Source organism: Odocoileus virginianus, chromosome 11 (genome assembly GCF_023699985.2).
Source record: "Odocoileus virginianus isolate 20LAN1187 ecotype Illinois chromosome 11, Ovbor_1.2, whole genome shotgun sequence".
Taxonomy (NCBI): Eukaryota; Metazoa; Chordata; class Mammalia; order Artiodactyla; family Cervidae; genus Odocoileus; species Odocoileus virginianus.
In genome coordinates this window covers 16,303,471-16,413,685 of record NC_069684.1, presented here as the reverse complement: position 1 = coordinate 16,413,685, position 110,215 = coordinate 16,303,471, and the positions used below count along the sequence as shown (strand labels likewise).

The 110,215-nt window shown below is 46.1% G+C and overlaps 1 protein-coding gene across 7 annotated transcripts; it reads right to left on the bottom strand.

Annotated features, from left to right (window-relative positions):
- Positions 1-37,004: 37,004 nt before the first annotated feature.
- Positions 37,005-109,856, bottom strand: RGS8 (regulator of G protein signaling 8). 7 transcript variants are annotated; one of them, XM_070473969.1, is made up of 9 exons: positions 109,743-109,856; positions 93,362-93,500; positions 92,608-92,722; positions 70,799-70,914; positions 69,569-69,641; positions 64,995-65,096; positions 63,672-63,736; positions 43,428-43,594; positions 37,005-41,980 (listed from the first exon to the last, which is right to left on the bottom strand). In XM_070473969.1, the coding sequence occupies exons 5-9, from the start codon at positions 69,586-69,588 to the stop codon at positions 41,798-41,800; spliced, it is 537 nt and encodes a 178-aa protein (XP_070330070.1). In that variant the 5' UTR covers positions 69,589-69,641; positions 70,799-70,914; positions 92,608-92,722; positions 93,362-93,500; positions 109,743-109,856; the 3' UTR covers positions 37,005-41,797. The 7 variants fall into 7 exon arrangements, with proteins under 7 accessions (XP_070330070.1, XP_070330068.1, XP_070330069.1 ...); XM_070473967.1 differs by lacking the exons at positions 70,799-70,914; positions 92,608-92,722; positions 93,362-93,500; positions 109,743-109,856 and adding exons at positions 67,533-67,661; positions 68,062-68,209; positions 69,782-69,991; XM_070473968.1 differs by lacking the exons at positions 92,608-92,722; positions 93,362-93,500; positions 109,743-109,856 and adding an exon at positions 83,716-83,999.
- Positions 109,857-110,215: the final 359 nt, after the last annotated feature.

The window sequence follows — 110,215 nt, the reverse complement described above, 5'->3', positions numbered from 1 at the left end:
CATCTATTTGGCATGAAGTGATGGGAGCAGATGCCATGATCTTAGTTTTTTGAATGTTGAGTTTCAAACCAGCTTTTCACTCTTTTTTCACTCTCATCAAGAGGCTCTTTAGTTCTTCTTCACTTTCTGCCATTAGAGTAGTATCATCTAAATAATAAAAGATTTGAGGGTGGAAAAAAGTGAGGCCTTGGATTTCCAAATGGCTGAAAAGGGAGGTTTACAGTTCCAATTCCCTGTTCTTTTCTGGGCTGAGGAGTGAAGACTTGGATTCCAGACCTGGGATGTGAGGCAGGTACAGGATGTGAGGCTGGCTTGAGCATCACTCCGGGCTGGAGACAAGCACTGAGGGAATCTAACAGATGCCTGGTTGGGGAGGAGAGGGGTTCCTGACCGACTGGCTCCCTCTATTGTATCCTCCACCCAGATCGACCACCACAGCTAGTAGGTAATCTTCTGGGCAAGAAGGTGCCCGGCTGTCTGGGAAGACTCTGCAAACAGCCTACGTGAAACACTGTTTTACTCTCAAATCGTGCCTGTGTGTGTCTTCCCTCCAGGGAATATCCCCTGGAGGAGGGCATAGCAACCGACTCTGGTATTCTTGCCTGGAGAATCCGCATGGACAGAGGAGTCTGGCGGGCTACAGTCCATGGGGTTGCAGTCAGACATGACTGAGCGACTAAGCAGAGCACGCAGGCCACAGACGATACACAAGGACTGCTCACATAGCAAGCCCCGGCATGTGAGCATCTCACGCACGTGCAGAGATGTCAGGTCAGAGCTGCAGCAGGGGGCTGTGTGTGTGTGTGTGTGTGTGTGTGTGTGTAGGGGCAGAGGACTGAAAGACTCCCATAGACAGAAACCTCTACAAGTAGCAGCTTAACTTCCAGTCCACCCATCCTCATCTCTCAGGAAAGTTCAGTACACCAGGCCCTCCCTGGTTCTAGGGACACTGTGCGTGCCCTCCTTGGTTGGAAAGCTGCCTTTGAGACATGGGTGCTCACCTCAGACACTACCTCAGGATGGCCTGGAACCTTGAACTTGTGCTTAGCGCAGTGTCTGGCCTAATATAAGTATAGTCATGAAATGCTGGATGAGGAAGGGAGGAATGCGTCCCGCTGGATTCGGAGGATGTCTCAGAGATCCACTGTCAACCCAGCCTCCCCAGGCTCTTGGGATCACAAGCATTCTTGGCTGAACTTCAGCCAGAGGACTTTCTGGAAATGGGTCACAGACAGGCTGGCTTACACAATGACATTTATTATTATGCGCCTCCCAAACGTGACCCACTCTGGGGCTTGTAGAATCCCCTAGTGCAAGGAAACCAGCCCAAAGTCGGGGAATGTCTGGCCAACATCGGTGATTCCAGAGCCCAGCTTGAGCCGGAAACAGGGCTCCAAACACATGGAGATGTGCCATGTCATGCCTTCCCTCTGAAGGTCTTCAGTGAGGAAAGCCACCGCACACGCCATCCCCTTCCCCTGCTCCTAGGTGTTCCAGAGAGGCAGGTGCTAGAGAGGTGCTGGGTTTGGTAGGAAGAACAGATTTCAGGGGGTTGCAGCCAGCTAACACCTGACCTTGTGTTGCAGGCAGGGCTGTGCCCTTTGCAGAGCCCTCCATGACCCAGGGGTCTTTCCTGGTGGCTCAGTGGTAAAGAATCCCCCTGCCCATGCAGGAGACCGGGTTTGATCCCTGGGTTGGGAAGCTCCCCTGGAGAAAGGGCATGGCAACTGACTCCACTCTTGCCTGGAGAATCCCCATGGACAGAGGAGCCTGGTGGGCTACAGTCCATGGGGTCGCAATGACTGAGCCACGAAGCAGAGCACGCAGGCCACAGACACACACGAGAACCAGCCACGCAGCAAGCCCCGGCGTGTGACCGTCTCACGCACGTGCAGAGACGTCAGGTCAGAGCTACAGCGGGGGGTTGCCATCTCCTGGGAGTCAGGGAACCTGCCTTCCTTTGAGTCACTGTCCCCGAACCCCCATTTCCAAAGGGAGAGTGGGGGTGGGGTGGGGCGGGGAGGGCTGATACAGGAGCTCAGAGGAAAAGCAATCTTGTAGCCAAGTAGGAGCCTTGACAAAGCATCAACACTTGCTGTGAGCAGCGTAACAAGTTGGGAGGAAACGTGCCTCTTACACTGTGCCTGCGGCCCCGTGCACAGAGGGGGGAACGTGGCGGGCCGTGTGAGCCGCTGGAGGCTGGGGCCGGCAGCGGCAGGGTGGGAGGGGAGGGAGGGGGGAGCCATGGGAACAGGTGGTCCTTCCACAAGCTCCCCGGCCGTCAGCCCCTGACATAGCAGATGTCCTAGAAACGGGCCCAGGTGGACCGAGGGAAGAGCGCAGCAGGAGGGTGCATGATGTTTGGCAGAGAAAGAAATGAGCTCTGCCTAATGGGCCGGCCACATCTGAGCCGGGGAGACACGCGCGGAGCTGTGTGACCAAGCCCTGGAGAGCCACTCCCCTTCCACTCGCCTGCTGGCTGGGTTGTTTCAGTGTGGGCCACAGGAGAACCTGCTGGAGCCAAAGCCCCAGGCTTCCTGAAGCCCCCGGCTGCAGCGATGGTGATGGCGATCACTAACGTGAAGCCAGTGTTCTCTGTGCCCTACGTTTGTGGTTCTTCTCATCTCATCCCCATGCTAACCTATGCAGAAGGTACGCTTGCTGTTGTTGTTTTACAGATGAGGCAACCGAGGCGTAGAGAGGCTAACTGAAGAAAGGACAGGAGGGCAGAGCCGTGATTTGATACCGGGTCATCTGACCCCAGGGCTTCCCAGGTCATGCTAGTGGTAAAGAATCCGCCTGTCAATGCAGGAGACAGATGCAGGTTCAATCCCTGGGTCAGGAAGATCCCTTGGAGGAGGTCATGGCAGCTCACGCCAGCATTCTTGCCTGGAGAATCTCCTGGACAAAGGATCCTGGAGAGCTGCAGTTTATAAGGTCACAAAGAGTCGAACACCGCTGAAGTGACTTAGCACGCACACATCTGACTCCAACATCCATGCAGTGACGCTGCCACTCACTGCATAGACGGCCCCATCCCTGCCCCTTTCAGAGCTGCAGAAAGCTCTTCCCTGCTTTCCAAATGTTCACATCCCCAGCTTCAAGAGGATTCTCACAATGAAGGTTTACCTTCCTTCTCTTAGTTCGATCTGGTCTTCCCTTCTTGGCAACAGGAACACGACTTTCAGCTTCCAAGGCACAGGTTAGGAGGACCAGCCTGATCAATCCTGGCACCTTTTGACCCTGGAGTCTCACGCATCACCTAGATAGAACCTTCCTGCACTCTAAGAATGGTACTTTCACTTACCCAGCAACTACCTGTCCTAGCCTGGAGTTTGGAATCTCACACACATGAGCTCATTTAATGCTCACTGGGAACCTACGAGGTGGACAGGCCCCTCTCTGGCTGGTCTTCCACCTCCGTAGCTGTCCCTCTTGTCTTCCATCTGTCATTCCCTAGGGGTGCTGCCCAAGCTTGTGCCCTGGTCAGCCTCTCTCCTTGTACTTTAGCCTCTACCAGAGTTAAGTTGTTTTGCTTCAACCATCTATATGCTGCTGCACCCCTGGACCCAAACCCATCTCTTTGGCCCTTTCTAGCATTCAAAATCCATATTTCCACCTGCATACTAGGTGTCTTCATACTTGTCCAAAACTCATTCAGTATGTGCACCATTATATTTACAGCTGTGACTAGATGAATGGCATTGATGAATGGCAGTAAAACATCTGTTCAGTTGGTCTTGAGGAAAATCTCACTGACCATCAGTGATCTCTCACTTTCATCCTTCTTCCTTTTTTAAAAAGACTTTTAAAATACGGGCCATTTTAAAAGTCTCACTGACCATCAATGATCTCTCACTTTCATCCTTCTTCCTTTTTTTAAAAAAAGATTTTAAAAATAGGGGCCATTTTAAAAGTCTTTCTTGAAACTGTTAAAATATTGCTTCTGTTGTTTACATTCTAGGGGTTTTTTTGGCTAGGAGGCGTGTGGGATGTTAGCTCCCCACCTGGGAATCGAGCCTGTTCCCCCTGAACTGAAAAGCAAAGTCTTGACCACTGGACCACCAGCAAAGTGCCCTTCCTGTTTCCAGTCAGCCTCCAAGTCCCTGTCTACTATCATCTGATCTCTGGACTCTCCCTTTCCATCCTCACAGCCACTGTCTACCTTCTCGAATCCTAAACCATCTTCTCACATCCTACCCATCCTGCCTACTCTGGTGCCAGATTTAAAAAAAAAATCAGAGCATGTCCTCACCCTCTTAAAACCTCCAGTATCTCCCACCTGCACCTGCCCACTCCCCGGGGCCCCACACTGGAATCCTTAGTGGGATATTCCCCTTCCTCCACAGTTGGTTCCAATCAGTTGCCCCAGCCTCCTCTTCTACCTGCTCCCCAGCAACTTCAGCTCTGGTCACATTCCATAAACTTTCCCCCTAAATGTTCTACACCTTTCACTGTTTGCCATTGCCTGGAATGACCTTCTCCTTTTGTCTGATGAACTCCTATTTTTCCAACAAGACCCAACTCAAAATTCGCCTCTCCAAATACCTTTATTCTTCAAAGACACATAAACATTTAGGAGTGAGCATCATGACATCCCTCATCAGCTTTGAAATGATTTATCTACTTGCCTACCTGTGTGCAGCATGCTAAATCTCTTCAGTCGTGTCCAACTCTTTGTGACCCCATGGACTATAGCCCATGGACAGGTTCCTCTGCCCATGGGATTCTCCAGGTAAGAACACTGGAGCCGGTTGCCATGCCGTCCTCCAGGGGATCTTCCTAACCCAGGGATCAAACCCATATCTCTTATGTCTCCTGCATTGGCAGGCAGGTTCTTTACCACTAGTGCCATCTGGGCCTACATAAATATGTATTTATCCAGGTATCTATATCAATCTGTCTATCAAGAGAGAGACAGAAAATATGGCAAATGCTAACAATGATTGAACCTAGGTGGTGGTTATAATCATCTTCAACTCCTCTGTATGCTTGAAAAATTTCCTAATTAACAGTTGGGTGATAAGGACTGAATGCATAGCCCAGGAAACTAGAGTCAGTATCTTATAATGACCTATAATGGAAAAAAAATCTGAAAAAAAAAACAGGTATATGTATAACTGTATCACTTTGCTATATACCTGAAACTAACACGTTGTAAATCAACCATACTTTAATAATATTTTTGAGTGGAAAAACTACCTCATCTGTCATTTTTTCCTTTATTGTCCCCAACAAAGTGAATTACCCCTTTCATTGTGTTCCCCTAACATTCTGTATTGGCCCTTCCCTAGTAGCTCAGTCAGTAAAGAATCTGCCTGCAGTGCAAGACACCTGGGTTCAATCCTGGGTTGGTAAGATCCCCTGGAGAAGGAAATGGCAACCCACTCCAGTATCCTTGCCTGGAAAATCTCATGGACAAAAGAGCCTGGTAGGCTGCAGTCCATGGTGTCGCAAAGAGTCAGGCATGACTGGGCGACTAACACTTAAACTTACTCACACTTACTGCATTTTATTGTAATTTTGCATTTAGCAACTTGTCCACCAGTTGTGACCCTGCAAAAGCAGGGTATCTGCACACAGTAGGTGCGTTCATGTACATGAGCGAACGGCCTGTCCTGTGAGGTTGAGGTTGAGAAGCAATAAGCCACAAGAAGAATAGGAAGTCCCGGGAATTACCACAAACCAGTCCCCAGGCTTCGTCCTGCCTCTCAGGGAAGCCGGTGAGCACAGGAAGGTGCCGTGATGCAGGGAAAGCTGATAAATGGTCGCTTACTGAATGCAGTAAACTGACTCACTTGAAAAGACCCTGACCCTGATTCTGGGAAAGATTGAAGGCGGGAGAAGGGGACAACAGAGGATGAGACGTTTGGAGGCATCACCGACTCAATGGACGTGAGTTTGGGTAAACTCCAGGATTTGGTGATGGACAGGGAGGCCTGGCGTGCTGCGGTCCATGGGGTCACAAAGAGCTGGACATGACTGAGTGACTGAACTGACTGACTGAATGCAGAACATAGTGTAAAACTGAGGAGACCTAACCTCTGTGACCGGTTCATATGACTAACCAGCTGGGTGACCGCCGGCAGTCACCAACCTCTCTGTGCCTCTGTTTTCTCACTTGTAAACAGGGAGGTACGAAGTCTGTCTTCTCAACAGATGGAGGGGGAGAAGTATATGACTGTGCTCTGAGAAGTCTAAGAGTTATACAAATAATGCGGTGCTCTCCTCATTTCTGTTATTAAAATGAGCAAGGCTTTTTTGTCCTGACCAAGACCAGTGAAGAATTCTGAGTCACTCCCTTTGGGGCAAAGGCGGGGCTGAGCTTCGCTTCTGTGAAGGATGGGAATTTCCACCCGGTTGGAAGGAATGAGCCCCTGTGGCTTGGGCCTCATTTCTCCCACCCCCGCTTTCCCTTTCCTCTGACCAATTGACAACTTCTGGGAAACGGAACTGGGAATCTTAAAATAGAGCAGCAAATGTCTTGGGCTCCTAGCCCCAGGCTTGGATGCACCATCAGCAGACTTGGGCAGCAGACTCCGAGAAGTGGATGGCTCAATTGGCCTCCAGCCCTCTGCGCCGGAAAGGCCGAGGCCATGGAAAAAGTAGCACATAGGTTTTGGAGAAAAGCAGTCATCCAGGAATGTGATGTTTTAGTTGGCTAAAATCCAGGCTATTGGGGTAAAATGGTCTGCCCTGATATTCCTGGATCATCCAAGGCCTGGGGAACCACCCCACCCCCCACAAAAGGAGCAGCTCTTCCTGGAAGCAATGGCCATCCCACTGGTCCCAGCAGGCTGGGGAAAGACAGTGAGAGGCCTCTGGGGAAAGAGACGGGCATCCATAACTCAGTGGTTTCAGAGAAGGTTGGCTTCCCAGGCTCTGAGCACCCAGGTTTGGGATGCGTAAATAACAAAATGCCAGCAGCATTTGTTATTTGTTACTCAGAAGAGGAGAAAATGATGAAGGCTGAGCCCTTGGTTCCAGACTCCAGAGTTCAACCTGGTAAACTCTCAGCCTAACCCTAGGGAAAGGGTCCTCCCCTGACAGTGAAGGTTAAAGCGATGAGACACAGATCATCAGACCCTGAAAAGCTGTATTTTTACTTGGATTTCCCCTAAGTTCATCCATGAACACAGTATGCCAGGCCATCTTTTCATATGTGCCCTCATTTAATCCTCGCAGCAACTGTATACACAGGAACTGTTATTGTCCCTGCTTTACTGTCGGGGAAGCTGAGACACACAGAGGTCTGAAATCTCACATCGGCAGTGCCACAGTTTAAACCCAGGCAGGCTGACCCTGGCGTCTGCGGGCATAACCAGGATGCTATGCCAAGCAGCTTCCAGGAGCCTGGCAGTGGACAGGCCCCAGAGGACAGCAGAGGAAGCCCTCAGGCAACTTATATCTGAGATGATGAGCTAGCACCAAATCAGTAAAATGATGACAAGCCGTGATGAATGCAATAAAGAAATGGAAAGCAAAGAGGGAAACACTTTAAGTAAGGCAAGTCACAAAGATGACCTGGTCAAGTTTCCATAGCTAAGGATGGAAATGGACTGTCTCTGACTTAAAGAAAAAAAAAATAAATCATTGAAGGGAGTGTGGGGTAGCCCACAGAATTTTCAGGAAGTCTCAGAACACAGACAAGAACAAAGAGAGGCTCGGCGGTCAAAACTCCCTCCACAAAACCACGCTGATGGGTATCTAACAGGTGCCACGGCTGAGGGCTAGACGTCTCAGCCTGCTCACAGCCGACACTGGAACTCCCCAGACACCTCTGCTGGCTCTGCGGCCCCGGGAAACCGGATGCCGCAGCCACCACCAACCCCAAAGCGAAGTCTCCACCACCCCATTTCTTTGCATCACCAGTTCCTGACTCAGAGTCCCAGATGAGGGTACCTGATTGGCGCCCTGCTGCCTCTGATGCAAAGTTCCAAGCTGTGCTGGGCAGATGCTGGCAGCTTCTGGCATCGGTCCAGTTGCTGCTGAGTGTGCAAACCTGAGCTTAGGGCTGACTATCTATCCACTGTTTATTGCAGTTGGCCTGCCCCCACCTCCAAAGCCATTTTGGCTGACGGCAGACTTTCTCTTTCCCCTTGATGAGATTCCAGCCTCTCTTCCAATAAAGATAATAGCTACTAATTTGGAGTGCCTATTATACACAAATCCTTTACAGACATCATCTCTTAGGCTTACTACCTCTTTGCAAGGTAGCTATTTAAATGCTCTCCATTTTAGGATGCAGTCTCTTAAGGCTTAGAGATTAGGAATTTTTCCTGGGACATGGCTGAGCCCAGATTTGAACACAGATCTGCTATATTCTCAGGAGCACACACTGTCTCCCCAGGGGGTCGAAAATCAGGCAAATTTTGGGCACAGAAGAGGCATCTGCTGCCAAATCTCAGCCATGAACCACGGTGGGAGAAGGACAGGAAACTCCATTTGGATTTAGGCTCACCAGCTCTTTACCTAATCACCTACATCTCTCCTTGATACCCTAGGACTGCAGCCATCCCAGTCTCCCGTGTAGCTATACTCTGTGAGGCCATTTGGCTGAGGTCTCTGGTTTCTTCTTTGTCAAGGCAGACCACTCCACCCCCACTAAGCCTTAGCCCAGCAGGCCTGCATAAAGCTTCTGTGGGGTTCTATGCCTCTGGGTTACATTGCTACGGGCAGGGCTCCCTTTCATAAAACATATATGGTCCCCAAACCTGCATGTGATTTGCATCTTTGTGAATCAAAGATGGCTTACACCCTAATTTCAGCAATCATTGTTAATCTCCAACTGCTTTTCGGCACACGCTGACGTCTGGGTGCGTGCATGTGTACTAAGTCACTTCAGTCATTTCTGACTCTGTGTGACCCTATGGAGTAGGGTCACAGAGTAGCCTGCCAGGCTCCTCTGTCCATGGGATTCTCCAGGCAAGAATATTGGAGTGAGTTTCCATGCCCTCCTCCAGGGGATCTTTCCCACCCAGGGATCAAACCCATGTCTCTTATGTCTCCTGCAGAGGCAGTCAGGTTCTTTACCAGTAGCGCCACCTGGGAAGCCCTGACAACTGGGTATTTCAGCTTAAAGTTTTCAGTGCCCCCTGCATTCGCACTTTTCTTGGCAAGCAACACTCTATAAGCCAATATTTAAATATACCAGGGAAGCTCACCATTTCCGGGAGGAAACATTTTATAAACAGAAAAACTACTGCTTTTTGATAAGAAAGATCATCCTCGAAGACATTCGAATTGTGAACTGGATTTTTCCTTCTTGATTTTTATTCATCAGATTGTGTGTATATACTTAGAGGTTTAGTAATAAACCTTTAAAAAAAGGGTAATTTAGTCAAAGAGAATGGAGAGAGAATGAGAGGCAGTGAAAGTGAGATTAATTTCTGGTCCTTTTTGTTACTGGTTACTCAGGGACCACCGGGCCAGCCATTCAGGACTCAGTTTCTCTCTTTGAAATACAGAGCCTGGAGTGTCATATATTTCATGAGGCTCTCATGAGATTTTAATGAAGCTCTCTGGTTAAGACCCTTTGAGACGAGCCCAAAGTATTATTAGAATGTGACTGCTTGCATCTATTGAGAGAGCAGCCTCTCACCTATGGGTATGATGAAGAGGTTGCTGCCCCTTCTTCTTAAGTGCTCTCCCCTGGGCCAGACTTCCACTCTCCCAAAGCACTAGCGCCTGAGTTATTCCTAGCAAGGAGGGTTGGCATCGCATCATTGGCCCTCTTCCCCAAGGCCCAAACAACAAGACAGCAAAATGGCTATAAAGTTGAAGGCTCAGTCTCTGGCTGCTGCTGGAAGCCTGCTCAGCAGCATTTCCCCTGGCAGCAGACAGCTGCCATGTTAGGTGTGAATCAAACACACAAACCTCTGGAGATTTGTCTTTCACTTTCCCGAGACGCAACTTAGCAGAGTTACTGAAAATACGGTGACACGTTGCCTCAGCACCGGGGCTCTCAGGGAGATGGCGGAGGGGAGGGAGGGAGCAGCGTTTCTCACCAGTGCTCAGGAGGGCATCCAGTCCCCATCACCACCCTCCTGTGTGCCTTTGCGCCCTGCCATCACTGTCTCCCTTCTCCACCCTGCCTTTCTGGAATTATCAGACTCTTAAGAAGTCGATTTGGCCCCCAGCTGTCCCTGACACCGGTTTGGGACTGTGATTACATCTCCAGAGACACCAAAGCTCTGTCTGGAGAGCTGTGGGCAAGAGTTGGACTGGAAATGACCTTCCTCATCTCTCCCCGGATCACTTGAGGTAGGAACCCAGTCATATGTGCGTGTACGTGTACATGTGTGCACACCCGTGTGATTCCTAAGCTGAAGGACTGAAATTCTCTCCAAATACATAGCAGTTTCAGCTGCATTGACCTGACATTCCCACTGGAGGGTCGGTGATTCCTTGGTGAGGTATGAGTAGGGTGGGGCAGGATAGAATCATTCTTTAGCCTCCTCCAGCGCTGGATTCAGGCTAGACTTACAACATGGAGGCTGGGGGAAGCAAGGGTGCTAACAGAAGCCTATGCAGAGCTCCTGAATTTAGGACCTGACAATTTATTTTATGTTATTATTATGTGGTAGGCTTCCCTGGTGGCTCAGATGCTAAAGAATCTGCCTGCAATGCAGGAGACCTGGGTTTCCATCCCTGGGTCAGGAAGATCCCCTGGAGAAGGAAATGGCAACCCACTCCAGTATTCTTGCCTGGGAAATCCCTTGGACAGAGGAGCCTATGGGGTTACAGTCCATGGGTTGGCAAAGAGTCAGACACGACTTAGCGACTAAACCACCACCACCAATGTATCTGAGCACCCATTCTACACAGTGCTAGAGAGGCAAAAACAACACAAGAAGTCAGACCTACCCGAATTACCTCTCCCTGAAATGGTACCAGGGTGATGAGGCTTCAGGTAGTGGGAGTGAGTGGCCCTCTTAGGGCCTTGGTCCTCTGACTGCTCAGGTTTTGGCTCAGACAGCCACAGTCCCCATCCACAGTCAGACTCATGCTTTGTAACTTCTCTTCCTGACCAGAAACCTTTGGAAGTACAATCTGTGGACCCCTTGCCCTCCCAGCCATGCCTGTCAGGGTTTTGCTCCCTCCCTGGGGATACCCGTGGGAAACAGGCCCCAAGTCTCCTCTGCGCCGATGACCCAGGAGTCATCTATTCCTTCCCGCCCCAGCCCCAGGAGACTCTCTTTCCGGTGGAGAGTTCAAATCACTCCAGAGAGGAGACTTAGAGGTCAACTTGTGGAGTTCCCCACAGAAAAAGCCCCACTCGGGCACACGGAGTGTTGACTCATGCACTGTTTTGCTCTTAAATGTGAGTGAAAACCAAGAATCACCCGACCTTAGAGCAAAGTGTCAAATGTGAAAGAAAGAGACTAAAAGGAATAATATCACGGGACCTAGGAGCAACAGAAACAATGTGGGGAAGAGAAGAAAAAAATAAACAAGACCCATCATTAATATACTCAGAGAAGTAGGAGAAAATGTTGCATCATGAAGTAAGAACAGGGACTCGCCTCGTGGTCCAGTGGCTAAGACTCCTCACTCCTAATGCAGGGTCTCGGGTTTGATCCCTAGTCAGGGAACTAGATTCCCACATGCCACAACGAAGATTGAAGATCCCACCTGCCGAAACCAAGATCCAGTGCAGCCAAATAAATAAACTTAAAAATAAACAAGAACAGAATTTTGGTTTCTAAGATTTAAGGACTAATCAGAGGAAAAAATACAAACTCTTGGCAGTTAAAAATATAATAGCAAAACAAACAAAAAACAACCAACAGAAGTGTCCAAAGACAATGTTGTGGAAATCTCCCAGAAAATAGAATGAAAAATAAAAAGAGAAAGATAATCCCACGCCCCTCAAAAAAAGAATAAGACCAATAGAAGATAAAGCCTAGGAGTCTCATTTCTAACAAATAGGAGTGCCAGAAAAAAACAGGAAACAATAGGGAAGATATTATCAAAGCAATGATACAAGCACACCATCCCCACAGTGAAGTGTGTGTGCGAGCTAAGTTACTTTAGTTGTGTCCATCTATTTGTGACCTCATAGGCTGTAGCCCGCCAGGCTCCTCTGTCCAAGGAATTCTCCAGGCAAGAATACTGGAGTGGGTTGCCATTTCCTCCTCCAGAGGATCTTCCTGACCCAGAGATGGAGCCCATATCTTTCCTTCTGCACTGCCGGGTGGATTCTTTACCACTAGCGCCACCTGGAAAACCCAAGTGAAGCATATTGTTTTTGCTTAGTCTCTGAGTCATGTCCAAATGGGCAAGGCCTGTTAAGTGCTCAAATGCATGGATAAAGCCCCACATCAAGCCCCACATCATTGTAAATTCAGAACCCTGAAACAAACAAAACAAGATTCTACAACCTGGGAAACCAGAGTGATGGGGCGAGGAACAGACCACAAATAATGCCCAGGAATCAGAATAATCTGTCTTCTCAACAGCAACATTGAAAACAGAAGACAGAATAGTGCCTCCAAAGGACTAAGTGGAAACTGTTTTCAACCTGGAATTCTATACCACTCAAATCAAAGGTGAGCAGAGAGGAGAGTTTTAGTCAAAAAGTTTCCAAAAGCTTATTTCCCATGTACCCTTTCTTAGAAAGCTACTACTGGAATATGTGCTCTGTGGAAATAAAAACAAGGAAATAAGAACAAGAAAGAAGATGGGGTGGGAGTCAGGAATTACAAGACAAGAGAAAGGTAAAAGGAATTCCCAGGGGACTTCCCTGGTGGTCTGGTGGCTAAAACTCTTCCTTCCCAAAGCAGGGGGCCCAGGGTTTGATCCCCGGTCAGGGAACTAGACCCCACATGTTGCAACTAGGAGTTTACTCGCCTCAACTAAAGATCCCACCTGCCACAACTGAGGTCAAAGATCCTGAGTGCCACAACTAGGACCCAGCACAGCCAAATAAATAAATAAATTTTTAAAAATAGGAGTTCCCAGGAAGTCAGTGAGTGAAAGGTCTATGATATCTAAACGGTAGACTTGAGACAGTCACCAATCCTAATAAAGGGGTTAGAGGACTCCAGGAGAAACATCTGGGGTGGTGGATTATCTGACAGGCTCCACAGTGTGGAAGTGTCGCTGGGTAGTGTTTCACAGTTGTGGAAGCATGTAGCAAGATTTAATCAGGTGTTGACAGAACACTAAACAGATGAAAATTAAAGGTGATTATTAATCCCAGATAGCACATTAAAAAACAGAGACATTACTTTGCCAACAAAGGTCCATCCAGTCAAGGCTATGGTTTGTCCAGTGGTCATGTATGGATGTGAGAGTTGGACTGTGAAGAAAGCTGAGCACCAAAAAATTGATGCTTTTGAACTGTGGTGTTAGAGAAGACTCTTGAGAGTCCCTTGGACTGCAAGCAGATCCAACCAGTCCATCCTAAAGGAGATCAGTCCTGGGTGTTCATTGGAAGGACTCATGCTGAAGCTGAAACTCCAATCCTTTGGCCACCTGATGCAAAGAGCTGACTCATTGGAAAAGACCCTGATGCTGGGAGGGGCTGGGGGCAAGAGGAGAAGGAGACAACAGAGGATGAGATGGCTGGATGGCATCACCGACTTGATGGACATAGTTTGAGTGAACTCCGGGAGTTGGTGATAGACAGGGAGACCTGGCGTGCTGCAATTCATGGGGTCGCAAAGAGTCAGACACGACTGAGTGACTGAACTGAACTGAACTGAACTGATTCATCCCAGGGTTGGGGGGAGGGGGGGGGGCGTTGTACAAGAAAGGATATTGTAATTTAAATATATTAATTAGCTTAAAATAAATAATATTTATACAATCATAATAATAAAAGCATTGTTAACCAGAAATTGTGAAGGCCTAGAAGAAAAGGGAAAGTACATGAGTTTAGAATCCTCTTATCATCATGGGAAGTCTACAGCTAACGTCTAAAATGGATGAATCAAGAATGAGAGACATGCTCTTTGAGTTAGAAATATAGGGGAAATCACCAGATAAATAACTCAGAGTTGAGTTGCCGGTGGTTTTCTCTGTGGAAGGGGAACTGGGGCAGAGAGGAAGAGAATAAGAGACAGGCAGTTTTTAATTGTGCTTTTTTCCTACGTATATAGCTTACAACTCATTTCCTAGTATACTTTTTATTAAAAATTATATTGAGTGAGTATTATACTTTTATATTTGAATATTCTTAATATTAAGATTATTAATTCTTAATATAAAGAATATTAAGTGAATATTAAAAATGGCCCCCAATGGTCACATATGTGAAATAGACACATAAACAGATCAGAACAGGAAAGAGTTATAGATGTTACCTATGTACAGGTGAAGCGTGGACATAAAAGAGAATAGCTAATTCTACCTAAGAAGGGAGCGCCAAGAAATTCCTGACTTCTTGTCCCCCACCTCATCCAGGGTCACTGGTGCCAGGGTGTATATACAGATGTGGCTGCCTTGAAAAATCAAGTGAGGCAGAAACACACCAAACCCTTGTGGAGAAGTTGGTAACATCTGCTGGTTAGGATCCCAAACCTGAGTGTCACTCTGTCTGGATTTGAATCCTGGCTCAGCCACCAACTATGTTATATTGGACATGCAACTTACCCCTTAAGTCTCCTCAAATGTTCGTACCTTGTAGGATTATTCCAAGGATTAAATGAGTTAAAGTGTAAAGGGCTCGGAACACTTCTTAGTACATTTAAGTGTTATATTCTCTTAACAGCTACTTGGTGCATTTGCCAAATGCAGGCACTGGATAAGCAGTGTGGGAAAAATAAGCCTGTCCCTGCCCTCCAGGATCTTGAGGAGAGGGTACCAACCGGGGCAGAAGATACACCCACAAATGAGCATTTTACCAGCGCCAGTGTCCAGGTGGCTGAATGCAGAACCAGGGGGACTAGATTCCCAGGAGGAGAGCTTGTCAAAACATGCTACAATGGGAGGGTCTGCGGGACACTTTTTGGATTGTGCCTCTAGTACCCTCTTCTCCAGAAATTTCCTCTTCCCTTCCTGCTTCCACACAGTCACAGCCAAAGCTGTGTTCTGATAAAGTGAGCTTGCCACCTTGACCCAAGGGAACATATCCAAATCAAGTTGGGCCAGTCACCCTGGGAGTTTTTTGACCCAAGAATGAAAGACAGAATGGTCCCCTCTCCATGTCTTCGTGTTAGGACTGCTATATAAACACGGGAGCCACCAGCCATTTTTTAACCGTGTGAACTGGAAACAGGGAAAAACAAGAAGAGAACAGGGTGTGGCGGGGGCAGAGAGGAGCAGAGGGGAGGAAAGACAGGGCTCCGGATTCGTTAAAGCTCTGCTCACTGTTTCTGGTGCCAGCTGGGTGGCATCCCTGTCTAAATTCCGTAGGATGCCCCCTACTCTGGCCAAGTTCCCCTTTTATTCACGCTTTTTTTGAGGTGAATCTACGTTGCAAACCCAAATTTCCTCTGTAATAGAGAGGGGCCTCCTTGGCTCCCTGCTCCTGTAATAGGCAGCAGGAAGAAAACATGGGGAGATCTGATCGTATTCCCTGACCTGATGAGACATGGGGAAGTTTAAACCTGGGAAAACCCAAAGGAGTCCCTGGACTTGCACTGAAATGTAATCTGGCTCTGGGCCCAGGACAGAGCGACTCTGGCTTCCTGGGAATGACTTGGACCGTGGGATGGGATGAGAGGGTGCACAGCAAAGGCTGAGGTCCTGGTCTCTGGGGGAGGCAAGGACATCCGTGGCTGGGCTCATTCAGGCTGGAAATGCAGAGTCTGCAGTGAGAGGATGAGAGGGGAAGGTAGAGAGAGCTGAGAGCCATGGCAACGGCCAGGTGAGGAAGGAGGGGCAGGGGTGAGCAAAGGAAATGTGAGCCACGCAAGATGCAGGGCCAGGCCAATCACTAGCAGGCTTTGCCATCCATTGACTGTGTTCTTTGCTGCCCATTGTATGCTAGGCAGCGACATTTGGGGACAAGCGAATGGAAGTCCAACTCTTTGGGGACTCTGCTATGGAGATGAGTCATGGAATGGGGAGTGTTTCCATTGTGCTTCCTTAGGTCAGTGTGGCTGAAAAGTCTCCAATCAGCAGGTTCAGCTCAGTTCAGTCGCTCAGTCATGTCTGACTCTTGGCGACCCTATGGACTGCAACACACCAGGCCTCTTTGTCCATCACCAACTCCTGGAGCTAGCTCAAACTCATGTCCACTGAGTCAGTGATGCCATCCAACAGTCTCATCCTTTGACATCCCCTTCTCCTCTTGCCTTCAATCTTTGCCAGTATCAGGGTCTTTTCTAATGAATCAGTTCTTCCCATCAGGTGGCCAAAGTATTGGAGCTTCAGCTTCAGCATCAGTCCTTCCAATGAATGTTCAGGACTGATCTCCTTTAGGATTGACTGGTTGGATCTCCTTGCAGTCCAAGGGACTCTCAAGAGTCTTCTCCAACACCATAATTCAGAAGCATCAATTCTTTGGTGCTCAGCTTCCTTTACAGTCCAACTCTCACATCCACACCTCTGGTTTTTCCAGGCTAATGGAAAAACCATAGCTTTGACTATATGGGCCTTTGTCGTCAAAGTGATGTCTCTGCTTTTTAATATGCTGTCTAGGTTGGTCATTACTTTTCTTCCAAGGAGCAAGCGTCTTTTAATTTCACGGCTGCAGTCACGATCTGCAGTGATTTTTGGAGCCCAAGAAAACAAAGCCTGTTTCCATTGTTTCCCCATCTATTTGGCATGAAGTGATGGGAGCAGATGCCATGATCTTAGTTTTTTGAATGTGGAGTTTTAAGCCAGTTTTTTCACTCTCCTCTTTCACCTTCATCAGGAGGCTCTTTAGTTCCTCTTCACTTTCTGCCTTAAGGGTGGTGTCATCTGCGTATCTGAGGCTATTGATATTTCTCCCTGGAATCTTGATTCCAGCTTGTGCTTCATCCAGCTCAATATTTCTCATGATGTACTCTGCATATAAGTTACATAAGAAGGGTGACAATATACAGCCTTGACGTACTCCTTTCCCAATTTGGAACCAGTCCATTGTTCCATGTCTGGGTCTAACTGTTGCTTCCTGACTTGCATACAGATGTCTCAGGAAGCAGGTCAGGTGGTCTGGTATTCCCATCTCTTTCAGAATTTTCCACAGTTTGTTGTGATACACACAAATACTTCAGCATAGTCCATGAAGCAGGAGTATATGCTTTTCTAGAATTCTCTTGCTTTTCCTTTGATCCAACAGATGTTGGCAATTTGATCAGCAGGTAGATGTACCATTCAAAGCTACAATTCAAATTCCTCCAAGGGGGCAAAAATCAGAGAGCAGGGCAGGTAGGGAAACCTGGGAAGCCTTCATGGAGGAAGTAAACCTTAAAGGCTAAATAGGATTTAGAGATTTAAAGGCCAAGGTTTACGACCTCCAGAAGCCAGAAAGTTTTTCTCTTTGTATCCCAACGCCCACGGTACTAACAGCAGATGCTCAAAATTTTATGTTTTATTGATTTGGACTCCAGGCAAAAGAAATAGCAGAAGTAAAGGCAAGGGGCAGGAAAGGGTATGGATACATCTATAGGAGTCCCAAGTCGTAATCCTATTTGTTTTTAAAAGAATGCACAAAATCAATCAATGGAAGATACACTGAAAAGAAAACTGGAGGCAGTGGCTGGTCACTCCCGAGCAGAGAGCCCATCACATTTGTCCTAGCCTGTCTGGTCATGAGCTCAAAGGGCTACAGAGTAGGTGCACAGAAAGTATTGAAATGAATGAAAGAATATAAGAAGTTATACCATTACCAAAGATTTTATCCCTGGATTTCTTTATTTTTTCAATTTAATTATTTTTGGCTGCACTGGATGTTCGTTGCTGCTCTAGGGCTTTCTCTAGTTGCAGCAAGGGGAGGCTACTCTCTAGTTGGGGTGCTCAAGCTTCTCATTGTGGTGGCATCTCTGGTTGCAGAACATGGTCTCTAGAGTGCAGGGCTCAAAAGCTGTGGCACACAGGCTTCAGTTGCCCATGTAGTGTGGACAGAGCTCAAACCAGTGTCCCCTGCATTGGCAGGAAGATTCTTTTTTTCATTTATTTTTATTAGTTGGAGGCTAATTACTTTACAGTATTGAAGTGGGTTTTGTCATACATTGACATGAATCAGCCATGGAGTTATATGTATTCCCCATCCCAATCCCCCCTCCCACCTCCCTCTCCACCCCATCCCTCTGGGTCTTCCCAGTGCACCAGGCCCGAGCACTTGTCTCATGCATCCAACCTGGGCTGGTGCTCTGTTTCACTATAGATAATATACATGTTTTGATGCTGTTCTTTCGAAACATCCCACCCTCGCCTTCTCCCACAGAGTCCAAAATTCTGTTCTGTACATCTGTGTCTCTTTTTCTGTTTTGCATATAGGGTTATGGCAGGAAGATTCTTAACCACTGGACCAACATGGAAGTCCAGTCCTGCCTTTCTTTAAATCGAATGTCCGTTAGTCCATTTAACGTAGGACTCAGTGCGCGGAAATGACTTTTCCCACATCTCTCAGAATGAAGCCCACTGACGTAGTAATTGCTTTGGCCTGTGGACCTGTGTCTGAACTCCTCCAGACTGTTGGGGGGGATGTTAATTTCTGATTCCTTGCCTTTTCATGTGAAGGGATTCCCCCAAAGTTATACTCGTGTCCTCTCTTCCCAACTTGACTCAGTCCTACAGTGGAAGCAGCAACGTCCTAAGTGGCCTGTCGCCAAACTCCCTACTCCTTTTCTAAGTTTAGTGGGGCCTGAGGGAAAGCCTGGAATGTGCCAGCTAGGATCAGAAGAACCTATTAACGGAACTATTTAGCAGCACTTCTCAGTCAGGCCTCCCAAACCAGCTTTTATCAGTAACGAAGCTGACATTTTCGTCATTGTGTGTTTGACTCCTGAGTCAGTCAAAGAGTTCAGCACTCAGGAACTGAGTGGGAAAAGGGGGTATTAGTTATTGGCTCCCCCAAACCCCAACTCTTACTGCCTGAGAATTTCTTACCAACAAGGTGGATATGATGGTACTAGGCATTGCATGGGGTTTAGTGAAGATTTTTAAAGATAATATGTTAGATGTACACATTGCTTTATTTAAAATGGATAACCAACAAGGACTTACTGTAAAAAAATTTTTTACACAAAAAAAACTAAAAGTATGTTAGATATTGTCTTAGTCAGTTGGGGCTGCTATAGCAAAAATCGCATCAACTAGATGGCTTAGACAACAGACTTGTATTTCTCACAATTCAGGAGGCTGGGAAGTCCAAGATCAAGGCACTGGCAGACCCAGTAGACAGTTGCATTCTCATTGTGTCCCTACATGGCCTAGGGAGGGAGCGGTCTCCAGGCTCTTTCCCTTCTCCCAAGAAAGCTAATCCTATCATGGGGACTCCACCCTCATGACCTCATCTTTACCTAATCACCTCCCAATGGCCCCACCTCCTAACCCAATGCCCTTAGGAGTCAGAGTTTCAACATATGAACTTGAGGGGACTGGAACAAGCAGTTCATAACTGATACTCAGTAAGTGTTTAATCGCTTGGTTCCTTTCTTGGAAGTCCTCTTCTTAAAGTGTATCCCCAGGAAGGTGGAGTCTACATTATTCCATATGTCTAGCATATTTTTGAATGTTTCCTAGAGATTTAAAAAGTGGAAATGATCATTGTAGGGCCTCCCAGCAAATGAATTATTTCTATTTGTATTTTTGTAAACAGCTTTATTAAGGGGTAATCAACACAACAAAGTGTTTCTTGTTGAAAGTGTAAAATCTGATGTTTTGACATATGTAAGCACAATGAAATCATCATAATCAAACAGTGAGCACATCCATTATCCGCTAACATCTCTCATCTCTTTGTAATTTCTGCTTGTCACTTCGCTCTGCCTTCTATCCCCAGGCAGCCACTGAGCTGCTGTCTGTCCCTATGGATTAGTTTATGTTTTCTAGAATTGTACAGAAAGGGAATCACAGTATATTCTCTCCTTCCCCACCTCCCCACCCCCCATATTTCTGAAGAGCAGAACACTGTCATCACTGAGTAGCAGAAGAATACTCATTTAGGAGCCAAGGGACCAGGGCCCTTGTTCTGAGTAGATAGTAGCATGTCATGTGACCTTGGATGGGTCATGTTATCCTCTGTGCCTCAGTTTCCCTTATCAGTTAAATGGGGAATAATAGTGCCTGCACCTCTTCACAGATTCACTATAGAGGAAATACAACACAAGGTATAAAATTAGAAAACAGAGCATGCATGTGCTTGTGTTAGTAGCAAAAGGATATCTGCCAATATTAATCTGGGGTTTTTTTCCCTACCTGAAATTTCTTCTTTTGCTTCCTCTCTGCAGTCAGGTAGACTGCAGATCTTCCTGACTTTGGATTTCCCAGGCCCTAAATCTTGAGAAGGGTTCAGGATTGCAGAAAATAAGAGGAGGAATTTGTGGGTTCCTATGATGGTGTCCTGGGGAAGTCGTGGGGAGGATGTGGCAAACCCTTCTTCCCGGGCTCTCAATGAGTCTTGCTCCAGCATCCTATCCCCACTTCCTGCCGGCAAGTGAACTTGACTCCTGTCAATCAACTAAAACCCCACTCTTCACTCCTACCTGCTGGGCTCAGATTTCTATCCCCTCTGGTCAATCACTTGTCATTGCTCTCTCTGCTCTCTGTCTCTGTGTTTTATTGCTACAGATGTTAGCTAGTTTCATGGAGCTACCGTTTATTTTGCTATTTGCTCTTCTCCTAGTTGTGAGTTGTTTTTGAGAGAAGAGGGGGTACAAGAAGGTCTTTACTCTGCCTTATTGAAATTGGAAGCTTGTGATGTCTTTGCCTCATATTTTTATTGAGACATATACAGCAAAATACACAGGTCGGAACTGATTTCGTCAAGGAGTATTGACAAATGCACTCATGCATGTTATCCACATTGCTATTAAGATCTAGAACATTCCCATCACTCTAGATGGATCCCTTGTGGCCCTTCCCAGTTTCCCACTACCATCCCACTCCATCCATCCCCAACCAGACTCTTTTTCATTTTTTAAAAGCCATAGATTAGTTTGCCTGTTGTAGAAATTCATGTATACATTATCACACAGGATATAGTATTATGTGTCTACCTTCTTTAAGTCAGTTTGCTTTTGAGGTTCATTCGAATTGTTTAATGTACCAATAATGCATTCCTTTTAACTGCTGGGTAGTATTTTCCATGTATGAGTACCACGATTTGCTGATCCTGCATTGTCCTCCTTATTTTGGTTGCTTCGAGTTTTTGCCTATTGTGAATACAGCTGCTATGAGTGATTGTGTCCATGTCTTTTTGTGAACATGTATTTTCAGTTATGAAAACTCTATAAATTGACTTAGCTGAGCCATGCTGCTGCTGCAGCTAAGTCACTCAGTCATGTCGGATTCTGTGTGACCCCAGGGACAGCAGCCCACCAGGCTCTTCTGTCCACAGAATTCTCCAGGCAAGAGTACTGGAGTGGGTTGCCATTTCCTTCTCCACAGCTGAGCCATAGGGTTAACTTTATAAGAAAGTTATAAGCGATTGATAAATTATATATATATATATATATATATATATGTATATATATGTATGTATATGTTATAAGTTAGTTTTATAAGGAACTGCCAAACTTCTTTCTGAAGCACTTTGTACCATGTTGCATTCACGCTAGCACTATATAAGAACTCCAGTTATTGCACATCTTTGCCAACTCTTGTGTGACCAGGATTTTCATTTTACAAATCTGGTGGGAGTATAGTGAAACCCCACTGTGGGTTTGGCATAATTATTCCAAGTGTTCTCTAGTTCCTGGAAGAGCCTCTTGGAACTCTGAACAGCAGTCTCTTAGCACTCTCTTTGGTTTCACTTGTACTTCACAAGTGCAGCTGTTTTTACGGGCAAGAAAAATCATTATGGTGCTATACTCTAGTAACGTGGGTTTGCATGTTTACAGAGGATGGTAACTGCAGCCTGTTGGGAGACCACTCCCTGGCAAACACAAATGTTAATATATCATTTTTGAATTTAGGAAAGAGACCTCAGAGGCCATTAATGAAAGATTAGAAAAGCACTGACACCTACGGATCATCTAGCTGTATCTTTGTGGCTTTAGTGCTATGGATAAAAATAAATTGGAGGCAGAGAAGGGATATGAGGACAAGTTTTACAACTTAAATTTTAAAAAACACTCAGAAATCCATGGAACTGTTAAGGATACACACAAAACCATTTCAAATGGTGGCTATGCTATTTAAAAGGACAGTGTTGGCAAGCTACTGATTCACGCACCCCAAGTGATTTATGGTGTTGACTAGTTTTATCATTTGGTTTATGGGCCATTAATGTACGTTCATTTGTGGAGTGTCTGTGTAAGTCTTTTGACCAAATTTTCACATTGTTTTTTATTGAGTTATAGTTCTTCAGACTTCCTTGGTGGCTCAGATGGTAAAGAATCTGCCTGCAATGTGGAAGACCTGGGTTCGATCCCTGGGTTGGGAAGATCCCCTGGAGAAGGGCATGGCAACCCACTCCAGTATTCTTGCCTGAAGAATCTCTGTGCACAGAGGAGCCTGGCGGGCTACAGTCTATGAGGTCGCAAAAAGTTGGACACAACTGAGTGACTAAGCACGGCACACAGAAGTTCCTCACATTTTCTGGATACAAATTTACTGTCAGATGTAAGGATTACAAGTATGGTCTTCCACTCTGGTCTCTATTTATTTTAGTAATTGTCATTTTAAGAGCAGAAGTTTTAATTTTTGAAATAGTCTAATTTATCACTTTTTTCCTTTTAATGCTTAGGGTTTTTTGGGTCCTGAGTAATCTCTGCCTATCTCCAAACCATGAAAGTGTTATTTTCTCTTAGAAGCTTATGAAAATTATTGTCTTTTGAACAGACCTCTGAGAAACCCCAGAAGGGCCTCAAGGGGACATGGTGCGGTCCGGCCAACGTGACCCCTGACTTTTTATGTCTTTCACCCCTTCCTTCCTCTCTCCCCAGCTCAATCAAAGCAGCCCAGGCCCTCTCATTTTGTGTATTGCAGTTTTTAAATAAAAATTTCTCTTAACAAAAAGATCCCCCCTCTTTTTTTAGCCACTCCTGAACTGTAAGTTCCTTGTACACAAGAATCATGAATATATGATTCTTAATGTTTTCAGCTATGCTCAGTGCTTGGGCATATTGTAAACACTTAATAAAAATGTTTAATTAAAATAAATCTAACCAGGGCTTCCCTGATGGCTCAGTGATAAAGAATCTGCCTGCCTGCTTCCATGCTTCTCTGTCCATTTATGCCACCCTTGGATGACCAGTGGGAATTTGCTATACGACTCAGGGAACTCAAACTGGGACTCAGTGACAACCTAGAGGGGTGGGATGGGGAGGGAGGTTCAAGAGCGAGGGGACATAGGTATACCTATAGCTGATCCATGTTGACGTATGACAGAAGCCAACAAGCCATTGTAAAGCAAGTATCCTTCAATTAAAAGTAAATAAATTTTAAACGAAAGGGAAAAAAGCAATCTGCCTGCCAAAGCAATCTGCCAAACCCATGCAGGAGACATGGGTTTGGTCCCTGGCCCTGGAAGACCCTACATACCGAAGACTAACTAAACCCCGGGCACCGCAACTGTTCATCCTGTGCTCCAGGGCCCGGGAGCCGCAACTACTGAAACCCAAGCAGCCTAGAGCCACGCTCCACAACAAGAGAAACTCAGGCACCGCAGCTAGAGGAGAGCCCCCGCTTGCCACAACTAGAAAGAAGCCCACGCAGCGGCAAAGATCCAGCACAGTCAAAAATAAAGAAAGAAAACTATTTTTAAAAATAAATAAATGAACGAATAAATTTCTAACCAAGTTTGAACTGGGAAGAAGGGCTCTATCTCTTTAGCCAAATCTTACATAAGATGTATTCCAGGGCTTCAATTCTGGGTCAGGCTCCTGGGAAGGGAGAAAGGCTCCCAGTGGGAGCAAGATCAGAGGCCCCTGCCTGCAGCAGGTTCCATAAGAAGCAAGAAGAAAAGCATCCCCTTACACTTATGTAACCTTTTACTATTTATAAAATGCTTTCATATACCTTATCTCCAAAAAAAGTATGCTTCTAAATGTAAAAAGGCCTGTCCCTACTCACAAAGGCAAACACCCCAGAGTTTCAAATCTCTGAGAGGGTGGGGGGGAGTGAAGAGATTGGCCACGCTTCCAAATAGGACAAAATCCTGCCCTTCAGAGTAAAGAGAAGGGCATCCAAGGGGGTCCTTTTAAAACCCTCCTCCCCCCAGATGCCTACAGAGGCTCAGAATCTCACCAAGCCCTATCCCTTCAGGCTAAGTCTTTTATCCCAGTTAAATGCAGATTCTGCTGGGATGACAGGCCAGCCTCAGTCACCTCCCTTCTCCATGTGGTGTGGCAGGAGGGGCTGTGTGGAAAGGTCGGTGTTTCCAGGAGACGATTCCAACTGGGAAATGAGGGGCCCCCAGGGCCTCCCTCCCAAGTCTCACAACTGGGCTCTGGTGAGAATCTGCAGACACCACCCCCGCCCAGGCAGGTGTGACCTAAGATACAGGATGCTCTCACTTCCTGTCTAGGGCAGCCACCTCCGTTCTGACGCCTGCTCTCTGCCCCCACATTTTCACTATTTATCTCTGGGTAACCCCATCTAATCGAAGAAACCATCCCACGTCTAGAAAATGAAGATTTGGAGACATACTGGTTTTATCCTGTAAAGTGGTTTTTTTTTTTTTTAAGTACCTCAAAAGCTTTGCACTGTGCTAACACATAGTGGGTGTTGGTTATATCTCTGTTTTTGAAAGTAAGTTTCAGAGTTCCCCTCAGGCTTCTGGTCTGTTTCACAGACCTAGAACTAATCATGGACTGGGATGAGCTATCATATTTTTTGAGGGAAAAGTAGGAAACTTTCTCAGCCAAGCCTAACAGTTTTTAAAAGGCCTACCGTTTGTTCGTTACTGGTACCCTTAAACCTTCCTCCTGACTTCCACCACCATTAGGGCTCTCCAGAATCGATAGCCAGGGACTTATTTTTCCTCCCAGGACTGCTCTTGTTGACTCCTTCCCCTTGGTTCCATCTGACACAGAACTTGAGAAGACAGCCCCCAGCAAAGTGGTTGTTCTCTTTTTTCCCCAGGCTTCCCACACCAGCGGGCGGGGCTCAGAAAGGAAGGAAGAGAGGCAGGACCTGCTTCCAACCCCAAATCAGATGTCACCCATCTGTCCCACCAGTTCATCAGCCTTGAATCTGAGAATAACACTTTCTTGTCAAGTCTGGATTAAGTCATTTTCACTCTAGCTGAAGTGAGTGTCCCAATCGCCTGGAAGGAAACTCGGGCTCTAGAGAGGATACGGGGTTCAGATTCGGCAAGTAGTTTCGAATGGCTGCTATGTGTCAGGCAAGCATTGTACTGCCTCTGTGTGTGCATGCGTGTGTTTAATTTACATTCAACTTGCTTCGTACAGATAAGGGAAGCAGAGCGATGCTGAGTAACTCACCTACAGCCAATGACTAGGAAGGTCAGGATTCTAATCTAGGTTTTATAGCTCCATATCCAAGTCCGGGGTTTTTTCCATTCGATCACAGATGCCATCCCAGGGGCAATCCTCTGCCATCTTCTCCAGCATCCTGCTCTATCCCCCTAGAATATTAGAGATTACAGCAGCCTGTCTCCTACCTGAACACCAACTGCACGGTCATGGGTCCATTTCGCTTAAAGAAGCTGCCCAGCTCAGCATTTGTGTCTTGTTGTTTTCACCCACTGACAGAAGGCAGGCCGCATGGGGAAATGACAGGTTTACTGAGGGCTCTCAGCAATCGAAAAGCCTTCTCATATGTGCTATCCCCGTAACTCAGTGACATAGGATATAAATAAGCTTTATTTGTTCTGGGGAGGGAGAGAAGAGTAAGGGGGAGGGTGGGAGGCAGTAGAAGAAAATTAGTGAGTGATTTAGGACTCAACCCTAAAGGATCAAAGCACTGAGAATCCTTATATATGGGGAGCAAGATCAGACCCCTGGTAGGCTGGGAGAATAGAAGGATTAACTTTACTCCTTGAATATCTGCTGGGTGCTAGATAGTGCATTAGTAGATTGTTAAGAATAGTATCTCATTTAATGGAACCCAGCAATCATATTTTTTAATGCTCCTCAGTGTGCAAAATTGAATTAATCTTTACGATTTTTTCATTCATTTCATACTATGCTTATTGGTTTGTGCTTGTGTCCTAATTGTTTATTTTCCCTTTCAATCACTTATTTTAGTGATATGATGAGCAGCCCTGAACTCATGTCCAACCTGAGAATTTAGACACTTAATGCTAAATTACATCTACTCATCTGCCCCTTCCCTATCCTCCCAACCTCCCTTCACCCAAGTCAAACTCCATCCTGTCATTCCCTTGCCCTTTCTCAGTTTTATTGCATATATCTGAAATCTCAAAATATAGTTTATTTTGTGCTTGTTCTCAGTTGCTTAGTCATGTTTGACTCTTTGTGACCCCATGGACTTTAGCTTACCAGGCTCCTCTGTCCATGGGATTCTCTAGGCAAGAATATTGGAGCAGGTTGCCATTTTTCCTCCTCCGGGAGACCTTCCTAATCCAGGGATTGAACCTGTGTCTCCTGCATTGGCAGGCAGGTTCTTTACCACTGAGCCACCTGGGAAGCCCCATTGTTTATTTTGGTCATTGTTGCTATTTTCAGTGGCTCAGCCATGTCTGCAACCCTATAGATTGCAGCACGCCAGGCTTCCCTGTCCTTCACTGTCTCCCAGAGTCTGCTCAAACTCATGTCCTTTGAGTCAGTGATGCTATCTAACCATCTCATCCTCTGTCGCCCCCCTCCCTTCTCCTACTGCCTTCAATCTTTGCCAACATAAGGGTGTTTTTCAATGAGTCAGTTCTTCCCATCAGGTGGCCAAAGGATTGGAGCTTCAGCTTCAGCATCAGTCCTTCCAATGAACAATCAGGGTTGATTTCCTTTAGGACTGACCGATCTCCTTCCAGTCCAAGGGACTCTCAAGAGTCTTCTCCAGCACCATAGTTCGAAAGCTTCAATTCTTTAGTTATCAGCCTTCTTTATGGCCCAACTCTCACATCTGTACATGATTACTGGAAAAATCATAGCTTTGACTATATGGACCTTTTGGGGTCATATTTAAATTTTAATATAAGGACTTGTGTTTTTAGCTCACTGTTACTTTGCAAAGATTCATCCATATGGTTACTACAGTATCACTGTGGTCTATTCGTTTTCACAGGTAGATGGTATTCCACTGAATGAATGTGCCACAGTGTATTCATTTTTCTAAAGCCTGCTGTGTGGTGTCCAGCCTTTGATGACGGCAAACAGTGCTGCTAAGAGCACACTTGTGCCTGTCTACTGGTGTCCTCAGACAAGACTGCCTTTGAGATTTATATACGTAAATGGCCAGAAATGCCGGGGGCCCTTTACAAATAAGGAAACTGAGGCTTAGCAAGATGAAGAAAACTATTCAAAATGACACAACTAGTAAATAAGCAGATCCAGGATTTGAATCCAGAACTGCTGTGAAGAGCAGAAGGTGAGGGAAAGGTGGGAGAGAGCAGTAACCACGCGTATTCAGAGAAACGAGGCGACTTCGTATCTTGAGATGAGAACTTCTATTTACTGAATGTGCTCAGCACTTTATATCCCTGTCCTCATGGGCCCTGGTTTGTGCTGGACTTGGAAAGCACAAAGGTTGAGGGAAACTCTGGCCCTGGTTCTGGACAAGGAGCCAGCAGGCCCTTTATCACCAGCGCTGAGGGCTTTGTTACAGGCAGACCTTTCTGGGCATTAGGGGCAGCCTCTTCGCAGGGCCCCCCTTGCCTCCCCGAGGCCGAGGTGCTCCCAGACTCTGCCCCTGACCAGCCCCACCTCCCCCCCTGGTGCACACAGGATGCCAGAACCTTCCCTGTCTTTCCTGCTCTAGAGTGTCCCTCCCCAACCCCCTCTGGCCTGCTTGCCCCCGCCCCCATCTTATGCTCACATATTACGGGGTGAGGCCACCCACAGAGCCATTTAATCATCCCCAGAGCAAGGCCACACCACAGGCGCAGGCAACCGGAAGGGAAAACAAGACCGCAGCTGCGCTGTGATGTCAGCAGACGGGGCAGATGGGCGTTCAAATAAAAATTAGAATTACCAGGCAAATATGCCCTCGGCCTGCCAGCTGCTCACTGGCCCCAGGCTTACAGGATTCACAGATCTGTGCTTGTTTAAGTAATGGCAGGGCCATAAAACTCCTCCCCAGAGAGCCCCCAGGCACACAGATCCTGTTCCTCTGGAGAAAGGCTTCACTCTTTCCCGAGGCCACAGAACTGCCCTCACTCAGACCTCGGCCTTCTAATGGAATTTGCTGAAGGCCATGAGGAGAAAGACTATGGGTCCCAACTGGAAAACCTATCTAGTATTGAAGCCCTGCAGATAGAGAGTCAGGAATACCATCTCCTGCGAGAAGAACAACCCGGGGTGACCTTGGGTCATTAGAGAACATTCGGGTGTTAGTGTCTATCATCCAAGTGCCCTGGGCATCAGGAGCTGCCTGCCAAGAAGTATCAGATTTGGCTCCGGCCCTTGGAAAGCTTACATTCTGGATAAAAAGAGAGAAAATGAACAACAGATGAAGCGTTAAGTAAATGGCTTAGCTTTCTCCTAGGAGAGGTGTCTGGAGGGGTTTGTCTCTTGGCAAGTGGAGCACAGACACAGTTGGTGGTGACAGGCCAGGGCAAAGGGCACGGGCCAGAGCCTACAGGCTCGTCCTGCCAAGCCTTCAGAGCCCCACGCCCCTCTCTGTAAAACAGGGTGATGGTGGATGATGGTGCCTGCTTCCCAGGGCTGCCTGGAGGATCACATCCGGTTTGTAAGGCTTATAATCAGGGCTTCGTGAAGAGCTGCAATTTCTACATCAAAAATGGAGCACCCCCATCAAGTTCTCTGCTCAGACTCAAAGATGACAAGATGCCTTACTTCCTTGCCTCTGGTCTGTTTCTTTCCTCTCTCCTTGATTGGTGGTGATCCGTACACATGGCATTTCCTTCTACAGCTTCAGGGAATACATCTCCGCCCCTCGACCTCCACCCCACCCTCCTCATACACAAGCACAGACACCCCAAAGGTGGTTGGTTGGCTCTGCTCTGGGATCTAGTGGGAGAGCAGGGGCGGGAGTCTGATGCCCTCCCCCCACCCCCAATCTCGCTGCCAGCCTGTCTGGGACAGACACCTCCTCTGGGACACGGGTGTGGGAGCAAGGGCAGGTGCTACTGAGACAAAAAGGCCGGCAGACGGGACAGCTGCCAGCATCCAGGGGGGCCCTGTGTGGGACCTTAGGTGGGGCCGTGAGGACACGTGACTAGCATACCTCCTCCCAAAGCTAATGGCCCAGGCAGGCGGCGCTGAACGCACCCTTTATTCTAGAGGCCAGCCTACTTCGTTCCTGCTCAAAAGAGGATTTAACCCAGCCTTGGTGAGCAGGTGGCCGACAGCTGCTCCCTGGACAGATCAAGAGTGTGTCTCGGCCGCTGCAGAGGGGCCCAGATGCCGCCCCTTTGCGTGAGAATGTTCCCTCCCGGCCAAGTACTTTGCAGAGCTGCCTGCCCAGGGCTGTCTGCCAGGGAAAGGGGTGAGGGTCCCGCGACTCCCCTGGCTGCTCGAAAGCACTAGCTCCCTGATTCTCCAGCGAGTTCCCTGCATCTTAGCAACCGCCCTGCCTGAGTCAGGAAAGGAAAGCTGTTTGCCCTCTGGCCAGGGTTCACACTTCACCCAGGCCAGGCCCCAGCAGGAGCTGACGTTTCTTATGGGTAATTGCCCCCCATTCATCTCCTGGGGAGTCAACTCCCTTCCTCCCCAAGATGCAGGGAGAAGAAGCTGGCCCCAACCCAGCATGCGCCTGTCCCAGGGTTTCTGTGATGGGAACGTAATTGTGAAGCCTGTGGTCCTAGAAGACTTCTTCCCAGCTCCTCATTCCTTCTTTGCTATTTCCTGGGAGTTGCTGCCAATCTAGACATTGCAGACTTATAGATTTACATCATCTGTGCTATTGGTTACAACTGACTGGAAGACTCTGCCGAATTCATTTTTAAAATACACGATTGAAATGATTTCCCTCAATACCCCAGCAAACCTCCACATGGCTATTCTGTAGTCGAGGCAGGCTCACTTCAATCTACACCAGAGCCACTGACATTCTCTGTACCTGGAATGAGAATTTCCACATCACTTATGTTTCCTGTGTTTCAGCAAAGACTGCAAGTCAAAACTATCATTTTGGTCCTGGGATGAACGAGAAGGTGCTGGAGGTGCTTGATCTGTGAAATTGGTTTTGAAAGACAGGGATTTTTTAATTCTGCCAATTCAAAGTCCGGTTAGTTTGTTGCTTTTTCAGTGCCCTTTGAAGAGCCTGTGTGACAAGTGAGTGATGCCAGTTACAGTTCGCTCACAGGGCATCCATGGCCCTAGTACCTTGGCTAGGGCAGAGCGCCCTCCTCAATGAAGGGCATCATGTCTTGTTTCTAGCTAACTGAGGTCCTGTATTCCTGCAAGTGTAGCTTACACTCAACCCACCCCATAGATTTTCTAATGCCACCAGCTCCATGACAGGTTCTGACCCTCAGAAAACCTCAAAAATAGACTGAGAGCCAGGATGTCTGCAACCTCGGGGCAGGATCACTAATACTTATACCTGCCATTTTTTGAGTCCCAACCCGTATCAGCTCCTGCCTCCGGTGCTTTGCACATATCACCTCTAATTCTTTAATTTTTTTTGCCACACCTCAAGGCATGCAGAACTTCCCTGACCAGGGCTTGAACCCACGCCCTCTGCAGTGGAAGAGCAGAGTCCTAACCGCTGGATCACCAGAAAGTTCCACCTCTAATCCTTGCAGCTACTGTACCTGGAAATATAGGCATTATTACACACACACCCCTTTTCACTAGTAAGAAAACAGAGGCAGAGAGGCTAAATTTCCCAGAGTCATATACACAGAGTAAGCAACAGTGTCAGGATTCAGTCTCAGGCCAGAGCATCCAAATCCCTTATTTTCTCCCACACTGTGGCTTGATAACCCTCTGTCCCTTTTGGTGCCAGCAAGCCTGGTCTCAGTGCTTGAGAAGATGAGGCTGTTTCTTCCTCCTTGGAAGGGCATGTCTGGAGCCTGCACCATCAGGATGTGCTTGCCTTATGGCAGATGTAGGAGATGGAGCCAAAGCTTGTCTGGAAGTTGTGGGCGGGGCCGTGACTCAGCCTTCCCTGGAAGAGTGGTGGGCTGGGGTGAGACCGACCGTAGTGAACTTGTACTAGTGGAGAGAGAGTATAAAGGGAAGGCCAGCAGCAAAACAAACCTGCATAACTGCACCTGAATGCACCTCCAGGGAAACTGGCTAATCCAATTTCCAGCGAGCTTTGTAGCATCTTCTAGCCACCACTATTTTCCACCAGGTCTCCAGCTTCTCCAGGAGCCCCGATTTCCACCACTACCTGGCCTGCATCTTTCCCATCCCATAAGCATTTAGCTCCAGCCCGTGGAAACAGTGATAGACTTTATTTTGGGGGGCTCCAAAATCATAGCAGATGGTGACTGCAGCCATGAAATTAAAAGATATTTGCTCCTTGGAAGAAAAGTTATGACCAACCTAGACAACTAATGGAGGTGATGGAATTCCAGTTGAGCTATTTCAAATCCTAAAAGATGATGCTGTGAAAGTGCTGCACTCAATAGGCCAGAAAATTTGGAAAATACAGCAGCGGCCACAGGACTAGACAAGGTCCGCTTTCATTCCAATCCCATAGAAAGGCAATGCCAAAGAATGCTCAAACTATGGCGTGTTACCCTCACCTCACACACTAGCAAAGTAATGCTCAAAATTTTCCAAGCCAGGCTTAAACAGTAAGTGAACTATGAACTTCCAGATGTTCAAGCTTGTTTTAGAAAAGGCAGAGGAACCAGAAATCAAATTGCCAACATCTGTTGGATCATCGAAAAAGCAAGAGAGTTCCAGAAACACATCTACTTCTGCTTTATTGACTATGCCAAAAGCTTTGACTGTGTGAATCACCATAAATTGTGGAAAATTCTTAAAGAGACGTGAACACCAGACCACCTGACCTGCCTTTTGAGAAATCTATATGCAGGTCAGAAGCAACAGTTAGAACAGGGCATGGAACAACAGATTGGTTCCAAATAGGAAAAGGAGTACGTCAAGGCTGTATATTGTCACCCTGCTTATTTAACTTATATGCAGAGTACATCATGAGAAACACTGGGCTGGATGAAGCACAAGCTGGAATCAAGATTGCCAGGAGAAATATCAATAACCTCAGATATGCAGACGACACCACCTTTTTGGCAGAAAGCGAAGAAGAACTAAAGAGCCTCTTGATGAAAGTGCAAGAGGAGAGTGAAAAAATTGGCTTAAAGCTTAACATTCAGAAAACTAAGATCATGGCATCTGCTCCCATCACTTCAAGGCAAATAGATGGAGAGACAGTGGAAAAAGTGACAGACTTTATTTTGGGGGGCTCCAAAATCACTGCAGATGGTGACTGCAGCCATGAAATTAAAGAACACTTACTCCTTGGAAGAAAAGTTATGACCAAACTAGACAGCATATTAAAAAACAGAGATATTACTTTGTCAACAAATGTCTGTCTAGTCAAGGCTATGGTTTTTCCAGTAGTCATGTATGGGTGTGAGAGTTGGACTATAAAGAAAGCTGACCACCGAAGAATTGATGCTTTTGAACTGTGAGGTTGGAGAAGACTCTTGAGAGTCCCTTGGACTATAAGGAGATCCAACCAGTCCATCCTAAAGGAAATCAGTCCTGAATATTCATTGGAAGGACTGATACTGAAGCTGATGCTCCAATACTTTGGCCACCTGATGGGAAGAACTGACTGATTAGAAAAGATCCTGATACTGACAAAGATTGAAGGTAGGAGGAGAAGGGGACGTCAGAGGATGAGACAGTTGAATGGTATCACTGACTCGATGGACAAGAGTTTGAGCTAGCTCTAGGAGTTGGTGATGGACAGTGAGGCTTGGCATGCTGCAGTTCATGGGGTCGCAAAGAGTCAGACACAACTGAGTGACTGAACTGAACTGAATTCCCTCCCCCATCACTGCATCTGCTCAATTCCCCACCCCCATGCCCCCCATCTTCACATTCCCCTCTGGTCCATTAGCATAGCAGGGGTTCTGGATTTATAGGGTTCTAAATCCCCATTCTGCCATCTGCAAGTTGTGTGACCTTGGATATGTGGCTTAAACTCTCTGTTTCCTTATCTGTAAATGAGGATAATAACAGAATACACTATTTACCTGTATGGGATTAATTACACGCCCCCCCCCCAACCAAAATTCATATGTGACTATATTTTGAGATAGGTAGAGGAGTAAGTTAAAATCAGGCTGTTAGGGTGGGCCCTCATCCAATCTGACTTTTGTCCTTATAAGAAGGGACACCAAGGGCATAGACAGAGGAGTGGCCACATGAGGACATAGTGCAAAGGTGCCACTTGCAAGCCAAGGAAAGAGGCCTTGGAAGATGTTAACCATGACTGCACCTTGGTCTTGGGCTTCCAGACTCCAGGACCATGAGAAAATTGATTTCTGTTGTTTAGAGACTCCCCAGCCTGTAGTATTTTGTTATTGCAGCCCTAGTAAACCCATACACTACCTCACAGAACTGTTGTGGTGATTCAACTAGATGAAGCATCTAAATTGCTCTTCAATGTTCTTGGCTCCTAGGTGTTTTCTATTAGTACTGTCACTGTGAATATTCAGCCACTTACTTCCTCTATCATCCATTTGTTAAGTCCTTTGGTATCTGAGATCTATCCTCAAGGCCTTGGGAAGGGTTAAGTTCCTGTAAGAGTTAAATAAGCTCTTTGAGGGCCGAGGTTGTGGGTTTCTTGCCTCCATCTCCAAACAGTCTGGGTGCCTAACCCGTAAGTGTCCAACTTAAGTTGGGTTAGTTGAATATTATTGGGTAGGTTGGTTAAGTTGAATATTCAGGAAATCAACCCTGAATATTCAAGGGAAGAATTGATGCTGAAGCTCTAATACTTTGGCCATCTGATGTGAAGAACTGACTCATTGGAAAAGACCCTGGTGCAGGGAAAGATTGAGTGCAGGAGGAGAAAGATGCGACAGAGGATGAGATGGATAGATAGCATCACCAACTCGGTGAACATGAGTCTGAGCAAACTCTGGAAGATAATGAAGGACAGGGAAGCCTGGTGTGCTGCAGTCCATGGGGTCACAAAGTGCTGGGCATGACTTAGAGACTGAACACAACAATAACCGCTAAGAGGTGCTCAGAAAACACTTACAGGTGCAATATGCTTTCAATAAATATTTAAGGACTAGAGCAGGGGACAAGGCTGATATAGTCTCTACCCTCAGGGAGTTTATGGTTTAGCAGGGAGGGAAGAGACATTGACAGCTTCCCAGGCAGTGCAGTGGTACAGACTCCACCTGTCAATGCAGAGACACGGGTTTGATCCCTGGGTTGGGAAGACCCCCAGGAGTAGGAAATGTCAACCCACTCCCATATTTTGCCTGGGAAATCCCATGGACAGAGGAGCCAGTGGGCTACAGTTCATGGAGTTGCAAAGAGTCAGACGCTACTGAGCAACTGAGCACACTCACAAGAGCCACTGAATTTGTATCATTTGGTTTGAATGGCTTCATTTTCAATCAAGAAGTGGGTGTTGGCTAGAGCCTTGGTGATCCAGTGTGAGAGAAGATGACAGCACATATTGTGTGCCTCCTATGTGCCGGGCATCATAATAAACACTCTTCTATGTTAACTTACATGATGCTCACAGCAGCCCCAAGTGGTTGGCTCTGTTATGCACATTTTACAGATGAGAAAGCAGAGCCATAACTTTCCTAGGCTCACACAACGTCTAAGAGTTAAAGCTGGGAGTCAAACTCAGAATCTGCATCAGAGCCCCAAATATGAGAAAGAGTGTATGATGACACCCTGATCAAAGAAAGCTCTCCCAGGCTTGTGACTTTGTTTCACCCCCTGCAGCCGCGGGGTCATGGGGGTCCCCATGACTCATTCCCTCTCTGTTGTAGAATGAGTCGTAGATGGGGAGGCAGCACCCGTGATGGATCCCCACTCTTCCCCGCCAGCTTTCAGGGGGGCTTTGTCCCACAGCTCCTGAGCAGGGGACCAGGACAGACCCCAACCAAGAAATGTATCCGTGGGAGGGTGTTATCTCAAGGATCTCCTTTCTGTCTCCCTCTGACTGTGGCTGTCACCTTGTAGATGGAGACAATTGGACCAGAAGGGCTTTGTCCCCCGCCCCCCACATTTCTTGTGTGTTAATCAGATGTCTGGCATAGAGTTAAGTGCTTCCCATCTGTAAGATACTTCTCTCAAGGCCTAGGAGATAGATCTGAGATACAAAGGGTTGCAGATCAAGCAAACACTGCAGGGAGGGAGTGGCGAACCAGTGGCAGGCACTCAAAACCTGTCTCCAAGGGAAAACGCTCAGGGCTAGAGATAATCTGTGAAGGTTTTTGGAGAGAGCTGTGGGTGTACTCTAAGTCCTACCCCACACAAATGGGGCTGAATGCGTCTCTCTCGCCTTGCCCCCAAGAACGGTGGGTCCCTGGGAGAACCTGATCGTGGCTCCTGATGTTTGGGGACCTGACTCCAGCCTAGAAAATAGAAAATGTGAGCAGGGGGCTGGCTGGAGGCCTTGGCTGCTGAGCACAGGCAGAGCAGCTGCTGCCTTGTCATTCTAGGGCCACATGAGGGCCCGGTGCTTCCAGTGGGCCAGGCGTGGGCCTCTGAGACAAAGAGACGGCATGGGGTCATCCTGGGACTGTCCAAGAGGATGTCCTGGAGGGACAAACGGACTGCACCAGAGAGACGCCGGGGTACCTCCCAGGAAGAAGCAAGCCACTAGCCAGAAGGGGAAGCATTCGCCCTAGTTGGGAGAGCTGCCGGGGGGAAGGAATCCCCCAGAGACAGGGTCCCCTGTGAGCCTAGGAAGGACCCACCTGAGTCTTCTAGGTTCTGAGAGACAGGGGCCTGTCCCAGGAGGCGTATGGACCACGTATGAGCCCCATGCTCCTTCACCTCTCCTCCTACCCTGCTCTTCTCCCACCTGGGGCTAGGAGGGTCAGAAACCCCAGCCGGCAACTGGGGTAGGAAAGCTGCCAGGGCGGGAGGCGGAAAGCTGCCAGCAGGGCAAAGCTGGCAAGAGAGGAGTCGATCCCACCCCCTCCCGAGGGCAGGGTTCCCATCTACAGCAGCCGGGCCGTCAGCTCTCGTGGCCAGTCCACAAAACTGGGATGGGGGGTGGGGGCGGATCGTTTCCAGGCAGAAGTCTTCTTCATTTAACCCAAAGCAATCACCTGTGAAGAAGCATCAGCTTTCTTTTACAGACAGACCATCTCTGGTGCATTTTAATTATTCTGGATGATTAACATTTCCTATATCTCTGTCTCATCACTGCACCTGAAAAATGAGCTTTTGCGAGCAGGTTCTCCAGCTCATTCTCCTGCGGGTCCCCTCGATGGGACCCATCACCAGAAACTCGGGAAGATTCGATGATTCACCTGGGCCTTTCAGGGGCACACCAATTGTATAAAGTGAGGCATAAGCAAGATCAACCCACTCCATTCTCAGATAGCTCCAGCTGAACAAATATACAAGCCATCCTCAGTTTTTTCTCTCCCTGCATTCTCAAGCAGTAGGTGGCACTAATAAAAATACCACCTCGTGTTTGCATAGCACTTCACAGTTTCAAAGCCACTCTTGCAGCCCGAAGTCACTCTCCACCCACCCCCACTCATCCCAAGTCCTTCCCCTCCCATTTTCACCCACACCACTGCTTTCCCTCATGGCCGGCCCCGTGCCAGCCTCTGCCAGGGAGAGGCCGCGTGCCCCTTCCCGGGGCGTCCATGTGTTACAGGAAGCATTTCCTCACAAAAGAGTCAGCTGGCCAGAAATGTGGGCAGAGAGCAAAGGGCAGCGTGTTCAGGTTCGGTTTATTATGTTCTCACAGCCTTGTTTATAGTAGAGGTGAATGACATTATTCCACTTTGCACGGTAATGAAACAATTCAATGAGGATGAGCTGCTACAGATGCGCGGGCGCCCCGTGACTCGGCAGCTGCTAACACTGCCTCGCCTGGAGGGCACACAAGCCCAGCCACCAGTTCAGTCCTTGGAAGAGGGGAGGGAGCCGAGGGGCAGAAGGGAGGAAGAAGCAGGAAGGGGACCAGTGTATCGACAGGACCCGGCCCCCACACCTGGGACGGCCAGTGGCCCCATCCTGCCGACTTGGACCACAGCATCGCGTGGTCCGGCGAGGTCGCAGGGACAGGAAGACATCTCCCTTGGCTTCTTCCTTCACAGTCTCATGCGAAGTGGCACAGGCTCCCCTTGCCGGGGGGTGACTTCACCACCTCTTCTGCTTTTAAAACAGAGGATGCAGATTTAAAGAGGGCTGATGCTCGGCAGATTGCAGGAGAGCCTCAGATGGAAAATCGTGAACTCCTCTGCCTGGCTGGGAAGTGGCCACAGACAGGGGTCAGGAGAGGTCTGGGTGCTCTCGATGATGGGAGACATCCTGCCTCTGAACTCACCACTCACCACCTCTCCTTTCCGGTTTTTGGAGAAGCAGATGCCACAGGAGTGGTTTGTCTTCAACCCACCTGCAGCCCCGCTCCTTCCTCTTCGGTCTTCCCCGGCTCTCAACCACAGTGAGTTCACACGTTGCCCTCACACCTGAACACCCAGCTGTGCCGGGGACAAGCGCCCAGGGCCTGCCCCCAGCGGCTGGGCCTGAGGCTGGGCAGAGAGACATTCACAGCTTTGGTTAACCCAGAGCAGCAAGTTCTGCAGAGAGCACCAGGAAGAAAATCAACTAGGAACTTCCCAGCTGCCCACCCGGCTTGAGACCAACAAGGGAATGGTGAGGGCACAGAGCAACAGCCCAAACCCCACGGCAGCCTTGGCAGAGAAAGACTCAAAGAGCTTGCAGTTCTGAGGGTATGACACCCTCCACTGAGAAATCTGAAATTTTCATGCTACCACTGTTATTCCTGCCATGCGCTCCTCACCCGCTACCTAAGACCAGCTCCCAGGTTTCACGGCCTTGGGTACAGAGGCACAGCCTAACATGAAATGAGCAAGCACGTGAGTGCATGAACACAAACAGAAAACAGAGAAGCAGCCCACGAGGCAAGCTTGGAGGAAGCCCTGTGAACAAGACCCAGGAGGCACAGAAAACCCCAAGGACCCCTTCAGCCCCCACCATCGGCATACCCCATGCATGCAGCTGGGACAGAAATATTTTTATCTCAAAAGAGCAAGTCAGAGAGGGCACAGAGACAGCCACCCTAAGAGTCAGATTCAGGGTTGGCAGGTTCCTGGTTATTGTGCTTGTTTGTGGCTGGGTGTGCTCTAGCCCTCTGGGACCAGCTGGAGACCAACCCCCCCGGCCCCCATTCCTCAGGCCCAGCTTCCCAACCTCATCTGCACGTTGGATTCACCTGTGGAGCTTTAAAAACTACTGATGCTTGAGTTCCAACCCCAAGCTGTTCTGGGGTGGAGTCTGGATGTTTGGGTTTTTTAAACTCCCCGGGTGATTCCGCTGAACAGCCAAGGGGGAGAGCTTCTGTCTTAGACCATCTTTTTTCTAAGTATGGTTCACAGGCCACTACATACCTGAGAACTTATTAAAAATGCAGATTTTTGAATCCCACCCCAGATCTATCAGATCAGCATCTCTGGGTGTGGAAGCTGGGAATTAGCCATTGTAACAGGCTTTCTGGGTAACCCCTGCACATCCTCAGGTTTCATAATAGATGCTGCTCAGGGATCCTTCCTCACCCCAGAGGTGCCCAGAGCTCTGAAGGGTTGTCACTGATGATGTTCTATTTGGTTTAGCGAGGGCAACAGAAAATCTCACACCAGCCCCCAAATCGGTTAATATTCATGCGGGGCTGAAAGGCCACTCAGGGATGAGAGCAGCCCTAAATGTCACAGCTCTGCCCGGCCCACTGCATGGCTTGCACCTGGAAGGCAGTCCACAGCACAAGCCTGGCACGAGGCGCCAAGGAAGACGGCAAATGGGAGAAGCGGCCCCTGGGAGTGCCCCCCTAATGAGGCAGAGGGGGGCTTGTGAAGAGGGCAGGGGAGCGGGTGGGACAGGGTGATGGGGAAGGTCAGGGATGAGGTATGCTCGGATATTGCTCTAGATGTTGTAAACATTTCTCTTTGTTTCTTCACAGACCAGAATCTGGGTTGGCATGACCAAAGTGCCTGAAAGTAGCATCAGAGCAGAGAGCTCTGTGCCTCTTGTGGGAAGCAGGACATAAAGGGCATGAGGAAAGCTCCACCCATGGGAAGATCATCTCTGTGGTGTACAAGTCTAGTGCTCTTAATTGTCTCTCTCTCTCTCTCTCTCACACACACACACACACACACACACACTCCACGGGAGTACCATAAACATAGCTATCACATTCCTCTACACACAAACACAAGCCCACCCACCCTCACTTAGTGTCAAATTTCGGGATACCCAAGCTGGGTCCTTCACACCTCCCCATCGTGGGAGGAAGTCACCGGACACCATGACACCACCATCTGCTGCCTTCCTTCCACCAATAGTTTAGCAAGAACTCTAGGCTTCAAATGAGGCCCCCGCACAACGCTCTTGTTCAGACTTTTCTCCCGGGGACAGTGGAAGTGGTAAAAAGGCCCCTCTTAGAACGTTTCGCATTTCCATAACTCTGTGCTGTTCCAATTTACATGCCCTTCGTGTTTGACAGTAGATTTGGCAGCAGATGCACGTTTTGTATGTAAACAACGATGGAAATACCCTGTTCAAGAATTTGATCATTAAATTAATTCTGGCAGCGTGGGGACGGGAGAATACTACCCGCTCTAACTAGGAACACCCACAGGAGGCTGCAGAGTTCTAGAACGTGAAATTCCGCAGGTCTCTTCAGCAGTCCTATGTTCTCTCTCCTTGATGGTTTATACAGACAAATCAACCCTCACTCACAAATGCTCATAGATACACAGCAGGGCAGGGGACCCTGCCAGTGGGACTCAAGAGCCTTCTTGGCCTGCTGCAGCTGTAGCTGAGGAAGGAAGAGATTCATGAAGCTGCTGGACGAGAACGCAAATGTGGAACACCCTCACATTTAAAGAGGCCCATCTTTCCCCCAGGAGGAGACAGCTTCCACCAAGGCCTCAGTCACCTGCACTGCAGAACCCACACCTGTGTAGCTTCATTTAGTCCAGCTGAAAGCTTTGGAACTCTGCAGTGAAGCCAAATCCATCAGCTGTCAATCACCCCGATCGGCCTCCAGCCTGTTCTCTCTGATTCAGTCTACCAGGAGACCAGCATCTCCCAAGCTCCTCTTCCACTTTCTGGTCTCTCTGCTGAGGCTTCATCTCCCTGGCACCACAGTCTTGGGCCAAAGTCAAGCTGCTTCTTCCTGGGCAGCTGGAAAAAGGTTTCCTGCATCTCACTCACCACCCAAGGAAGAGTGTCCTGATGTACTTCCAAGAGCAGTGCCGGGGTACCATGAAGTCATCTTGAAGGAAGGTTCTCCATAAACCAGATGTTCACAGTGATCTTCTCAGTCTCACTTTCGTGTCCATGTTCAATCCAAAACATCAAGAAGGAAGCTGCTGATCAGCCAAGATGGCCCTCATGAGAGGGACCTTTCTAAGAAAGCATGCTCTCAGGAGGCAAGCTGGAAAGAGAGTGACAGCCTAAGTTCCCATTCTCCCCCATCAGAATTACATGACCTGCATGGAAGGGGGGAAAGAGGGAGAGACAGGGAAAGTATTAGGCACGTAGAGAGCTGTCCATGCTAAGGGAATTCACCTCCATTTACCAAGCCATCCATCATTCTATGGGGCCAATGATGTGTGATGCCACAGGGAGGTGAGGGCAGGGCGTACATTAAGCAACAGAGAGGTTATATGGTGCCCCACTGCCCAAAAGTCTACTGGTGCTACATTCCCTGCTCGTTCAGCTTCTGGAAAACTTCTTGGCAGAACTGAGGAAGACTTGCAGGCTGTCTATTTCTCAATAGCAGCTCATCTACATCAGACGTGATGAAGGACATCTCCCAAGATCCTTTCTGGATTTGCAAGTGTATAGGAGTCTTGTGAATTTCCTAGGTTGAGATGGGCAGTGATCACAGCCTTTCATACTGGTCCTATGGAAATGGAAGAAATAGCCAACTTCATGGAGTTTGTCCCTTTCCTCAGAGACCACCTGTCAGTGACAGTGTTGAAAACCCCAGATACCACTGAGGTCTCAGCACCAGGACTGGCCATTACATCATGACAGCAAATCACAAATGTGATCCAGAGTCTTCTAGCCCTTCCTCACAGGGGTCTAGGACAAGTTCGAGAGTTGGGAATCCTAAATGAGGAGCGTGTGGAAGTGGTAGAAATTGCATTTGTGTTATTTACATATTAGCCCAGCGCAGCAAATCTCCCTTCTTGGTGGAGATGACCCAAGGCCTTATGAAAGGCAAGTTGCCAACCCAGAGAAGGGTGACAGTGTACTACCACTAACCAAAACACAAACATGGGTAAATGGGGTAGGACAGAGTCCGAGCTCTGGTGGCTGGATCAGACTTTGGAATGGCCCTTCATCTGTTCCTTGCTCCTGGCCTCCCAACCTAATCGCCACTGCTTTTGAACACCTATGACACTTCACATTAGAATATGGTCTTGGCAGCAAGGGGAGGGGGAAGCCGGTGATCTCCAAGAGTCCCCATCTGAGTTCTAACTGAGCCGCCTCTGGCTTTGGGACAGCAAATCTAAGTACATTTTGGACCTCAGGAACCGGGGGTAAGAGTCTTTCTCCATGAGACTGTGTACTTTGCCCTGGGCTTGGTCAAAACAAGTCAGGGATGGCTCTTGCATGTTCTTCCTTGTGGCTTCTCGGGTCTGGAAGTCTATGTTTACCTGGAGACAGAAGCAGAGAACATCATCATAGGCCCTCAAGGGCCAAGGCACCTGGCAGCTGGTCCTACTTAATAATTATTCATGACAGGATCTTAAATACGTTAAGGTTATTCATACTTTGCAAACTGCTTTCATGAAAGTCATCCCTTTTGATCCCAGGAAGAGTCCTGTAAGGTCTGAAGACCAGATATTCTTCATCCCAATTTATAAAGATACTGAAGAAATGAAATATCAAAAAGCTGGTCTATGAAGTAGGATATGGCAGCCCACTCCAGTATTCTTGCCTGGAAAATTCCATTGGCAGAGGAGCCTGGCGGGCTAACTACAGTCCATGGGGTCACAAAGAGTCGGACACAACTGAGTGACTGAGCACTCCCCCTTCCCACTCACCTCCCCACTTTTATTCCCTGGTGCTATTAAAATTTAGTGTGTAATCGTAAAAAAAGAAAAAGAAAAAAAGCTGGTCTAATGTACTATGGAAAATTAGTAACAGTCAAGGTAAAAAAACCCAAATTACTCAACACTCAATCCAGAGGTCTTCTCAATGTCAGGTCAAGAGTTAAACCGGAGACTAGCATTAATGTGGGTTCCCTAAAGTAAATTTGCCTGTTTGTCCTTTCTCAGCTACTAAGGAAACAAATGCCCTGGGGAGAAAGACTATGTTAAGAATGTACATCTCTCATCCAACCAATAATTATAAGAAGCCTGCTATATTCTGACCATTGGCCAAAGACCTCCTGAGTCGCAAGTCAAAGCATAATTGAAGAGTTCTACATACACAATGCATCTAAATTCAAAGACAGCAAATTTTTTTCTTCTGTAAAACCCTCCCAGGTAAAACCCTGTTTTATAACTCAGAATAGCAGTACATAGAAATTCATATTACTATTATAAGTAATTATAATAAACGACCATAAAATAACATGTGACTGTAATTACTCATTACTAAGCAATGGCAAATATTGGCTAGGTGTTTGACCCCTAATGCTCATAGTGGTTTTGAAAGGGAGGTGATATTGTACCCTTTTACACTGGGGAAAATGTGATTCAGATAAACAGGGTAAGTTGACTAAGATCACATAGCAAGTAAGTGGTGGAGCTAATGTTGCAACAAGATTCCAAAGTGCATGCTCATTCCATCAAGCCATGCTGCCTTCCTCTAGGAAAACTAACATGGATTTATTGGCATCTATCTTGCAGAATCCCTATAGAAACACAGTTCCTGCTGGCACATGTTTAACTGACAGACAGCTAGAATACTCCTAATAGAGCTCCTTTTTATAGAATCCCTGGGCTCTGCACCTTAAAAGTGATCCCTTTTTTCATCAAGAGCCATCAGAGCAATAAGGCTCAGTTCAGAAGAAAGTCCCCGTCAAACCTGGCTCAAACCCCTCCAAAGACAGAGGGCTATGGATGGAGGTCTGACAAGACCCCACCGCCAACACACCTCCCGCGGAGCCTGCACATCCACAAACTCCTCAAAGATTCTATGGGCCTTGGAGACCAGTTTGGCGGTTGACCTGGTCTTCTTGAACTCCTCACAGGCCAACCAGAACTCCAGGTTCTCTTCACTGAACTCCGTCTTCAGGAAGGCGCGGAAGGCAGCCACTCCATCTGTGGATGTGGAGGGGTGTGGAAAGGAAGAGAAACAGGAAGAGGCTTAAGTTCAAGAACTGTAGAAGAAAGAAAGAAAGGTGGTCAGAAAGCAAGAGTGGCCCTAATTAGGCCACTGTCCAGCCCCCATTGAGCCTCCTCCACATCCTCTTGAGGATTCTCTTCTCTTAAACACACAGGTACCCTCAGAGGCGAGCCGTGCTCCTCATTAGAGGATCACAGGGATGTTCCGGAGAAAAGATTAGGATGCCACAGGAATAATGACTCTGGGAAGGCCTGGTCACTTCTAATCAGCCCTCAGTGGTCACTGCCTGTCCCCTAACGCAGAGTTGGCTGCCCCCTGGGTCTACTGGTGAGACTGTGTTTCTAATGAGGCCAAAGTAATATATGGAATTCGTTCTCGCCCAATCCAAGTCAGCCAACCTGAAAAAAACAATCTGTCACAAGACAAATTGGGTGGGTCAGGGTGTGTGAATGCCTCAGGGCAAATCCTTTACTAATATCAGAAAAATGTCTGAAAGTAAACACCCCACTGCCATGTAGTCAGTAAAAACATCCTATTACATGGAAGGGGTTCTCAGTCTCTTTTTAAAAACTTTTGAGGTCCCATATTTTAATGATTAATTCCATGGATCCTTTATTTTAAAAGAGCTTGCCTATCAAATTATATGTTTTAATTGAGATCAATTATAACTTTTCTACCAAATGATTTAATGATTAATATATCCTTTCATTTTCTTAATTAATGTCATGCATATTGCCAAATGGAGCTTCTGATCAGAATAAGATGAGCAGGATTATCACACAGATTTGGAGAAAGAAACAACATTCACTGATAGCCTATGCATTCTGCTGATGTTTTCATCTTAAAAGAGTTTTTATAAAGTATCCTAACCTTTAACACACACTCCTCAAATCAAATAAGACCTATCGCTTTCTACCAACTGTCCCCAGAGAAAGGGCAGATACAACCGAAAATAAAAGAGTGACTGCATTTGGTAAAAAATGACTCTAGCTATAATGTTTCATTTCTTTTCTAAAATTTACTAGAAGTACAATATGTTCAGTTCAGTTCAGTCGCTCAGTCATGTCCGACTCTTTGCAACCCCATGAATTGCAGCACGCCAGGCCTCCCTGTCCATCACCAGCTCCCGGAGTCTACCCAAACCCATGTCCATCAAGTCAGTGATGCCATCCAGCCATCTCATTCTCTGTTGTCCCCTTCTCCTCCTGCCCCCAATCCCTTCCAGCATCAGGATCTTTTCCAATGAGTCAACTCTTAGAATGAGGTGGCCAAAGTATTGGAGTTTCAGCTTTAGCATCAGTCCTTCCTATGAACACCCAGGACTGATCTCCTTTAGGATGGACTGGTTGGATCTCCTTGCAGTCTAAGGGACTCTCAAGAGTCTTCTCCAACACCACAGTTCAAAAGTATCAATGCTTTGGTGCTCAGCTTTCTTCACAGTCCAACTCTCACATCCATACATGACCACTGGAAAAACCATAGCCTTGACTAGACGGACCTTTGTTGGCAAAGTAATGTCTCTGCATATGTTAACAGGATTTTATCTACTCTTTTTTTTAGTTTTTAGATTTTTTTGTTTGTTTTTATTGGAGTGTAGTTGCTTTACAATGCCATGTTAGTTTCTGCTGTACAGAGAAATGAATCAGCCGCATGTACACCTATATCCATAAATATATATATGGATTTTCTTCCCATTTAGGTCTCCACAGAGCACTGAGTAGACGTTTCAGTGCTATACAATCTGTTCTCTTGTTATCTACTTTATACATTTTGTTGTTTAGTCACTAAATTGTGTCAAACTCTGCGACCCCACAGACTGTTAGCTACTAGGATCCTCTGTCCATGTGATTTCCCAGACTCAAGAATACTGGAGTGGGTTGCCACTGCCTTCTCCAGGGGATCTTTCCAACTCAGGGATCAAACCCACATCTCCTACCTCTCCTGCACTGGCAGGCAGGTTCTTTATCCCTGAGCCACCAGAGAAGTCCAACTTTATACACAGTAGTATATATACACCACTTGAAATCTCCCAGTTCATTTCACACCCCATTCCCACACTGGTACCCATGGACTCCCCTGAGCAGCCTATGTCCATGCATATGTACCAGGATTGGGCACTGCCCAGCTTCATTCCATGGACCAGTGGCACTAGCCACGTGGGTGACATATTTAAATGTTTGTTTTACTTTCCTGAAACACTTTTATTTCTAATTAAAATGTCTGTTTCAAAATAGACGTTTTATTGCCCACATTAGAACCATAGTTATAAAAACCAAGACTTTTAAGAACCAGTAACTTGGGAGAGAAAAGGGTTTCAATGAAACTCCCAAACCTAAACCTTAAATCACAAAGAAATCTAAGTTTGGGGGCCTGAGCTTAAAGTGTTTAACAAAGGTAGGGTTAGCCATGACATCACCCTAGTCAGGACATTTCGGAGAGTGAAGGGGACAATTTCTGTTAATTACACAGGAAAAACAGGCATAAACCCTGACCACCATAGGCAAAAACCAGGACACACGGTCACCTTAACAGTAAGACCAAGAGACTGGAGAAAGCAGAGTATGATATAAGGTTTTTTTGCACCAGGCAGGATGGAAATAAAATTGTTGCTGTGCCAGGCAGGAGGAGAGTAACACAATTTAGATTCACATGCAAGGCCTGCTCAGGTCTCCACTCACCCTTATCCCTGCCTTGGGTTCAAAACCCTGAGAGGAAGGAATAGAAATATGAGATAAACTGAGGATCAAAGTGCACGTGAAACAGTGGCCTGGCAATGATTAGGCAGAGAGACAGAGAGTCTGAAAACCATTCATTCAACTCAACAAATTTTTTAAAAACCTACTTATGTACAAAGTACTATTCAAAGTCTTAGGATACATTAGAGGACAAATCATAAAATTCCTGTCCATAAGTATCTCTTGTGGGTGCTCTTTTTGCCACGTCCTGTCTCCTCCAAGGTCTCAAAGAGGTCAAGAGGTTTCCACACCCACCTGCTGCCGTCGGAGTCTTTGAGGGGACTCAGTGCCCGTGACAGGCGAGGGGTGGGGGGTGGGGGTCTGCTCTAGCAAAGTGACCTCGGAGCAGAGATCAGTCCGCATGTGACCAGAGCCGGGGACACTATCCACGATGTGGGGAGGACGCAGGCCATGGGCCCTGACCTTGTGCCTTCCCACTGTGGTCAGGGTATGGAAGAAAAAAGGTGGGGGGATGCTAAAACACCGCATTGATCTAAAGGAGCAAATGTGAAGAGACTCAGAAGAGTGACTAGGAAGGGCCTGGGGTTTTTTCTTTTCTTTTTAATTGGTGTCTAATTGTTTTACAATGTTGTGTTAGTTGCTACTGTACACTGAAGTGAATCAGCTACATGTATACCTAAGCCCCCTCCCTCCTGAACCTCCTTCCCATCCCACTCCCATCCCACCCCCTAGGTCATCACAGAGCCCCAAGTTCCCTGTGCTATACAGCCTGTTCCTTCTAGCCATTTTACATATGGTAGCGTATATAGGTCAATGCTAGTCTCTCAAGAGCCTGTTGTTTTTAAACGAGAAGAGGCTAAATTCTTCGAATTGAAGTTTGTGACTCGTGTTAGATTTTGTTTTGCTTTTCATCAAGCAAAGAACAGGTGCTTGTGAGCAAGCAGAGATAAAGAAAATTACCTCTCTGCCTTCCTCAATGGTATCAGTGAGAATCGCCCTCCCAAGGAAACTGTCTGGCCTCACGCTACCCAAGGTACAGACCTTATCTCCTTGCATCAGAGCTCAGCTTTGCTGGGTCTTTGTGTGGCTTAAGGGAGATAACACTAGCAAAGTACTCTCAGGATCATTGCTTTACTTCTCCCCACTTTATCGATGAGGAAATGGAGGCTTGGAGAAGGGGCTAGACTGAGTTCACACAAGTAATAACACACAGCGTTAAAAAATATAAGACAGGTTAACTTCCAATCTAATACAGCAGTAACACCATCTCTACTCATTCATTCATTTCTTCTTGCACCCATTATGCAACCCAGGCGTTCTGCTAGGAGCCTGGGCAGAAAACACAGACACAGTTAAGTGTTCATAGAACTTACAGTAAAAAAGCAATTTGAGCCAAGATACCATAATTATGGTAATTATGGTATAGATGATAAGTGATATGATAGGGAAAGCGTAGGTTGCTGTGAAAGCACCCAGGAAGGGTGCCTGCGCCAGAGCTGAGGAAAAGAGGGAAGTCTTGCAGGAGGAAGAAGCTTCTAGGCTGAGATGTGAAGCTGAGAAGGAAGTTAAGTGAAAGCAGGAGGGGAAGAAGGAGAAGAGACGGGCAGGAAAGGTGAGTCACACAAGCAGAGGCCTACAGTTAAGAAACGTCGTTAGAGTAACCAGAAATAGTTAAGACTAATGTTTACTACTAATAAGAATGCTAAAATGATTGAGCCTACTTAGAAGATACACATACACCAAGAGGCCTGTGAAAGAGTCAGAGAGAGAAGTGTTGCAGAGAAGAAGCCAGTTCTGATTCCACATTGGAACTGTTTCCTTGACTTGCTTTTTGTTGCTTTTATTATTATAACCATACAGAATGGCCTGCCTCGGAGAATCCTGCCCTTCTGCCTGATTGTTCAAACTAAAGTGCCTTTGTTCAGAACCTTGTCCACCTGTGGAGGGCAGGAAGGAAGAAATGAACACATCCCCTGCCTGAAGCTTGCATTTCTGGGAGATGTTTGCAAGATTAATGGACTTTCTGCTTAGCTTCCTTACCTTCCCCCATCTCTGATCTATAAAGGAGCCTGGCTTCCAGGCCCCATGATAAGATGGACATTTTGAGGTGCTAGCCTGCCATCTTCTCTGTCAGCCAGCTCCCCAGTTAAAATCTCTTCCTTGCCTCAACCCCTGTCTCTCAGGTTCATTGGCCTGTCATGCGATGCGCAGAGCAAACTTGCACTTGGTAACAGAAGGATGACACAGCCCTCCAAAAGACCTGGGGAGTCAACATTTCAGGGAGAAGGTAGCCACCATGTCCAGTGCTACCCAGAGATCAAGCTAGATATGATATGAGAAGCAGTGGTTGTTAGACTCACCAGCAAGATTCAGCAACCATTGGCAGGAACGGGGACAGTGGTGTGATGAGAGCCCTAGTCATACTGTGGTTAAGTATGGGGTGAGTGAGAGGGGAGGAAGTTGAAACAATAAATTTAGATGCCTCTTCCAAGAAAGGGAGTAGAGAGATCAGAGAGCATAGCTGGAGAGAAACAGGAAGTCAGGAAAGAACTCTGGGGTGTGTGTGTGTATGTGTGTCTGTGTGTCTGTTGGGGTTTTTGTAAGATAGCCTTGGTGGTGGTTTAGTCGCTAAGTCATGTTTGACTCTTGAGACCCCCATGGACTGTAGCCCTCCAGGTTCCTCTGTCCATGGGATTTCCCAGGCAAGAATACTGGAGTGGGTTGCCATTTCCTTCTCCCAGATAGCCTTGGGTATGATTAAATGTTGATCTGGCTGGAAAATACTTGTTGAGCAGGAGGAATTTAAGCTAACGAAAAGAAAGAGTTTAATTGAGGGGACATCCCTGGTGGCCCAGTGTTTAAGAATCCATCTTCCAGTGCAGGAGACATGGATTCAACCCCTGGTCAGGGAACTTAAGATTCCACATGCCGCAACTAAGGAGATGCCCACATACCACAATGAAAATCCCATGTGCTGCAACTAATGCAATCTAAATAAATAATGTTTTTAAAGAAAGTGTTTAATTGATAAAATGTTGTCTCCAGGAAGGCAGGAGAAAAGCCAGAGAACAATGTCATGACAGAGAGAAAGAGGAAAAGTTGTGTGTGGATGCAGGGAAGTCTGTAGTTTGGGCACAGGATACAGAAGGAGGTCCTATCTGATGTTAGCTGGAAAAGTGGTAGGAACTGAAGATATGTTTCTTACTTACTTATATAGGATCTGTGGCAGAGTTTTATCTATTTCCTCCACACCACGCTTTGAGCTAGAGATTTTACACACAGCAGATCAGTGTACTTTCACAGCAGTGCTGACCCCTAGATAGCACAAGTGACCCACTCTCAATTTTCCACATTAAAACATACGGAAGTCAGATGGAACTTCCCAGTCACAATTGGTAAGAACAGCCAAGTTTCCCTACCGTCCATATGGCTCCAAAGCAGGATCTTTCCAGATGTGTTTGCAGGCAGAAGGAAAAGAAGAGCAAGGGAAGAAAACAATTAAAGGGGAAAAGCATAGTATCTGGTAAAAGCAAATTCTAGAGAAGGAAAAGGATCAAGAAGTGGAAGAACTTAACTTCCTAAGAGTCAAAAGTGGAGAAAGAGGGGCAGGGGTCGAAGGAGATAAACAGTTCAGGGAGGGACATATTTGGGATGCATCAATTTGAACAGCCTTGATCTTCTTCTTAATTCGGGGGGAAAGCCCTGCAGGTGGTCTGCCTCCATGTGCTAGATTTTGGAGATACTGTAGAATCAAATCAGATAAAGGCACAACCTCACAAAACTCCAAGTTAGTCTAGTGTAACAGACACTAAGCAATTGTTTCAAATAATTAATTGAGGGCCTTCCCTGGTGGTCCAGTGATTGAGAGTCTCCCTGACAATGCAGGGGACACGAGTTCCATCCCTGGTTCTGGAAAATTCCACATGCCTTGGGGCAACAAAGCCTGTTCACTGCAACTACTGAAGCCTACACTCCGGACGCCAAGCTCTCCACCAAGAGAAGCCACTGCAATGAGAAGCCTGGACACTGTAATGAAGAGTAGCCCCTGCTCAGAGCAACGAAGACACAGAGTAGCCAAAAATAAACAAGTAAATAAATAATAAAAAAAATCAACTGAATAATTAAAAGTGCAGTGTGTGCTGAGATGGGAATGCTGATGAGAGTAGAAAGACTTTAGAACAGCTACTTTGGAAAAAAGAATAGGAACCGGGTAGAAAATAGGCAAACCACTGTGAAGACCTAGATCTCAGTTCCTGGAGAAGGTTATGATGCACTGGGAAAGGAGTAAGACCTTATAGTTTTGGGGTGTGCCCATCATTCAAGCACAGGAGCATCAGCTCCAGGCTGAAACCTGGAGAGCAGGAAGGAACCAGCAGTTGGGACACTTAAAAAGGAAGAGGCTAAGCACAAGGTTAAAAAGAAAAAAAATTTTTGGAAGTTAGAGGAGGAATTTTTTAAATAACCCCTCAGTTCAATTCAGTTCAGTCCCTCAGCCATGTCCAACTCTTTGCGACCCTATGGACTGCAGCACACCAGGCCTCCCTGTCCATCACCAACTCCCAGAGTCCATGAGTTGAGTCGGTGATGCCATCCAACCATGTTATACTCTGTCGTCCCCTTCTCTCATCTTCAATCTTTCCCAGCATCAAGGTCTTTTCCAATGAGTCAGTTCTTCCCATCAGGTGGCCAAGGTATTGGAGCTCCAGCTTCAGCATCAGTCCTTCCAATGAATATTCAGGACTGATTTCCTTTAGGATGGACTGTTTAGATCTCCTTGCTGTCCAAGGGACTCTCAAGAGTCTTCTCCAACACCACAGTTCAAAAGCATCAATTCTTCAGTGCTCAGCTTTCTTTATAGTCCAACTCTCTCATCTATACATGAGTACTGGAAAAACCATAGCTTTGACTAGACGGATCTTTGTTGGCAAAGTAATGTCTCTCCCTTTTTAATGTGCTGTCTAGGTTGGTCATAACGTTTCTTCCAAGGAGCAAGCATCTTTTAATTTCATGGCTGCAGTCACCATCTGCAGTGATTTTGGAGCCCAAAAAAATAAAGTCTCTTACTGTTTCCATTGTTTCCCCATTTATTTGCCATGAAGTGATGGGACCAGATGCCATAATCTTAGTTTTCTGAATGTTGAATTTTAAGCCCAACTTTTTCACTCTCCTCTTTCACATTCATCAAGAGACCCTTTAGTTCTTCTTCACTTTCTGCCATAAAGGTGGTGTTGTCTGCAAACCTGAGGTTATTGCTATTTCTCCCAGAAATCTTGATTCCAGTTTGTGCTTCATCTAGCCTGGCACTTCATATGATGTACTCTGCATATAAGTTAAATAAGCAGGGTGACAATATACAGCCTTGATGTACTCCTTTCCCTATTTGGAACCAGTCTGTTGTTCCATGTCTAGTTCTAACTGTTGCTTCCTGACCTGCATACAGGTTTCTCAAGAGGAAGGTCAGGTGGTCTGATATTCCCATCTCTTTAAGATTTTTCCACAGTTTGTTGTGATCCACACAGTCAAAGGCTTTGGCATAGTCAATAAAGCAGAAATAGATGTGTTTCTGGAACTCTCTTGCTTTGTCGATGATCCAGTGGATGTTGGCAATTTGATCTCTGGTTCCTCTGCCTTTTCTAAAACCAGCTTGAACATCTGGAAGTTCACAGTTCACGTATTGCTGAAGCCTGGCTTGGAGAATTTTGAGCATTACTTTACTAGCATGTGAGATGAGTGCAATTGTGCAGTAGTTTGAGCATTCTTTGGCATTGCCTTTCTATGGGATTGGAATGAAAGCTGACCTTTTCCAGTCCTGTGGTCACTGCTGCTTTTCCAAATTTGCTGGCATATTGAGTGCAGCACTTTCACAGCATCATCTTTTAGGATTTGAAATAGCTCAACTGGAATTCCATCACCTCCACTAGCTTTGTTCATAGTGATGCTTCCTAAGGCCCACTTGACTTTGCATTCCAGGATGTCTGGCTCTAGGAGAGTGATCACACCATGGGGATTATCTGCGTCGTGAAGATCTTTTTTGTAATAGTTCTTCTGTGTATTCTTGCCACCTCTTAATATCTTCTGCTTCTGTTAGGTCCATACCATTTCTGTCCTTTATTGTGACCATCTTTGCATGAAATGTTCCCTTGGTATCTCTAAATTTCTTGAAGAGATCTCTAGTCTTTCCCATTCTATTGTTTTCCTCTATTTCTTTGCACTGAACACTGAGGAAGGCTTTCTTATGTCTCCTTGCTATTCTTTGGAACTCTGCATTCAAATGGGCATATCTTTCCTTTTCTCCTTTACCTTTCACTTCTCTTCTTTTCACAGCTATTTATAAGGCCCCTTCAGACAACCATTTTGCCTTTTTGCATTTCTTTTTCCTGCCAATTTGTATTGAGCTCGCGTTTTGGGCCAGACACAGCACCAAATGCTTTGTGTGCCTCATGGCATTTGCTATTCCTAGCAAATCAACAGCATAGGTCCTGAGAGTTTCTTCATTTCACAGCAGAGAAAGATGAAGCTTAGAGAAGTTAAATAACTTGCTGAAGGTCGCAGGGTTAGCAAGTGGCAAGGAGGCCAAACTGCAGAGCCAGCATTCTTCTGTGGCTGGTGGTCCAGTCCCCAGCTCTGCATGATGATGGTCCCAAGGGACGCCTGCCTGCGCCAGTGATGACTAGAGAGGAGAGGCACTGCAGTGCATGCCAAGGAGGTCTGGAGAGCACGGTGGTGATGAAATTTCCAGGAATGAAGACAACAGATGAGGTGGAGAGAAGATGAAAAAAATCACCAAGGGAGGCGGAAGGGTATGGGAGTTGAGAACAACACACAGACAGGGATGCACCTGGGCAGGAGAATCCAATGGAGTTACAGCAGCTCAGACCCCGTGGGGAGAGAGGTTTGGAGTAAAATGCATGGTGGGCTCATACGCAGATCGTCAGGCAGCCAGGTGAGTCCGCCCATCCCACCAAGGGTGGGAGCTCTGCAGTCTCAGCTAGAGCACCAGTTCCTGTCACAGGCAGGCCGATGGTAATTAGCACATTCAACCTGACCGAGCCTCGGCACCCTGGTCCGTAAGTGAGGGTGGTGGATTTGATGAACTCTCCCAGGGAGGGTTAGTGCTCCGCCCTGGGCTCCCATCACAATCACCAGCCTGCATCACACACAGCTCTCAGTCGATCGCTTTCCATCCTCCTCCTCTTCACCATCACACATCGAGAACTTACCCCAGGCCAAGTTCTACAGCGTCCAGTCCATTTATCAACTCACATAACCTCTACACCAAGCCTGTTATCAAGGCAGAGGCTCTGGGATCAGACAGCCTAGGTTCGAATATTGTGAGATCTTGGGAAAATATCTTAACATCTCTAAGTTTAAGTGAAATGACTGTGGTCATTTGGCCTGTGAGGTGTGGAAGGTGGATTTACACACACATCTACATGACTTCAGAGCCCACTCTGCCTGTCGTCCTCTGGTGACCATTGGTGGGTCCCACATTATGACTTCCTCCAAAGGTGGGATGGACAATAACCCCAAATTGGACAGTATGATGAAAGTACGCCCCACCAGGGCAAAGGCACCATTTGGCCCACAGAGCTGGGGATTCTCCGGCAAGACAACCACCACCACCACCTCCTCTGTGTTGTCCACAGAGGCTACCAGGTACCAGGCATAACCTGGAATCAGTCCGAACTCGCTTCTTTCCCACAGCTCCAATATCCACCCTAGGTGTCCGTCCTAGGATGCGAGGACTGGCAGATAGTCACACTCCCGCACCCCGGCCCCAGGACACCGTCACATAGCACAGTTGAGTGACCTTGTAGAGAGCGTCCTTTCAGGTGGCCTTGATCCAAAATGTGTTTGCCTGCATTTCAGAGGCTTCAGAGGGCATGGGAGGGGAACCAAAGCAAAATATGGTCCTTAAAATTGCCTGGCATTCCGAGGGAAGAGCTCGAGGAGAGATGGGGAAGGAAGGGAGAAAGGCCTGGGAGGGTCTGGACCCGAACAGCAGCACTGCAGCAAAGATGCCCCGAAAAGTGTCTTTGAAAGAGGCCTGCACCCACCCTGGGGATCCCAGCCCTCCTCCTTTTCTTTCCCTCCCCTCTCAGCACAACCTATCCCCACCCTTTTATATTCCCAGGGCCGGCTCTGAGCAAGGCAGGGTGGAGGTTCACTGTGCAAGAGAAATTTCATCCTGCAAAAAGGAACCTGAGATGCAGGTGGACCCTCCACCCCCACGACTGCAGGAGCCCCTCCCCTTCCCTGCTGTGTACAGACCACTCGTCTCCTACCTGGCCCACCTTTCCTGATCTTCTGACCTAGCTAAGGAAGCATATGGGACTACAGCAGGGTTTTTTCTTCCCATCTACATCTTTTCCTCCCCCTTCTATCACCTCCCACCTCCTTCCAGCAAGTCTTTTGTCTGGTCCTCTCCCTGACTCCTCAGCATCTTTCCCTGCCTTTTCCCCATTTCTTCTGTCTTCCATCCCTTTTTTATCCTCCTTCCATCTTTCCCCTTCTCTCTGCTAGGACTCTCTCCGTCCCTTCTGCTTGTCCATAAACTGCAGTTGGTTAAAATGCAAGATGCTGCTTCATCTCTGAAAGGCTCATAGCCTCCACTGGCTTCTGAGAGTGACCTGCTTTATTAGCTGTGCTTCCTCTGCCCTCCCGCCACCCCCGCCCCAGCCTTGCACCATCCACCCCTCCTTACCCACCCCTCCCTGGGGCATCCCAGACCCAGTTCCCTCCCTAGTACCCAGGGAAATAGAGTCCCCCCTTCACCACCCCCAAAGATTCCAGGCAGCCAGAAAGAGTGACTTCTGAGTCCTGAAGCTGTTCTGCCTGGGACTGTGCTCTGGCTCAACACACACTAATTAAGTGTGACCTTGAGCAAGATACTGGACCTCTCTGAGCTTCAGTTCTCTCCTCCGTGAAATGCAGATGCTAATAGTACCTACCCCGTGAAACTGTTAATATGTGTAAACAGCACGCAGAGTCTGACACCAAGACAGTGATTGCTCCATACATGTTTGTGACCATTATTCCCGTACTTTGTTGGTTTAAGGACTCATAAGACAGAACATAACACGCCTGATGTATACTTATGGCTGATTCACCTTGTTGCATGGCAGAAACCAATACAACATTGTAAAGTGATTATCCTCCAATTAAAAAAAAAAGATGCCAAACACAGAAAAATGACCCTTGTAACTTAAAGATGATGAGCGAGAGACAGTTCATGAAAATAAGAGAGAAACAGGAGGATCCACCGTTTTCTTTTTTCATTTCATACTGGGTTTTCTCTGTACGACCTTCTAAGAAGTCAAGGCTCTAAAGACATCAGATATGTTTGAAATTAGTGTCTATCAAGTCGCAGGAAAGGAAAGGCTGGTGACCAGAATTCCTGGAACACGGGACAGAATTTTGACGTCCTCCCGAGCATGCACAGCATCTCCAAGAACACACCCGTGGCCACACACGCTGCCTGCTGCCGGCATCCTCCCTCTAGTTCTTTGATGCAGGTGCTTACATAAGAAAAGAAACTGGGTCACTATGAATGATCAGTGCAGCTGGTGCGGTGGGGAGGGGGGCTTAGGTAACAGTTCAAGGTCCAGGAGTCCTGATTTAGCTGGCATTGGGGGTGGGCTGCAGCCTAGCTCAGTCCCCAGGCTTGGAAAAATACAAGATCACAAGAATGATTTTTTTTTTTTTTTTTTTTTAGCTTTCTGTTTGCTAAAGTGTAGTAGTCTCAGAGACCAGAGTCCTCTTGCATCCCTGACCAATTGGAAAAAATAAGCTGGCACATGGGTCCAAGGTCAGACAGAGGAGAGGAGAGGAATATATATTTATAAAATCTAGGATACAAACACTAATGGCAAATCAAAACCTCTTTGATTCAGAACTAAGCTTACTAATTTGAAATTTGTGATGAGAATAGCACCAGGATCAAAGCCTTCCTTTTATGTTATCTACAGAATGAAGGTTTTAAAGCAAATAACTTTGGCTAAGAAGATTTAGGTAGGAAGATTATTTAGAGAACAAACTATTTCCGGTTCTTGACATTTATTGGCAAGCAATTAGCATGCTAATTGTACTTCAGTCTTGTGATTAACGTAATTTTCTTCAATGATCTCTACTTTGTTAGTGTATGTATAGCAAGATGATAGATTACCAAGTAGTAGGACTTAGTTGCTAGAGTCTTTGAGTCAGCAAGGACATGGGAGATACTACGATCCAGCCCTACACTGAACACTAGGAAATGATGAGGCCCTGGGTTGCACAGTTTCTTATTCCTAGGATGTGGTCACAGAAGAGAAAGGAGAGCCTGGGTCTTAAAACTTCTGGTCCAATGTTCCTTCTTATTTTGTCAAGCAGAAACTGAGTCAAGTAACAGAACATAATAGAGTCTGTATCTGCAACTATTATAAGAAATTAGCAAGGAATTTTTTTTAATTAAAGATGTGAAAAAGGAGATGTGCCCCAAATAGAGTGAAAGTTTAACATCCACAAATAACTGTAAAGACAAGAGGAATATTGTCAAATCCCGTGTACACAGTCCACAGCTTAGAAGATTTCAAAAATTAAGTGTTTGGGAATGCTTGTCTAGCTGGTTTGATATAACAATACTGCAAGGACTCTCAAAAAGGAAACATAGCAGATTCACCTACTGGGCTTTTAAAAACTACCTCCCGCTAAAGAAGATGTGATACATATGTACAATAAATACTACTCAGCCATAAAATAGAACAAAATAATGCCATTTGCAGGAACATGGATGGACCTGAAGACTGTCATACTGAGTGAAGTAAGTCAAAGACAAATCACATAATATCAATTATATATGAATCTTTAAAATGGATACAAATGAACTTACTCACAAAACAGAATTAGAGTCACAGAAGTAGGAAACAAACAAATGGTTACCAGGAGGTAAGGAGGGGTGGGATAAATTGGGAGACTCAGATTGCTATACACACTACTATACATAAAAGAGATAATTAATAAGGACCCACTGTGTGGCACAGGGAAATCCACTCAACACTCTCTAATAGTCTATATGGGAAAAGAATCTAAAAAGAGGATAGATACATGCATATGTATTACTGATTCACTTTACTGTATGCCAGAAATTAACACAATGTTGCAAATCAATTATACTCCAATAAAATTAAAAATAAAATCAATACTTTTGTTAATAAATGTTATTTAAAGGAAATTGAGGATGAGAGGAAATTGAGATGCTATGAGGAAAGGATGTCAAAGGATGTCAAAACCTCAAGTGGCAAGTGGAGGGAAATATTATGAAATCTAAATAAGCCCACTGGTGATACTACCATGACCCACATCCTATGCCCCGAGTTCAACCTCAAGCTCCCTATGGGATCAAGGAACTTACACAATCTCTAGCACAGAGGAGTCATGAAATGCATGTGTTCTCAGTGAATTCAATGTTGGGTTATATCAAAAACAATAGTAGTTATCCTTCATGGAGCCCCACTATGCACCATGCATAGCATTTCCCAATCACATTTAATACTTGCCACAACTCTACAAGGTAAGTCTAAGCATTCCCCTTTCATAGATGAGGAAAGTGAGGTTTATAGAGGTTACATAATTTAGCAAAGGTCACAGCTGGTAAGCAACAGAATGAGTGTCCAATTGCTTTCATTCAAACCTTTTCCAGTGAGCTTTTAATAGCTGCCTTATATATTCTTGGCACTTCTTCTCTGAAGGCTAAGTGCACCCATACTCCTGGGTGGGTAAAAGTAAAAACTATAGCAATGTAGAGAGGATGGCAGGCTGCCCCGGTGGCTCAGCAGTAAGGAATCCACCTGCCAATGCAGGAGACCTGGGTTTGATCCCTGGGTTGGGAAGACCCCCTGAAGAAGGAAAGGGCAACTCACTCCAGTATTCTTGCCTAGGAAACCCCATGCACAGAGGAGCACGGTGGGCTACAATCCATGGCGTCACAGAAGAGTCAGACACAGCTTAACGACTAAACAACAGCAGAGAGGGTGGTAAGGAGGAAGAGAAGTTTCTTTTCCATCCATCTTTAGCTCAAGTACCTCTTTCTAACCTTTATCGCACTTTATCCAGAAAGCACAACTGCCGTATTCGTTTATTTACTATGAATACCCTCTACCATGCCTGCTACATACGTGGACTCTGCAATACACGGATGATGCCCCCTTTAAACAGATGTGTTGTCTGAGAGCTTTGGAGAACTGAAGTCCAGTCTTTAGTGTTTGTCTTGGAAAACACCGACCACCCGCCCTACCAAGATGTTCCAGGCTCATAGCTTTCCCTACTTGTATTTGAGAGCAGTGTTGCTCTAGCTTCAGTGCACGTCAACATTACCAGGGGGCTAAAGAAAAAATGGGCTTCCCCGGTGTCACGGTGGTAAAGAATCCGCCTGCCAGTGCAGGAGATGCAAGAGACGTGGGTTCCATCTCTGGGTCGGGAAGATCCCCTGAAGGAGGAAATGGAAACCCACTCCAGCGTTCTTGCCTGGAAAATTCCATGGACAGGGGATGCTGGTGGGCGATAGTCCCACCAGGTTGCAAAGAGTTGGACATGACTGAGCACACACTATTATAGAGAAAAAACAGATTGCAGGCCCCCACTTGCAGAGATTCTGATTCAGTAGGTATGAGCCATGACACAAGAATTTGCCTTTCTCACAAGCTCCCATCGAATCATCCTCTGCTGATGCGGCCTTCCATGGATCCCGCTTTGAGTAACACTGTTCTAGAACCTTAGGGCTTGGAGAGGAATGAGGGGAGGACTGTGTGACAAATGGAAATCTGATTATTAACCTGTACATTCTGGAGCTAAAGGCCACTCGGATGAACAAGTGTGGAATTTCGTGAGCTGATCATTTTAGTGTCTGCTAGTTTGGAGTTTTCTGCTCGGGTGCCATGTGACCAGGTCACATCATTATTTTTCTATATCTCAATCATTATCCTAAAGGGGCTAATCTTTTCATTAAACTAAAAGCTTCTTTACTGGTCTCCTTTGCTCAGAGACAAATACTAACTCCGCACATGTAAAAGAGCTTTCAATTATACTATTCCATGAAGCTAGCTTTCCCTGGGCCTGGTGGAGACAGGTCAGTCTGGACCCTTCATGCTCTGCAAACAATGAAACAGGACAAGGACCAAAAGGAGACCCAGGGTGGGGTGCTCTGTCATCCAGGTGGGGGATCAGGCTGAAAGAAGTGAGAGGAAGGGGAAAGGAACGTGGTCTACACCTTCACCTTAAAACTGGAATGAATTTCAACTTTTATGTCAAAAAAAAGGGGGGGGGGAAGGGAGGGACAGAGGGAAGGCTTGAGAATCAATTCAGGGTTAAGGACTGAATGTCCTACTAAAAGCTGGACAAATAACAAGCATATGTCTGAACCTCGTGAGGAATAAAAGCAGGAGACGTACAATTCTGTACTCTCCAGCAAGCTGTCAGAAAAGATTTCCCACAAGCTGGGAAATTCTCCCAGGTCTGAACTGCAGAGGTGGGTGCACGCACACAAGCCCCCCGGGGCAGACTACGTGCACACTCACAGGCACCAAGTCTAATTGTCACCAGTTGAACAGGAAAAAGATGCCAAATTAACGCACATTAGAAATCCCTCTCTATCTAATGAAGCCATCAGCAATTTCAATTTCATTTTTCATTTGTTAGTTAAAAAAAAAGAGCACTTAGCAAATAGTTATCTCCTAGACCGCCACGGGTGCTTTTTCAGTTCTGTACTACATTTGTAAGCAAATGCAATTGGAAATAAAACTGCTTCAAGTATTTGCATTCCAGCTTTTTTTATTCTATGGTTTAAAATTTAGTAAAGTTGTTTTCTTTTTTTGCCTGAGATTTGAACCCATGAGTTACATCCCTGTCCAGCAGGATCCTGCCAAGGGGAGAAGGCTTCATAACACAGGTCCCCTCACCTCTCTTCTGCCTTCCCAAGCCATTTCAGCTCTAAAGCACTTTTATATAACCCTGCAGGCAGTGCTGACTCAAACCACCTGCCGTAGGTGACAAATGATTGCCAATCCTGGTGGTTGCTATAGACAGCCTCCTAGAACAACAGGGCAGAACTCAATGCAGTCCTCTTGAGTCCAGATCCTTCACTGTAGAGATGAAGAAACAGATCTTCTGAGAGAATGAAGGATTCTATCAAGGCCATCCAGCTATTTAGCAGTAGAGCTGGGTCAAAATTGAGAGGTCTGACTACCAGTCAGTGTGAGCAGAAACATGCTCCCCAATTAAATGGAACAAAGCTCTAAACCAGGGGTCCCCAACCTCTGGGATCTAATGCCTGATGATCCGAGGTGGAGCTGATATAATAATAATAGAAATAAAGTGCACAGAAAATTTAATGACTTCAATCATACCCAAAACAACCCATCCACCAACCCCTTCACTCCGTTCTGTGGAAAAATTGTCTTCCATGAAACCAGTCCCTGGTGCCAAAAAGGTTGGGGACCCCTGTTCTAAACCAAAAGCAGCCCTTCTACTCTGGATTGGTAAGGACCTCTAACACAGACTAGGTAGCATTTAAGAGGAACACTGGATGCCAAGATCCTATTTGAAATCTTGAATTCCTCCCTGCTCCCCGAGTCTTAGCACAATGCCTATATCTTGTATTGTCTGTAGGCATGCCTGTTTTCTCAGAAGGCTGCATTCTCCACCAGGGAAGGACAGTCCGGTTCATCTTGCAGCCCCCTGCCCACCAGCAACTTAGCATAGATTTTGTCCATAATGAGGACTCGGTTCACCTTTTAGAGAGAATGAAAACATCCAGGCAGGGCAAGATGGCAGAGATGCTCTGGTGATTGAGAAAGGGAACAAGAACAATTATCTGAATTTTCTGAAATAGAATATGCAGGGAGGACAGCTGCCTGGAGAATTCCCAGCAAGTGTGTTCTAGACCAACACAAGTGTTCCTGGAGCCCATTCAGTCATTCTCTTTTCTTTTTAGGACATTTTGTTGTTTAAATTCCTGTACACCTCTGATCAACTGCTGTCCTTCCTAAGAGACCAGCACACATGTAATCCCTTTGGAAAAGCTTAATCAGGCCTAATTGAGTCATAATACTAACCCAAATTAATTAGACTTTTAGAAAGTTGCCAACACTCTTGGAGGTAGGCTGGGCTCTGACTGCTCCACAGATTCACGGGGAGTAAGTGTTCAAGTTTTAAAACCTTGAAATTCTGCCAGAGGCCCCTAAATAAAAGTCCCTTACTTCTCAAAGACATTCACTCCATTGGCTTTTTACTTCCGTAGTAAAAAAAAATAAAAACGAACATCAGATTCCAAGAAGGATCACAGAACTTCGAAGTTCAAAAAGCCTATTTCTGTATCTTTTTTTTTTTTTTAATAACAAAGAGGCAATCTGGTATCAGCTTGTAACCCCTTAGTGGAATCTCCCTCTCAGAAAATTGTTATTTCATTTCTGGAAACCCAAAGTATCTGTGACAGAAGCAGAACCAAGTATCTTTAGCTCTAAAAGTCATTGAATCAAGCAAATACAATTAAACCTCTCAATCTCTGGGTCTTACCACTGAAGCAATCCAAATATACCCTGAGCATCCATCCACTAACTTTAGTACCATAAACTCTGTCTGTAAAGGCTTCTTATTAATCATTGGCAGCAAAATTTGCAGTCTTATTCTCAAGGCACGTTTATTTCTCATTTGAGAAAAATTCTTTTAAAATTCCATTCTTAAAAAAAATTCCACCTTATTCTCACAAAGCACCTTTGCATAGAGAACCCCAAAATCATCTAAAAGATGACCTCTTGTGAAGATTCTCACACCTGGGTGACAGGTGGCACACAGGTATTTCCATCCCCATTTAAGAATGAGGAAACAGCCTCAGGGACTTAAACTGAGTCAATCATGAGGCTGAAATAGAAACCGAACTTCAAGATGACCTTGAATCAAATCCAGCCAGAAAAAAAGGCGTAAATTGATAGTGACACTTGTTTAGCTGCCTATTGTGACTCCAGAAAATAAGTCAGAATTGCCCCATAAAAAAAACTACCATTACTGTCAAATCCTAAGTATTATCGCACATACGCCATTGCCTTGGCAAATTCACCGCAGAAGTTTGCTGTTTGGGGTTACAGCCATATGTTATACTTGCTGTATCTTCTCTGCTTTATTTTCCTTTCTAACTGTAATCCATAGAACACTAAAATGACTATTTGTCTCACAAAATTACTCGTTACAATATGTGCTTATTCTTAAACTTTGCAATTCACTTTAAAATCTATTCAAAAGCATTTGTTAATTAGTATTAGGACTAAGGATATAATTAGAAGGAACTGCTCCTCTAGATGAAAGCAAAGTCACTTTTAAAGACATCTTCTAAAGATTGAGCAACCCCATCAAGGCCATCAACTCTCTGGTAGCCAAGCTGAGTCAGGATCCAGAACACAAGTATATACCAGCCAATGCCCTTCACTTTGCGGTGCAAAATCATGTTCCATTCTCCATGCCAAAAGCTTCCCTCCCGCTCCCAGATCAATCAGGATTCCTAATGCCAATAAGATGAATTTACGGGGAGCACTGAATGCCTGTGTAAAACCCTCTTTTCTCCTCAAAAGACCCCTCCGTCTTCTTCACCTCTGCTTTCCCACTTTCATGTTTTTCATGCCACTAGGACGTGAAGCCCAATGAACTTGGACTTGCTTACGATGAGGAAAAAAGCAAGAGCTGAAAAATCTGGCTGCCATCAAAATGCCCCTCCTTCATGGCAAAATGCACAACTCTTTCTGTCTTTGTGACAAACAGAAGGCATATGAGATGAGGAAAGGGGGAATCAGAAGAGGAGAGATATCAGAAGTGTGTACTAATAAAACTTAAGGCCAAGTTGAGGGTATAATACGGCTGGGGCAGTAAATCCCCCAAATAAGGAGGGATAAGAAAACTCAAATCTCTGCGAACTCAAGTCAAAAACAAAATGCACAAAATATTCTTTTGACTGATGAGTAACCCCAGGATCTCCAGTGACTTGGGGGGAGGTCATTTAATTTTATAAAGCAAGATCTGGATGGAATCTAGACTTTCGATGAACTTTCAAAATCCCAATGAACCCATCACTCCAACTCTCTGAGTCAAATTCTTTCTTGCTAAAGTTGCTGAGACATGAAGGCTTCTTGGGACCAAACTTTCAGCTCAGAAAACAGAAATTAAGGGCCCTCTTCCCAGAGCGTTTAAATTATGTTTTCTTGTCTGTTTTCAGGCTCTCTGAAGGTGGAGGCTGGAGCTGTCTGGAACACCAGGCACGGTACCTGGATCATGGTGGGTTCATTTTTTACAAAATGAATGATTTGCCGAGACATGATAAAGAATGAATTTTACTTACACTTATGGGAGAGAAGTACATCAAAGGAATCCGCCCACCTCGTAGCTTCTTCTGTGGATAGTCTCCTAGGAAAGAAGTAACATCTGTCTTGAATCTTTCTGCAATGACCTCCTCTCCTTCAGCCACCACTGAGATTTGCTCATGAGAACAAATCAAAACAATGGAGGGCAAATGAAGACCATACTTGGACTCCTGCAATCCTGTCGCTAGAAATGTACACATTCTTAAGTAGCTGATAGAAGAATCTCAGAATTGGGATTCCGTAAGTTTAATAAGTTGGCTTTCAGTCTAAAAAGCAAAACTAAGAAAGTACATCATTTAAAGATGCCCCTGTAGGGGAATTCCTTGGCAACCCAGTGATTAGGACTCGGTGCTCTCATTCCCAAGAGCCCAGGTTCAATCCCTGGAAGGGAAACTAAGATCCCATAAGCTGCACAGGGCAGCCAAAATAAATTAAAAGCAAAATTAAAAAAAATAAGAAATCAGATGTCATTGTAAACCAACTATGAAAGTTAAAGTGTTAGTTGCTCAGTCATGTCCAACTCTTTGTGACCCCATGGACTATAGCCCGCTAGAATCCTCTGTCCATAGAATTCTTCAGGCAAGCATACTGGAGTGGGTTGCCATTTCCTTCTCCAGGGGGTCTTAACGCCCCGGGGATCAAACCTGGTCTCCTGCATTGCAGGTGGACTCTTTACCATCTGAACCACCAAAGCAACTATACCTCTACTTAATAAATTAGTTAATTAACATATCACAATCACAACGAAAAGAAGCTGGACTTGGAAACAAAACAATGAGGCTGAGTTCCTGACTGCATCTCTTCCTGTCACCTTTGTTTCCTTACCTCTTTAATGGGGATAACGGCACCCATCACAGAACCCCATGAGGGTTAAACAAGGTCCCATCTGTGACATCACTTAAGACAGGGCCTGCACAGAGAACAGGCACTGAAACCAGATCATCTCAACCTAAGCAGATTTTTAAGAGTAGATTTGAGTGTTTCCAAACTGAGAAGCTCAGGTTGACAATTAAGTAGAACAAAGAAGTATTCTTCACTGCAGCTTTATAAGAGTGGTGCCTAATCTGGCTTTCTTAGGAGAAAAAGGAGGGTCCCTATTCTGAATTTTAAAGCCATACGCTTTGAAAAGGAAAATAACATTCTTTCATTCGTGTTCAAAGATAGAAAAGAAGCCGCCAAGAGACAGGAAGTTATTGTCATTCGGCTCATCTCTTCAGCCATCTAACAAAGAAGTTGTATAGTCCCAGCGTGAGCATCCTACGGCCGACACTCCGGGGATGCAGTGTGGCCATATTACTCACTTTAGAGCACGGTTGGGTTTGTCAGGAAGAATGGCTGTGAAATCACTACAAGAGTCAGACTTGTGAGACAGGCATCCCAGTCGAGTCCTCATCCCTTTGTTCCTGCAACAAACACAGGGGCAGAAAGATGGGGAACTGTCATGAAAATAACTGTCAGCCCCCTAAGGGGAGCTGCTGTGGCAGAAGCCAGCCCTGCCCCGCTCCCATCCTTCCCCAGGTGGCCCCTGAAGATTTCATGAGGGAGAGGAGAAACACCAAGAGGATCAAGGGCAATACTCACTCCCTATCTTCACGACCGGAATAGTAATAGGTCCCCTAGCCCTAGAGGCTTAACACTTTTTAAAGCTGACATGCAAGTTGATGGTAAGTCAATGAAGGTCATTAGCTTGGATGAATTTCTAAATTAGGATTCTCTGTGGGGAAAGGAAATACAGTGATGACAAAGTAACAATCCACATTTTGCTCTCCCTCTAGGAGGGCAAAGTAGCAGCAGCAGCAATAACTCCTGACTGCAAAGGCCCAGTGATATCCACACGGAGAGCAGAGAGATGCTTGAGTGGTACAGTGATGCCTGTCACAGGATCTCAGAGCACAGACAAAGTAGGGACCTTCAGGGCAGGTCAGTTCCACCTCAGGTCTTTCCCATTCATTGCACAAACCTGAGGATAAGCATGAATGGCGACAGGCCAGTGAGGACTGATGCCTGCAGGTGGGAAGCAGAAGCAGTGGGTACAACCAGCAGCTAAGAACCAGGGTACCCTCTGTCAGCAATTTCACTTAACCAAGCTCTCATACACTTATTTGTATTTTGACTAATCTCAATCAACATATTTAAAATTTTAACATGCGTGCTTAAATTTCTCCAATTTTTAATTTGCTTAAGGACCAGACACTTTGCAGTTATATGTTGTGACAGCTCCAAGAGAAACGAAGATAATATCTCTTTCTAACTCTCAATATTAGCCCCCTTTGACCTTTCGCTGAGATTGGAAAATTATGGCCCTGAGAGATACCTGTTTGTGTAAATAGAATTTTATTGGAACTTTATTTATTGGAAACACCCTGCTTGTTTATATATGGTCTGAAGCTGTTTTTGAACATAAGGGCACAGTTGGGTGGTTGAGGACAGACTGTATGTATGGCCCATGAAGCTGACAATATTTACTCCCTGGTTCCTGAGAGATTAAGTTCATTGACTCCTGACCTCTAACCGTGACCACTCCTTGGATGGAGGTCAAAGATAAGAGGGAGGAGTTTGGGATGAGCAGGACTTAAAAGTGACTGATAAAAGGGGACCGCCACGTGCACACTGGTGACAATTTGCCGTGGAAATAGTCCAAGAAGACGTTATTCTCCTTGTTAAAAGGAACTTCTTCCATCCTGGTTTCCCTTCCTCATTTTCACAAATCCTGGATCTGGGCAGAGATGTGAGATCCAATTTAAGCACTTTTACTTCAGATGGGCTTTCATCTCTGACCCTGGTCATTGTTCATAGAAATCTCATCCAGCAAATGTCTATGGGGATGGTATTACCTGTGGCGGGGGTGGACAACACGTGCACAGCCCATCTCCAAGGAGCCTTTTAAGGCCAGAACATCCAAGGTCCCAGAAATAACTCCTCTCCTGCACATCCTGCGCCCCCAGCTCTCATCTCAGCTAGGCTCACTGTGCAGCCATCGATTTCCTTGCTTTTCAAAACACTGGCTACAGCCCTTCTCTCTCCCTCGACAGTGAGCATGTCATGTCCACTTGCTCTTACAAATCACAGGGTGTCCCAGCACCAGGCTAATGGAGCAACTGATTAAGGGTCCTTGAATCATCACATTCCATGAATTCAACTGCAGGTCCTGCCCAGGCTGCACCACAAGCCAGAACCAACTCAGAGTGAGTTGGCTCATTCCTCGGTGCCTCAGAAACATCAGTCAGTGAATAGTCAGGTCGATGCCCCCAAAAGAGCAATTAAGAGGATTTCAATAAATGGCAAATCCATGCAAGCCATCTAACAAGGTTTAGCAGGGGCCAGTGTAAAGGGTGCTGCTTGTTACCAAGACAACGGTGAGTCTCCCAAATAGTTTGCAAAAATCTTCCATAAAATATCCTTTGGGACAAAATAGTTCTGACTTTCTATCTTGTCTAATTGAAACTTAACCTTTTCATTAGGTCAGAAATAACAGGAGCAGAAGCGCGAGTCAAAGGTTAAGGTTACTTTAAAAACAAAGGTGCCTCATCTTTCTTCTCTATCCCAGTAACACAGAGAGACCCCTAAATGATTCAGTACAAGCTCATGCACAGTCCCACCCCGCTGAGTCCCATCCCATGGGGCAGGGCTTGGCACTAAGGCAGGTTCTGCTTGCAAGGCCCCAACTCTGCAAGAAGCATTCAGGCAAACACAACACAGTCCACACAGGAGGCGGGGGGAATGGAGGCCAGCGATCCACCTACAGGATTAGAAGGTTTGGGGCTGGCTCAGACAGCAGGGCAGGTGGGAAGGTGGAAAAAGAGAAAAGAAAGGTGAGAAGACATGTTAGCATCAGTTACCTGCGTGGCATCAGTAAAGCGGCCATATGGGCGCCCACTTATGGTTAACCCTCTGGCTGATGTGCAGAGATGACAGGGCGGGAGATAAGACTGCAGGGCTCAGGGATTTACCCTTTCAGGTCCTCTCACCTAGAATCAAAGAATCTGCTGTCAGAGGGGGCCCCTCTCTGACTGCACTGCAAGTCCTCGCAGGTGACTGTCTGCCAAGAAAATACCTCCCCACACACCCCCATCCCCCACGGATGTCTCCTGTCCTGATCAAGGGTGACCAACCAGGGTGGATGAGGACCAGGTGTTGGGAGGCTTCACATTGCTGCCTGTTGGTCAGGAGTCCCTGCTTCCCCGGCTACTGACCATCAACGTAAAGTGGGACGCGAGCCCCTCCCTGGGGAGGAAGTCACGGCATCGCAAGCCCAAAATGACTGTTCTCTGTGTCTTACTCGAGTGGGGCCCAAGTGACCAGCCAGCCCTGGGTGGGGGAGGAGGGGTCAGTGCCTGCTCCAGAATCCTTTGATTGGCTGTTTCTCACCTCCCTCTGAGGGGACCTGTCCCGGAGGTGGGAGTGCCGGAGCCCGGGGAGGGCGTGAGCGGGAGGAAGGTTGGAAGAACTCCAAGGGAGGCTCATCAGGCACTGTCACCACTCAGGTTTGCTCCTTGGCGGGGATCACAGGCACGGGCTGAAGAAATGAATATGCAAGTCACTCTCTCCAGCCTAGATGGAGACTGCCTGACCTTCGACAGTTTGGGGACGGGCCTGTCCCTGACCTGAAGGAGGAAGCGCAGCAGGAAAACGGGGGTCTCCAGGTAGAGGCCTGATTGACTGACCCCCCTCTTTCTCCTGGGGGTCCCACTCTCAGGGCGTCAAACCCTTTGTTCCCACAGACGAAATTGATAGGAAGAAACACGTGAGGAGAGCAGCCTATCCATTAAGGGTTCCCCTGGGAACCCTGACACCAAACATAGAATCCATTTTCAAAGAAACCTAATTTAGATAGATATGGGCCCAGCAAGATCTACGCAGGTTAAATTATTTTGATATCACCGGGAACATTTCACCAATACTTTAAAAAAAAATACCTTCTCTCATACTACTATAATTAATCAAATTAAAAGATTACTTTATTAAAACTGGGGGGGGGGGGGGACGGATTAGACTTTGTGTGCAGGAGACTGAGCGAGGGCTGTGTTCCTGACATCAAGGATGTTTCCTTAATCTGTGCCCTAACTGTGCATATACCTGCTTGCACAGAAGTCAGGAAATCAAAGTCCTTCACAGCCATAAGGGTCACCAGAAATCATTACTTGTGGTATCTTAGCCTTGTTTTCATTGACTTGTAGGTTAGAGCCCCAGAGGAGGGGGACGCCCAGGCCAGGAGCCTTTATTAGCTTGGGGCCGAGCAGAATCAGGTACTACCACCCACACTCACAGCAGGCAAGGTCACCTGGACAGCATCACCTGGCCTCCCGTTCCTGCCCTGAGGCTCTTCCAGTCCCACCACCATCCATGCCGGCTTCCCAGGGCTGCTTAGACATCTGCCTCTCTCTCTTCCTCGTCCAACACTGGCCACTACTGCCCTTTAAACCCCTCCACCACCCCTTATATCAGCTTAGAGTCAAGTACATAAGAGTTTACAGGATACCCTGACTCCACCTTTCTCATTCATCCCAGCACCTGGGGTCTCTTCCTTACTTGATCCTCAATTTGTAGAAGAGTTTGGGGTTACCCAGAGCCCAGGAAGGTCAAAGGTGTGATGGTACCTTGGTCCATGTGCCCTAATAAGAAGGCATCGAGTTACAGGTGACTCTGGGGCAGATAGGCTGAGACATATTGGAAAGAGAGGATACTCAAGGGGAAAGAAAAAAAAAGGTTAAAAGCGAAGAGCAAAGATTTATAAAGAGGGGAAGAGGAACTAAGAGCCTCAGCGGGAAGAAAGCAATCAATATGCATGGAGAGGCAGGTTAATTAAATATGGATAATGCAATCAGCCCACACGGGCACCCCGGAGAGGAAAGAGAGAAACCCAAGCGATACTCACTGTCTTTGACCAGTCCTCATGGCCTGCGGGTCTTTGCCAACGGGATGGTCAGAGAGGCTGCAGGTAAGGAGCTCTGGGGAAAGAGTAGATCTTTCTCTTAGCAGTCAAATCCTTGGCGGGTGAAGGGCATGTGTGCATGAACACAGAGGCACACTTGCGCACGCATACACACATACACACACACATATCCACACGCCTGCATGCACAACACACCTCCCACCACTTGAGCCGGGCAGCAAGCGGCCCCGCTGAAAGCTCTTCTCTCTGCTTGTCACATTCGGTAAATACTGAAGCAGCCTACACCCAGCGGGCGGCGGCTCAGCTCCCGGGCACAGGCTGCACGCCCATCCTTATTGGCAGGATGCAGGAGGTGCCCCTGAGCGGAGCTCGCCTGGCATTCCTCCCGCATCTCCGTCTTCAGCCTCACTAACCTGCTTCACTGCTCCTCTGGCTGCAGCGAAGCAGCTCAGGGAGAAGTTCCCACAGCCCAGAGCTGCCTCCCTCGGCACCCAGAGGCTGCCCAGGGGGGCAGCGAAGCTGGAGGCATTAACTCTTTCCCACCACCAGTGAGCTGAAAATCAAGGGTCTGGGTGGGGGGTGGGGGGCGTCTTCTAATGAGCTCTGCTGCTGGCTGGAGGCTGGTTGCTGCTTAGGGAGCAGGGAGCATAGAGATTTTGCCCCCAGACAGCTGCTGACAGCAGGAGCCAAGCCGAATCAAATCTCCTAATGAACCAGGAGGAGGGGGGGCTGTCTTGCTGGGTGTGATGTGATGTGATAAATGCAGAGAGCAAGAAAGCTATGGGGCAGGTCACACATCTAAATTCCACCCCCTTTCTCCCAATTTCTATTGTGCCACACTGCCAAGCCACACCACACAACACTGAAATTACCCCCCTCTGCCACAGCTCAGCTGTCCCTCTTACCCCACAGCGGCGTTCGTCCCCCGCAACCCATCCCAGTCCCCAGAACCAACCACACCACTCCTCACTTCTTAATGAGAAATCTCCACCTCCCCAGACTTGTACATTTCCAAATCGATGCTCTTGCCTCTCACCTGGGTTTCCCTACACTGGAAATTCACCCCTCTCCCTCATCCATCACCTAGCAACTTCCCCCGACTTGTATTTGTCATGGAATGAGACTTTTCCCTTTGTTCTGCCCAATCCGCACATTATCTCTATTTTTCTATCTTCTACAGTCTTTTTTTTTTTTTCTTTCAAATCGCCTTACCCACATGGATCTTCACACTGCCCGGTTCAGTTCCACAAGGAGGACTCTCTCTTCCTGCTTGCCCTAGTACAGTAATTCTCCGAGTGTGGTCCCTGGACCAGCAGTGTCAGCATCACCTGGGAATGTGTTCGAAATGTAAAGTCTTAGGCCCCACCCCCAGACCTAGAGAATGGGAGACTCTGGGGATGGGGCCGGTCTTCCGGGTGATTCCAATGTATGCTAAAGTTTACAAACCGTTGCCCTGGGATAAAGTTTACTTACCTTCTTTCTCCTCATTCCACTCCAGGTCTCTAAGGCACTGCCTCCTGCTCCCACCCAGGAACTAGCTCCCAGTGCACCTAGACTTTGCTGCAAATCATTTCTGAAACCCAGAATGCAGCACTCACTGGAGATATCAGCAGATATCACTATGGAAAGTGATGCTTTTATTCTAAAGATACCGGACTCTATTTGTTGAACCGTTCACAATGTAGAAAGCATTGTCGTGCGTTGTCACTTAACAACCCCTTGCCACAGTCAGAGACAGTATTATCATCCCTGTGACACAGATCAGAGAACTGAGGGTAGAGAAGGTGACCTGCCTTTTTCAAAGTGACACCACACGTCAGAGGCACTTCAAGGACCAGAACATGCTTCCTTATGACTTTTAGAGCAGAGCTTTTTCTACTACGTCATGCCAGAACGCAGTCTTTCCTGGCAGGTCTGTTGGTGCATGGCCTGGCCCCTAGCAGTACAATGGCTCTGCCGCAACCACACTGATGATAGGATGAAATAAAAATTCTGATGCTGCCTCCACAGTGACTCACAGTCTCTCTCTGAAAATGTCCACAGTGCCCCTCTGTTAGGTAAAGGGAACTTCGTGTTATAAAAGGAGATACAAACGAGCCTTTTCTAGCCCTCCGAATTCCTGTCTTGAACCCCGAGGCAAACTGGGATTTTGAATTAAAGTGTAAAGAGAATCATTCACTTCTGGGTATTTTCCTGGTGAACTGTACCATCAGAAAGAGGCACACAGATAAACCGGTGAATAAAAGTCCAGCAATAAGCACTTCCCTAATCCAAGGTAAGATTATACTATAAGGTGGATCCACCCCTGGATTCTTCATCCAGGGCTAGTGTTTAATGAGCACTTAGTATGTGCCATTTTCATACTGTTCATACTCCTTTCATACTCCAAGGAGATCAAACCAGTCAATCCTAAAGGAAATCAGTTCTGAATATTCATTGGAAGGACTGATGCTGAAGCTGAAGCTCTGATACTTTGGCCACCTGATGCGAAGAACTGATTCACTGGGAAAGACCCTGATGCTGGGAAAGATTGAAGGCAGGAGGAGAAGGGGATGACAGAGGATGAGATGGTTGGATGCCATCAGCGACTCAATGGAAACGAGTCTGAGCAAGTTCTGGGAGTTGGCGACGGACAGGGAAGCCTGGCGTGCTGCAGTCCATGGGGTCGCAAAGAGTCCGACATAACGGAGTGACTGAACTGACTAGTATGCGCCAGACACTGTGCTAAACATTGCACTTTGTTATCTTATTTAACTGTCACCAAAAACCTAACAGGCTTCTCTGGTGGCTCAGACAGTAAAGAATCTGCCTCATGCAGGAGTCCTGGGTTCCATCCCTAGGTCCAGAAGATCCCCTGGAGAAGGGGATAGAAACCCACTCCAGTATTCTTGCCTGGAGAATTCCATGGACAGAGGATGCTGGCAGGCCATAGCCCATGGGGTCGCAAAGAGCTGGACACAACTGAGTGACTAACACAAATTTACAAGACCAACGTCTCTATCATCTGTTTTACAGATGGGAAAACAGAGAAAAGCCATTTGTAAGCAACAGAGGTGGGTGTCTGATACCAAACTCGGTGTCTCCAGCCTATTCCACTTTTCACCTGAACACAAAGGCAGGGTCATCATGGGAGCCCCCCTCCACTAGTGCTGACACAGGGGGCTGGAGGCCTCCTCCAAGGCTTACACTGCACAGTCCAGCATCCAGGATTTAAAGGCCCTGAAGAGACAGCGGAGTGTTGTACAGGACCCAAGGCTCGAGTGGAAGCTGACCCATATTAACCAGGCATCAGAATCTTCGATTAGCCTTGAGAGAATTAATACAGTCGCAGCAAGTCAGTAAGCCAACCCAAACGTTTAAGGAGCGAAACCACACAATAAAGTTTTAAAAGAAAGAACAGGAATATAAAGAGCAGAGGGATGAGGGTGTGTAGACATGATTCTAGCATGAATAAAAAGAAAATTAAAAGCACTGCAAACTTTTGATTTATTTATTTTTTTACCAACTCTCCTAAACACCAAGGAGTAAGCTCACAGCACCCCAGTCTGAGCAGCGCAGACCTAGGACAGGTCCCTCCCAAGGGAGGACTCTAGGGATTTCCCTGATAGTCCAGTGCAGCGGGCCCAGGTTCAAGATCCCAAGTGATGCGGGTGTGCATACTCAGTCGTGTCCAACAACTCCTGACGACCCCATGGACTGTAGCCCGCCAGACTCCTCTGTCTGTGGAATTTTCCAGGTAAGAATACTGGAGTGAGTTGCCATTTCCTCCTCCAGGGGATCTTCCCGACCCAGGGATCCAACTCACGTCTCTGGTGTCTCCTGCATTGACAGATGGATTTTTTTATCACTAGCGCCACCTGAAAAGCCCCAAAGATCCCGCATGCCACAACCAAAACCCAGTGCAGTCAAACAAGTCAATAATTTTTTAAGGGAGGACTCTTATCTTCCTTCCTATAGAGGCAGGTGTATAAAGAATTTAGGAGAGGGAAATTAAGTTGACCTGAGGGGATATGTATCCTGGCATGGTTTTCTTTCCCAAAGAAGAGAGATAGGAAAAGGCAAGCAGGCTGGAGGTCTAATGAGAAAGGCACTTGCTACTTGGACTCTGGTCCAGGGACGTAGAACTCTGGATTAGTCTCTGTTTACAGCTCCTGAGCTGCTGGCTGAAAACTAGGCTTAGGACGGCATCTCAGGTTGAGACGCATGGTTTTTCCTGGGAAAACAATCATTGCAAGCCCTGCTCTGGCTTCTTGGCACCTCTGGCTCTTCTGGCTTCTCGGCACTTCTGGCTGCTGGGCACCTTGATGATCGTCCCTCTTTGCACTTGCTCCTCTGTGAAACTCCATCCTCCCAAGCACCTGGCACAGCTTCTCTCCAGAATCAGGGCTTGGGTCCTAGCTCTCTTGAGCTCCACGCTGCATTTCAAGAGGTCTTCTAGACAGCCCCACCCCTCTCAGACCCTGCAGACTCTCAACTGTCTCCAAAACAACCACCTTCCCCTCCAAGTCCACCATTCTTGCTGGGCTCCTGTGTGCATTCATGACATCACTCTGTTCCAGACACTCAAGATAATAAATGCAGGTATCTGGGGTTTCTTTCCCTCCATTCCTCCTGCTGAATTGATTCTAAACCTTATCATTGTATTTTTGATTTATTTCTGAATTTCCTCATCTCGCATCCATTGATGCTGCCATGTCAGAGGTTATCAGCACCCAGCACAATGCGTGCCCTCCTTCCACCTCCCCTAAATAATTGATCTTCCTGTCCCTATTTCATCACCCCCATTCCCCACAAACCTTCTGGCACACTCCACTACCACAAGAGTGACCTACTGAATAGATCCATAAAGCAAATATTCCCCAGTTGTTCAGTGGTAAGAATCCACTTGCAGTGCAGGAGACATGGGTTTGATCCCCGGGTCAGGAAGATTCCCTGGAGAAGAAAACAGCAACCTACTCCAGTATTCTTGCCTGGAATATCCCATGGACAGAGGAGCCTGGCAGGCTATAGTCCACGGGGTTGCAAAAGAGTGGGACACAAATGAGTGACTAAACAGCAACAACAAAGCAGATCATCTGTATAATGGGCTCCATGCTAACTCCCTGTCCTGCCTGATATTCCAATAATTTGGTCCCATTTACCTATCCAGTCTCATTTCCCGTTGTACACTCAGGCCTGTGCATGCGTGCACATACACACACATGCATGCATGCAAGCACAAACCTGATTCCTCAGCTAGGCTCTCTGAATGTCTCCATTCTGGGTCTGTCTCTTAACTCCCAGGTCCTTCCTGAAACCCAACATCTCCAAGCTAGAACTTGGCCTTTCCAAAGCTTTTCCAGAGCTCCCTCAATCAGGAGGAATCCCCCCATCCCGCATCACCAGTGTGCTATGTGATTCTCTGACAGCCCGCATCACAGCCTGTAGTTTATCCTTGTGATTTATGTTTTCGGATCCTCCCAAATGACTGTGTGCTCCACAAAGACAGACTCTCTGACTCGTTCCCCCTGCTATCAATTTTCATTGCCTGGTATGGAGCAGGTGTTTAATAAATGTCAGCTGCATTTGATTTTCAGTTCATGAGAAAATGTGAAAAATCACCGAGGATTCCTTATGGCAGAAACACACCAGACTTCTGCAGTCTCCAGGTCAAGATGGAAGTCAGCCTAATGTTAACGACGCCCAGGGGCAGCCGTCCAGGTACCTACGGCATCTGCAAACTATTGTTCCCAACTGCCTGGTTGGGGCAGAGTGGAATTAATCAAGAGCAAAAGGACACCTGGCATTGTCACACGGGCCACGGAAATGTAATTACATTGAAGATAAAGGGAATTAAAGACTGCAATATAATATTTTTAAAAGCCACGATAGTGGAAGCGGAAGTTTATTGCCAAATGCCCCCTGTGTGCTTATTTCATCAACATACCACCTAGGATAGGACCACATTAAAAGCTTTTAATAAAACAGTCATTTGGATATTAGATTTGAATTCTGGTCAGCATGCTAAAGCTCTTCCACAAATCTTTTAAAAGCAATTTCCAGTTTGTAGCTTCCTAGTAACAGTAGAAACATGAATCAACATATGCCACATTGATTTGGGGTTTCCATGGAGACTGGAAGGACACAGGGAAGGGAAGGACAGAAAGAGGCCAGTTGGCCCAAAATTCTGCCAAAAAAAAATGCATCTCGATTCCATTCCTCTGAGCATTAGCAGCCTCATTTCCTTCCTGTTCATCAGTTCGAGCTTCCTGATATTTAATTTGTAATAAGCCTACTCGACTTTGCACAAGGAACATCAGAGGGGGCATGGAAAAAATGTCAGCAGCTAAAGGTGTGGGCCCAGGAGGTTTTCAAAGAGGACCCGAGAAACACGGGATCTGGAATCAGAAGAAAGAGCCTCTGATCCTCACTCTACTGCAAACTAGCTCCATGACACTCACTGCCCTCGCTAGCTGCATGATTACCAACTAACATAACCAAGAGCTTTGAATTTCAATTTCCTCATCTGTAAAACACAAATTAACACACTTGCCCTATTTTTCAAGGTGGTTATAAGAAAGAAATGAGACAGTCTGTGGGAAGGAAAATGCTTTGCAAATTCCAGCACACTGTACCCTGTTATTATATTTGGTGATGCTCTGTGCTACTCTCTAAATGGAATTTTGCCAGTGAGCAAGTCTATGCAGAACAAGATTGATGACTTAGTAGAGAGCAGACTGACCTGGAAAAAAAGAACAGTGGGTTTGACAGCCTTGAATTTCCATCTCTGCTCCTTGATTTCCCCAGATCTGTAACTGTGGGCAAGTTATTCTCCCTCTCTGAGTGTTATTTTCATCATGTCATCAGTTTGTTATAAAGATTATAACGCTCCTTATACCAATGTCATCAGCTTGTTAAAAGGATTCAATTAGATAACATCATCAAGTTCAGCAAAATGCTTGATGAACAGCAAATGGCTGTGATACAGCTATTACTAGCTGCATCAATTGTTTCCTCATCTGTAAAATGGGAATTAGAATTCCTACCTTTCCCCACTTTACATAGAGGATGACTTCAACGATACCCACTCAGCTATTTGATAAACTGTCTGGGGAAAACACGCTAAATAAACAGAATGTTATTATTTAAAGATTCATGTTTGCCACTTGCTAAGCCAGGTAACAGTAAAAAAAAAAAAAAAAAAGGTATGAAACACATTTGTAAGGATTTTCAAGCTTCTTGGTGGATGGGGGTTACTTAAGCCCCTGCTACAAAAGTCCTTTTCTTTTGTTCCCCTTGAGACTTCATGTGTCTTCTTATGACTCCCTCCAGCCTTTTCTTCTTTCTATCCTCTTTTCTTTATTTATTATTTTTATACTTCTAAGTGTGTCTGGAAGGAATTTTAAAATGAATCTTTAGAGGCTTTGTTGTCTAAACTGCAGTGGTTCCTTACAGCTCCTAAAATTAAAGGGCAGACCTACACTGGGGGAAATGACATGAAATCAGGAGTTGTTGTGGAATTACAGGACTCTCAGACAGTGGCCATCAGTGTTAAAAAGACAAAACAAAACAAAAACTTAAGAAGCACATCAACCAAATACAGCGTGTGAAATTTAACTTGGACCCTGATTTGAATTTAAAAACATAAAAAAATATTATGAGACAATTGGGGGAAGTATGAGCACTGATTAGATATTATTATTAATGTGATATCAATACTGAGTTTTTTTTTTTTTTCCTTAAGCAATCTTGCTCTTTAGAAATACACTCGGAAATATTTAACACTGAAATGATACGCTATCTGGAAATTGCTTAAAAATCATCCAGGGTGGTGAGTGCAAGGGGGTCAAAGCTGAGTTGTCCTGTTTTCTTGACTTGTGTATTTTTGATAGTATGCCTAATTTTTTTTTTTTTTTAGTGTGACAAGGTATGCTTTAGTAAAAAAAGCATACAATGTGTAAACTGTTCGTGCAAGGAAATCAAAATACGAAAGATGCAATTTGAATAGAAATTGATTTCCTGTTTATTTTCCATTGTAAGTTTTCTTCCCCATGAATAAATCAACTTAAAAAACAAAACAAAACTATTATTTGGCTCCTAGGGAGCAGGTGCTCATAGAGGTTTAGAGTATGTATGACTCTCAGATATCACCTACAGAACCTAAACTTTAAAGACTTTGCCCAAAGTCACATTTCTTAGAGCCATAGTCAGGACTCAGCACTGAGCTATTAGAATAGCATCCAGCTACTTACTTCCTTTCCTACCACTTCTGAGCTGCCCAAACATCCAGAATCCAGGGCCACAAGTCAACCTTGGATGAGGATGCAAAGGATGACCTGTTCGCTTACATCCCGGACCCTTCCCTGCCCCTATTGTGACCTGAGCCTTACACAGTGAACTCACTGTTTACAAATTAGCTTCCCAGTGGCCAGCTGGCTTCTGCGAAGGCAGTCAAAGGGCAGGAAGCCAGAGTGTAAGGAAGAGTGCTCCTACTCATTCTCCATCGCTCAGTCGTGTCCGACTCTTTGTAGCCCCGTGGACTGTAACCCTCCAGGCTCCTCTGTCCATGGAATTTTTCAGGCAAAACTACTGGAGTGAGTTGCCATTTCCTCATCCAGATCTTCCTGACCCAGGGATCAAACCCACGTCTCCTACATTGCAGGCAGATTCTTTACCACTAAGCCACCTGGCAAGCCCATAAGAGAGGGCTTCTATAACATGATCCTTCACAAGCCCACAGCCTCATCTCCTGGTTCATCATGAGCATCAAGCCGTCAGGTATGAAATAACCTCAACCTCTTCTCCTGTCTCCTCATCTGCAAATCTACCCACATCTATACACATCCACCCCTCGCAGGCGTGTCTATCAGGACAAATTCTTCCTCGAGGCCCTGCTTTCCCACTTAATCCTGTTTGATAAACTCTATCTTTATTCTTTCTCTCCCCCATTACACTTACAAATAAAAGTACTCTTTCATTTTAAAAAATACCCCTTGGGCATCCTCCCTGTGTCAGCAAAGCTGTCTGACAGCATCTCCCGTTTCCCCACTTCCTATCCCATCCTCAGTCCTTCACAATTGGCTTCCATGCCCACCACAGCCCTGAAACAGGGACCCCCATCCTGTGAAGTCCAATGACTCTTGTCTTTAAGGACCTCTTCACTGCATCCACCACAGTGACCCTTCACTTCTAGCGTTCCTACCCCCTTAGCCTCCTCAACCTGACACTGTCCTAACTGCCCTTCCCCTTGGTCTTCTTTGCCAGCTCCTTCCTCCTCTTCTCAAAGCATAAATGTTGATATTCTCCTGCTTTCTAACCTTGGCTTCCTGTTCTCCTCTCCTTAAATGCTTCTTGGGCAATCTTATCCTTGTCCGCACTCCTAACTACACAGATATACTGACCATTTCCAAATACTTTCCTTCTGGCCCTTTTCCCAACTGTAAACATTCTTATAGCCCATGGGTTGGTGAATATATCACTCAGATATTCCCCAGGCACAACATATGCAGATCTATCTAAAAATTGAGCACATCATACCCACTTCTCCTGACCCATTTCCCCCCACCCTTCCCCCATATACCTACAAATCTTGGCTTTCTCTGCCATCCTTGGTTTCAGCTTCTGGCACCAACATCCACTGAGTAACTTGAGCCAAAAATAGGGAAGCAATTAGAGATGACACCTTTTCTTTCATCTCCTATAGTCAAGCAGTTACCAAACCATGCTGATTAAATCATCACAGTTTTTACACCTGCCTCCTTTCTTTCCTTACTTACCATTGCTCTAGTTCACCTCCTGGCTCATAGTTCCTGGTTCTTGTTCTGGCCTGTGATCCAGCCTACCTCCTTAAATTCAACTCCAGTCTGCAGCCATAATCACCTATTTAAATCACAAACATGATTATGGTCCCTTCGCCTCACAACCTGTAAGCCCAAGCCTCGGGATAAAGTTCAAGCTTTAGAAAAGATTCTGACACATAAACTCCTTAGGAGCTGGGTCCCACCTACCTGAGAGCTGCCCACCACCCCAGTGGCTGAGGCTTCGTGCTCTAATAACTCCAAACTGCTCACAGTCTTGAGCACACATCATGGTTCCAAGTCTCTAAGCCTCGTTTCTGCGGTTTGTTCTGCCTCCTCAGCCTTCTAGCTGCGCTCGGGACCACTTCCTCCAAGCAGGCTCCCTGCACAGCCAGGTTTTGCAACTGTCCTGCTCTGCGCTCCAGACATACTTCTCTACCTCGGCACTTGGCACGATTAAGTGCCTACAAGTCTCGGCTCCTACCAAGTCTCTTAAATTCACCAAGGGCAGGAAACTGTATCCATGCTTTCATTCATTTATTCAACTAACCCTTAGGTATCTCCTATGCGCCAAGCAATGTACCAGGCAGCATAGGTCCATTTCATGACCTATACAGATGACACAGGTAAAAGATTTTTCCTCTCTACATCTCCAGCACCTAGCCCAGTGCCTGGCACCAATAAGATGCTCAGTAAATGTTTGTTGAACTTAACTGAACCAGACAACGGATTGATGAGTGAGACTGTCTGGAGTAAGGATGATGACTGGAAGAGGCAGCACGGAATTACAGAAATGGCGTGAGCTCTCAGGTCCAGTAAAAAGGGTTCAAACTCCAATTCATCCCCTTCATGGCTAAGTTATCTTGGCTTAAGGCCTTGCTGTCTCCTCTCTGAAATCAGAATACTAAAGCAATGCCAATGTCCTGAGCTACGTAAGAATTCAATAATATCTAAGCAAACATGGATTGTATATTCTTCAGCTTTATCAAAACATGAAGTCACACTGAGAGCATCTGACTCATAGAAGACAGAGGCCCAGCACCACACAGGGGTAGACGGGAGGCCGCAGAGGATGGGGCAGCGGGGCAGGAGACGCAGCGGGACCTAGTTTTCAAGGCCCTGGGGCTGAGATGTGAGTGCACGAGGCCCCGCCGCAATAGGAGTGTGGCTCTCCTCCCGTCTCGAAGTGCCAGGGTGCCGGTTATCAATCTCTTCCCCTTCGTAGACAGTAACAAAAGCTTTACCATTTGCCATCAGGGTCTACAGCTGTGGGCAGAAAGCAGCTTCAGCACTCTCCCCCTCCTCTGAATAGAAAATCAGCTGTTTCTAATCCTCCATTTTTAATGACTTCAGCCAATGGCGTTTATATCTTCCCTGCCAGGTCCAGTCCAGCCAGCTAGCCAGATTCATGCAAGAAGGAAGCTCCACAGCCATCAGACCCAGGCATGGGGCCTGGCCACACCAACAGTGGCAGGAAATGGTGGTGTGGAGAGTGGGGACAGCTCTCCCACTGGGATCTGTTCCCACCTTCACAGAGCCCCCTGGAAAATGAAATGCTTTGCTTTCAGGCCTGTGCCGGGTGCACATGAATGTCTGCACTGGGGGCGGGAGGAGGGCCCAGGGCTGTGTGGGTGCACTCTGATGCACAAAGATGCTGAGCAAATTCTGACACTTTTCCTTGAGAGACAAGGCCCTGGGGGGAATCTACCTTAAGCCATTCAGCTTTTCTGAGACCCTCTTCTTTTTAGACCTTTTATTGAAGGATTCAAAAGCTTTTTGGAAATTCCAAACAGAGAGCCCTGATAAAGGTTCTGATGAGAATGTTGATGCTTCTTGAACAGTGAAAAATATCCTAATTTTCAAGACAGAGGAAAAGCAAGGAGCATTTCTAGTGGCTCTGGAGCTGTAAGTATTTGGACAGAAAAGAAATGAGCCAGCACATGGGACAAGAGAGCCTGGAAAGGATTAGCAGGATAAATATCCTAAGCCATGAAGTCGTGATACACAACAAAACTTATATTTGTATGGCACTGCTAAAACCTAAAAATTGCTTTCACTTCTTTAGCTGATCAAGTTTCTTAAGCTCCTGGAGACTACGTTTTAGGGAATTTGGAAGGATTAAACAACATGATGTAAGGAAAGTACCTAGTAAAGTTTCCCAGCACATCTTGATAACTGGCAGCTATCAGCATTTTTTAGTTGATCCTCATGAAAACTTTTGGAGGTAAGTTGGGCCCTTGTTATTGTACCCATTTTACAGATGATAAAAGCAAGGCTGTACAGGATCCCTGAGTGAGGGGCACAGGGTGATTCAATTAATGACCCTAAGGAGACTTGAAGTCAGGACCACCAGGGCTTTTTCCATTCTATAAAACATTGCATCACATTCAGTACTGCTGCTGCTGACCCATCCTTGAGACCCACATTTGGAGGATTTTTAAAATGGTAATATGATGGAGTTTGTGCAGCCAACCATCTACCTCTTACTCAATCCCTTGGGAGTCCCTGGCATTTGTGAAATGACTCTTGTGGTTGAAGATCACTGACCCATAGGAGAAAGACCTTGGCTTCAAGCAAAAGTCTAATTCAACTGGACAAAAAATATGAGAAAGTTTTAAGATTCCTTTGCGCATAAAGCACTGTGTGAGAAGAAATCTTAATGCCAAAATAACAGGGTCTCCAGGAGTAGCTTACCTCAGCCAGGCCACAGTGGACTAGGGGCCACCCAACACTCTTCAATCCCCATTCACCCCACTCCCGTCAATCTTCTGCTAGGACACCTATTCTAAGGACTGAGCAGAGAGCAAATGGTTAATAAAACCAGTTTGCTAGACTGATTGAGTGCTCATAGGGATACCATTCCCAAACTAAAAGTAAAAGCCATCATCAGCATAATAACACATTGCCAGTTAGAGCTTTGAACTTTCCCCCAAGCACTTAGATGCTCTCTTGATAACCGTTATCTCACTCCCCCACTTTCCAGCACCTCCTGCATCTTCCCAAAAAAACCTGGAGTTTTCCAAAACCGTAGGAACAAATAATCCAAAAATAACCCAAGTTGCAGGAAGGGGTAGGCTTTCTTTCCTATTTCATTAGTTTGAAAGCATCCCAAGATAAACACCTATGAGGACCTTCAGCCAGGTTTTAAGTATGGAGTGAAACAATAGACTGAGATGGATGACTCTAGCACAGAGAAAAGCCGTTCTCCTCCACTCCCCCCTAGACAGCTCTGAGAAGCTGATGCCAAGGACTCATCACTCCTATAGGGGTTTACTGTGCCCTCAACTCACTGCTTACAAATTGGTGACCTGCCCTCCCCTTGAAAAAAACAACTGCAGCTACGTGTGGTGATGGAAGTTAACTGGACTTATTGCAGTGCTCTTTTCATAATACATACATATATCAAATCATTACGCTGTAACCTGAAACCAAAACAATGTTATATGTCACTTGTATCAGTTTAAAAAAAAACACCACCATCCCAGCAAATCTCATTTTAATACCATGTCTAAGAAAACAATCCAGAACGTGGACAAAACTTTATGATATTCTTTCAACATTATACACAATAATAAAAATGTGGAAAAATATTTGAAACTAGAACTTGGTGACCTGCCAGTCGATGCATTCATTAACTCTACGGTAGGAGTCCTTTCAGAATGCATGCATGTATCACATCATCCCTTTGGGCACTTTAAACATATTGCAATGTTATCTGTCATTACATCTCAAAAAAGCTGAAAAAACAAAAAAATCGGTGACCTCTGATGTATTTTGATCTCCCTTGAACCCATTATGATTGTGAGTTTTCCTGCATTGGAATGTGTCACCAGCATTAGTCACCAGGAGCACAGGAGACCTGCACGCTGTCTGGAAACAGAACAGATGCTGTGGGCAGCCAGACTGCTGTGCCGGCGATCAGTTTAACACAACAGCAAAGGCGGCAGGAATGAAACGAACAGAGACAGTGTCACGGTCCAGGCAGCAATCCACCGTAATCACAGAGCCCCCGAAGGGATGCGCGGGGAGATACTGCGTCCCCTTGGACAAGAAAGGAGATTTCATGGGAGGAGAAAGAACAAAACCAGGATATTGGCAGCCTAGTGCACACCGCCGGGGAAGAATGGGCATGTTCCTGCACCCTTGCTCCTGGCAAGAGTGACCGGCTTAACCCAGTCTGTCTGAGGAGCTCTGTCAGAGAATGGGAGGGTAGGGTTATGACAGGCAGACAGTGCCTTCTCTGCACTGGGGTGTCCTGCACTTCCCAGCAAGACTCGTGGCTCAGGATGGCCAGCTGGGGAGGGCCAGTTCGGGGACCCTCTCGGCCCGGCTGGAAGAGCGGCTCTCTCTTACCTGTCTGGCGGAGGGAAGTGCAGCTGGGAAGGTTTGGCTGGCGCCGGCCCCAGCTGAGCATGGCTCGGTGAAGCCCTGAGTGACCGAGTCAGCCACCTCCTGGTACATGGGAGAGGGCTGCCGAGGGGCAGCTCACCTCACCTCGGGGGTGGGGGGTGCCCCTAGCAGGGCAGCTGCAACTTGCAGCTCCCGCTGGCTCCTCACCCGCCTGCCGGGCTTTGCATCTTATGAACCGGGGAGGCAGCGAGCGCCTGGGGAAGGGGGTGGGGAAACGGAGGGAGGGGAGGGGGCACTGGCAGATGATGCGCGCTGCCACGCAGAGTCGGGGGAGGACCGCAGACTGGAGCAGGATGGCACTGCCTATGAGGCTCTCCCGCTGACAGCGAGCTCACTGGCAGCTGCCTCGGAGGGGCCAGTGCGCTGGAGAAGGCAGGGAGAATCAGAGCCCACAGGGGTCTGAGGGTGGAGGTGGGGATGGGGGAGGTCCCCCGGGGTTGCAAAGCAGGGAAGGGGGTGAAACAGAGTAACTGGCCTCAGGAGAGAGGCGAACCTTCCTCGGCTCAAAAACAGACCGGGATGGACGCAAAAGACAAAGGCTCAGCCTCAGAGAGGTCTCTCCTGCCATAGCCAACAAGCAAGGATGCTCTGGCTTTAGGAATTTGGAATGGCTGGGCAAGGTAGAGGAAGCCCAGTTCTAACTTTCTCAATGAGGATTAAAAATCAGCCAGGGAAGAGTGTAATGCATGAAACGTTCCGTGGTATTTGCTACTCCACAGCACAGGCCAGCCTGGGTGTCCCCTCAGTCAGCTGCCCAACCTGTGATGCGGGTGTGGTGGCAAGGACAAGGAGCAAGAGAGAGGGCCAGGAGGGGAAGGAGAGAGCATGTCGTGTGATGCTTCTGTCTGTAAAGTTCTATTTGGATGATCAGGAGAAAAGCCTTTTGGACAGCTCGGGCCAGTGCCTGGAGCAGTTTCTGAGCCTCAGGGATAAATAACCCTTGGCATCAGATTCTAGAGTCTATGAGACCTGCCGCCCCCACATGGGAGGCAGGTTCACCACACAGGCCCTGGAGCTGACAGTCATCGGCTCTATTTACAAGCACAGCCAGAGAAAGAGGCTAACAGGGAAACAAATAAACAAACAGCGAAGCCAGAAAAGACCAGAGGAAGTGCAGCTGGGGAGACTGGACAAGCAGAGCTAATGAAGGGAAAGAGATCTCAGATAAGGACCTTCTCTGGAGGGAGGGGAGGGGGATACAGGGGCCCGTCCTCCTGATACAAGCTAGTTCCTTTCCTTCAGGCCGGCCTCCACACGCCCTGACAAGCGCCGCCCCAGATGACCCCCAGGGGACAGCTGCTCTGCTTAGGACGGTGTTGCTGTGATCGGTCATGATCACCAACCGGTTCACTGCAGCATCAGACATTGCCCCAATTCAACAAAATCAGGTCAATTCGGCCAACGATCCTTGGAGCCGGCTGTGTGCCGTGCGGGTGGCAAACATGACTGAGACATCCTTGTCACGCCTCAGGTGATCCAGAGGAGAAAGAGCTTTAAGTAAGTGATGCTAACTCATAGATAAGGGGGCTAAGGACTCAAAGGGAGACATGGAAACGCTGGACTAGGTCCACCAGGTCCTCTCCCAGGAAGCCTCATCTGACCTGCATGTTGAAGGTGACCACTGGATTCTGACCCGTGGAGTTTAGTGAGAGAAGAATTCAAGGCTGAGAAACAGCCTGGGCAAAGGCAAAGCGTCTAGAGGTGCCTGCAGGGGCTTGGGGAACAGTGAGCACTATTTCAAGGGAGGCTGGAGTAGAAAGTAGAGTGTGATAGGAGGCCGCAGAGGAGGATGTACATTAATGGGTACACTGCAACCAGATAGTTAAAAAAAAAAAGAAGAAATTTAAACAAAGCAATGTTGGTCAAATCATTTGCATTATCAGATCCGGGTTTGAGGAGATGCTGAGTAGAGAAGGATTGGAGGAAAAAAGAATCCACTGCCAACTCAGGAGATGCAGTTTCCATCCCTTAGTTGGAAGGATCCCCTGGAGAAGGAAATGACAATTGATTGAAATATTTTTTCCTGGAGAATCCCATTGACAGAGGAGCCTGGTGGGCTACAGTCCATGGGGTGGCAAAGATTTGGACAGGACTTAGTGACTAAAAAACAACACAACTAGGTGGAAGAGGATGGATAAATCACAGAAATCAGCAACAGTGCAACAACAGGCATTAGGCTAAGTGAAATAAGTCAGATGGAGAAGAATACATACCATATAGTCTTATATGGAAACTGAAAAAACAAAAAAACAAACTCAAAGATACCGAGAATAGATCGGTGGTTACCAGATGGGGGGTTGAGTGAAATGGGTGAAGGGAGTCAAAATGTACGAACTTCTAGATATAATATAAACAAGTCAAGGGATATAATATATACCATACACCATGGTGACAGTAGATCCATATTTTTTTAAATTTCATTGCAATATAATTGACATGTGACACTAGTTTCAAGTGTACAACATACTGATTCAATATTTGTATGTATATCAAAGGCACTGAGTGCACCGACTCGATGGACATGAGTTTGAGTAAGCTTTGGGAGCTGGTGATGGACAGTGAAGCCTGGTGTGCTGCATGCATACCATGGACTCATGGACTCATGGAGTCACAAAGAGTCAGACACAACTGAGCAACTGAACTGAACTGACTGATGGTGACAATAGTCAATGATACTGTGTTGTATATTTGAAATTTGCTAAGAGGGTAAGCCTTAAAAATTCTACTCACAAGAAAAAAAAATTTATGACTATGTGTGGTGATAGATTTAAACTAGACTTACTGTGCTAATCAACTCACAATTCATACAAATATCGAATCAGTATGCTGTGCATCTGAAACTAGTGTTACATGTCAATTATATTGCAATGAAATTTTTTAAAATATGGATTTATTTAGCAAAAAGATCAATAAAAGGGTTCATAACCTTCTCAAGATTTTTTTCCTTCTGAATCTCAGATTTTGCATGATTGAATAGCAATTTATGAGAACAATGAATCACATTTGCATTCAAAATATAACCCTTTTCTCTTGGGTGTCCTTTCTGCAAAGTTCCAATAGCATCTCCAACCTGCGAGAGATTTCTTCTTTGATTGTATTACACTGATTAATTTCTCTAAGTTATTGATATAAATATATTTACTTTGATTGTAAAAAATAAATTTTTTATGGAACACTGGCGAAACTGGGGTCCATGGTCCTGACACACTGCCCAAGTGCTGAGGGAAGAAATATTTGAGCACACCCAAGTATACACTAGGCAAACAAGCTGGGAAGATTTTACTTAGAGGATGAAACAAATAGGATGCAATAGAGGTTTTGAACGCACTTGCAAACTGGGACTTGCTCTTTATTGCTACTTTGGAATCCTATGGTCTTCATGTGAAGAGCTTACTGGATGAATAGAAACGTGATCCAGTCACTACTACTGGCCCAGCCAACAGCCAGTCAACTATCAGTCAGGTGAGGTCATAGTAGATAGTAGATAATCCATAGTAGATAATCCAGCCATCATCCAACCCACAGCTGACTTGATACATGAACAAGCCCAACCAAGGTTGACTAAACTGCACAAACCTGAAGGATTGCCCAGCTGACCCATGTAATTATGACCCAATAAATGATTTTTGTTTTAAGCCATTTTGCTTTAGTTTTAGGATATTATGTTACACAGCAAAAGCTCACTCATACATCATGGAGTAGCCCAGATTTCAAACCCATTCTGGGTATTTCCAGCTCCTTTCCTGGCACATCAGCCAGTTTTAATGTATCTACTACCCCAACTTCATTTCTAATATTAACAAGTAAAATTGACATTGGCAACTAATAAAACCCAGGTTTTATGAGAAAGGTGATTTTGTGCTGGTTTCTTCTGAAACCTTCATCAACCATTTTTTACCTCAGATCAGTTAATTTTTTTCTTGAATGTAGTAAGTATGTTAATTTACTCAGCTATTATGACATAGTCTATTTACTGATCATAGCTTTGGAACCTCTTGCCAGCTATTCAATATTTTGTCCCAATGTCTAATTGTCTCACAGGGATTGCTTGCTCTTAGCAAGGAGGGGCTTCCCACGTGGCCCTCGCGGTAAAGAACCCGCCTGCCAATCCTGGAGACATAAAGAGCGGTGGGTTCAATCCCTGAGTCGGGAAAACCCCCTGGAGGAGCGCATGGCAACCTACTCCAGTATTCTTGCCTGGAGATTCCCTTAAAGGAACCTGGTGGGGTACAGTCCGTAACACCGCAACAAGTCAGACCTGACTGAAGTGACTTAGCACACACGCACGGAGAGCAAGGAGTCATCCTTGTCTTTCACCCTGCCTAGTGTAGCCTTTAAGTGGTTTCCAGACCTGTAAATCATGGTCCTGGCAAATTTATAAAATTCCCAGGCAGCAACCACAGGGTCACCAATCTTTATTTTTCCAAAGAAGAACATTAAAAGTGGTTATCTGCTATTACCATTATTTTAAAAAACAATCTTACTGCCAAAAAAGTATGAAGGACATCACCTTAGAATGAAGGATAATTCTTCCCATGAAAGCCCAATTGGAAACTTTTAATCGACTTTTAGGTACTTAGAAACTGATATAAAGAAATATATACACACATACACATGTATACACACAAGTATGCATGCATGCATACACACACTTAATCATTAGTTTTTTCTCTCATTTTTTGTGATGAGTGATAACTGTTCCTTTGAGTGGATACAGTCAAAGATGGACTGGGCTTTCCAAGTGGTAAAGAATCTGCCTGCCAATACAGGAGATGCAGGAGACACAGGTTCAACCCCTGGGTTGGGAAGATCCCCTGGATGAGGAAATGGCAAACCATTCTAGTATTCTTGCCTGAAAAATTCCATGGACAGAGAAGCCTGGCAGGCCACAGTCCATGAGGTCACAAGAGCTGGACACAACGGAGCAGCTGAGCACAGGTGCATGCATAGATAGGTTGTATCTGAAACCTACAGATGGGCTGCATCATTGTATACATGAAACAAATAGTAGAACAATAAAAGACCATAATCAGAGAAGGCGTTTGGTAAGAACAATTAGGAGCTACCTCAGCATTCATTGTTGTTGCTGTTCAGTCACTCAGTCGTGTCTGACTCTTTGAGACCCCACGGACTGCAGCACAGCAGGCTTCCCTGTCCTTCGCCATCTCCCGGAGCTTGCTCAAACTCATGTCCATTGAGTCGGTGGTGCCATCCAACCATCTCTCCTCTGTCATCCCCTTCTCCTCCTGCCTTCAGTCTTTCAATCTTTTCCAGCATCAGGGTCTTATCCAATGAGTCGGCTCTTCGAATCAGGTGGCCAAAGTATTGGAGCTTCAGCGTCAGCATCTGTCCCTCCAATGAATATTCAAGGGCTGATTTCCTTTAGGATTGACTGATCTGATCTCCTTGCTGTCCAAGGGACTCTCAAGAGTCTTCTCCAACACCACAGTTCAAAAGCATCAAGTCTTCAGCATCCATTACCTTTGCTAAAGGGATTAGTCCTTTTCCACATTGACTCTGGAAACCTGCCCAGGAGCAGGTCCCAATCCTTCCCATCACTGCAGTAGATCCCAGTGAGATACATTTGCAGCATCACAAAAATAAACATGCAATAACTAGCTACAATTCACATTTTATAGAGCACTTTGAAGGCAAACAAACTTTCCTACATTTCAGCTCACTCAGCACTGTGCAGCTCTTGGAGCTCAGGAATTCTATCTGAATTTTGAGCAACTGCAAAACTACCTACAATCATTCTTGAACAGCCATTTAAGAAAGCATTTGCTACATCCCAGACTAATATCTGACATGAGTATCCTGGGACCCAGATATGGTCCATAGACTTTGCAGAAGTCGAAGAAAGAATAAGACAGCCTAGCCTGAACAGAGGGGCCTCCCCCATGGCTCAGGGGTAAGGAATCCACCTGCCAGTACAAGAGAGGCAGGTTCAATCCCCGGGTCAGGAAGATCCCCTGGAGAAGGAAATGGCAACCCACTCCAGTATTCTTGCCTGGGAAAGCCCATGGACAGAGGAACCTGGTGGGCTACTGTGCATGGGGTTACAAAGAGTCAGACATGACTGAGCAACGAAACAACAAGAGTCTGAACAGAAGAGACACTTCCTAGTCCACACCCAGCCCTTTTGGAGGTAAATATCAGAACCCACTACAGTTTGATGTACATATGCACATGCTTAAGATGAATGCTTAGTAAATTGTTTACACACATTCTGTGGTAGAGAATTTCAAAACCTATATAGGATCATGCCCATATGTCTGCCCACTTATGAGCATGTACACCCATATATAGTGCTTAATATAAAATCTGTTGAAAGGATAAATGAAAGAACAAGTGAAATTTCTACTAGAAAGAGGATTTACTTATTAATTTAATCAATTTATATTTATCTAGCACTTGCTAGGGTCAGGCATTATGCTAAGGATACCAATGTTAGGCATACTTCTATAAACAAAGCAATCTCAGTTGCTTGTCTAGGTTTCATTCTCTCTACCCTGCCTCTGTCCCTATATCAAAACCTGCCTAATTTAAGCATCTACCTGCTTTTCATGAAGTTAAGTTATATACATTGCAAGGCCATTCTCATCTTTTGTTTTTGAACAGCTGTTGCTCCAAACCGACTCGCTGTTGCTCCAAACCGACTCTCTGTTACTCTAAGTACCCTTAGGTCCTAATTTCAATCCTGTATTTGGTCTTTGTTGTCAGTTATTGCTGTGTAACAAGCCACTCAATATCTTAGTAACTTAAAATAATCACCATTGATTATTGATTATGGATCTCTGAGTCACCTGGCTGGTTCTGATGATTTGGGCCAGGCTTGGCTGATCTTGATTAGGCTGGCACATGAATCCAAAGTGAACCGGTGGGTCAGCAGGGCCTGGTTGGTCTGGGATGGTCTCACCAGCATGCCTGGCACCTGAAGGTCTGTTGGCTAGGGTGAAGGACACATGTCACTCATCAACCTCGCGGCTAGCCGAGCTTTTCTTGGCAGAGGTAAGGTCCCAAGGAAAAGACCAGAAGTGCAAAGACCTCCTGAAGCCCAGACTTGGCTCTGGCACAACCTTACTCTGCCATACTTTATTTGCCAAACCAAGCCATAAGGCCAGAAGAGATTCAAGACTCAATAAACAGACACTACACTTGATGAGAAGGGCCGCAAAGTCACTTCATAAAGGCACGAGCATAGGGAAACGCTGAGAAATGGGGCTGCTTTTATGACAAATCAACCACAATCTTGACACTTGAATTTATTTCTGGAATTTGAATCTTTGCTTTCCCTGATCTCAAACCTGGCTCACCTCTCTGCTGTTTTCAACTCTCCTGCCTCAGATAAGACTCTCCACTTAACTTCTAGCCCATTAGGAAGGCAACCCCTGAAACCAGCCCCTTCTTAAAAAGACAGAAACTCAGACCCCTTCCATGAGTCAGTTCTCTTATTCTTAAGTAATCCTCCCCTTGTCATGGAAAAAAAAGAAAAAAGAAAAAAACCCTTAAGCTATTGCTAAAAATAGATATCTGAACCAGGCTGAACTCCAACTGAAATCTGTAATCAAAATTCTGATACCCAGAGAGGGCAGACCACATCAGAAGAACCTTTACAAAATGCTACCTTAACAAGGTTTATTCCTTGTTGAATGATAAGAATAAAATACTCTATTTTCTCAATTCTAAAACACATTCTTGCTCACATTTTAACACTTCTGTAGCTAAGATGTCTTACAATCAGCAAGTATGTCTAATGTGGTAAGACCGGTAACCCCCCACTCCCACCAGCACCCCCCAAAAAATAGATATATTGAAACCTGATTCCTTTTTCAATTGATGGATAGAAGCTTATAACTGAGAAAGCATTGCTGTGGGTCACCATCTTGTTTATGAAAATGATCCAAATGAAATTAGAGAAAAGTAAGGCCTGAGAACTGGTAGGGTTTCCAAAAAGCTCAGCGTGCTATTATCTCTGATTAAGGGAATTAGAGGTACTACTGAAAAGGATGACACAAATTAACTGATTGTTTTCCTCACTTGACATTTGCTAGAATGACTAATGATCACTGAATGTGATGGACATGAGTTCCCTGTCTCTCCTTTGCCCTGCCACCCTCTGGTACAGGGGCTGCTGGACAACAGAGAGGAGAAAAATATAAAATCAAGGAGAAGAAGCCAAACCCATGAAAATCTACAAATGGGTGGATAGCCTTTGAATAAGGAGCTGCATCATTTGATCATTACATGGTTTGTTTCTTTCTTTTTTGTTTGTTGAGCTGCTTTCGTTATAGGAGTGAAGAGGGCAGACTCTGGAGCCAGGCTGCTTTGGTTTGCATCCCAGCTCCACCAGTTAAAAGCTGTGTGACTTTAGGCAGGTGACTTAACCCTGCTGTGCCTAAGTTGGTTTTGTTTTTAAATATTTATTTATTCGGCTGTGCTGGGTCTTAGTTGCGGCACTCAGGATTGTCACAGCATTAGAACATTTAGTCGTGGCCCGCAGGATCTAGTTCCCCGACCAAGAATCGAACCTGGGCCCCCTGTATTGAGAGAACGGAGTCTTAGCCACTGGACTGCCAGAGAAGTCCTGCACCTCAGTTTTTATATCCATATAAGAACTCTCACAAGTGGTTACACTTACAGTAATTCCTGCCAGACATAAATGCTCAATTAAGTAGTTATTATTATTATTATTATCTCCTTGAATTTTCCTGGAAGAGCAAATGATCCTTTCTCTCTGAAAAGCCAAAAAATATTTCCATAAAGTCTGAGAAGAAATCTAAGCCCTTCCCTGATGTGTAATTATTTTCCCCCTAAAATTAAAGCCATATATACCTTTCCCCAAGATATCTCCTTTTTGTAGATGTAAAGACTCAGCAGTATTATTTAGGTGAGGGTGAATCTCTAACTGAGCAGATTTCTTTTTCCAGTGTTCAAAGTTGCACCAGTCCTGAAAAAGAAAAGGGCAGAGTCGTCCCGGCACTTGCCACAGGGAAAGCGAAAAACCTTTAACAAGACGAGGCTGGATCCCCGCCGTGCGGCTGTGTCCACAGAAACTCCCATGCAGATCCCTGGGGGAGGCACTTCTCCCAGGACTGCCACTTCCCAAAGCCAGCTTCCTTGCTGCAAGGACCCTGAGAATCGGAAGGAGATTCACAGAACCTGGGGATGGGGATGCGGGGCATGTCCCCGGGGTGGCCTGCAGTGTGCTGCAGACTTGGGGCCTTCCTGGCAGCACCGATATCTCTATTCTGAGAGCCCAGAGGTCTGGAATCTAGAGAAATGAATCCCTTGAGGACAGTAATGAATGCCGGCTCCAGCAGTGCCGGCTCGGTTCAGCAGCTTGATTAATGACACGTGAGAGGACTCGAGGCAAATGTAATGGGAGAGCAAACCTTTGTGGGGTGCCTGCCCTGGATGAGATCCGGCGCTTCACACCCACTGAGGAAAGCGCAAAGGGGCTTAAAGAAACTCCTGGTGGAGCTGTGGGCCAAGGGCGAGAATCTGCCCTGGTCTGAGCTTCTGAGCCCTGAGTGCCTGCATGCCCTGAGAGCCAGCCAAGGGGAGGAAGGCCTCCATCTGCTCCTACCCAAGTCTCCGCTCCAGCGAGGGGGTCCCTCAGCTGCCAGGCCGGTCCTGCCCGCCTATTGGCTGACACATTTTTCAAAGCTGTTCTCAAAGGCTTTGATGAACCGGCTGTTGCTGGGCAGCAGCTGAAGTCATTGGCCCTGGAAAATGGAAGGAAGCAGGTGAAACCACTCACCCCAACCCGACCCTCCAAAACACCCTCCCCACACACACTCTACACATCATCGCATCACTTTGTCCCTGTGTATTTTAATAAGCACACTAATCTCTGACCCCTTAGCATTTCTGTCCTAAAATGTAACCAAGAGCATCACTCTTTTTGGCTTCCCCTTTGAGAGAAAGAGGTGCCAGTCCTAGGCGATATTCTAGCCAAGACCCCAGGTCCCTCTTCAGGTGGACTCTGTCTATAGAAGATGCAAGATGCCTCTGTCAACCTCTAATTTCCATGTGTGTATGTATGTTTGGTCACTCAGTCATGTCCAACTCCTTGGAATCACATGAACTGTAGCCCACCAGGCTCCTCTGTCCATTGGATGCTCCAGGCAAGCATACTGGAGTGGGTAGCCATTCTTTTTTCCAGGGTATCTTCCCGACCCAGGGATCAAACCCATGTCTTCTTCACTGGAGGTGGACTCTTTACCATCTGAGCCACCAGCCTCCATAAAATAGCAGCATTCCTGGATCCAGAGGTGTCTCAGGAAGACTGAATACTTTTTATTCAATTTCTCATTTTATCAAATATAAAAAAACTGAAACAGCACTTCACCTAAAAATTAATGAAATCTCTAATTTTTGTTAACTGATGTAATTCTGTGTTTGGAAGTACTTTGAATTGAAATTTTATCACTTGAAAGGACTCTTTTTCACTCATCTACTTTGATCACCACAACAAATCCAGTAGGTTAAGTAAATAACTTTGAGGAAATTGAGACACCAGAAGAAAATGAAATTATCTAAGAATTTATTGTGAGTAATACAGCAGAGCTGGGATTCATATTCAAGTTTTCCCAATCCCAGTCAAATATTCTTTCCAAGCTTCCCCATTCCAATAAATAAATTAATAAATACTGTGAATGTCAGAAGTTTGTCATGTACATATACTCCATTTTCTTGACAATCTATTAAATATATCCCACATGACTTTCAGGCCTCTTCTTCCCCCATCTGTTGCTCTAAACCAACTAAGATGACAAATAAGTTTGACATTAGAGGCATAGAGTAGAAGAGTGGGAGTTGGAGCTGATTGACAAAAACAAACATGGGGTGTCTTTGAGCAGAATTATGTTAAGTCTTTGAGCTGTTACATTATAATATTGTAACAGCTGCGTTTAGAAAACTTCAGCCAGGTGTCAGCAGAAAAGGCAGATTTGAGTTATCACTTCTCTTGGGCCATATTCCAATCTTTCCTTGCAACAAATGCAACTTTTTGCCCCTCTGGGTGTGCCATAAAAGAGGTTCCTGCAACTTGCGGACATTGGAGGGAGTAACTGCTCCTCAGAGGAGCTAAGATTACAGGGTTGACCTCAAGAACGCTCTTAGAAGCATTCCTCCTGTCCAGCAGCCTGGAAAATTGAATGTTACTTACAAAGGACCTTGACTTCCAGCTGAGGAGGGGGCAAAGTCTGGGTAAAATCAGAAAGCAGGATCCTCTATCTAAAGAGGCAGAGGCAAAGGTCTCCCCTTCAGAGTCCAGTCAAAAGAGTCCAGAGCTGAAACCCTTGAGCTGTCTCTGTCCTTACATCCTTCCTGATCACTGCTGGTTTCTCTGCTTTTAAAGCTTTTGCCTTCTATTTCATATACTTGTTAGCAAAGGGATCAACCAGCTAACCTGGGAGAAAGTTAAAAGTCCAATCCTAAGTAAAATATTTACATTATCTGTGTCTTCCTAAATAAATAAATGTTACAGTTTTCCAGTGACTTCCTAGAGAAATTCAACTCTTCAGCTTTGTTACCTAACCCCTTTGATAATCATGATAGGAATTTCAGACCAGTTCAAAGGAATGGATCAGTGGGAGGTGACCCAATACTTTGAAGGAGATTAAAAACTTTTGTCCCTTGATTTACACCAAATAGACACTCAACTAACATTAGAGCACAGTCCACTAAATGTAAGTACATGGCCAGTAAGTCACCTCTGCTAAATGGGAGCACCCTGGGTCAGCGGGATGTGCAGGCCAATGACAAAGGGCAGGAGCACTTTGCTTCCATCAAGTTCATTCATGCACTCACCTGTTCATTCATTGTCAGTACCTGTCAAGTGCCATGCACTCTGCAAGGCTGGACAAGATAGAGGAGTTCTGAATGGTCCAGACTGAGTATCCAATTCTCAATCAGAGCCCTGACCTTGCCCTCCAGGCTTCAACCTCTACAGATCGTCCTCTGAAAGGGGAGGGGCACTTTGTCCTACAACCCAAATTTCTGTGAGAGATGCTTGGGTGGTAGCAACGGCATAAACCAGAACTGCTCCCTAGAGGCTGGCGAAGTTTTATCATCCCCAGAGAAGATGACACTAGTCTGGGTAACAAACTGCTCTGGTCTCACAAACCCCACCTGCCAACCACTCCCCTTGCCCCAACCCTGAGCGAACCTGCTAAGACAGAAAATAGAATTAGAGCTTGTGGAGGGGAAGACGAAACGTAAATTGGCATAGACTTCAGCTAAGAAAAATGCTATCCCTTTCGTTTTTGTGTCTTTGACTCCACACAACTCTGGGGTTTTTCTAACTTTATTTTCTCCTGATCCATGCTCATAGCATCCTCCCACCTTCTCCCTCTGTTCTGAAGTGGAAATACAGAACCAATATCAGCTCTAACCTGATTATCTGTAAAAATTGGGCCAGCACAGGGTCAGGGATAATAAACGCAGGCAATTTGGAAAAACCATTTAAATTTGCCTTTGGCCTACATTTGTTTGTGTGTGTGCACTTTGCAGTAGATTTACCTTCCTAATTACGTTTTGTTTGCATTTCCTCAGCACACATTGACTGGAAAGTCAGGGCGGAGTCCAGAGAGTGGGCTGAGTGTTGAGAAAAGCAGACTTGAGATTAAAATTTGTAGGAGTTAAGCCACAAATTGCATTGTTCATTTAACAAATATTTATTGAGCAGCAACAAATGGTGGCCCACAGCTCTTGGTTTTACAGGAGTTAGAAAGTATGAGAAACAGGGTCTGCCTTAAAGAAGCTTGCCATCTTCTCAGGAAGGGTATATACACATTTGGTGTTCATACAATTGAGATTTCACTACAGCTTTAAATATGAGCCTAAATAGCACTGATTTTAACCCAAATTATCAGCAGAATCTAAATGGCTTTTGATCTAATGAGACTCAGATAAATAGGGATTCCTCCAGGAACTATACTATGATTTTCTTTGTTTCTCTGATTGCATAAAACACACATTTTTCAGCCTGTAGAAGACAGCAGAGGAATCATCCCAGGATACACGGGCATTCACAATAATGGGTTGGAGAGGTTTCCCCTTGAGACGGCGTGTCTGAATTTACTAATGAGTTAATCACTGAGGAAGCAAACATTCAATGTGTCATGTGTCCTCAGTTCAGGCACTTCCTGGCAAGCCCATCACAGTCACAGTCTTCCTTTAGGTTTACATTCCTAGGCCTGAAATCTGTGACACTGTCCCTCAAAGGACAGGCGTGCGTGCTCAGTCACTAACTCATGACTGACTCTTAGCGACCCTATGGACTGTCGCCCAGCAGACCCCTCTGTCTAGGGGAATTTCCAGGCAAGAATACTGGAATGAGTTGCCGTTTCCTTCTCCAGGGCATCTTCCTGACCCAGGGATCAAACCTGCATCTCCTGCATTGGCCGGCAGGTTCTTTACCACTGAGACACCTGGGAAACCTTCAGTGGGCAGGAGCCTTCCCCAATTCAATCATCCAGGGAAGAAAAGTGTGCCAACATGGGAAAAGCAGTGAGCGGGCAAGAGCCATGTTGGACCCATACGCAAAGTGGGACAAAATCGTGGCTCTATAACATTAGCCCTTCACCCAGATTCTCCTAGTAAAACAGATTCCTTCCTACTCCCTAGCTGCTGTCTTTGTGATGGCCAGAGGACCTGGTAAGGTGGATTGTGTGTCTGTCACTTGCTGGGTCCAAGGCACCCAGCACACAGGCTTACCTGCACACGTGCCAGCCAGGTGCCTCCTCACTGCAGGTGACCTAGGAAACCACTGAGCTCGGTCCAGAGGTCAAGCAACATCTTTTACACATAGTAGAAGTAAGGGTTGTTATGGGAAATGACACATATGTTAGGTATATTCATACTTTGTATTACAATTTTTTTTTAAATTACTACTTTAGGGCATTCTGCATTCATGTGGACGAACTTGAAGCCAAAGCCTTAGAAATTATCCCCTAGTATTCATGGAATCAATACTAAGGTAAGATTCAATGTTTGCATCGTGAACAAGCAAGTGACAACATAAATAAAAGGACCAGAGATGTGGAGAGTGAAGTCCCTTCTAAAACAAGGCCATATCTAGGAACCCTGGCAAACCCTTCTAGTTCCTGCATGAGTTTCAAGTTCCCAGAAATGCCTCTTATAAAGCATCACTTAGCAAGGGAACAGCAGACACCTACTTTATAGCTTCTCCTATAACTGAAGAGTTTCGGGAGCAAGGGAGGGAGAGAGGACAGGTGATTCGGTGCCCCAGAGTCCCTGAGAAACTTTTCAAAAGTACATCTTATAAAGACTCTGATTCCTCTTTACAACTGGTGCTAACCATGCCACCTGCTAAGCTGAGCAGGTGGAGATTTGAACACCAAGATAGAGCAGGTAATTAACGACCTAAAGTAGGAAGACCTGATATCCCCAGAAATGGCTTCTCTACTCTTAAAATTAATGTGGGAGTATTTTGTTTCCAAAACCAAATTCCCCTGAAGGGGTAACACTTTAGACTGTCTGTTATTTACATCTCAGTGTGAATTTGTTTCAGATCCCGTTCTGAAACTAAGCACTGGTAAGAACAAGAAAAGAACACGACAACCCCACATGGCTTGGAGCATGGGTCCCCAGTCTTTCTGGCACCAGGGAAGGGTTTCACGGAAGACAATTTTTCCATGGATCAGGGCGAGGGGTGAGGGGTGATTGAGGGTTGATTCAAGCAATTACATTTACTGTGCACTTTATTTCTGTTGTTCATGTGTCTTCACTCCAGCCTCTTCCCTAGACAATGCAACCTGACTACAGAGTTTCCCCCCACACCACCTCCCAGGAGGTGGTGGAAAGGAAACCCTGGTCTGGGCCCCACAGTGTCCTTCAAGGAGAATCATGCAGGAGAAACTGACATGTCAGCTGTCAGCCCTGAACCAAAGACCTGCTGTCTCCACGGAGGTGTGCCTGGGCTCCCCCACCCTGGGATGAAATCAGGGCTCAGACAAGGGGTTTGAAGCCATCCATGGTCTGACAGCATAATACCCATGACTTTCACAGTATGTGTCTTTCAGCTGCAGAAATAAGGGCAGGGTAATTTTAGCTCCACGTGTATTAGCACGACTCCATCTCTCCTACCACCAGACTGGCTCCAGACAGAGACCCATTGTGTTCTTCTGCATCAAGGCACTCAGACACTGAAGAATCACAGACTGGGGACTTTCCTGGTGGTCCAGTGGCTCAGAATCCACATCCCCAATGCTGGGGGCCAAGGTTCAATCCCTGGTCAGGGAACTAGACCCCACCTGCCTCGTCGAAGATCAAAGATCCCACGAGCTGCAACGAAGACCTGGCATGGCCAAATAAATATTAAAAAGAAAAGAAAGAACCAGACTGCAAACTCTGGGGAGTCAACTGGGGCTCAGGTGGAGAACAAGGCTCAAGGCTACCAGCAGTTCTCAGCTCACACCCCAGAGCTGCATATCCTGAAGTGACGACCTCTGAACATCTGAGGGGACACGGTGCTCCCAGCATCTGCTGGCTGACGCACAGCTCCCCTAAAAGCAGCTCCACACAAACAGAGCACAGTGCAAAGAGGACTCCCCTGTGCGGAACGCTCGGCCGGCCAGCATCCTGTGACCTAGAAAGGAAGAGTGACCTAACAGCCCTCTTTCTCCTCCTTTTTCTGTTTTTTGCTTGAGAGGCTCTTCTTTTTCCTGATTTTCTTCCTACTTCTGTAGATGTGCTTTTACGTATAAGTTGGTTTTTTTTTATTCTTTATAGGATATCATCTACTCTCACTTTCCTAATTTTATGGGTCTTATATTTTAGTGGAAAAACCTAGGATCTCATCATTTCCACTCTAATCAGTTTTGCCCTCCTCAGCTGTCTCTCTTTGCTCACCAAAGACTAGGCACAAGTGCTTAGTGAAGGAAAAGTTTCAAGAATCTGAACTATGAAGTACGTACAAGAGCACACGCACACCTGCACACACCCCCTTGCCACTTGTGTCAGAATGTACGCCTGGCTCAAACGCATCCGAGCCAATTGAAGACAGACCTTTCCTCTCTCTAACTACAGTCTCCACATCTATGTGGCACCTCACATCTGATTGCCTTTAGGATCCAAGGACTGCATTTCCTTAGCTCCTGGTGAACTGTAAGTTACTCCAAAGGGCCCAAGACTCTATGGCATACCATGGGATGACCAGGCTTTGGCCCTGGATAACACTCACTGGCATTCCCCTGTCTACTTGGGACAAGCTACCTATAGCCTGACTTTAAGAAAAAGATACTGAGTTGCAAACAATTGTCAAGTTAATTCTTCTCTTTTCAAATCTCACCCCTGCTCCTTAATTGCTCTGTGAGCTCAAGCAACTTCAACATTTCTTTGCCTCAGTTTTCTCCTCTTTAACATAGAAATAACAAAAATCATGTATCCCTTACGGGTCATGGTATCCAATCAGCATGAAACACCTACAGCAACAGACTCCAACTCTGGACAGCTTATCCAACAAGATAGCACATAGGCTGAAGGGAAAGAAACTAGATGCTGAGGTCCTAGAAAAGGCGGGAAACAACAAGATTCCAGGTTACAGAAATAGACGCTGTCCTCAGGGCAGCCCTGTCGGGATTCATCAGCTCTGTTCACTGTTTCCACCTTGTTTCACTCAACTCAGGTTTTGTATTTGCAAGAGAGAGAGCCTGATCGGTCCAGGACAGATCACACACCTGTCCTTGTTAATGGTGGAGGACATAGAAATTACAGGTGTGGTATAAAGCCTCAAATTAAGATCCAGGGATTTCCCCTGGCAGTCCAGTGGTTAAGACTCCATTCTTCTAATGCAGGGGTCACAGATTTGATCCCTGATCAGGGAACTAAGATCCCACATGCCATGCAGTGCAGCAAAAAAAGAGAATTTAAAATTAACACCCAATATTATATGTGCCTTAACAACTGGGGAAAATTGGAGGGCTTTCACTGATCTAACCATAATTCTCCCCCCTTTCTGCTCCTGCAAATAGGGCCCCCTAGCCAAATGACTTTTCATGCAAAGATGGGAACAATAAAGGACAGAAATGTTATGGACTTAACAGAAGAAGAATATACTAAGAAGAGGTGGCAAGAATACACAGAAGAACTGTATAAAAAAGATCTTCACGACCCAGATAATCATGATGGTGTGATCACTCACCTAGAGCCAGACATCCTGGAATGCAAAGTCAAGTGGGCCTTAAGGAAACATCATATGAACAAAGCTAGTGGAGATGATGGACTCCAGTTGAGCTATTTCAAATCCTAAAAGATGATGTTGTGAAAGTGCTGCACTCAATATGCCAGCAAATTTGGAAAACTCAGCAGTGGCCACAGGACTGGAAAAGGTCAGTTTTCATGCCAATCACAAAGAAGGGCAATGCCAGAGAACATTCAAACTATGACACAATTGCACTCATCTCACATGCTAGCAAAATAATGCTCAAAATTCTCCAAGAGAGGCTTCAATAATATGTGAACTATGAACTTCCAGAAAGCGAGAGAGTTCCAGAAAAACACCTACTTCTGCTTTATTGACTATGCCAAAGCCTTTGACTGTGTAGATCACAACAAACTGTGGAAAATTCTTCAAGAGATGGGAATACCAGATCACCTGACCTGCCACCTGAAAAATCTGTATACAGGTCAGGAAGCAACAGTTAGAACTGGACATGGAACAACAGACTGGTTCCAAATAGGGAAAGGAGTACATCAAGGCTATATATTGTCACCCTGCTTATTTAACTTATATCCACAGTACATCATATAAAATGCTAGGCTGAATGAAGCCCAAACTGGGATCAAGATTTCCAGGAGAAATATCAATAACCTCAGATACACAGATGACATTACTCTTGTGGCATAAAGTGAAGAGGAACTAAAGAGCCTCTTGATAAAAGTGAAAGAGGAGAGTGAAAAAACTGGCTTAAAACTCAACATTCAGAAAATGAAGATCATGGCATCCAGTCCCATCACTACATGGCAAATAGACGGAGAAACAATGGAAACAGTGAGAGATTTTATTTTGGGGGGCTCAACATCACTGCAGATGGTGACTGCAGCCATGAAATTAAAAGATGCTTGCTCTTTGGAAGAAAAGTTATGACCAACCTAGATAGCATATTAAAAAGCAGAGACATTACTTTGCCAACAAAGGTCCATCTCGTCAAAGCTATGGTTTTTCCGGTAATCATGCATGGATGTGAGAGCTGGACTATAAAGAAAGCTGAGCACTGAAGAATTGATGCTTTTGAACTGTGGTGTTGGAGAAGACTCTTGAGAGTCCCTTGGACAGCAAGGAGATCAAACCAATCAATCCTAAAGGAAATCAGTCCTGAATATTCATTGGAAGGACTGATGCTGAAGCAGAAACTCCAATACTTTGGCCACCTTATTTGAAGAACTGATTCATTGGAAAAGACCCTGATGCTGGGAAAGATTGAAGGCAGGAAGAGAAGAGGATGACAGAGGATGAGATGGTTGGATGGCATCACTGACTCGATGGGCATGAGTTTGAGCAAGCTCCAGGAGTTGGTGATGGACAGGGAGGCCTGGTGTGCTACAGTCCACGGGGTCACAAAGAGTTGGACACGACTGAGCGACTGAACTGAACTGAACTGATCCAAATGACTGACCCTCCTTATCGAACAGACCAAGTGCAATTCCTGCCTCTCCCTGAGTTGCTGAGTTCAGTTCTCTGCCAGCTCATGGAATTATTCAAACAACCCAATCACACCCTCACATGGGGATCAGCAGGTCCTCATCCTCTTGATGCTGTAGAGTGTGCCTCCCACAGTCCCTGCTGGGCCACTCTCTTCCTGTGTGCGGCCCCCCGCGACTCTGTGTGGCCGGTGCTGTCCTCCTCCCCCAGCCCGTGAGTCCACATCATCAGTAAACTTCTGTCAGTCTCTCCTGTCTGGAGTCAGGCATCCTGTGTCCCGCCACCCCCTTAACCCTGTGGAGGGTGAAGCTCCATTGCTTCACCAATGGAGTGAAGAGGAGCCCCCTTGAGTACATGTTCCAGGAGCTGGGTGGGTCCCAAGAGGAAAATCAAGAGCTGTGACCAGAGACCAGGAGGAATGCAGGTCTAGCAAGAACAATAGGTACACAGTACATCATGAAAAGTACTTAACACAGGGCTTGAAAACCAGAAAACGGTTCCAAAAATGTAGGCAGTGGTAATATTATTTCCATATTGTCCTGGAAATCAACAAAGTCTCCGAAAATAAACCTCCCATTGTAGCGTTTTCCAAGTTTATGGAGTGCTCTCTGCCCCTCCTCTCCAGACCCAGCACTTCATGTCAGTACAAAGCATCAGGCATCAAAAAGCCCAAGGCAGGACTTCCCTGGTGGTCCAGGGACCAGGACTCTGAGCTCCCAGTGCAGGGGGTCTGGGTTTGATCCCTGGTCAGGGAGCTAGATCTGGCATGCCGCAACTAAGACACAGTGCGGCCAAAATAAATAAACATTAAAAAAAAAAAAAAAAAAGCCAGAGGCATCATTAGAGCAACCACAGCTGTGGGTCCCAAAGCAGGAAATCCAAAGACGCTGGCAGCCACCCCCATGCATGGGATTCCTGCGTTGAGCAGATAGATGAGGCAGTAGCGCATTGCACGAGCACCTTGCTCTGCAAGTAACATCAGCGTGTCAGACTGGAAGGGAACAGGTGATGAACCAATACCCCCTGCATAGAGCCACACCTCTCATTATGTACGTCCTCCAGGTAAGAGGAACACAATTAAAAACACTACCTTTGGTGAGCGCTGGCCTTCTGAGCAGAATGTGTAGCTAGTGCCTGTTGGTTTATCCCAATCACAAACACCAAGGAGCCCCTGACCCAAACATCAACCTGTTGCCTATCATTCTCCACTAAAATGTCATTCTTCCAGTTTCTGAGTTTTTTTTCAAAACCACACAGGTCCCGCCTTTTTAGCAAATACCTCACATTTGCAGAGGTTTGCTCTCCTTAAGCTGAGAAATGAAATAGGACACAGGCTGGATACCTGGCTGGAAGCAGAACACCCGACTAGGACAAGACCCAGGAGGGAGGAAAGGAGGACTGAGCAGTGGCCGGGGACGCACACCGGTGACAAATACTAAGACAGCTATGCAGTGGGCCAGGGTCAGCCAGCATCGACCCCACCCTGGGCTCTGGGACCATCCAGCTAAGTGAGGCTTCAGCCTGGCTTCAGCCCTAAACTCTGTGCCAAGCCCTTGGCCTCTGCCTCAACAGTCAGGGGTATGCTGGCCCCACATGTTGGCTAAATTCCCAAAGTCCCCAGTCGCTGCACAGGACCTGGGATCTCAGCTCTCTGAGCATCAGAATCCTAAAGTGGGGCTTTCAGCATGCCAATCCCTATTCTCCTCCTTTGCTTCCCCCCATCCCAGAGATTTTCAACTGTGTTAGGTTTAGAAATTGAAATTCTTGAGTAGCTGCAAGCACAGTTCTCTGCTGTTTAAGAGCAGCAAGAATAATAAACGCTTATTAAACACCAGGCACTTTATAACTATTATCTTCTTATCTCCTATAATAACCCTCAAGGTGGGCTGTGTTACTCCCACTAAACAGACGAGCCTGGCATGTTAAGGGATTTGTCCAAGGTCACACCAACAGTCAATGACAGAGCTAGCACGCAAATCTAACTGCAAAGCCTCGAATACATTCATTGCCTCTTGAAAACATTTTTCAAGGACAGCATCACGTCGTAATCATGATGGCAAACTTAACCATATAACCATGAAGAATCCATGAAAACATGACAGACTTTTCTGAAAATTTTACTCAGGCGTTCAGGATATAAACTACTTGGACATCAATCCCTAGCCACAGTTGATCACATTACTCAGGTCTCAGAGAGCCAGACCCTGTCCTAGAAGCTAGATAAATAAATTTACCTTGTTGCATCTGAATTCTACCATAAAATCCTGCTATCTTTTTGTCTGTTTCTAGAGTCCTTATTGATATATCTTTTCAATGTGTTCACGTATCACCCACAGCTTGGAGCACCATATGAACAGCATTTACACCTTTTTAAAATGTGGGCATCCTTTAAAATATTCACATTTTACAAGAAACAATACCATTTAGGATGTTCCAACAGAAAAGGATTCTTTTCCTTCTGTTCTTCTATTGTAGTCATGGAGACTTCAAATTTGGTAGAAATGAACAGACAAAATTAAAACCTGCACAAAAAGCAGGTATCAGAGCAAATAACAATGACAGTTTATATTTCAGGGCTTTTTGTGTCTGAGGAAATCGATCATTCTACAGACGTTACCTCTTGCTGATCTCTCACTAAGGTAGGAAAAGGACAGGTATTCCTGCCCCCATGAGACCCACATGGGAACCACTGGTGAAGACCACAGTGAAGGAAGACTGGGTCTGTGCCTCAGGGACACAGCTGAAAGAGACACTTGCTCCCACCCAGCAAGTGTCATCAGACAGGTCAAATTAATCATCTGAAGTTAATGTTATCATCAGTCAACTCAGCCACATTGATCTGTATAGACAAGAATTGCCAGATTTATCTACAAACCACAGAGATATACATGTAGCCATTCTCCCCCAGACCCCTCTCCCATCCAGGCTGGCACATAACACTGAGCAGAGTTCCATGTGCTACACAATAGGTTTTTGTATAGCTGAGTCCCTTCACTGTTCAGCTGAAGCTATCACATTGTTAATCAACTATTCCCCAATATAAAATGTTTTTGGTGTGAAAAAAAAAATTAATAGATTTTAAAAATTAGAAAACAAACCATGGAGAAGAGCTAAGAATAAACCTCCAGTCGTTGCATTGAATGCGGGGCTTTAAAACACCTCCCTGCCCTGCCAGACATTCTCACCTTTTTTTTTCAGACATTGCTCACCTTGATGGCTGCAGGTGTCCTACATGTCCCCACACTGTCACTGGGGGAGGGGGTGGTGGTCACTAAAACACAGATCTGATCACCTTACTCCCCGCCAGTGACTAGGGGATGGACTTGAAACTCTCCCTGATGACACGGTCCTTCCTGATCTGACCTCTTGCCTAGCGTTCTGTCCCCTCTCACTTCCCATCCCCACTGACATGTCGTAGTTGTAAGAAACTATTGGTGACTAGCAGTCATTTATATTCCAGGCTGTGGCCTGGCCATACCACCACTCATGACCAGATACATACGCCCCAATCTCGACCCGCTATCGCCTGTATGAAAACAACCACGTATCCCTCGTTTCTTACCTTTTTTAAACATTTTTATTGTGGTATAGTTGCTTTACAATGTTGTCCTTACTTTTTTAAAGTAACGTCTTATTATTTTAGAAAAAAAAGCACATGAAAAATATGGTAAATGAAGAAAATTAGAAATGAGAAAACTAAAAGAATATATAATCCCATTGTGCACAGATAACATCTTGTTAGTATTTTGGGTATAGTCCTTACACTCTTCTTTGTATGCACAAGTAGAGACATTTTCTACCACACCAGTTTGAACTTCTGAGACTCAGCTTCAGTGCCACTTCCTGTAAGATGATTTTTCTAACCTTTTCTCCCCCTCATCTTCCCAAACTTAATCATGCTCTCTCCCACTCACCCTTCAGGTCTCAGTTTAAATGTCATATCCTCAGACAGTCCTTTCCTGACCCTCCCTCAAGTATATAACTTACATCACCCCATTGACTCTCTCTCTCTCTCTCTCTCTCTCTGATAACACAGTCTTTCTCTTTCATCACTTTATCTGAATTTATAATTGTATATTTATTTGTGTGTTTATACATTCACAGCTTTCCCATTAGATTGATAGTTCCATGAACGCTGGGGACATAACTTGTCATGCTTATCACTGTACCCCGAAACCTGAAACAGCATCTAGTGTCATCAAAAACACAATGCATATGTTTAAGAAACTGATGAATGGCAGGTCCCTTCTCCATACCCCCACGAACATCTTACCAATATCTGCCATGTCTCTATTTACCTATTTTATGATACCAGTTGCTCACCACTTAACTGAATGCTCCTGGAAGAAAAAGACTGTGTTTAAGTCCACGACTTCATTCTTAACACATGACCTCATAATATATGACCTCATTACATCCGTATCACACAATGCCCTGCTCGTGTCATGCGTTCAGTTCTTTTGAATGGTTTAAAATGAATGAATGAATTGCTATATAGGCAAGACAGCTTGCCTGTGCTGTTCTTGGGTGGTCCCATTTCTTATGTAAATTCTTTATTCCTGATTTTGCTTAGGAACAGTTTCCACATACCAAAATATTGCTGAAAAGTGAAAACATTGCTTCTTGCTCCAGATGTTTCATTTTTCAGAAGCCAAACATCCAGATCATTGCACACATATGAGAAATTGAGTGTCTTTTCATCCAGGTGTTTGGCATCTTCTTGGACCATTCAGAGGCTCGGGGGGGAAAAAAACAACAGATGCTTTGCCCCTCCACCACCAAAAAAACTAGATAAATGTAAATAGGTTTAGAGGCAACTAAAATAATAATTTCTGTGATTAAAGCTCGCATTTTCAGTGCACCATAATCTTTCTACATTTAAAGAGCAGTGGTTTACATAAGAGACAACTGTTATGTGGGAATATCAGTGAGTTTTCCTTCAGCTATAAATGAAAAAACCCAACTGAAAATGACTGAAATATCAATAATTTTAGTACAGCATATAAGAGGGCGTCTGGAGGTTGGCTAACGCAACACTTCAGCAGCACCAACAAAGATCCAAGTGCTTTCTATCCTTCTGCTCTGCCTTTCTTAGAAAACATCTTCCTCAGGGTTTCAAAGTGGCAGGAATAGGACCAGGTGTCAGACACAAGCAGCTGCCTTCAAAGAAGGCCGCTATTGTGACTTCCCTGAAAGTCCAGCGGTTAAGACTGTGTGCTTCCAGTGCAGAGGGAGTGGGTTTGATCCCTGGTCAGGGGCTTCCCAGGGGGCGCTAGTGGTAAAGAACCTGCCTGCCAACGCAGGTAGACATTAAGAGATGCAGGTTTGATCCCTGGGTCGGAAAGATCCCCTGGAGAAGGGCATGACAACCCACTCCAGTATTCTTGCCTGGAGAATCCCATGGACAGAGGAGCCTGGCAGGCTGAGTCGGACATGACTGAAGCGACTGAGCACGCACACACAGGGAACTAAGATGCTACAGGGAACAGTCAAAAAAATCAAATAAAAAGGAAGGCAGTTATTCCCAAGCACCTCTTTACACTGGCAACGTAAACTTTAGTACCCTTCCCCTACCCATCTCACTTCTAGCCCTAGAGATCAAGATTGAGTCAAATGTCCACACTCAACCTAGTTATTGGAAAGAGGAGCAAGATGAACACAATTGCTTTAGATCAACGGTTTTCAAGCTTTAGCCCAGATGGGCATCATTCAGAGGGTTTGTTAAAACAGAGTGCTGGGCTCTACGCTAAGCTTTTGATGCAATAGATCTGTGGTGGGGCCTGACATTCTGCATTTATACTAAGTTCCCGGATGATGCTGATGCTGCTCAGCCTGGGACCACAGTTGAAAGCCTCTGGCAGAGAGTAGTCATGAACTATCTTCCAGAGATGGGGAAAGCGACAACCTGCCAAGTACCTTGGTTGCCTGAGAGCCATACAGATTCATGATTTTTCTTTACAAGGAAGAGAGGAGTAGCTGTAGGCCAGCAACATTAGGGTCTACCACAGTGAAATAGAATAATAATAGCTAGCGTGTATTCATTGTTGAGTCCTGCCCCAAAGCCACAGGGGCAAGGCCTTGCACCAAGACTGCAGAAGCAGAGCCCAGAACCAAGGTCACCTCTGAAGCTGACTGAGCCCCTTTGTAACCATTGCAAAAGCCCCCAGATAATCACCAACAAGCTTCCCGACTCCTGATTAAGCAAAGATGCCCACTCCAGTAAACACCCTAGAGCATCTTGACCAATCACCTAACACCAGCCTTCCACCAGGAATTTTCTTTGTCTTGAGGCTGTAAAAACTGGCTATTAACTCACAAAAACGCTCAACTCTCAGGAGTTGTCAGCACACTGCACTCGCAGGGCCCACTTTATCTCTGCTCTTTGTTCTTGATAAACTCCCTCCTTTCTGAAATGCTCTGTGTCTGGAAATTCTTCTACAACCCATGCTCAGACTGCCTCAATGTTCATTATTGTTGTTGTTCAGTCACTCTGGGTAGCTCTCTTTACTAGAACTAGCTTTCTGACCAGGACACTCTGCACAGAATTAGGGAGATGATATAAGCACCAAGAAAATGCCCAGTGCATTTTTTTATTTGAAGAAATATATTTAGTTGTATCTACGTAGTCAGATGAGGGCCACATGATGTCCTGTAATAAGAAAGTGAAAGTCATGCTCAAATTCAGCCTCAACTGAAGGAGAAAGCTGAGGCTGTTTGGGGAGAAAATAGGTGGATGTAGAAGAGGCTACTGGAAACGTCAATAACTTCCCTATGAAAAGAGTCGGGCTCATCTTTCCTCCTAGAACCAACAGCGTCTCCTTCCCCTTATCTGACAATGACTTGAACTGAAACTGGTGAAATAAAATGATGACTCTGACCTCAGCACACAGACAGAATCAGCTCTCCAGCTCATTTCACTGACAGCACCCCCAGATAAAGGGTGTTTAGCCAAAAAGGACTAAAAGTCTCATGTTTCAGCAGCTCTGAGAGAGAGATCTGCCCTGATGGACCACCCAATCTCAAACAGTGCCCTCCAACCCATTGATACTCTTTTTCTTATTTTATTTATTTATTTCATTGTGTTAGTTCTTAGTTTCAACATGTGGGCTCCATCCAGGAGCACTCAGGCTCAGCAGTTCTCACATGGTGACATGTGGGATCTTAGTTCCGGGATCAGGGATCAAACTCACATCCCCTGCATTGCAAGGCAGATTCTCAGCCCCTGGGCCACCAGGGAAGTCCCTCCCACTGTTACTCTTGAGTCCTTTTCCTTTTGTATTTTCCTCTGAGAACTTACCAGGATCTGAAATTACATTGCTGCTTGTCTTCTTTATTGTCTGCTTCCCGCATGAGAAAGAAAGTTCCAGGAAGGGAGGAATGTTGTCTGTTTTGATCGCTGGTAGGTCCTCAAGTCCTAGATGTATAGTAATTGCTAATTAAATATGTGTTGAATGAACAAATAAACAAATACATAAGTGGAAATTTAAATAACAGAGACAAACCATCTCTGTCTCAAAACTGGAAATTTTATCAGTGATGAGACAGAAACCTATTATCCCAACAGTATATTCATTAATATTTCATCAAACAAGAGAAGAGAAAAGAAAGGACTGTGAAAACTGTCATCCATGAAGCTGGGATGAGGGCCTAAACTGCATACTGAGATTTAGACAAGTCTCAGCGTGGCCAGAGCTGTGACAAGCTTCACATGAGGGACTAAAGCACCTTTGGGGACAGAATATGTCCTAAGAGTAAGCAGAGTTGACTCCA

Bases quoted from the DNA above. Each gene is read 5' to 3' on its own strand.
- RGS8 (XM_070473967.1), bottom strand. From the start codon at position 67,558: ATGGCCGCTTTACTGATGCCACGCAG. The intron at 65,097-67,532 runs GTAACTGATGCT...TGTTTGTTGCAG, and splicing joins GCTTTACTGATGCCACGCAG to GAACAAAGGGATGAGGACTC. The intron at 43,595-63,671 runs GTAAGTAAAATT...CCACATCCACAG, and splicing joins TGTACTTCTCTCCCATAAGT to ATGGAGTGGCTGCCTTCCGC.